A 122191-nucleotide genomic window follows, 5' to 3' on the forward strand; every position below is an offset into this window, starting at 1 on the left:
TTGGGTTAACCCAATATGTAATAAAACTTCCATGCATTCTCTATGGGGATTTTATTACATATTGGGTTAACCCAATATGTAATAAAATTTCAATGCATTCTCCTTAGTGGACTTTATTACATATTGGGTTAACCAAATATGTAATAAATCTTCCATGCATTCTCCTTGGGGGACTTAATTACATGGAAGGTTTATTACATATTTAGTTTATCCAAAATAGATCGTTAATAACATATTGACTTAAGCCCAAAAATATTTGGTTTGGGCACATATTTTTAGAGAATACCAAAAATAGATTAATGAATATTTCTTTCTATCACATTAAGTAAGCCTTATAAACGAAAGGCCAGTATTACCATTCAATCGAAGTTGGTCACTTCGGCCTTTCAGAGCTATCATGTATAGTTTCCTCTCTTTATTACTCTGTGGACACATTTATGTCTGGATAATATTCCCGTTTATTTGCCCAAAATGTTGTGATATTACAAAGCATATTAATACATCGGTAGTCGCTTTCATATTTACCGTAAATTGTCTTTGGTTTTATGAATGTTGACAGCCATAAGCGTTCAGCGTGTAAACAAACAAGTAAAAAATTTGAACCATTGATGTCATTTTCTGATTGTTGTAAGGTCAGGAACTAGCAATATGGTGAAACTTTCCTTTCCGTATTGCTAAATGATTATAAGAAATGTGTGTGTTTTCAGGTATTTTCCGCTGTATGAAAATTAAGGAACAATTAAATTAAAATTTAAAGCTCGACGACGGCTTGATTAGGGTACCTGGCGTTCTTAGCTTTTTTGCAAGTTTATTGATCTCAATAATTGTCTCCACTTTTATCTAAAGTTTTGAAGTGTTTTGGCTACACAGGGACGTGTTGATGGTTGTTAGGCATTTTTGTATTATTTTGCTTAGTATTATATCCCAAGTTTAGTTTTATTACATATTGGGTTAAGTGTTATTACATATTGGGTTAGTATTACATATTGGGTTAAGTGTTATTACATATTGGGTTAGTATTACATATTGGGTTGATTATTACATATTGGGGTGATATACTTGTTCATCATTTCGATTTCGTAAAGATTGAACCAGTTGGTGGAAAACGCAGAGGCTGGACTCCAAACGACACACTGGAATGTCCTCCTGAGGTAAGCTGAGATATTTGCACACTGTGATTTGAAGGAGGGGGAAAACTGGATGTCTGAGTAATTGTGAACTGCTTGAGCAGATTTATACGATAATTTCTAGGAAGCACGCAGTATTATTCATTTCAATATTTTTTTATTCACTAAAATATATCACGGCTATGCAGGCCATGTCCTCCAAATATATAACAATTCTAAATTGCATGATTATAGTCAACTTTTTAATACGTGTAAAATCTGCGAGTACAGAAATATCTGTACTATTCACTAAGTATTGGCAAGTTTAGACAGTGATAAATTCGCCCCCTCGTGTTAACACGGGGCTAAATGATTTTTGAGAATGACGTGTGGTAACGTAGAGGCGTTACTTGCCAAAGTTGTCTAAGTGAACGACAAAATGACACTGTGTTCAGATGATGCTCAAAGCTATGGACACTGAGTAGTCACAAGCGGATGTTGGTCATGTAACTTTCAAATAAACTGATTGCCATAGAACTTATAGAACAGAGACAGCTTGGTAACAACATTAACCCTGGAGTGCCAGGGTCTACAAGTATTTCCTTAAAATGTTCAGCTGGTTTTCTCCGTCAACTGTTTATAACACTTGGTCCCCGTATCCCTCTCATTTGATGTTGACAGGGATTCGAGTACTTCTACACCAATCTCAATTCACCGGGAGACCGATGGACGACGACGTCGCAGCCGTTACCACCCACAACAACATCAACCAAAACAACAACAACAGTTCACCCAACAGTGAGAGACGCACCGAGTGACCCTGGGGCTCTGTGCAACGACTATACTGCCGCAATTATCACAACTTTCGTCACGACCACCATCTTGCTTGTAATTTGCCTTTGCTGTATCTTTTATCTTATTCATAAGGTGTCGTCATTAGAAAGAAAGTCAAGTAGCATTTTTTAGCGTTTTATTCACAATACCAATAGAACATCGGAACTTTGTAACAATAATCACGGGCTTTGAGAACATGATGAACGGCCTGACATTGTAGCCCTTAAATTTGGTGTTTATATACTTATGATAGGAAGCTCTGATGTTTGGCTTTGTTTCAAATAATGAAAAACAACAACCCTGACGAAAACAGCACAAGGACCTCGACTGTCGAAAGAATTATGTTTTTGACACATTCCACTGGCTTCGAATCAAGAATACGTCACCGGTGACCTCGTAACTGAATTGAATTGCCATTGTTTTTAGCGGTCTATAGATAGAGATGACAATAGATATATTGTACGGATGTCTCCTTTCCGTCCATAGAATGGACCAGAGTCCAGTGAAGGACTCGGACATAGTCTGCATAGTTCTAGTCTCCGGACAACGATAGGATCCGAATACCTTCAAAGCAAATTACCTTCACAGCACTTTGATCCAAGTATCACCACGTGATAAAATGAGCGATACAATTACTGTAGATAGTGCTCTTATGTGATGTACATTTCACACCTGAACAGAATAAACTCTGTTAGACATGTGCATCGGCGTGTCTGAACTGTTGAAGTGGGTCATTTTGTAGACGGGGGCAAACGCTGATCTTTACGGAAGATTGGTTGTCTTATCACCAAACACACGTGACTCAATGCACACAGATGTCCACTGCCCGACTGATCTTTCTCAAGCAAACTGTTCAAGATGGCAAACGTAGAGTTCGTTGATAGAATTAATACTAGAAATTTAATTCTTAAAACCAAGATTGTCTGCATGTTACAGGTGTTTCTCGTAAATACCATACTTGTGAGCTGTATCGTGTATGTCTGGAGTCAGTTTGCAGCGGACCCCTACATCTCGAAGCAGATCAAAGTTTGAAAACTTTAACGGACATGTGCTGAACATCAATTAATTTGTTAATATAAGTTATGAGATTTCTGACAGTTGTATCTCAATATATTTAGTCAGGTGATGTGTCATCGTCATCAAAATGATTATTTCAAACAGAAAAAAATACACGACTGGTTGTCTTGTGGATCGATCACGCAGTTCAAGCTCACAGGCGTACAGTGGTGTTACGAGTTTGCAAAGATGGTAAAGCCGGCCTTCTTAGTCTGTATCTGCATACTTTTCGTTGAGGTTGGAGTCGCCGAGGAGTTCGACAGTAAGCACGATATCATTACCAATCACGTCTCCTTGTTGGTCTCACTGTTCTGTCTCACCTACACAAGAACAATCTGTGCAGTGAGCAAGCTTTTAACACATTGGGCCATGTCATGAAGCATACAGAGGACCGTAAGTCTGTGCCCAGTGAAGGAGACTAAAAACATGTAACTGAAAATTTTATTTAAAAGTGCCAAAAGTCTTCAGAAACAGGTGTCAAAGAGGGCGGAAAAGTGCAGTGGTTGGCTATGAAGGGGAAGGGGTAACTTTTCTAGGCTGTTGCCAAAGACTCGTTGCATCTTGACCTCAGAGTCCTGTTTGTTGCCTATCCCCAACTGCCATTTGTCCAATCAACGTTACGTGATTTTTTACTTAGACTCCTTTACGAAAACCTGTATTTATGAATCACTTAAATTATAACAGGAGAGTTTATACTTATTAAAAACAAATCACGTCATAACAATGTTATGAATTTAGGGCATTTTAATTTGTAACACCGTCCGATGTCGTTTTTAATAATTTACTTTTTTATCTTGCATGTTAAATGAAAAAAATCATTCCTGTAGTTTACAAATAGGGGATTAACATTGCCCACAGTTTGTCTTTGTCTGTATATATGTGGGATGAACAAAATGGAAAACCTCGCAAAAATGTCTCGAGACAGCAGAAACACGGGATTTATACTACGTTTTTGCAAGACATCGAGCACTAAGTCATGTTTCCATGCCACTGGCAATATAAGCACGGTTCAATTATCAGAATGCATAAATAATTAACTATTGCTAATGTCCATGAACGAGGTCTTGAAACACAGGTTTGCAAAATGACCTCTTCTTGCTGAGGTCCGAAACCATGTCAAGGGAAGTTCTCAATGATTGCGAATGGTGAGAAAGCTTTTTTATGAAGGGCAAGGTGGATAAGGAGTATAGGTAAGTGGTAAAGACAGGCCTGGCTGAGGATGACCTGGGGGCAGAATGTCTACTTCCAAAGGATATCGCGATATACAAACCCATCATACAAATGTGCAATCTACAGTGTATCTATTCAAAAACCCGGTATGGGAAATGATAAAAGGATTCGTATCATTGGTTTTAAAAGTTAATACATTTATGAAAAATGAGTGTCAGGTAGAGTTGATTTGGATGGTAACTATCTATTATTCAGATCACGTGACTATGCATTCAGATTCAGGTAGCTAAGCCAGTCTGAACTATTTCAACATTCCCACTGTACACGTGCCATGATTTCATTTTATATTAACAAATAGATTAATCTCCTATTGAAAGTGGGATTTTTGTAATAGTTGAAATACGCATAAGCCGGGGTTACGTCTGTCGTTTTTCTCCCAATTCGCGCTGTCTCAATGTTAATGTTAATGGAGGGTGGGACTCATTTCGAAAAACAGCGACTAATGCGCGGTTTGACGTCGTCTATGTATGCAGAATAGTAGCGAAAAAAGTGAACACTTTTCCAAATGAATTCTAGAGGCCGACATGACCTGGTTTAAACGTTTCATGGACAATGTGTTTATTTTTGAAAACACTGGACACATAGTGCACATTCACAGTAATATTTATTGAGTCAGGTGATTTTAATTTTGTTTGCGTTCGATCGATGCTGTCGAGATAAGCCACAAGGTGCAAGGCCTTAGATAAGGATGCTATCGTATGGCTGTCATCAAGGTAAACAGTCGAATGATTGTATCTATCGGGCCAGGTACGTTACCAGGACATACCGAACCCTGGGTGATCTATTACATACACTCTCTAAAAATGCCTTTTTGCGCAATACATGAGCGTTCCTGCAACGCTTATGTGTATGAGTTCATCACACTTTTTGGAAGGTGAAATCTAGTGACCACTGGCTACGTCCATTATTATGCACATTTGACAGGTGCCAAATCAGGTGCTCGCACTCAAACAACGCCCGGGAAATGAAAAGTGTTCTAATGCTAATTCCAAATCGGTAGGATGTACCTATTGACTTTGTCTCGTTTAGTTTTGCTGTGAGTAAAGGGCCGCACCATGGCATACTCATAAACAATCATTTGCTGATTTTCAATTTCATTGCCAGCCTCTTTAGAATTCTGAGCATCTTAAAATTGACCTTCCATGTTATCTGTCAGGCTATGTACTTTAAGATGGGGCTGTTACAGCGGTATCACATCCTTAGCCATCAGGAGATGTCGGTGTTGTAGAACCCCTCCACAGCAACACGTTTATCTCACATCCTGGTCTGCGCATGGGCAGGATAAAACGCCACGAGATTACATTCACACATCAATAACGCTTTCCAAAAATAGACTAATAGCATATTTCATTATTATTATTTTGTGTCTGAGATTTTGCATCTAAAATGAGGAATAATTAACTGGTCATAAAAAGACATATCGGAGCTTTAGTCTGCTACAGTTATGCTAATAACGGCAGGGTCAAATTGCCACTTATACTAGGGTAGTTCTTTGATTACACTCGTCATCTGCCGTCTTCTGTGAACCTATACCGTCTCGCAAGATAATTTCCCCTTTGAACCTTGATTCGGCGAAAATAAAATGTTGTCGAATACCTGCTATAACTACACAAGTAAGCCCATGTTTCGATCCAATTTGATCCAATTTGAAATTTGGCAGATAGTTTGGATGAGGATTTTGGATAATTCGGAAACATTGAATCACCCCTAGAGGCGTTAGAACACCGATACTAGCATTAGAAAAAAAATGAAACCAAATTTTGTCACAGGTTGCACTATCCCAGGTGACTTTGGCCCAAGGCCGGGAATAGCTTAAATATGCTCTTCACCATGTCACATGGTACTCATTGCTTCATACAGACTGGCGTGAATATGTTGAGCTGATAGAAAGTCTCAACGAGGATGATTTCAAGGAAAAGGAAATGAAAAGTCCTTACAATGTGAGTTAAAAAAACTTTGTTTTTTATCACGAATTTCTTTGAATTTAATATATGCAAAATGATTTAAAGACGATCTGCTGCACTAACCCAAGGATGTTATTTTTGAAAGAAAAATGAACGCCTATTAGAAGAAGATGTCAATGCAATTTATCAGCAAAGACGTTTGACACGCCCCCTAATGACACTGAGATAATCAAAAGAAGAAAACCTCAAAAGAACCTGTTCCAAATTCTTGATTTAGAAAGGACATCAACAAAAACGTGACAGTTACTAGTTTAAATATACTGGTCATTGACTTTTTGAAGCTTATGCATATTATCTTGAATCCAGATTCCACCAGAATTTCCGTGTGCTATAGAAAGTCCTGCAAACAGACCAAAAATGGACGGTAAGAACTCTTTTGAGTGCATTCTCATGCTCATGAAGCTCTGTGGAAAATCCTATACAACCAAACTATTTTACTTTTCATGTCTAGAAAGAGCCTCTTGGCCTCTTTCTTGAAATCCTAAAAAAACCCGGAAACCTGAGAACTTAGGATCTTATCAAAAAATGTGTCTACAAAAGCCGGGCGCACTGTAAGGCTTGTGACTATGTGACAACACAGAACCAACGCACACTTTTTGTTATGTTATGGTTTGTTATGGTACGTTTAGAAAGAAATGAGTTTTATATTTAACGCTTGATTTTTAACAATACTCACTGAATAAATTTAGCAGACAGGGTACAATATCAAGATCCTTTTGCTGTTTTTTAATTCATGTAAATGCAAAGTTGAACAGAGAAAGAGGTTCGTCTTCGAGAGATCTCTGTATAGACAGTTTTGTAAAGGTGTCGACAACGACACTTAACGCATTTTGTCTTTTTTCCTTCGTATCAGTACATCACCTTCATCCGGCTGATATCAAAGTAATCGCAGCAATGGGAGACTCTTTGACGGTAAGATTAGGAAGGGGCAGAACGCGAGATGAAGATGATGATGATGATGATGATGATGATGATGATGATGATGATGATGATGATGGTTGTGGTGGTCGGTGGTGGTGGTTACGATAATACTTGTACGGGTCAAAGGCTGTCATGATGTGGACAACAAAGACGTTAATTGGAGATAAATGAAGATTGTGACACAGTCATCAAATTCAATAAGCTAAATGCCTTTTATTTTTCCCCTTTTTAACAGGCTGGTAACGGCGCGAAAGCCAACAATCCATTGCAATGTCTGATAGAGTACAGAGGTGTGGTTTACAGCGTTGGAGGTGATGATTACGAGAACTACAGTCAAGAGGAGGGGAAAGTTATCACTCTCGCAAGTATGTCGACTTTGTATAAAGTGTTTCTCCATATTAGATGCCATCTTTACCTCTCCTTTCCTCTCTGTCTTCCCTCATCTCCTCCCTCTCTTCCCCTGCCCCACTCTTTCTCCTTTCTTCCCTCCCTCTCCCCCGAACGATTCCCTGAACAGACAAATGTGATTTGAACATTTGTTTTGTGTGTTGATATATATTTCCAAAACAGACAGCATTAACGGTCGAACTCTTCAATAGACCACGAGACTTGCTATTGCTGATTGGTGACATTCCTCCGCAAAGAAGTGACTTTTCATCGTTTCATCAAAACTAACTATCCTCGACTTTATCGGTGACATATTGACATATGCTATTTGTCATATATACTCAAGTTGAGAGAGGGTAAATTAAATTTGTACCGGAAGTGAACATTTAATTTAAAAAAAACTAGATCGCAATGAAACAGCAAAGTATATGAAGACACAATTATACACTTTTTTATTTTGACATTTCGTTTTACTTGTCTGTTTTCACATACATATCAAAATATACTCATAGGGCTCCTTAACTTTCTGGTTCATTTGCACTCTGTGTGACACGCAGGTTATGAATATTTTGAATATTCAATTTCGCCTTCTATCTTTATCTACAGCAATGTTGAAGCAGTACCAGGAGGGTATCTCAGGCTATTCCATTGGCACAGGCGATGTCGACTCTGAAGGCGCTAATCTGAATGTGGGCGTTGCTGGCGCCCGGTCGGAGTAAGTGAGAGCAAAAAATCATTTCCAAATGTGAAAGACGCAAGACCCGTGCTTTGATAATGGGAATCGAGTGAAAACTAAATAGCATCCCTACAACGGCGACAAGACAGTCTTGTATCCAACTTTAGATTCTGATTGCACATTAGTCAGATTAGACCCCTCATCCATCATAGAGCTTTCCACTCTTTTTGAATGTTTCCCCTCCTATTGCTTGATTGATAGACACATGGAGACGCACGCCAATTGGCTGATCGAGCGGCTGCAAGAGCATGAAACAGATTACGAAAACGATTGGAAGATGGTGACTCTGTTCATTGGTGGGAATGATCTGTGTGCTTGGTGTCGTGACAAAGACAAATATAAACCAGAAACTTACATCGACAACATCAGAAAGGCGCTCGACGTACTGCATGATGAAGTAAGAGCCGAAAGGTCACACTGAGAAACCATTTATGTCTGAAACACGCCTGTTGCATGCATTATGCATTAAAAAAATACAGTAGTACAAATTTTGATAAATTGAAACTATAGCAAATAAAACCATTAGACTTTTTAAAAAATCGGAGGGTTTACTCAGGAGATCTTTTATGTGAACTCTGATGTCCGCATGACATCAATAACACAGCAAACCTACGCAGACTGCGCAATCTGCATAATCTGTCGGCAGTCCTTGCGAAGTTGTGCAACAACAAGGAATACCTATTTTCTTCTCTGAAGTGGTGGTCCATGATAGTTATAGAAACGAATTAGACGTCACAGTTGTAATTAGTGTGCAGCTATCATTCTCATGACAATCGAATTGTTAATATTTTTATCTGTAGCTACCGAAGACATTCGTCAATTTAATATCAGTAATACAAGTCATAGAAATCAATAAAATGGATGACCTTCTCTGTAATATAATTCACCAGTAAGTATACGTCCAATTACCTGTCAGTAATTACACTTACCTCTAAGATTGCTGGTTTCGTTTGATGCTGAGTCGCGGATCGGCTGATGATACATGCTACCTCCAATAATTAATCGTTCGATTAATTTCTACTTAATTACATTATTTACTTCGCTGAAGGAAATTCCTAAGTGTCGGTTTTCTTGCATCGCTCAGAGCTACCATGGTCATCCTTGATAATCTTCAATTTATCAGATAAAGATTGGCTTGCATTCGTCCGAGTATGCACAAGCATGGTAAAATAGTAAAGCGGCGACTAAATAGAAAAGTTAGTATTGCAGTGGGAGTAAGTTTTTCATAAAATAAGAAAGTAAGTCGGCGAGTAAGCATGAGTTAATTAATAAACAACAACAAACCGAACGAACAAACAAACAAACAAACAAACAAACACAAGTGAATATAACATAGATAAACTTTAAACCTCCATCTGGAATCGTTTCTCAGCACTCTGTTAGTGTGAACAAGATGAAAGTAGAGAATATAGTTTTTGTTGCTTTTCGTTCTGCAGGGTCGTTTGTCCTTGTGCTAAATTGAGTGGCAACAACACAGATGAGGTATCAGAACTGGTGGATGTTATGAGAGAATACCAGGTAATAGAGCGAAGACCACATATTCTATTTTATGCGTGAATATTTCTGCGATATTGTTTGCACATTCCCAACTAAAAGAAATAGAGTAGTGAATTCCATGAATGGCAAGAAAATGGTCACGTGATAATTAATGATTTTCTTTTCTCTTTGAATTTTCAGAGGTTGACAAGAGAGTTGGTTGATAGCGGACGATACGACACTCGTGACGATTTCACCGTCGTAGTCCAGCCATTCTTAGAGCACACCGGAATGCCATGGAATGAAGAGGTGGGTTGGTTAAACTGTCACTTTCTGACGGACACATACAAACAGTACCTTGTCTTTTTCTATAGTCTTTAATTGTTTGAAATTAGATAAGATTCTCAAATTGCAGGACAGGCCGTCCCTTTTGATTGAAAGATAGCAGGATAACAATGAATGCAGTATGTCTAAATGTTTAAACGATGGTCAGATATATTTTAGAGAATTTCTCGCGCGAAAAATCGCGTATACGATGTAAGTTTGCCAAATTCTTTCATTCAACAGGTAGTTTAAGTAAAAGTATTCTTTTAACATCATAGTCGTTATTAATTATAGTGTCGCTATACCGACTGTAACTTTTCACTGCAGATTTCAATATTCTGTTGTCTTTCACTAGTCTCTTCCTGGATCGAGATCAGACGAGATCATCATTGAATATTAAAGCCAACGTAGCTGTATCGTTTTTGCAGTGTGCTTACCAAAATACTACCATCCGATCTTTGCGAATATGCTTTGTATTCTCGTCAAGTCATATCATCTTTAAAATTGTCACTATTTGAATCCTTTGTGATGGATTTGGTCGATTAATTTCACGCACTTCATGCGTATGTTTGCAGTGGTCAACTCGAAAATTAGTTCATTGTTAAAATCTTAGTTGTGCGTTCGTCGCCAATGTATGAAAACGTAAAACTTCGATGAGCTTTTTCAAATAAGTTGCATTTAATTTCAAACCATCTTATCGAAAAATGCAACAAGATACAGCTACTGGAGCTTTAATTTGGACATGCATCACACATAATTTAAGAGCATGCAACTCAGCAGGTTTGTTAGGTTTTATCTAGAAATCAAAATTATGAAGAAAGAAGAGAATTTTTTAGAAATCTTTTTCTATAATGGCACTTGTAACCAACGAACCAACCAACCAACCAACCAACAAACAAACAAACATACAAACAAACGGAGATACCAACCAGTTCACAAACAAACAAACAAACAAAAGAGAAACTTGTGTGCTTTGCTTGTTTGTCTCTGAAGATAGGTGGCTGGGACGACAGCATGATGGCGCCGGATTGCTTCCATTTCAGTGAACTCGGACATCAACTTTCTGCTGCGGCCCTCTGGAATAATCTTGTGAGTTCATAAAGATCATGATATCTCCCAATGCAAGACGTCTCCATGTATAACATTCATTCATATGTATAAAAACGTTCAAAAGAAATACTACCATCGAACCTTGAATGAAAATTTCATTCGAAACAGTGCCTCTCAGTACATTTACTTCGATTTTGAACATGATACATTCTAATAAGTGTAAGCTTGTAAATGTGTCTCTGATGAAGGGGCTGTACTTTAATCAATAAACATGATTTACTTAGAGGCAGTTTCTTCACCTCTGAATTTTTCCACAGTTCGAAGCGGTCGGAAACAAAACCACTGACTTTGATTACAGTAATCTGTACTTCACGTGTCCTGGACCGGTAAGTCGTTTACACAAATTGTCCTCCGATCGTTTAAAATTTTGAAGTGATTACCAGATGACAACTTAGCTTTCATGGCGTCATTTGTGTACTTCACGCTCTAAACTTGTACCAAATTCTGTTACATGCTGCTTCAGCGAGTCATCTCCTCCGATCGGCGTGTTCCTGGTACAGTATTTTGTATTTTTGCGTGAACGAGTCTGCTACGTTATATACATACCGTGGATTTATAAGTAAAGAAGTAAGGGAAAGACTGGCAGTAAACCCTGCATGTACTTTTAACGAAAACACTTGACTGCTGCTGAAATGAAAATTGAACCCTGGAAGAAGTTTGCCATGTTTACGTCAGTGGGAAGAAATGTCCTCGATGTGAAAATTAAAATAAAACCCTTTCTAAAAAGCACTACGTCTGTTAAAATGTTAATCGAATTTCGACTATGATGACTCAGCAAAAACTAAATGAGCGAAACATACACACACACAAAACGAGCGGATGTTTCAAACTTTATCTTTTTTTATAAATGAGACACCTTTCGTCATTTTTTTGCTGTTGAAAACAAGTTCAGTTGTTGTTGAAAACAAGTTCAGTTGTCTTCTTCCTCCTCCACTAGGTATGTTCAAATGAAAAGTATTAACTTTGACAACTGTGCATTGTGTACAACATGCAGCTTTGTAGTTGATAGATCAATTTTAGTCCGGACAATAATTTATTTCTGCCTTAGTTCCTAAGCTCAATGTCCAATCAACGTTTGGTTCTGTTCTTCTAACGCAGAGCGACTTCTTTAGGACTCGGCTTAACAACGGAACCGAAGCGCGGAATCCAACTACGATGCCAGTGCCTGTCGCACCGATGACAACACGGCACAGAGAAGGAGTTTCCAAGGCGTCGTTACCAATGGCTACCATCTACGCATTTGTGTTAGTATTAGGAATGTTACCAACGGTGATTCATCTCTAGAGAAGAGAAGCGTCGTCTGGTGTCAATCTTTAAATTTCAATCTCAAGGTTTTCATCTAGACTTTCTCTCCTTAGTCGGTTTCCCATCGGAGATATTTGAATCAATACTTTTCAGAGTATGTTGAAATCTTCAAGAACAACATTTATTTGTCGAGATCACTGTGATACAGTTTGGAGTCGTTCCTATTCGTAACAAAGACTCTCTTTATAAATTTAAATTAACGAATAAAGTGTATTATTGGAGGAAAAGCTGAATCATTTATGCTGACATTGCACTGAGCGTGAAGTCATGGTATGGGGTCACAATTGTCATGCGCAAATCAGGTCAAGGATGGGACCCTACTTCTACATACAAGTTAACTTCATTCGCTTTCTGGATACTTCCCTCTGAGCAAAATGATAAATGGTCACAACAGCATTCAAAAGAGATTAAGCAGATACAATACCATTGAGTCTGGTACACTGATTTTAATGTGTCCAAATCTCAAGGCGAAATGCTACAATCCGTAAGACCATTTTCATCGCGTAAAGTTAGGAAGGTCAAGTTCCCCTCCTGATGTTTAACCAAACCGATGGTATCTATACGGTACAATGTCGTCCCTTGATAAGATTGAATTGACATAAACAGGTGAAGACTAGAGACATCATTGACCCACTTTAATCCTTCTTATGTTTGTTTTGATGACATGTTTGACCGTACCCATTTCATTCCAATCAACGACACAAGTATAGTGGTGGCACACGCGTGTCGGCCTCCTGCACAACCAATACTCTTTTACATCGAATTTTCACATTTTGATTGGTGTTAAACTTTTTATGTCGAGACTTGTGGAATTGCAAATGACCCAATTTTTCCCGAGATCACAGGAGATATTTGGTAAAAGTGTAAGCTGGTTGAATAACACCATTATTTGGTGACCTTACTAGGCGGGTCATGGACTAACAATTCCTAGCAGCAAACCTCAAAAAATAAAGATACCACCAATGACAAGCAAATTTTTCTCATCCTAATTTATAGATTTCTTCTTCATTTTTGGCTCAATCTAAAATCAGATTCGTTGTTTTCTCTTTCTGTGTCCGCGGTATTGGTCGAGAGGTTGGTTCTCGCCGCCATAGAAATCTGATTTCAGTCAGATCGGTTTTGCTAAATTTGCTCCGAACGTGACTTGTGCTTATCTTCACCACCGGATATCACCCCAATATTGTGGTCACTCTGATTTTGTCCGATCCGTGCCAAATTCATTCAAGAATAGCCTCTATGGCACGTTGACTGTATTAAAGACAAGTGACTTTTATTTTTCGAGTTAAAATCTTGTAAAAAGTTGCCTACTCAAGGGAAGTCGTTATTTCTAAAATATTCTGAGGAGAAAATAGGACAGAAATAGACCGTATGGTGGTTTCCAAACCAATTTATTGAATTTAAGGAAGTTAGATAACAGTTACTTAATTCTCTTAATTCGGCGATATTTCCATCTGGTGTCATATCTCCTACAACACGTACTTACAGGATACGTTCACACACTTCCTCAGAGCAAGTTAAATAACAGGAACAACAACAAAAAAACCAACAACATCCACGTTTTTTCCGAAACACTCGACTGTACTGTAGTTTTTAAAAATTTCCGCATAATTCAGAGAAAATGTGATGTTGCCATGCGATCTTCCAATGACCGGGAAAATGATATCTGCCAGCCACGCGGGATTGATAGGGAACCTACATTGATAACAAATGTCGGTAAAGATCGTTAATGAGTTTGCTTATAACAACTTCTGCAAATTTGAGGCATCAGTGATACTTTAATCAGAGAAGTTTAGTTTTGTACCTTCCGAAACAACGACTTGAAAAGAAATCACGAAAACAAACCTCTTCTTTAAAGAAATATATATTGTTATTCTGTACTTGGAGAGGCAAAAATTTATCTACGGCAAAAGCTGTCGACATTGCTGAACTCCATTCCGCGTAATCCCATGCTTTTCCTTTTTTTCTTTTCCTTCTTTCTTTTTGTCGTTGATGAATTGTGTAACCTCTCACAAAACAGTTTATTGAGATGCTTAATCAGCTATGTGATTATACATTACTGGTAATAAGTATTTGCGTTAGAGCGTATCCGAATAGGGTCTATATAAAACCGGGGCTAATGTGCAGCATCTCGGAAGCCGTTATCTAATTGGTTGGCTGTAAGCAATAAAACCGCGTTCAGGAAGCATGTTATCATTTTAAACTAGAACCCGCCTCAGGAACATATATTCGGACTTTTCAAACTTTTCCGATAGTATTTTGTCTACTACCACTTGAGGGGGCTCATTTTGAAGCTAATGGAAAAAGAAAAGCTTTCACTTGCTTATTTTTTTTCAATAATCGAAAGTTTAAAATTAATGTCAAATCATTAAGGTAGTACGTGCCTCGAAATTGAAAGACTTAAACTGTTGCTCAGACTTTGCAAAATTTGAAACGGGAGAGAAAATTGCTCAATATTAACCGACACTTAAAATTCGAAATGGCTGTCATTTCTTTGTTAACTCTATGGCGGAAATAAAATTTTCACAAAAATAAGCCAGCAAAAATTTCAAATTCTCCTCGAGCTTCAAAATGAGCCTCAAAAAGTAAAGGACAAAATAAGCATTGAAAAGGTTTGAGAGTCTGAATACCTGTCCCCAAGGCGCATTCTACCTTAAGGTAGAAATGCCATCTTACATTTAAAATTTTACACAGGTGCACATAGGAGTTTCTCTTCATTAACTGACAATCTAGTGCCTTTTGGCGTATCAACAACAAATAGCCATCTCCTTTACAGACAGTTGTAAACAACTGCACGCATGCTCACACAGTATTTGGTATTCCTGGCTCTGATTGGTTGGTTGATTAATACTATCAGGTCGCGCAAACTTTTTGTGCCGGACATTGTCATTTGTACTCATATTTTCCAATTTGGAGGACGTTTACCAAGCTTCTGTGCAAATATTTAAATGTATATACTGGATCTTTCAATTATTTGCATGAATTCAAAGGTTGGAGAGGAAGAAGCTGTCAACATTAGCATGGAAATGTAACAGTTTTAATGAGATAGTGTGTTTTAGACTGATAAAATATATTTTGGATCAATAGTGCATCCTAAGAGTCGAGGTCAAAAGTCACCTGACGGTCCAAATTGTTGGTGTCGACCATCACTCGAACCCTACACACACAGGATAAAGTTAGTATACGAAAACAATCAGCTTTAAAACGATGGCGTTGAAGGGCACAACCCTGCTGCTCTGCGCTTGCCTCATCGGTTTTTGCAGTGCCTCGGACCAGTACAATCGTAAGTTATTACTCGAGACCTTTTTCATGCTGAATTGCGTGATTTTTCAAAGTTGTCACATAAGGTTATCAGGCTTTAAGCTTACGTACATACTGGAGGACAGTTTGCCGATGACTTATCCCGATCCACTCGTTTACAACGTGCAAGCACTACTGTCAAAGTCCGTGAATTTTGATGACATATAAAAACAGTACAGATCATAGACACCTGAGAAAAACCTCGAGGGTCTATGTACAGATAGATTAACCATTTTGACCAGAAATAGAAGCATGTGATCTGTTAGCCCCCGAAAACCCTCATTCAGAGGGAATTTATGTCCTAGGGATGCAAAGGAAATAACGAAGGCAAATATAGATATGACAATATATGAATCAATTGCCAATAGGAGGGGGACTATTGAATGTGCGAAAGAATAACATTCATTTCCAAAGAACGGCTTAAATCTTCAACGATGACGTTTTCTCAGCCCGTGTTATTTTGAAAATGGTTACAACACGAAGCATTTTGAAGCAATCATCTGAGGTTGAACAAAATTACAGGCCACTCTTCCTTGTCATGTGGATGATGTGCAGTGGTATACAGTTAACATGATATAACTGGTGTATTTTCAACATCGCACTAAATTCAGTAAATTCTCGATCGGATTTGAACTCATGACGTACGGCACCCCATCACCCAGAGACATCACAGTCAAAACCGCTCGGCCAAATCCCCACCCTTATAAAAGACTGGTTCAATAACCGAGCTAAGTTGTTACAATTTTTCTGACTGCGACCCCAGACGCTGTAGGTGTAGAGTTCATGAAGCACGCGCACACATCGTACATAAACTTTATCAAAGCAACGGATACATGGATTTACTGGGCGAAAGATAGCCTCGGGGACAATTCTGTCCCCCAGCAGAGTTACCGAGCCGGGGTAGAAAATATGGTGGTTTCAACTCGGTCAGTAAACTCTTGATCGGACTCGAACTCACGGTAGAACTTGTTGAGATTTTAAGACCAGGAAGACCTAATTTAGTAATAAATAATTGCAACATGTTTGCTAATGTTACGTATCAGCAATCCATGCAGCAAGCCACAAACAAGAAAATCGGTGTCCATTTTATGTCGTCGTGCTTGTGTTCAAAGTACATGTATATCAAACTATTCGTTTTATATTCTCATATTGGTTGCTTTCCTATATACAACCATGGTGCTTTCAGGTACTTGGCAATTAAAGCAATCTAGCTAGTATACCCTCCCTGCATCGGAGTCAGAACTGTTCCACGAAATTTGAAATCACTATTAATGTGATGAGTGACTGTTTTTTGTATTCTGTTGTGCGATGAACTGTATCTGTGTGAGTTGTTAGCGGAATCACTGAACTTTGAATCTTAAGTTTCCTTCTCTAATGTAACATTTTAGTGAAATTCATTTCCGTTAGATGTGCGGGTTATGGAGAGAAACTAGGCCGTAGATGGCGCTCGATCATTGAGACGGTCCTATCCTTAGTAGATATTGAAACTCAAATGGCAAACATGTAGAATTTTTGCACATCGTCCTCCAAATAATCCCCGCTAAAAACAGAGAAGTGTTGGAAATACGCTGGGCGAGGCCTAAATCTCTTCGTCAATATGGAAACTAATTAATATCTCCCATCAATCGATTCCTGTTTACATACACAGCCTGGGATGAGTACCTGAAAGCCATCGACAGTTTAAGTGAGGAACAGAAAACGAAAGAAAGGATTGTGAAGCCATTCCTTGTAAGTACTTCTGCTTTCTCGATAGTTCCTCTTTATGCCCCAGAGGTGATGGCGTGCAAATGGCATTGGGCCTAATTTCAAATTTGCAGAGCAGCATCGGTAACGAAAAATGTTGAAACATCCGACATTATGAGTAAATTTCAAACTTTATCCTCCCCGAAGATAAGGTTAAAACAACTAAAGTAGATACACATTTATGGCGCCAAACATTGACCTTCATATTGTGAACCCTGAAAAATGTCTTCTGCGTATATTACACTACAGATAGACCCCCCTGAAGAATTTCCGTGTGAGGTCAAACTTCCCGGTTTATTTGACAGACCACAAGGTATAGATGGTGAGTAATACTGTTGAATTCAAAGTCATGGTTTTCGCGGGTTCATAAACCAAGGAAGGATGTCGCATACAAATAAAGCTTTTCTTGGAATTTACATTTAGTTTTTTTCCTTTGCTTTTCATCCATCGCTTCAACGATTTGTTATGCGTTTAAAATTGTATTTACATGGCGTACAAAATGGGCGACAAATCCTTCTGCTTACTATGTCAATCCCATAGTTGTGGATTCTATTTTGAACATGTAAACCGAGTCACTGTTATATCGATCCAATTGTACGATCCCATATTTCTCAGCAACTACTTTTGTTGCAAAACGATTTCACTATTCCAGAAAAACTTTCTCGTCTGTAAAGTCGTGCCTGATTACAAAACAACATCTCGGGGTTTCAGATTCTTTCAAAGCACACGACCAATGATGAATCTAATTTTGATTTTGTCGATTTCTTGTATTTTTGTAGTTCATCATCTCCATCCAACTGATATCAGAGTCATCGGTGCTCTAGGAGATTCGCTAACGGTGAGTCATTTGGCTAAGCAAGAACGTGACCTCATGCCAATGTGTTTTGCGTCTCATTTTGATTTTTCTCTCTCATCGTCCATCTATCTATTCATTTATCTATATGTATGCATATATAATATACACACTCATACACACCGTATATATATATATATATATATATATATATATATATATATATATATATATATAGACACCATATCTATATATATTTATAGATATGTGTGATGTCCCATATGTGTATATATAATATATGTATATTATACATATATACATATATATATATATGTATATATACACCATATATACCATATATGTATCTATATATATATATATATATATATATATATATATATATATATATATATATATATATATATATATAATATACATATATTATATATACACATATGGGACATCACACCATATCTCTCTCTCTCTCTCTCTCTCTCTCTCTCTCTCTCTCTCTCTCTCTCTCTCTCTCTATATATATATATATATATATATATATATATATATATATATATATATATATATATATATATATATATATATATATATATATATGGGACATCTTAAACTTCTGCTCTTTTTCTGTCTATGAATACAATTAAAGTGCGACTTTATGTACCCGTCGATGGTGGCTCATAGGGACATTTTAACTCAGTATGTTTTTGGTCTCAGTTTTACACTAACTGACTATTTTCAGGCTGGTAACGGTGCGAAGGCCACCAACCCAGTGCAGTGTCTGTTCGAGTATCGAGGGGTTGTGTACAGCGTCGGTGGGGACGACCATCCCGTCAATGGATCAACTTTGACTGTGGCTAGTAAGTACACTTTGCCACTAATCAACAATATCTTGAAACAAGTGTCCAGGTTATTATCAAACCGATATGGTCTTAGTGGCATTAAACACCTACTCAGTCTGACTGTAAAAATGACGTCATATAGATTCTATAAATAAACAAATAAGAGGAAAATGTAATGCAGGGTGATATTTGTTTATTAAACTTGTGCAACCAGATTCCATACGAAGGGCAGGTTGGATTCTTACAGTATGAAAAGTACATATTTTAAATGGGCCTGTTAAGAGACACTGAATGTTTCTAAAAGCAGTCAGATAAGAAGAAAAGCTATTTGATCATTGTAAAGAGCATAAGGAATAAAACTTCTTAAATCTTTGTATATGGCACTCAGGTGTAGCATATCGTTTGAGTGGTGAGTCTTTCTGGTGGAAACTGAGTTGATAAAGTAGTTCAACTTGTCAGTATCAATGCATATATTATGAAAGAAAGAATGACATAATTTATGTCTTCTCTGGTGCAGAGTGTGATCATTTGTTGTAATAGATTCAGGATTCAGGATTCTAAACGCTCTCTTTTGGACTGATTCAAGAAAGGTGGACTGATAAAATATAAGGCCATTATGCCATAAGTGACAAAATTCAATCAAAGGTTTCATGGTTGACAGATAATATGTTAATAATGTTTGTTCTTAACCCAGCAAAGCCTTGTTGTAAATGTAGTCAATGTAGTCAGATCAAGACTGTGTATCATTTCTCATAACTCCGAGGAGTTTTTAGACCTTCATCCTTCCTATGAAGTTTTGGTTATGATTTTTTTGGAATTTTCGATTTTCACAAAAAGCAGCTAAGCTTGAGAAATCTTTAATTATTCCATGAGCATCAAAATGAACCCACACATATGGTAGACCAAAATAGTCCTAATATCTGTCCCCGAGGCGCATTCTAAATCATATTTTAGACGACGATATTTAGAAACGAAACGAGGAATTCAAACTAAGAAATTATTGTCGTGTGTTCGTCTTCACTCGTTCACACGCGGGAAGTCAGCCAATTTTATAGGAACGTCTCTTCAAACTTTTATTTTATAGCCCTTCTTAAAGACTTTTACGCACAGAATGGACTTGAGGGATACTCGACGGGTCGAGGAAACGTGAACTCACCTGGTGCTAATCTCAACGTTGCAGTACCTGGCGCTGTGTCTGAGTGAGTGTATGCTTCTTTGCTTGCATACAGACAGACAGACAGACATAAACTCACACGAATATGCATGCAAACAAACACATTTTGCTTATTAATTCATTTTCACACAAATCAAGCGTTCGCAGAATGATACACATACATTAACTTGAAGAGTTTTCGTCCTTTAAAGCTTGATTGCGAAAATATTTTTGCATGTGAAGCCCAAACGCTTGAAAATAAAGATCATTCCTATCGCATTTCAGGAACATGGCTTCACAGACAGAAATGCTGGTAGAACGATTGAAGGAGGACCCAAACATCAATTACTATCACGACTGGAAGATGGTCACTCTGTTCATAGGCGGTAATGACCTGTGTGGATGGTGTCGAGACAGAGAAAGGTTCGCTCCGGAAAACTACATCAACAATATCAGAAAAGCGTTGGACATCATGCATGCCGAGGTAATGCAATCCTCAAGAAATGAAGCTAAGTTTAGTCTGTAGAAGGTGCAGGAACTTCGCGCTTGTCATTGATTTGGGAAATAGAATTACAACGCCGCAGTATCCTTATATGACTGTATTGATCACAGTCTGAGGGACTGTACCTTCATCTCTGGGGGGGGGGGACTACGGCAAAATGACGGGGTGCCTTATCAGCTTACTGCCCTCGCAAAACTTCAATATATGGTGTTTTCCCTACGTTAAGGCCTGTTCTGTGCGTATGTTCTTGTTCTGGCCATGCACCAGTTACTTCTCTGTGACATTTAAGATTCACATGCAGAGTGTAAATTGGAGTTTGTAACTTTTCACGAGATTTTACTGCAATTGTCATCTACTTGCACACGCGCCTCAAATGTTATCAAACTTAGACGAGACATGCTATGAAATTTGGCTAATATTTGACGCTTGATATATTGAAATGTTTACGAACTCGGCTACTGAACGATGACGTAAGATTGGACGCCATGGCATTTAGAAACAAAAATAATTATACCGTTTGCGAATCTATGTTTTAGCTTCCGAAGACATTCGTTAATTTGGTTTCTGTCTTGCAAGTAACAGAGATAAACAAGCTGGATAGCCCGTTCTGTAATATCATGCATCGGTAAGTAACCTATCGGAGTATGCGTACCAATGTATACTATTATTTTTCTGACGTACCCTTATTATTTTCCATATTCGGCTCAGCAGTCACATAAAGAAAACGATACACTACGTTGATTGCGTACTTGGGTGTGTGTTTTAGTGTGAGAGAGAAACAGAAATGGGAAGATACATGTAGGACGAAAATGACAGACACAAAAAACTGACTGACATGAACCATTTGTTACTGCCGCGCAATTCTCTAACACCCCGGTGGTCACGTCATGAAGGAGATAACTTAATTTTTTTTGATACTGTGCAGTTTCCTGTGTCCCTGCGCTAAGCTCCTATATACGAATGAAACTGAAGTGGCCGAATTAGTTGCCATAATGAGAGAGTACCAGGTAGGTTTAAATTTCGAGCATCTATTTAGAGAACATAAACGACTACTAACAAGTAAATATCTATTGTTGGTTTTTTTGTTTCTTTTTGGGGGTCAACAGTGTGGTTAAACTTGACCGCATGTCCCATTCTTCAGATGATGCTTGTACCATTGTCCGGAGTACATCTTTGGTGCTTAATTTTATACTGGCATGATTGTTGAAAAACCGTCTGTAAATCTGCGGGTTTTTTAAATCCGTAAAATGAGTCACATCCTTATTACCAGAAGACCCAGAAACACACCCGATCCATACGTTGGCTACATCAATATTAAATTATGACAGCAGTTTGCTTTATGGAATCTCTCAAAACAATGTCAAGTGAATTGAAATCCTTCTTCGGGTGTTTCGAATGATTCACCGCAATGCTCCAGTGTACCTGTGTTATATTCTTTCATAACACAAACCGGCAAGTTGTCTTCACGGTGAAAATTGTTTCTCTGAAAATTGTAGCAACTTACAGTTGTTATACACAGTCAAGTTAAAATCGCTCTTCCAGCTATAGCACAAAAATTATTTAATGATCTGCCAGTTTCAACTTGACGAAGCACTTTCCTTGATTCTTTCAAGCGAATGCTAAAAACAGCTCACATTTTTGAAGTGTATCATCATTTTCCCTTGTTCAAACTTTTCTTTCAACATGTCTTCTGTGACTTTTTCAACATCATCTGTATCCTCTTGATTTCCTCTTTTTTCTTCTCTTTTACTTCATTTTTTGTTTAAACACTCCACTAGTGGTGATTTTACGTAAGAAAATAATGCACAACGGCGTTCCTTTGATATCGATGATGTTTCAAAGAACAACAATCATCCTGCACTTTCTCCGGATCCTTTCGTCATCATACTAATGTTCATATATTTCAGAGACTGACCAAAGAGTTGGTCCACTATGGACGCTACGATACCCGCGATGACTTCACCGTCGTTGTTCAGCCATTCTTGGAATACACTGGTTTACCTTGGAACGAGGAGGTCAGTTATTTTAAGTTAGAACATTCTCTCTCTCTCTCTCTCTCTCTCTCTCTCTCTCTCACTCTCTCTCTCTCTCTCTCTCTCTTCTCTCTCTCTCTCTCTCTCTCTCTCTCTCTCTCATTTGCTGATGTTATTTGACTTAACGGGAAAGAATTGCACGATGAAGGTTGGGTTGCGGAATGGTATAACATGAGGCCTTTTAAGGAATTCGTCAAGACTATCCATTATACAAAGTTTTGCAATATTATTCATGGAGATCTTGAGACGATGATAGTCTTTCATGATATGTAGTGGTTCAAGGAGAGATCTTAAAAAAGAGAGTATATGATTCGAGTGTGTTATATCGACCGAATAAATAGCATCCATTAAATTAACTAGTTCGTAATTTTCACTTCATTCATGGAGAAATACGTTAAAGTCTCCGATATCAGTTAAGTCAGCCAAACGATATCCCTTACGTAATGCGCAATACATTTTTTATATTGTAGGAAGGTAATTGGGACGACAGTTTAATGGCGCCAGATTGTTTCCATTTCAGTGAAGTCGGCCACCAGCTGTCGGCTGGTGGGCTCTGGAATAACATGGTATGTGCAACTACAAATCAATGTTCCGAGTTATCTGCCCGAGTCCTTCAAAGTTTGTCTTCATGACACGTGCCGATTATATCTCACTGAGAGATCGTTTCTTCAGCCTTCTTTATCAGAGAAGAAAATCCACAAAATTTATGTTTCAAGTTTTTTATGTTCTTATTCACATGCGTATTTTTAATCGACTCTATTTGTTTGATTTCAATTGAGAGACAGTCACTCACTAAATTATGTTAGAGTCGAACTAAGAGCTTAAAACCAAAGCAACATGCTTTGACAATGTGATTATCTTTAGGAAAGGACGGGAGAACAATATACATGATGATATTCCAGAGGACGGGACGGCGGACACGTTACAGCAAAAAATGCAGACTTTATAAACTGTTACTGACATCATTTACAACTTTCATTTTCCTTCCCAGTATGAAGATGTTGGAAATAAGACAGGTGATTGGGATTGGAACAATCTCTACGTTACATGTCCAGAAGCTGTAAGTAACTCATCTAAAACGTGACACATAACTATTCCTTGTATACTAGTGTGTACTTGCGTGAATGCGTATGTATGTATGTATGTATGTATGTATGTATGTATGTATGTATGTATGTATGTATGTATGTATGTATGTATGTATGTATGTATGTATGTATGTATGTATGTATGTATGTATGTATGTATGTATGTATGTATGTATGTATGTATGTATGTATGTATGTGTGTGTGTGTGTGTGTGTGTTGTGTGTGTGGTGTGTGGTGTGTGTATATGTATGTATGTATGTATGTATGTATGTATGTATGTATGTATGTATGTATGTATGTATGTATGTATGTATGTATGTATGTATGTATGTATGTTTGCATGCACAAATATGTTATTGCATTTGTATCTTGCTAAGTAGTCATTGAATTCGTTTTATATGAGTATGTTAATCGAGGCTTTCTCTATGTCATCGTGTCAGACATTGTGATGGTCCTCCGAAGCGAGTATAGGCCGCTTCCGGACAGTTATGATAAGTGTCATATTACCTTGAATCGGAAAAGATTCTGTAAATTAAATTATATCAATTGTCGTTTACATTACCACCACCAGGATTCTTTTTTCAAGACAAGACTCAATAGCGAGAGGTTCTACACACCAGTCACCAGAAAACCAACTACTCCGACAAAACCCACCATCACCACCACAACAAAAACAAGAACAACTACAAGATCAACTGCTAAACCACCAGCAACCACCAAAGCAATGATATCAGAGACGGTGACGTCGACAACAACCACCCTAGAGCCAGTGGTCGAAGAGCCGCAGACGGCATGCAGTAAAGACTACACTGGATTCCTTGTTCTCTTGTTCTGTTTACTGCTTTCTGTGGCCGTTTGCGTCGTCATATTGCTCATCTTGGCCGCGGTTTATATAAATAAAGTTGAGAAGGAGTCGAAGTACTCTGCCACAGCCTGGGCTAACCAAAATACCAAGTACAACGGCTTTCAAAATGGTGCATACAGTATGAATTAGGGCTCTCTGATCGAACGTTAAAATTGACAGTTATATTGAGAACAATAATGATAACAAACAAAATAACATGCCCAAAGATGGGCCGCAGGCAGATGGGATACCTAAGCTTACATAAATAGCAGGCTCCGGGTGTTTTAAGAATCACAATCTCTAATAGTGAGAAGTAAAGACAATCTATTTCAGAATTTATCTCCTACACTCTGATATTCTATTAATACAACAATTTTCGATGACAAGTCATGTACTTTGATCAGTTGGACAAATGAACCAATTTGGATGTGTCCAGTGGACTAATGTACTTTGTCATTGTTTGTACTTATAACCGCAATATGTTATTCTACTGACGAGAAGCCGCTCTGTCGCCTGCTGGTTGCCGAATCACGATTTATTGACTTATCGCGTGTGGTAAGCTACATATCGTCCAACTCAGCCGGGAATAAACGGCGAGGCAATGGACTTTACAATCTCTGTGTGACTTTGAGACGATTTTGATGTCGGACCAGTGGAGTTGTTCATTTACATTCAAGAGCAGGCAACATATCAATTTCATAGTGCATTGTCACAGAATAGATTACGCAAGCAGTTGAAAAAATCATCAATTATCCGCCAGTTGTGTGTTCGTGTGGGTTTTTTTTATTTCATTGTCGACTGGTTAAGACGACTGTCCAGACTACTACTAGTACTAGATCTTTCATTTAAAAACACTGGACATTTGACACTTTTATCGAAGAACTATAAATACAGACTAACGTGACTTAAATATTTTCAAGTAAAAGTCGGGAAAACTGTATTTCACTGTTTGTAGACAGATCTTTTAGGGTACAGAATAAATTCAACCCGGTGACGTTACTAGGGGAAGAATAACGTCAGTTATTACTTGTCGTTACTAGGCTAACGGGGGTCACCTTATCAGGGTACCAAAGTTCGCCTTCCTAATTTATACAATTGTAAATAACGTCACCTGCCTACACTTTGAGTAGTTCTCTGTTAACGTCGACAAGATAAATCGATTTCTTTCTGTCCCGTGAAAGAATCAAGATCAAAGATTGACCAAGACACATTTAATCGGTAATTTGAGGTAAGTCCTATATCCATAGCTGCCATGCGCAAAGCAGTCAAATGGTTTACTGCAGTCAAGGGTATATGGTTGACTCTGTGCATGTTATATCGATTGATTCATGTTTAATGCAGATATCTGTCGTACGTTCAGGAAAATACAAACAAATTTTGATCATTTGCGAAAGACTGAGGTTTGTCAAAAAGCTAAAATTACACGCACAACTACCATTTTGAAAGACACTTTTCCGGAGAAGCTTGCGTGGAATGTTGTGTTGAGTCGACCTTGTGATCTCACCTGAAAAAAACTTTGCAATATCATGAAAGGAGAAATGAATACACATGCAGGAGAACACGATCATGCACAAGTAGTGAAGTCCGGAGACCTACTTTCACCGTGCAATCTACTTATAACTGTCATGTGATTTGAGGACAATGGTGTGTCAGTGAAGGCATTGTTGATTCGATCAGTGTTTTGGAAAAAAAGAATAATCGCATTATATACTTACCCTGTCCGTTAGATTTAATGAATTTGGGTTTGGTATACATTGTATAAACTCTCAGAGTGGTCAGAGAGAGAGAGAGAGAGAGAGAGAGAGAGAGAGAGAGAGAGAGAGAGAGAGAGAGAGAGAGGAGGGGGGGAGGGAGGGAGGGAGGGGGATAGGTCATACCGAGTTCACCTGGCCCAGTAAACTATTAATTTTTACGTATCCAAGCATTCAAGGTATGGTTTATTGATTTTCAGAGTGAAGCGCCCCGTGTACAAAAGTCCACTTCCAGTTACCAGTCAAATCGGTTACAGATAAACTGGAATGCATTAGTGCTGAATTAACTGGTTTCCGTATACAAACGAAAGAATTTGGAGTTCTGTCGCTCAAGTCGCTGTCAAACAGAAGACGGGCCTTCACGACTGCGATTACGTGGCTGACGGGCAATCATGGGAGACAAAAACGCTCGCTTTGACTCCGTAGTTGTGTTGATAGGGATCGTGACCATCGTAGTTGCCATCATCATTATAATACTTCGCATCATTGATCACAGAAGAAGTAGAAGTCGAACCAGCAGAGATTCCAACTTCTCTGAAAGCGACGTTTTCGTGAGAAGTAATCGGAGCGACTGATAATCAAGTAAACTTGAATAGGTCGGATTTTCCAAAGTCTGGAATGACACCCTTTGACCTTGTTTGAATATTCATCACAGTCATCAGGGGCTTATTGGGATAATAACAAGCATGGAAAATATAATGCTTTGTGAACAATGAATGACTCCAAAATCAACAAAATTGTGGCGAAAAAGACAGAAAGTCGGTTATAGTCTTCTGGCCTCATAAATCCACCGTCCAGAGTGTTCTGTCCTTAATTTTGTCAATGGTTTTCCATGCAGACTTCTTACCGCAATATTCACGCATTGTCAGTGAAAATACTGCTGAAAAGTTGGGCGGGCAGCTTTTAATTACGACTCCTCTTCCCACGTGGTTTAACCCCGTCACTACCGAGCTTTGGGCCATTTCCAATGTTTTCGAGAGGGTGATTGGACATACGTACATACATACATAGATACATAGATATACAATGATACATAGATATTACATAAATACATGCATAGATACATAGATACATACATACATACATACATAGATACATACATACATACATACATACATACATACATACATACATACATACATACATACATACATACATACATACATGGAAATAAAGGTGAATAGATTGAAGCTTCTTCACTTTCACATACTATCGATGACTTAATGGCCAAAAATGTTGTTTTTCCTGCTTCTTTAAATGAGAATGCATAAATGACACAGTACGTAGAAGGAAATCCAATACTATAATAAGTACAAATTAAAATATATGTAATTATTCTGCTCAAGACCGTACCTTCTGTTGTTTGTTACAAGTCCACTGCCAATAGATTCGCATAGCAGAAGCAGAAGAATTGCTATAAAATTAAGACTTCAACGTCGCAGAGAAATAATGTCTTTTGATCAGTGAAAGATATTGATAATTTGCTGAGAAGGATTACATGTATACATTTCGTCACTTTCTGGACGTTTTTTGCCCTCTTGATTCAAGGAAAAATAACTTTCATGCTGTGTCTTGAACAGTCAAGCAGTTAATTGTATTTGCCGACTGTCTGTTGCGAAAGGTGTTCGGAAGACAACCGATAAAAGTTTTTAAAGGAAAACGTTTAAGACGGAATTGTAGTTCGTTATTGTCTTTATCGGATCCCTGTGATTCTCTGACCTTTTGCATCGAGTAAATTTGCTTCCTTGAGAGGACTCCGTCAGCTTGGTGGATCCCCCCTCTCTCTCTCTCTCTCTCTCTCTCTCTCTCTCTCTCTCTCTCTCTCTCTCTCTCTCTCTCTCTCTCTAGGAATTACTTTATTTAAAGAAAACGGCGATTTTTCAACAGAACTAAAATATCTCTACCTTTTCCTGTCGAGAATTTTCTCTGCCAGGATTATCAACTTCTTGCCGATCAACTGCTCCCTTTGAAAATGTCTACTGTTTCTGGTCCTTGACCGTGACAGTCAGCAAAAGTGATTTATTTTTCCTTCTTTCCTTCTTTCTTTTTTATTCCTAACAATGCTGGTTCAGCACTATTGATGCTACACTTATTGTCTTTTGTCACTGGCTGCGTAATACTTCCGTTTTCTTTTTATCATTTTTGGACATGCAAACAGGGATATCAAGGATAACTGTACTGATGACTATGTAACCCAATATTTGCAAAAAGACATGACGCGCAGGTTCTGAATAGACGCGTGCGATGACCACAAAGAAATCCTTTGTTTTGACCTAAGAGGTAATGATCTTCTGAAGGAAGCATGTTGTATATTATTTTGAAAATTTGTCTTATGAGAAAAGAAATGTGGTTATGTCATCTCAATGAGAGCAAACTGTTTTTCCTTATACTGACTTATATTTAGTTTTCACTGAACATTACCTGAATATACTGTGTACACATGTATTATTTGTATCTCGTTGATCCTTACAGTCTCGTGCGATCGATCGTGTGAATACGGGCCAATGCATTATTCACATTATGGCCATGTCTGAGAATGGTGAATGTGTGTGTGTGGGGGGGGGGGGGAAGGAGGGGTTGAAAAGAGTATTATGATAAACTAGGATTAGTGAATCATGTAAAACTCTGGAGAATTCAAACAAATATGCCTTCTGTCTCATCATGACATCATAAGTCGAGCTGTCTCGGCATGTACGTGTCACTTTTTTCAGAAAATGTCTCAAAAACACCCCCGGTTGCTGTACCTTCTGACGTAATTTTAAGGTAGAACGCACCTCGGGGACAGACATTCGGACTCTCAAACTTTTACAATTCTCTTCTGATATTACCACATGTGGGGGTTCATTTTAAAGCTCTTGGTAAAAGAAAACTTTTCACCGGCTCAGTTTTTCAAAATTCGATAATTTTTATTTTTCTCCATAGGGTTAACACAGGGATGGTGGCCATTTTGAATTTCTAATATCGGTAAATTCTGGGTTATTTGTTTCTCTAGGACCGAAATTTGCACGGTGACCCCCTACTTTTATTCTTGATTTTGAAAGAGAATGATTGAAAGATTCTTGAGGAAAGTTAGAGCAAAAGTTTAAGTCTTTCACTTCGAGGTGCATACTACCTTTAATTGAATTTTGTCACATCTCTAAATCACGGTCAGTGTCATTTTCCCCCATTTTCCTATCCTTTTCCAAAATTAGTAGGAACACCGAGTATTCAATTTGTCAACACAGCTTGTACGAGCGTTGTGTCCAACATTGTTGTTGCCAGTAATCTTTTCAGTCGAACACTCTCCGCTGTCTATGGTCCGGACTAGAATAAATTTGTCAACAATAATATATGGCACAGTATACACTATGGGTTTTGTTTTCAGGGAATTTAGGGGAAATGAAAAAGTGACAATATTGACTAAAATTAGAGCCATCAGAGCCATCGTTTTAAGCTGCTAAGTGGCATAAGCTTACGCTCCTTAGTGATATCGTGGGGGAGGAAGCAACTGTACCTGTGACATTTACCATTGCATTGTAAACATCCGCAAGATTTCACATTTTAACTGCTCTTGTTGCATATCATGTTAAGGTCAAAGATTCTTAACAATGTTCCTTGCCAATGAGAGATGGGTCAGTCTATCATATAACGTTATTGTTGTCTTCTCCAAACGTATGATTTGTTACCGGCCACTTTCGATGAAACTCCAATGGCGAAATGGGGGCGGCGGGGGAGGGGCATATTTTGGAAATTAAGCCTTCAAAGCTCTTATGTCTGTTTTTTACCCTCAAACTTACTGCATGTGGTCAAAGTGTAACAGCAAACAGGTTAATATCTCTTTGTGATCTAGTAAGATGGGAATACTGTACCTCTGTGAGAGAATAACATGCCATTAAAACAATGTGTAAAGATACAGCTTTTATGGTTGTAAACTCACGAACAATAACACTGTCCAGTGAACCACCCTGGGGACCTTACGTAACTGATTCGATGTGGTACAAGGTCAACAGCAAAGCGTAATTCAACGCTATACTGCCATGCTACCACATCGGAATGAACCTATGGACGCCACAACTACATACTTCCAAACTGTATTTGCGTAGTTTGTCAGATTACATACACGTGACTGGAAACTTCGCCTCCGTCAGAACACTTTGTACCCAATGTAATGAGCGGCTGGACCGATCCTCATGTCGGAATCACATGACGTGAAACAAACTGTACATTTTTCGACCCAGACGTTACAATGAAGTTTGCCTTGTTTTTCACTCTCCTGTCTATTCAAGTTTTTGTGCTGCCTCTAGCATATGCAGAAACTGTGAAATGTAAGTACATAGCTCCATGCGCATATATTATCCTGATAGCTCATGATATTCATTTATCGGGTATCGTAAACGAGGTAGTTCATTCAGAATAATTAAGTGGGATTGTTCACCCACGTACAGACTTTGGCAATGATAGGACCAATGGCTCGAAAGGAAACGGACATTGCCATAACAGTAGTGCAATGACAAGGGGCATATAACGGTGCTTTTATGAAGCAAAATGTGAATTGTTTTGACAAGGATAACAGAGTGACGATAAAAGGCGAAAATCTTTAAAATTCATTTTCCCGTCTTTATTTTATCATTTTCGTTTTGGATTTGGATTTTTATGAAAATGTTAATTCGTTGTGACTGTCCTTTTTTCAAACTCTCTTGATTGAAAAGATATTTCCAATTACGTTATATGCCCATAATAACAAAAATGTACACATATATGAGAGAGAGAGAGAGAGAGAGAGAGAGAGAGAGAGAGAGAGAGAGAGAGAGAGAGAGAGAGAGAGAGAGAGAGAGAGAGAGAGAGAGAGAGAGAGATTCACATCAAGGAATGCCCTAAAAGGAGAAGATATAAATAGTGTAAATAATTTAGTGTATATCTTTGTCCCAAACTCACGGACATGGTTCCTACCAATTGTATCATTTCCAATATTGATTTTTGTATTGTTTTGCATTGTTCTCTGTTATTGTTACCCTGTTATCTAAATGATAACATCCAATGACATAAGCGTCGCACATTGGCATTATGGTTAACTTTATTGGTAAAATGATTTGTCCAAAGATACATTTAAAAGTCGACTGGGGGATATATGTCATGTTATTAATCGAGTAAACGATTTTCTACTCTGCTTCTGCTCATCACCGTCCTCGAGAGTTACTATTTTGACAACAACCCATGATAAAAATCAACTCTTGCACAGACCAGAATGATATCAGCAACGATTGTCAGTTTCTTGTTATACTAGGGAGGCTAAACTTTGGCATGTGAAAGACCTTGGAAGATCCAATTTATGAAAATCTCAATGCAAGGCATTTGTTTGATTGACGCACTACATGGCGTGCGACTACTTGTTAATTCGACTCAGGTGCATTGGAACTTATTGAATACTTTGTCAATTCATAACAGCTTGGGAGGAGTATGCCGCCAAACTTAAATGGGTCCAAAGACGTGGTTTCAAACATTCGAAGAATGAAAGGGATCCAGCCGACTATGAGGTGAATAATAAATGCCGAAAAATATTCTGAATTGTTTCAAACCTTCTTTTTTGAACTATGATTGTCGATAGTCTGACTTGAATACTTTACAGCAAATGAACATTCCTTAGTTTTCGTTCGCAATAATGAATCTATAAATAGATATGTTTCAATGATTTTGATGTAAGTATGCTGAGAAGTGTGTCACGAGTTGTTTTTGTAAACATGAATTTTGATCACCTGACGGGACCTTGATACGGGGCGGAATCCTTTGGTCCATCTCGAATGTGACATGTACCTATGTATCGACCCACATTTTGTTGGCAGGATGAAATAACGCCCCGTAGTAAATATTAACAAAGCATCTCTCTAAAGCATGTGCTGTTTTGCTTTATCTCCAATCGTTCACATCCTGTGTTTGCGTCAAAGGGGTCGACGAACTATGCGTTTCCTTGCCAAACGCTCGAATCCAGGGGAACGCCTACAACAGGTGGGTCATTATTTAATTCATGAACACGGTTCAATGTAACCGAAATATATATATTTTACACCACAGTCTATGTGTAATTCCAACATGGAATCAACGGTTGTGACATTTAGGACTAAATTTATTAATTCATTAAAGATGCAGCACATTCAAAACTATCGGAGTCTACACAGATATCTTCGACCTCTTACACTATGTAACTAATGATGACGTAGACCACTCTCTCAACAATTTGAATAATTATCAACGAGCAATGACCCGAATGATTGTTGTTAACTTTCTCGTTTCCGTTCTTGCAATCATCTAGTTCACCAACTGAGACCATCTGACGTGAAAGTGGTGGCAGCTTTAGGAGATTCAATTACGGTTTGTCAATCCCTATAATGTCTTGAGTTCTCTTTTAAAGGGAGGATGTCGTAGGAACTGCGCTCAGGGGTCGTATGGCATACGACCAATGCAAATACAGTGCTCAAGGTTCGTTGGCGATTGATGAAAGTTAAAACATGTTTGTCATAATGTACACCGTAAAATTTAAAGAGGTATAATGTTGACTTGATGCATCTAGATACAGCGTACGAAATACATTGTTTGTAAACAAGAAAGTTGCACAGGCGCAGTTCCGACGACCCCCCCCCTATAGGATCGAATGCACATCATGGACAGATATCCGGACACTCAAATTTTTACAATACTTTTCTCATTCTAATGTACCCCTTGTGTGGACCCGTTTTGAAACTCTTGAAATGGATAACATTTCCATCCTCCCATTTTTGTGAAAATCGATGTTTTTCCCCAGAGGGTGAACAGATTTGACAGCCCTCTCGAATTTCCAATATCGTGAAATTTAAGATAATTTGTTTCTCTGGTATGAAAATTTGCACTGTGGGCCCCTGATTTTTATTCTAAATTTTGAAAGAGGAGAGTTGAAAATTTCCTTTAGAAATGTAGTTTAAGCACGTCTAAGTCTTTCACTTTCTGGGTGCATACTATACCGTCAGGACGAGAAATGATTTACCTGACATGGTGAAAAATGGACAGATCACGTGGTACTGTACATCGAACTCATCTGACAGCTATGGCGTTTGTGATAAATTTTGCTGTAATTCCTTTCTCATTTCTTGTCATGTAAGAATTAACAAAACCAGGACATGGCGAACCGTAGTGTATACGATAGCCCGCCCCTATGGTGTAAGTAGGGTAAGAAAGATACACACTGAATACACACTGAAAACAAAACGTCAAGATACCACTCTTGAACTGACAGAAATACTGATTTTGTTTACTCACCGACTAAAGGCTGCCAATGGTTTGGATGCGAAGACAGTGCTGGGCGTTCTCACTCAATATCGTGGCAAATCATGGAGGTTTGTTCAAATTTAGTTCATTTTTTGCGATTACCCAAGAGCTAGAATTTACACTGAAAAACTGCCTTTCCAATTGAACTGCATTGTTCTTAAAGGCAAACGTTTTGATTCAAATGTTCGCAGTTCTCAAAGACATTTAAACTGTGATCTCAATCGTTCCCTTTCATAACATAACATATTTCACTTTCAGCATTGGTGGTGACCAGTCGTATGAGTCTGTACCTACTTTGCCAAGTGAGTATTCTTTTAAACCATCGGTAAAACTGAAGTCTGAAGTAAAATAGTTCCATGTACAACTATGAGATCACCATTCTACTCTGGTTTGCCTTGTCTGACTGTTGTTAACTTCTACGAAAATATCGCCAGCTTCAGCCTATATATTTCAACATATATCTTTCAGATATTCTGCGGAAATACAACCCTGACTTAGTCGGCTATTCCATTGGTGCTGGGAGAGCAAGCAGTGCTGGAGCACGACTTAACGTCGCCGTACCTGGTGGCATTTCCCAGTGAGTTTTGACGGCAACTATCATTTCTGAAGGATATTATAAAGTTCATAAAGCAGAAGCTTGATAGACTTGAAGGGGGTTTTCTTTTAATTCTATAGGAATGGTGACTTTGTTTCCTGTTTATCAAAAGTCTTCCTTGTCATGACATGTTAAGCAAAATATTACCATTTCACTTTGTACAAAACAACGAACGTTTCTACCGAGTGTTATGTCATATGTGAAAACTGGGCTTACAGTATGTGTCCCAACATGTCTACGTTGTTTGGTGTATCTGGTCTCTGGTCAAAACATAAAGCGTAGGCATTGCGGTGCTCCAGGAATTAAGCACATATAAGTCTCTGAAGGCACTTCCACAACATTAGATCTTAATATTATCTCCTATCACAAGGCTATCTTGCACACGAAAACAATAGAAACAATTTGTTATTATTACGCAAGGGTGTTGATTTTTACACCATCCTCTCTGGTGTACTTCGTCATGTCAAAACTTTATAGTATTTATGATATTTTTACGCTTCACGTATTTTCCAGTTATCTTGATGAGCTGTGATTAAGTCAATTAGCGTTGAGAAAGGGATAATATTTATGATGAACAGGAAGGCCATAATCAATGTTACTGTCATGAGCACCTCTAGGGTTGGCAAAACATAAAATTACCCGGTTATCATGTATTGTGTAATTATTTGTATGTGTGGCGTTTAATCAATTACCGCAACCACTAAGGGAAGGTTCAGTTAAACTTTCACGCCTGTCACCGGCATTATTTGACGGACACAGCAACGCAGCACGGCCCAACGCTTGATAAACTTCTCTTGGTCACTACTTCAGAGACATGCCGGACCAAGCCAGAAAACTGGTCGATAAGATGAGAGAGGATCCAAATGTTGACTTTGACAATGACTGGAAAGTAGTGACACTGTTCATAGGCGGCAATGATTTGTGCCGTTGGTGTAACAACGAAGAGAAATTTGCACCGGAGACGTATGCAGACAACATCAGGCAGGCCTTGGATATCTTGCATGCAGAGGTATGCCAATTCCCTGTCGCAATGTATTTACTCTTACCCATCCTCAAAACTCGAACGTACGTTTTGCTGCTGTAGCTGTCCGAGTGCGAGTGATGGGGTTACGAACTGCAGCTATGCTGAGCGCATTAACTGCAAAACGCTGTGTGAACTGCTTGTGAGTAGTCATGGAGTTTTATCCACCAAGTTTTCACTTATCACAGACGTCGTAGAATGTACATGTGCCAATCCTATTGGTAGTTACGCTTCTCAACACCAGTTCCTCCTTTTACTGTCCGATCTTAACACCATCTATATTTTTTTTATTTTGTATTCTAGGTACCGAGGACCTTTGTTAATCTTGTATCGGTTGTAAGGGTGACTCAAATAGCTCGAGTCAGTGAACTGATTTGTGATACCCTGCAAATGTAAGCTACTTTTCTTTCTTTTCTTGGAAAACAAGATTTGTTCACGAATAATTCTTTTATTGCAGATATGTCTGCCATCCACATGAAGCGTCATGTCTACATAACGCTGTTTGTCTTCAACGATTCTTACCATTAATACTGCCACCTGTAGGCGGCGTCCCATTTGTCGTTTGCTTTATTCACTATCACACGTCTACAGCATTCTTTTCACCTATTTATTCTGTAAAATTATCGTTTTCAGGTTTTTATGCGAATGCGGAAGGTTTGGAAATGAAGGAAAACTAGAACCAATCATCGATGAATACCATGTACGTACACCGTAAGAGTGATCCCATGATTTTTGTATATTTGTAGAGGGACTGCGGTTTATTTATATGAATCAAGATGCTTTGCTAATGAATCAGTCCCTGAGATTGCAAACACCCAAAGTTTATGAAATACGCTTCCTTTTTGCTGTCTATCAATTTGTAGAGTGATGATTTGACAAAAGAGCATGCTATATAACGTTTTGCTTTCCAAATTTGCTGCAGCGTGTAACAGATGAGCTGATGACAAGTGGTCGATATGAAACACGGGACGACTTCACGGTGGTTGTACAGCCAGCGTTCAAGCATACAGAGATACCTGAGAAGGAAGTGAGTGACTTTCATGTTCTCTTGCTTGGCAAACCATGCCGTTTTATTGATCTGTTTGGAACGACAAGATTGACTCAACATATCGACCCTTGCCGGATCACGTCTTATGAGTTAGGAATAGTATCTGGTAGTCCAGCATCTAGGTGTGATTTTAGTCTACAAAGCCTCCAAACCAGTGAAGGTTTCGCACAGCCTAAATAACGTTAACCACTGTTAGTTTTCTCAGCAAGTAGAAGCAAGAGGGAAATGGGTCATGGATACATGGCAAGAGTCTTCGAACCATCACATAAAACTGATATGTCGTTCCTTATTTTTCTCTCTCAGGGTGGCAAAATCGACGAATCGTACTTGGCTCCCGACTGCTTCCATTTTAGTGCGAAGGGGCATGCCGCAGCTGCCGAAAGTCTTTGGAATAATATGGTAAGTTCAGTCCGACTTTGTCACTGTGACAGTCTACACAGCATATCTGATTTCACACTCCGATATCCTTACTTTTGCTGCCTTCGAGATGGTATTCTATTCTTGAACTCCATTTTCTTTCTTCTCTGTCTTTCTGTAAAGATCGAACAAGTCGGCAGCAAGAGAGAACGATGGACGCCTGGTGAACCTGTTGAATGTCCGACTGAGGTATGAAGGGCTACGTAGGATTCTGCAGTTTGCATAATAAAGGATGTGAATATATCTTGCAGATAATTTAAATTATTGTGAAAAACAACTACGGTATCATGTGCTCATGTGATCAGTATATTGATAGACATTATGTCCGAAATAAAGTAATATGATGTTAATAATAGAAAAAAGTCATCGTTGATGACACAGTCCCCACGTGTTAATGGATACTTTGATTACAAGTCCTTGGAGAGGATAGAGTCCTGTTCATTAATTAGATCTGTGATTAAAGATGAGTTCCATGGTAGTGAAAACGTAAAACCAATGTGGACTGCCACCCTAATTACATAGGGTCATTAAATAAGTCAATTAGTAATTAATCAATAGGATGTTGCCAAACATTTTTGCATTCTATTATAACACTGACAGATTATCACGTGTACCACATTTCATAAACGATACCGCCAAGTGTCAATGAATTGTATTACAACACTGTGAGATCAACATCTTTACACAGTTTCATCAAATTTGATGAAGTGTTGAAGCAATGTGAGCTCAACATCTGTATCAAGTGTCATGAAATTTGATGGACCATTTCTCGCCATATCAGCCTAATTACGAAAATTTATTCAATATGCAAATCAGCAGTTAATTGACATGATACTACTACATATCTTTGCATGCCATAACACTACTGGAAGATCGACATCTGTAACACATGAATTTGATACAGCATTTCTAGACATATCATACTAATTATGAAAGTTCATTAAATATGCAAATAGCAATTAATTTGAATGACACTGATAAATGTCTTCATTCAAATGTTAAAGCAATGTGAGCTCAACATCTGCACCAAGTTTCATAAAATTTGATGAATAATTTCTTGACATATCAGCCTAATTACGAAATTCATTAAATATGCAAATCAGCAGTTAATTGACATGATACTACTACATATCAATGCATGCCATTACACCACCAAAAGATCAACATCTGTGCCACGTTTCATCAAATTTGATACAACATTTCTAGACATATCACACTAATTACAAAAATTCATCAAATATGCAAATTAGCAATTAATTTACATGACACTGCTTAATGTCTTCACACAGTATTAAAGTACTGCAAGATCAACATCTGTACCATGTTTCATCAAATTTGATGCAGTGGTTCTGGACATAGCCCACTAATTCAGAAAGTTCATTAAATATGCAAATTAGCAATTAATTCGCATGACACCACTAAGTGCCTTTGTAAACTTATATGACACTGTGTGCTAAAGATCTATACCAAGTTTCATCAAATTTGCTGCAGTATTTCTAGACATATCACCCTAATTACAAAATTCATCAAATATGCAAATTAGCAATTAATTGATGCAATACTGACTGTGTGCTATCATAGCTCTGTGTGACGAACATCTTTACAAAGTTTCATCAAATTTAGTGCAGTCGCTTTAGAAATAGAGCTCTTTTTCAAAAAGTCATTGTCAATGACATAGTCCCCGTTTTTTTCAATAAAATGACCGTCACATGGCCATATTTGGTCGGATCGCAGAATAATTTCATTTGCACATGCCTGGCATAAGGAGTAATATTTGTACCAAGATTAAATGAAATTGCTCCAGGCGTCTATGAGATATCTGCCTGAACGGACGGGCGGACGGACGGACGCGAACCAAACCTATAGAACCCCCCACCCCCCCGCGACGGTGTCCGTGGGGACTAAAAACTAAGTGAGATGTTCCTAATGGAAAAAGGAAAATAGGAAAGTCTCTTAAAGCTTGCTAAACACCCGATATGAATAAGCATTCGTAGCTCACCTTAACCGTCGTTTAACATGCTTCTAATAATCCACTATCAGTTCTAACTTTAATGTTACATCTTTCGTTCTAAATTTCAGGAAAACCCGTTCTTCTATACAATGCTGAACAGTCCACCCGGACTTATGCACTCGAAGTCAGGCTACGGCGAGACCAAGGAGCGTACTTGGGACCAAATGATACCCATTTTTAGTTCCAGTTTCAACTCGTCTCGTGAAAGGTGCATGCTGTTGGGAGGGACAATACTTGCTGTTGTCGTTGTCATGGCATGTATTACCACTCTGGCGCTTGTCCGTATTCGCGCCAAACGCAGGTCAAGACTGCATCAGAAAGAGAAGGAACTAATGACTAACTATTGAATTCAACAAATATGTTCTTTCGCCACCGCACATTGAGGGGGCTACGATTACCTTACACTCATCCTTGAATATTGTAGCGAATGGCCCACTTCAAAATTGAATACTCAGATATTTCCCGAAAGAATTGCCTTTTATAACTGGTTTTGCATTTTATTCTAGACTTATATGAAATAGACGTAAGCCTTCAACAATACGAAAAGCAATCCTTGTACTTTCGTCATGGAAACATTTACAACAAAAATAATATATTAACAAGAGAAAAAAAACAGGCTACAGTGTTTCATTTGTATGTTTACGCAGCAAAGTATGCATCTATGTAGACAAAGTATTAACGTACGATTACCATTTCGTTCGAGACAACACCTCAGCATGAAAATGTGTCGCAAGATCATGTCACAAACTTCGCAGTTACAGTATAAATCTTTCCTCTTTTTTGCACGTTACGTCGGCTCGTTAATCTAAATTGAAAAGAAAATCAGACTATGAAATAGGTATCAAACGTTTTATTATTTCATTCCTAAACAACGTTACGGTGCATGATATGTAAATTCATGTTACGTCCGTCTATGTGATATCTATATTATATATATATATATATATATATATTATATATATATATATATATATATTATATATATAATATATATATATATATATATATATATATATATGTATACGTATATCAGTGTTGGAAACTGGCCAAAATATTTGCCAGACATCAGGACTGGTAACTTTCAAAACTTGCCTGTCCTGCCAGAAAGTTGCCTGTCCTGAATTTTTGACAAATCCATTCATTCAAAAAACACCAAACCATTATGTATATAAAGGAAAATGAGGGCAACTCCACACATCGGCTCTACCAAGATTGTTTAGTATTACGATATGGTGAATAAAAGGATCATTGCATTTATTTTGTGTGGAATACATGGCGAGACACCGGTGAATCGATAGTGCTTTGACCCTAGTCATGTGATCTGGGTCCCCGGTAAACCGGTTTGTTGATTGAGTGATTCGTCTTAACAGTGTTTCGGAACCAAAATGGGGTTCCTTCATCAGTCGCTCTCTTGTTTTGTATCCCCTCCGCTTGGTTGTGTGATGAAGTCATCTTCGTCCTCGAGGAGGAGAAGCCAGATTCGTTATTGAGAGAGTTAGCCACTATTGACTGACTCTATAATGAGCGGTCTGGTGTGTGGTGTCATATTATATATATATGACCCAGCATCGACCGGAGTTTCTGGACGCTTATAAGGATTTTTGTTTTAGGGCATATTTTGAGCGTTGCTAGTGCTCGTTATGTTAACAGTAAATGTTGTACTAATCTGACAACGATAACTTGTTTTAGGCATTTAAATCGATTAAGCGAACTTTTGGTTTTATGTCAATTTTTCATGGACTTTGTAATAGATTTCGGGTTGATATTGGTGCCTGCTTTCCGATGTTTGAAAAGCATGTTGTGAAAGGCTGTTTCGAGAAATAAATCTTATTTCTCTGTGTTTAGCCATTCCCAGGTGTCATGGTTTTTCGTTAACAATATTTGCTGTAAACGGCCTTTGAAATCGGTTCGGTCTGAGGAGAGTATTGGTTTATTTAATTCATGCCGCCAACTTTGATTACTTATATGGCAGCTCTCTCAGTTTTTGATTTTCTTTGCCAGATGATGTTTTCTGTATTGCTCAGCAATCTTTTCAGTTTGGTTGATTGTAGTACCAATTCGATTACAGATTGCATCTTGGTTTTATACGATAAGTTGTGGCATAAAATGGAAACAAATTAAAAAAATTCAGTTTCCCCGTTGTTAAACCCGCTATCGTGAAACCTTTTAACTGTTTGAGCGATATGGGCAAAGTGTGTTTGAATTAACTCACCGGACTTTTCGGTTGTCGTTCCGGATATCGACGGAATGCTTACTCCTTCACATGTTGGTCAAAGATTCATAACGAGCTATGATTTTGTAAGAAGGATTTGTTTTAGATGCTCGTTTTATAGACCATGAAGAGTGTCGTTAGAAAACGACTCGAGGGTTGATCCCAGAAGTAAGCTCAGCTGCAGTGATTTTCAGTTCACTCTCCTGTGTTAATAGAGTCCTCCCTTATGTGCTTAGTTTAAGCGAGCAGGCCGTAGATACGGAGACATCGCTATCTGAGCTCGTCTTAGACTGGTTTGATGAGACTTTGAGCTTGTTCTATTTTTAGCAAGGCAGGAAGTGATTACTGGCTTGAGTATATTTACATTACGTCAACGTCAAAGTGGACCGTTATCTGATAGGTTAATTGGTTTCAGGTACTAAACTTTGATGAAGTTTATTTTGTCCCAATGGTTTCCGTGTAAGAGCCAAGGTTAAAATAAGTATATATTTTGTACACAAAGATAATGGTTGAAATGATCCATGTTTTTGCTGGTTTTTTACTGCGTTACCTATGAGGTAGTCGATGGATACCCCGGAGGGTATTCTCGTGTTTGCTAGCCCTCGACTTAGATGACACATGGTCTTTCCATAAAATGGAGTATCCGTGCTTGTAAAGTGACCTAAGAAAGCACAGATATAACGTGTGAGATTTACTAGTATGAGCGACCTCTGTTTACCCGTGTTTATATGTCCAGCTTGCATTGCGTTCCGGCGTCACACAGTTGCACAGTTTCAGTAGCATAAGCGCGTTGAAGTTGGACGTATTGGTATACTACATTTCGTTTATTTTACACAACATCAAGAAGCAGCTGATCGATGAGATTACTGGGTATGCCGTATGGGCTATTATCGAGAGCCCGACACACGGACGTGGAAGTACAATTTTCCTCCCGTCCGACTGAAAAGTTACCCGTCTCGGACGGGAGGACGGGCGGTAGTTTCCAACGCTGTTAATATATATATATATATATATATATATATATATATATATATATATATATATATATATATATATATATATATATATATATATATATATATATGACACTGTTGAGGTCGAGGGGAATTTTGTGGTCTCCGATGAGATGCAAAGTTATAGTTTCGAGATAGCAGACTACTACAGAAGATGCAGTACTATTCCACTCTTCAAAACCAGTACTATAAACTTACTCCGATCCGGTTGAACAAATGTCACCTTTAAGCTTACGTTTCGCCTGTATCTAATTCTCGATTCAAGTATCGCCACTTCTCTATGCGACAATCCTTTACCTTTGATTAAAAATGCGAAAACCAGAAAAAGTTTTCAGCCCATTCTGTCCTGTTTTTCGCAGTTTTTTTCGCGCAACTTCGGCATCACAGAAGTAGAAATTAAAAGTTTGGTTTTGGTCACATCCGAGTATAGTTGTGGCGAGGCACTCACGCCCGAGTTTGGCACAGGTGTTCAAACTGCATAGTACAAACTCTACACTTTTCTGTTAAATGAGGGGATGTCAAAATTCTGCATTTTTAGCCAAATGCTTATGTCAAAAGCCTAAGCTAAAGTCTTTAACAAAATCATAGGTCAAAAGTAGGCCTACTTGATGGCCCTATAGTGTAGGCTCTAACAGTAGGCTATAGTTGTGCGAGAGTCAAAAAGGGTGTCAAAATCTGCACTTTCTCAACATTTCGTGGGTCAAGAGGTGAAAAAAAGGTCAAAATCGTGGTACATATGTGTATTATATCCTTGCTGAGGTAGTGCCCTCTCCTCGCAGAGGGAGAGGGCGGGCGTAAGCTGAACACAAACCTATAGGACTATAGGCCTAAGGGATGAACCAAAGTGGAACTTTCGTAGAAACCAGAGGTACATAAAGATGGTGTTTGGGATCTTTTCGCCTGCATCGATCCAGCTTAAAAGTCATTCGCAAAAATTAGTATTCAAGGTTTGCGGCTTAGTCTGTTCATTTTACTATTTCCTTAAACTCAGGGCTGGTCTTAGTGATGAAAAATGTTGACCTGAATATTGTAAATGTGTTTAGGCCTATATCCATACAACATTAAAAAGTCAGCAATTAAAAAGCCTATCCTTGTCACCAAGAGACTATCATCATACGTGTTATTAAGCTTGGACCTATTTGTTTTAAATATAGGGCCAAAGTCCCTGAAGCTACTATAGACATGGATACAAAATTAAGTATTTCCTGACTGTGTGAAATTATCTCACTAAGGTCATCCTAGGGACATGTAAACCAAATATTAAAGCTGTCTGACCAGCGGTTTTGAAAAAACAAGCGACTCAACAGTTGACAGAGCTCTGCTGTGTTATGTAGAGAATAACCTTTTGTGACACATGTATTGATGAAGAAGGTGGATATCTTTGATAGCTCATTTCAGGATGGCCTGACCAAAAACTGGAAAAAAATTCCTTAAAAATACAGATTTGCATATTTCATCAGACTATATTAGTCTATAATAGCAAATAAATGAGAGTTAATTACATTCTAATTAGAGTAAAAAAGACTTGCTTAACTCAAGATTTACGTCATAATAAAACAGCATATCTGTCAGGTTATAAAGAATCTTCAGCTGGTTATCTATATCTGTATTTTCATCCTATTAACCAAGCACATTTTAACTTTCAAATTAACATTGTAAGTAAGTTCTGTTGAATAAGTTGAGACTGTACGTACTCAGAGAAAGCACACTGAAGAGACAAATGTTTGTAACTTAGAAGTTCAAGGTCATCAAAAGCATTATAAGGAATCATGTTACACTTTCATTGCACTGTTTACACAGATTGCATAATTGCTATAAATAGCACATGAGGAATCTTACAGCCCAGCTTTACCATAAAAACCCTATCACTTTGACCACTCTTTTAATTGACCACTCTATTTTTTTCCTCAAAAAGTAATCTTATTTTATCCTTACCAAGTCAACCATAAATGGAAATTAGAACTTTCTCTATCTCTATTTATTTGACCACCCTATCATGACAAACTATTATGAGCAATTTCTTTTAGATAACATAAATGGTGGTTCAGAATATATCAAAGTTGGGATTCAGGAAAGTTGCCTTTACATGTTTTAATCCTCCAAGATGGTAAGCATTTCACTATGAACTGTCAAAAAAAGTTGAACGTTCTGATAATTCCACACTAAAATTATTTTGGCTTTGATGATTTCCTAATTAATTCAATTATTTAAAATCATATTAATTATTTTTTCTGGGTGAATTGATAGGGTTTATACAGTACAAGAATTACATACAATGTAAGTCAAATTTTGACCAAAAATGACAAAAAAATTTCTTAAAAATACACATTTGCATATTTCATCACAATTTGAACAAATCTAAGTTGGGTTATCCCTAGGGACCTGTATACCAAATAACAAAGCTGTCTGACCAGCGGTTATGAAGAAGAAGATTTTTTACCAAAAACACCTTTTTTGGCATTAATTTGCCTATTTTCAACAATATCAAAAAATTAAAAAAAACAGTTTCTCAAAATCATATTTTTCATCTACACAACAAATATCAAATCAGTAAGTACTGCGGTTCTCAAGATATTTGAGTGGACGGACGCCTCACAAACGGACATACATACATACATAATACATACAGACAGACTGACGACGGACGCCGGACGGATACCCATCCCAACAGCTTCTATAGACTATAGTCTATAGTAGCTAATCATGATTCATCGTGCCATCGTTCGATAATCTTGGGATATAGACCTAGGCCTCCAAGGAATTTTAGGTTGTGCCATGCGTAAGCTTGACTGAGACCAGTTATTTTTTATGACAATAACTTAATATGAAAATTTTAGAGTTAGGCAGCGTTCACAATAACGGAGGGGGGGGGGGGCTGGAGGAATCACGATTGAAATTTATTTTTTCAGATCCCCGCCCTTAATAGCCTCAAAAAAATTCAAGTCCTCCATCTATATGATCAAAAATTTTCAAGTCCCACCAATTATTATAGGCTATAGCCGCATATTTATTAGGGATACACGCAAAGTAATAATAAATTTGTAGTGGGCAGTTCTGCTCGCAGATGTTCGACACTACCTGTTATGAGCAGCTAGAAGAGCCATATTTCTGAGGCAAGTTCTTAAATTCATTCATTTTTAAACGCATCATCAGAGGACTTTTTAGATTTATCAGTCAACGTCGACTTGAGTTTATCCAACTATGGCCTGGTCGATCAATGGCACCTGCTGAAGAGTACATAAAATGACAATATGAGAGAGTATGCAAAAAGTGAATTCCTGGCTTCATTTTGCAAATTTGTAAAAAACTGATCACAGTGACCTAGCTGCCATAAATATTTTCTTCAAAGGTAAAAGACATATATGACTTAGATGTTGCTCAAAATTGACAATAAACACGATTGGAACTAATTTGGGATAATTGGATCGTGAAGTAATGTCGATTTAATGTACAGATGTTATCTCATCTGCTTTTCTTTTTATATTACACACTTGTTTTTATTAGATAATTTGCAATATTGCAACATTCAGCTATGATGGCACCTAACACTTTTGAGAAATTTGCAAAATATGAAAATCCAATTATCCCAAATTAGTTCTAGGCCTAATCGTGTTAATACTGGAAGGTTAAAATATTCAATAAAATATACGTTTTAATCTCTGAATTTTTTAGGTGGAATAATGGAAAATTTTACGATGAGAATGTGAAAATTTAGAAAATCAAGCATGGTGACCCCATCTTTTTTCTTCAATATTTTATTATTCTCATATGCAAGAATTCACAATCCCTGATAACTGTCAACTCTCCTGGTCTTCCATGTGTTGCTTTCTGGCCTGATCTTGTGTACAAGAATATTTCACTGTCATGAGCGTCATTTGACCCAAACTTTTCTTCAACTACAACAGAGCTATCTCTGTCACTGCCGGTATGGTGTGACAGTGACACTGCAGTAGCAGGGCAGCTTTGTTCAGTTTATACAACTGCGTTCTTGTTCTACTCTTTACAGCATGTTCAACTGTCCAGTATGTACCGCGCATTTGTATCATTGACAATTTAAATGAGTTTAAGCTCGACTCTAATGCAATTATCACCCAGTGGTATTCATATAGGCCTAGGCCTAGGCCTATTGGCCCACAGGCTTTGTCGACAAACTGAACATTGTGTTTCAGCGTGCTGTAAGGAGACATCCAAAAACTGTATTTGATATAGGATAGAAATATTTAAAAAATTATCAACAGTTTCAGCTTCTGCCCCGTTACTAGGCCCACATGTTTGTTTTTTTAACGAAAAATCATACATGTTTAGATTTTATCGAGTTAAGCTTAAATGTCATGAAATGTGACAAAATTGTTCTAGATTTGTTTGATTAATTATTAGGCCTACTAGCCTAATATTAGCCTAGAACAATTGGATGACATTAAAATGTTATTCATTTTATATTGAATTAGGCCAACCTTGGAATTTGAAAATATAAAAAAACACGATTGGAACTATTTTGGGAAAATTGGATGAGAGTAATTATTAGGAAAATGTAACGAAATCGAAATTTTTACAGCTTAAAGTTTACAAAATGATAGAAAAGTGTAAAATTTGAAATATTGTTCTCATCGAACAAAACCAACGAAAACACAATGATTATTGCATAACTCTTTCATCGGATTCATTTTTATGACAAAATGTTGATTTTTGTGTAAATGTACTGAAGAAAAGAGACAAAATGCTTAAAATTTCTCTTATTGACGACTTTTGAGTCAGGGCACTTTTGAAATGCCCCTGCTTTTTTCGTGAATTTGAGGCTTCATAAACATTTAATTGAGTCAGGGCACATTTTAAATGACCCTGACTGACTTAACTGTAAATCAATCAAAAGACTTCAATTTGGTCGAGGCAAAGTGACAAACTGAGATTACTAGGCTACTAGTATTTCAGTAATGAAGAACCACTAATCATCACTTGCTGAAAACTCATAACATATGCTTTTGTCATATTTTCTGAGCCGTAGGCCTACTCACTGTATTGAACTATAGACAAGCTCACACACTTTCATTCAAATATGAATATTGTTCCTTTGTTTTGAACAATATTGCATTAGACACTATCATGCACTGATACTTACTCGTAACATTTCAACAGCATTGTAAATTTTGAATAAAATTTTAAAGGTGGTGAGCAAATCAGGTGTAATATTAGACAAATTTCTAAAATTCTTGAGAAATTGTGCCTATCCAATTATCCCAAATTAGTTCCAATCGTGTTAAAAGTAAACAGGTCAAAGTGAACCAAAAAATTTTCAGGTCCCCTATAGGTACATATAATCCCGGTCACTACTTGGCTTTACCGCTGACGGTGGATTATACCGTAGGCCTACATACAAGATATGCGTACGTGTCCTGGCCCTTTATATACGTGTCATGTCGTCTGCTGCAACTCTGACTTCGCCTAGCTGTTAAACAGAGCATGATGGGAAATTAGGGGTTTTTCCAATATGGCGTCGTAGAGCATGTGATGGCCGCTTGGAGGAGGTTTGATATTTTCCGCGTAGGTAGACGAGACCGTTCGTTGCATGTTTAATTTAAAGTACATTTGAATATATTCCAAGACAACGCGATGGATCTGCCGACTGTAGAAATTGAACTTGAACGGGGTGAAGCAGGTGAGTGTACAACCCGGTACATCTGGTAGTGGCATCCGGCATATTATTGGCACTACAGAGAACATACATGCGCGTTGTGAAGTACAATGCTTTATTTTACATTCTGTGCGATTGCATCATAAATTGTTGTGAATGGTACAAATTGCAAAAGTATTAGTTTCACATTTTCAATGCTAGTATTAGCCTAGGTGGTCCATATTACATGTTACTATTAGCTCTAGGCTAGCGTGAACTCATCAGCATTTTAAATACTCGATCGATGTCAATGTGTTACACTATCAGATTTGACATCACTCGGTCAATATGCATATACGGACACCAAAGGTCGAAAATCACGTAGCAGCTGATACCATTGGGGAAAATTTGACAATCGTGAAAAAACGCAGGGCGCTGTGGCCATCAAAAGGATCATCAGTTGGTCGTCCGCGTCTCTGATGAAATGATGTATGAGATGTTAAAGTGAAACTGAAAGAACGAAAAGCTTCAGACGTAGATGATGGAGGTAAAATATACTCCCATGATTAAGTTGATAAAGCCCTACTCTATATGCAGTGTGAGGTCATGCCAGGGGCCCGAGCCAGGGAGGCGTCATCCCACTGTCACACTCACGTCACCTTGAGAAACTTGGCAACGATCAATTTCCCCGTTGAAAAGTTCAATCGCTTTATTGATAAGGTTTGATGGTTGTCGTAATTTTTGCCATAAAAACGTTCAGAGGTTGTACATACCGTCAATATAAATGGGAACCAATACCGCTTTGAGTTTTTCAACTTTGACCTCGAGTCCAACAGTCCACTCAGTCCGAACATCGTTCATTGATAGGTGCCATAGGTTGATGTGAGAGAGTTCACAGAAAATGTATTCCTCTCCATAGGAGAGGAAAACGTTGATGACAAAATAGCAGGTGAAAATAAGTGAATTCAATTTGCCATGTTGCCATCATGCTGTGTTGATAATATGTATTATTGCTCAGGTTTGGGAAGATAGGTAAATGGGCTTGGAACCCTAGTACCATATCTCCTATGTTTCTGATATACTTTACATTGGTATACCTAGGGTAACTCTTGTAAAATGACTGGGATCAACTGTGGTAAAACTGCCTGGGTTTGTCTCTTAACAAAAGTGCTGTATGTGGATTGACCATCATGAAAAGGTCACATCTTCGATGTTCAATGACCCAAGAGTGCCTAAAATTTGACAGTAGTCATTAATTATTTAGTTTGTAGCTGAATATTACATTTAAGAGGTGTGAATGGCTACTCTATAATTTGCTGCTGACCAAACATACATTGAACCAGGTTACAATTTAAATGTCTATTTATATAAGTATTTTTTATGTGTTCACCAAAGTTGATAAACAGATGGTAATTCAATTTACACATAGATATTGACTGTGGCTACTGTGTGGCAGTGTAGGTGGTTTCAGTGAGGACACCTCAATATCTGTGTGTTAATACTTAATTTGAAATCTAATGTAGACAATTAGTGAACAGATACATGTATGTGCACAGGTTTTCTAGCCAAAAGGCTGTACCCTGGTAAATGGTGTGAGTGATCTCGGTGGTAATTTTTACCTTGGGATGGTGCCCTAGATATGGCTAGCAGTCATGTTATGTTCCATAATAAATGTTATATGATTTCCCAAACCATTAAACTACAGTCCTCAACTTGGCAAAAACATTGTTCTTTCAATGATTGAACTTAGCGCTGAAAGAGTTCAGTAGTAAACAATTTGTATATTCTGTCAACTGAGTTAAATATGATAACAATAAAAAAGTTCAATGGTTAATGAATTGTCTATCTTCTCTGCTAAGTGAGTTACATAACAAGACGTGCTTGTGGCACAAGTTGAGTTTCCTTGGTATGCTGTTGAGAGTGTTGAATTAAGTCACTCCCCCACATCAAGGGCCCTCCAACATGTTTTAGAGTACTACTTGGGCTAATGTGCAGCGTCTCAGAATCTGTTATCCAACGTGTTGGCTGAACCTTACCATTATAATTGAATAATACAAATAGCAAAAAGTGACATCTCGTGTTGTGTTTTATATCTAGCTTACCCTATACTGTCAAAGAAACGTGCAACATCCTTATTTGCCCTTGTGAGCTGCGTTCTTAATCTACCCAACACAAGCTGCTGTTTATCACTGATAACTTTATATACAAACAGTGTACATGTACCTTGTGACTTTAAAGGGCCATTAGCTTTGATGATTTTTGAACTGTTTTTGTTTTTTGAAGTCAAGAATACAGACACAGATATTGTCAACTCGATGCTCTCTCCACTCTGACCCTTTCATGTATGTTTGTCATTGGCACATTTCCAAGTTGTTTCTGTCATAACATATCAGTTTTCCATTGCAAATGAGGACTTCTAAGCAACTGTGACAGATAAAGTTTGTCCTTTCCACACTTGGTGTGAAAACTAAAAGAGAGGCTCTGGACTGTAGAGTTATGTCATTTTCATATCCAGGATATGCAAATCAGATGGCTAACATACAGAACTGTCACCGTAGATTAAAACTTCTTTTGATCTGTCTCTCCAGGTTTGGGCTTTAATATCCGCGGCGGCACTGACCAGCCTTACATTGCAAATGATGATGGTATTTTTGTGACCAAGATCAGAGACGACGGTGCAGCAGCAAAAGATGGCACACTACAACTGGGCGATAAAATTCTGAAGGTATGGCTCTTGGTTATCATTCTGGTGAAGTGCAGAGATTGATGGTCTGATCAACAGTCGCCCGCATCAGAAAATTTGTTCATGATGACAAATAAACCTTGTTCTGTAATGCTTGTGAACAAGGAGCACTATTTTAGGCAGATAAGCAGATGACATATTCCAGAAACAATAGGGCAATGTGTAATTAAGTTATTTTTATGTAATCTTTGTACCATACAGAAAGAAGTATCAACTGTCCTCATAGAGATATGCGACAACGTGATATTGATGAGTGATGATGTTGCTATGGTGAAATTTGGAAATAATGACTGCTATTGAAATACAGCTAATTGAATCATACAATGATTTATCCTTGTCATGTTTCCATTCTCACTTTGTTATCCCTTTTACCCCTCTTGTTTTGATAGATAAATGATCAAAGCGTTGAAAATGTCAAGCATGACACCGCTGTGGATCTGTTCATTCACGCTGGAAACAATGTGAGACTACTCGTACAGCAAGGTGCTGAAAGAGCAATAATGGTAAGGCAACATTGCTTCACCGAAGTACGAAGCATCAGTGTTTCGTTAATATTCAGTGATATAAGCTTTCATGTGGCTATTGCAGCCTGGTGTAGTACAGTTTACAATCCATGGGTATATGTGTATGTCATTATGTAAAAAATTGCTGAACCTTTTGGTGGATCCATAGACCCTCGAGAAAACCTGAGGATCTATGGTTGATCCATTTGTGGACAGAACTTGTACCCAAACGAGCAAAGCAAACTAGCAGGGGTCTTTACTTCAATCACTTGTGTTCAGAACAGTTAATGCCATGGGGCACGCTTTTCTAACAACTTGCTTTAACCATGTATGAGTGAATGAACCCTATTTTCATTTTATTCTTGAGAGATATCATCAGTCAGTGAGCAAATGACTGATGCTTGTTGTAGGGGATTGACAACTGCGATGTGTGTACCAGTATGAAACAATTCAACATTTCAGGCATCTATGTTTTCACAAGAAAATCACCTGAGCTGTGCTTTGATGATGTTACAAATTCCAAATTCCATTTTTTTGAAATATATTTTATTAAACTGACTGACTTGTTCTGTCATTGCGGTTCTCTCAGAAAACCTGTATGTACACCTGATTCTAGGACTTATGCTCTGGCTATACACAAGCTAGTAATGTATTTTACTGCTGTACATCAGATGCTATGTCTGTTCACTTGCTTTTTTCCCCATGTAGTTTACATGTTCTGGTACTCAAACCATCTGCTGCCTCAGCTGAGCTGTAGTCTTGAGTTGGAATGACTTTCTGTGAATTGTACTTAAATTCTCACTGTAATAGAATTTTATTCAGAATATGTCATCCAGCAGTACAAGAGACATTTTGCTGAATTTGCACCAATCTTTTTGTACTGTTGTCCACTGACCTTGATACCATCATTATATAGAGAATATTTTTTTTTTGCTTGTTTAAGAAAGACCACAGACTGCTTTTTAAGAACATAAAATTTTGCATTGTGGTGTTCCATCCAGCAGCGTAGAATGCCACTGCCCTCATATGTTTGATTTGAAAAGCTTGTTGGTGTATGTTACAAAATTTCATGCACAGATTGGTGTAGTTCCAAATTATTCGGTATGAGCATTGATAATCATGTAGTAATCGATCACTGTTGTAAATGTTTGAGTGATTTATGCATTGTAATGAGCCTCTTTTACTGAACTCTTAAAGGGACAAAGTCAGCCATTTTTCATGAATTTTGTTTGATACGAGATACTAATATTGTTTGACAGGTTGAAAGATAATGAATGAATGGGTGACCATGCATATATATTTGACCCCGGCTTTAGGCAAATTAAATGAAACCATGACAAAAATGAATTAATGGTCATGACTATTAATTCATTTTCACGATGGTTTCATGTATCGTGTCTAAAACCAGGGTCAAATATATGCATGGTCACCCATTTATTCAGTATCTTTCAACATGTCAAACAATATAAGTAGTGGAAAATATGTTGTTCATATAAGTAAGTATAATATAAGTAGTATCTCGTATCAAACAAAATTCATGAAAAATGGCCGACTTTGTCCCTTTACTAATAAGTCATTATAAACAGATTCGTCAGTGTTTACTTCATGAAGTAAATGGATGTTTCATAGCTTGTTTCGTGTCTTCATTTACTGAGTAAACTTTTGACATAGGGGTTCACATCATGACAAGTGAAAGTAAAAAAATTGCAAGAAAATTTGAATGATCAGAAAACTATTAACTAATGCTTACAATACATTATTTTGATCTTTCTTTCCCATTTCAAGAGGTACTACATGTTCTGATGCAAGTTACCTTGAAAGAGGAGAATTATAATATTCTTTGATCACCAAATGGAAGTGAACCCAAAAGCTGTCAACCTAGAAAATTCTGTAAATTGTTTTATGTTGCATAAATGAACTAATGACTTCATTCAAGAGAGAAGGTCACCTAGGGGGGCCTCTAAATTCTTTGTTTGATTATTCTGCAGGAAAAGAGTGACGTTTCTACCAACAGTAGACCAGAACCCGAACCAGAAAGTTCTTTCAGTACGTGGACGACGGTCTCGATTGTTGTTGGTGCAGTTCTAGTCGCGGGAGTTTTGTACGGATTCAAATACAGAGGTCGGTAGCGGCTTGAAAATGAAAGTGTAACTGGAGAACACACAGAACTCTTCTCCCCATTTTGAAGTACTTCTAAAATCCATTTTGTGAGTTTGACCACAATTCGTACTAATCCATGTATTATGAAAGATTTACCAAGTAGACTGAGATGTGAATTTTGTCACTTTTCAGATGCCAAATAAGAAACATTCAGTGTAATAAATAACATGTGCAGTTTTTAAAAGATTAGTTTATTTGTCATTGGCGAACTTATATGGAAAAACCTGTGATGAAAGTACTTGAAGAAGAATTAAATAATTTTTATATAATGTAAAATGCTCATTGTATAATCCAATTATCCCCCTGTGCAACTTTATGGAGACAGCGCCCTCACATTTATGCAGTAACTTTCTCATCATGCTCTGGCTTTTTAACCATGGCACTGTGCTTCAACATAGAGAGTGGAGCAGAACCTCCACTGTCTATGGCTTAAAATGAGAGCAGATTGTGAATAAAAGAAACGCTCTCTTAGTGCCACTTGTATTTTTTATCTGTATGCATTCTGTTGTAATGAAATCAATGTAGGATTTGAAATTTATTGTCAGCCTAAAGAAAATAGTAATAAGATATTATGCTACTGTGGATGATTGTATTCAGTGACAGTATGGTATATAGTATTCACAGACCATGGTTTTAAGGCCTATAGGCCCTCTTCTGAGGCCCAGCCAACCCTTTGCTTTGTACAGGCATGGTCCACAAGTGCTCAAGCTCTCTCTTCGGTACATTTAGTGAAATCATTTCAACAGAGAGAATATGTGACAGCAAGTCACACAGACATTAGAGTGTATACATTTTCAATGCACATGTAAGGACGATTGAATTGCTAGAAAGCTATATCCCACCTGGTGAGCAAGATTCCAAATTTACCATTGAAGCTTTGAGAGATGTTTTTGTAAAATGAATTTGCAGGTGTCAGTTCGCAGGAAGTTGACTTTTGCCACATTGAATGTTCATGTTTGTCTTGAGTATGTAAATTTATTCATTCAGCTTTAAATAAGAATTTAATCCATATATAATTATCCATTGTGCCACAGTCCTCCACAATTTTGCAAGCCGTTGATATCGTGTCATTTGATTTTCCCAGGATAGTAAATGTAGTGCAGATATCAGTCTGCTTACTTGTACTGTATTGTCATAGATTTACTCTGACAGAGATCTCATGGATACAGTGTAAACAGAGACAGTGAAGCAGTAATTGTTTACAATTTGAGGTCCCTGTGAAGCTCAGAAAGGTTGGCACAGTCAAGTATTAAAAACATCTGTACAAAAATTGCTTTTTCATTACATGAATGCATGTCTTATTCTTGTTTGAAGATGTGCATTTGATTATGAAGTGTAAATTGTTTTCCACATTTGCACATCACCAGTACTTTTCTTTTTTTTATCGTGCGAAAGTTACTCTAAATGATCTAACATTGAATTAACAAGCTCATGTATTGTTGTATTGTTGTATTTTTATTATTCAAAGTGCAGATTCCTTTTGTAAGAGGTCAGGGAGACAACATGCATGCTGTCAGTGTCAGCTGTCATTTATAGCAGGTTAAAAAGGCATGGTTCAGGCGTCAGATTGTCTTGCCAGGAAATTTACTTACTAGATTACAATTTCAATGGAAATAAAAGGCCATGACACCTTCATAATCTTCTTACAGACTAGAACAAACTCAATCCCTGGGATTGATTCCCCTACCTTTAAGGAGACACATAAAAGTTACTGTTAGATAGACCATCACTTCAGCGTGTGCTAGTGATTGTGAGTCCTGCACAAGCTTCAGCATACTAAGGCACGGATAACAACATTTCTGTACTAGGATGGTTATCCCCTAAATATTGCCCCCACCAATCAATTTTATTCAAACCTGACGAAAAAGATTTTGAGACAAAACCTGACAGCCTGCTTATTTAGCTTTCCCAATTTCAATGTAGTACTGGGTAACTGTGCAATACCCTTCAGACTGAAACACAAAGTCATATACATATTTCCCCCTTTGAAAAGTTATGTTGCCTGGGACCAGAATACCTGAGTACTTCTCAATGCTACTTTTTTGTGACAGTGTATGACATATATTTGGTACAGAGTTTGCTTGTGATGTTTATAGTCCATGGTACTCGTGCCAAGTTGTGTCATATCATATCATGGGTATCTGGTTTTCAGAATACTGTCGCATTAGTCATTTTTACAATACATTCCTGCAAGGCTGACACTGTGTATATCCCTTCTACTTTCATGCTTTGTTGACTTCCATTTTTCGAATAAAGTTCTGTAAGCTATCTTTCCAACTCAAATTTCTTTTGAATAATGAACCTATTTGCATTGACTTTGTGAAACTCGAAATGATGAGGAAGGTTTTGTTCACTGAGTCAAACATCTTTACAATATTTGTAAATCTTTACAAGGAAATTTTTGGAGTTACAGGTAATAAATGATAAGTGGTATCAGAAAAGTGCCTTGGCTGAATCAGGGTGCTGTCAATTTGCAGTCAGGTGGTTTAGGCTGGGGGAGGGGCGATACGGTAATGTAACATGATAGATCAGGGTTGAAGTGTGTAGGAATGTATAAAAAGTAAGATTTCATATCAACTTAAAAGACAACAGAAGGCACCTTCAAAATAGTTCTACAAACAATATTTCATCCCACCGTACTAGTGTAGAGGACCAATTGTGTCATTCAGGATATGGAGGCCTCAACCTGGAGGTGTGATGGGAAAACAATGTAAACGACAAGTGTTGGATGGAAAGCACAAGCATAATTTTCTGTTGATGTTTTAACCCTTTCACCCCCAGTTCCATGTATACAGGTCCAACTTTACCATAGAAAACAATGGATTTGGGACAAACCATGGTGGTGAAAGGGTTAAATCTTAAATTTTTGTCAAGTGTACCAGTTGTCACAGAAACGGTATCTAGGGGGAGGAGATAGGGTGTGCCACTGTTTTGTTCATTTTAATTTTTATTAATGCCTGTTTCTCGGGATAGGTAATATTATGTCTTGGTATATGTAAGGACTGCTTTGTGAGTGTGCATTATTTCATTTTTTTCAATGCACCATACACTGAATGCAAGTTATGATGTGTTTTTTAAATGTTTGTACAAGTCGTACATCTTCAATGTGCAACATTTCTTTTGAGTACAGGAAACTCTTTAATTATCTATGGCTTTACTAAAGAGATGATCTCAATTATGCCAATGCCAACAAAAACTGAATGTAAAAATTGGAAGTAATTTTGCCAGCATGGATTTATCACAAATCCAGTGATACAATGTATTTTAAATATACTGCTACAGAGATCAATTTAAATGTAGAAGGATAGAGATAGAATTCATTACATCTTAGAATGCCTCTTCAAAGCTTTGTTGAAAAGAAAAACTTTGTTGAAAAGACTCAGAGATGGCAATAGGCAGCATAATGTTGAAAAAATGCTTTTGAGCATTGCATACTTCAAATTGACTTTTATGTATATTGTCAGATCTTAATAAAAAAGTTGTCAAACAGTAAGATTTTGTCTTTCTCGTGATTTTGTCCACAAGAGTACATGGTTTGGGTTCTCATCATACCGCAAGCTACCAACAATCCCTTTATACCCCAGACTGGCCTTGTATTCTGTGCGTAGTACACACAGTATCATGGGCAAGTGCTACAGGAGCAAGAGAGATGATATGGAGTAGATGTTCCACACCTCCCATACCTGTATCAAAACTATTACAAAAACATATTCAACTGACCAATGATCACAGGGTCAACCTGCGTAATATACCTACTCTGGATTGAAATGACATGCATTGGTGCTGAAGTGTGATATGGACACAAGACAAAAAGAAATGTGAATGCAATACAACCAAAGGCATATGTACCAGTAGGTTGTTTTCATGAATTATCCCTATGTACTTCCCGAACAAGAATGCATATTTGTATTCAATGGTTTGCTTTATAACAGTTCATTTAAGGTCTATTTCACATTATACTCAATACTGTGTAAAAGTAACTCTTCTAACATGAAGGAATAATGAGCAGATATTATATTCCTAAAGTTGAGAACACTCAGGTGTTCCATCAAGGATGAGAGATGAGGTTGTATTGCGCCCTCTAACCGTCCCTTCATGTAAACTTTGGCATGTTTGGTATACATGTATTTGAGTGAGCCGCCTATCCTATGGGCCGCTGTTACTCCAGTCTGGTGTATCTGTCCAGCAACACGGCCAAGCTTGGAAGAAGTGTAGTTTGTTTCCATCTGATGTCTACAAATAGTACAATTAAAAGCAAATCTGTGCACTGTAAATGTCATTGAATTTCACTCATGATATTTTGGTTAATTCCACTTAATTAGGAGATGCTGCCTACGGTTGAGTTGGTCTTGCTACCCTTAAAGCTTGACATCTTTTTCAAGTTGAAAAAAAAAGGTGTATCGAATATATGCAGTTTCCACATGTATTTGCATCATAATGATATCTGTGCTTTCATATTGTGCATGGCACACAATGTACTGATAGTCTGTCTTGATGAATACTGTAATATAGGGTTATTCACAAAATACGGCCCTGTATGGACAAGGGCTCAGTGAGTGACGTATTGGACGAGCCGAAGGCGAGTCCAATACGTCACTCACTGAGCCCGAGTCCATACAGGGCCGTATTTTGTGTATAACCCTATTATTATACACCTCCCTCCATTAATCGTCCGTATGAACTAATTCTATGGTAAATTTTGAGGGATGCGGCACGCGCGATATGAGTGGAACGCGCGCGATTGCTCTGTAGTACAAGTCCCTTGCGTTGGCACGAAGCCAATTAATTTTCAGTGCAGCTCAAGCAAACTTTGCTGAATATTTTCAATTTAATTTGTTTTTAAAATAAAAATCAATTGCATTTGGACTCCGTTTTTGTTTAGCATGTTTTAACCCTTATACTACAAATACATTTTGGTGGAAGATGTTATTATGTCTATAACTCTCCGTAAAATAGTTTGTTACATCCGATAATCACTAGGTCACGTCAAACAGGCGCATCACGCGTCTCCCGTATTCGGGACTCCGCGTACTATACAAAATACAGAAAGTTATTGGACGATCAAACTCCCATAGGTTACGGCAGTAGGTGTATAGTAATACTCTATATTTGCATTTCATTTCACAACAAAAACACATGCTTGACCTACCTCACTGTAATATCAAGTGCTTCAAAGGCTGGCAAATCGTAGTCCTCCACGCCAAAGGCAATTCATTCACGCATTGCTCTGTGGTGTTATATATGTCCTGTGAAAATTACCTCAACATGTCTATGGTGTTGCAAATTGCAAACACAAGGAGAACATGTTAGTTACTACAGTAACTGACTATGGAGGCCCACACAAGTGTTATTTCCTAAGCCCACATAAATATAATTTCCTGCAGTCTTTCTTTCCAAAAGAAATTTCAAGTGCAAATTGTGGCCCTTTGTGTTAACCTCAGCTTCAATGCCTCATTACCTCATTGAGAGATGCACCATCAGATCTTGGATCTGAATGGATGTGCAATTTTCTGTCCTTCAAAGCTGGGAAATGTATTTTCTTTGTAGAAGACATGGCATATATATGTCCTTCCATATCTCTTTCCTATCATTATAATATATTCTTCAGAGGCAGCAGAGCTGAAATTTTCTTCACAAGTTTCACTGGGTATATTTTGCATTGTCACTTTTTCAGTTTGCACAAGAAAAGTTCTGCCTTTCAGATGCCAAAACCTGGTGTCGCACATTCACATGCCTAATTTTGACACCACACATATTGTGCTGGTCACTGGAATGAAGATGCAAATACTCCTCAGAGGAAAACAGATGTGCCAGTTTTTAAAATGAAACCTTCACTTTGTGCAAGGGTGAATACATACACAGTGTCTATAATCCATCCCATCCTATCTACAAATGGAATGGAAATTGCTGGTGAGATCAAAAGTAAAAGCTTGGCAAATTCAAGGTTATGATGTGATTTTTTATTGCAGAGTTTGGAAATCACAACTTGCCTAAGCTTTACAAGGAAAAGCCTGATTAAACCATGATCATGTGGTCATAGCAGCCCACAGAGTGATGAATAAGATCTTTGAGCTGCTGAAAGAATGATTGTAACTACTACATAGCTAAGGAGTGTTGAACAAAACACATTTGACCAAAAAAAATCATAAAACTTGCCGGCTCATGATGGCAAGAAATAATGTAAAGACCTGAGAGTTCATCATCTGTCCCTAAGAATCATTCTCAATTGGCTTGTGTAGCTTTCAACAAACCTGAGTGTGAAAAGTTTTGGTGAGCCTTTTTTTGACTTGATAGTACGAGTATAAAAGTTAAGGTGTACATACAGACATTCAAACTGAACCTCTAAAAGTGGTCCTTAAATTGCTGTTTGAGCTTTTTCTACTTTGATTTCTCTTCACATGTCTATAAGAGTTTTATTCTGATGACCCTGATATACATTACATGTGAACACTTCAAAAATATGAGTCTGTTTCATGGATGAGCACACCCATTTAGTAATGGAATGGCCAAAGATCTAGTATTCTGGGGAATCCAGTAGTCCTATAGTCTAGAGTTTGGCTGTCCTACGACGTAAAAGCATTTTTATTGTAATATTCCATTACCACTCATAGGTCTACTGGCCAAGCATTGAAAATTCAGTTTTGGACAAAAATTCTGGATGACCTTGATCTTGGAGCTGATAATTCTGGGCATTCAGTATGTCAATTTTTTATCAGTCTTTTAGACCTGCACTTGCTGAAACCAGTTAAATACAATAAATATTTTGGAAACAATGTTACCTAGAAAAAAACCAAAAATATGCAAAGAGAATCTGGCGAAAACTTCTCGTTTCTCATTACGTGGATATTTTAAAAATGTAGCATACAAAATCACGTATGAGATGTAGATTGTCCTTGTCAGCTGTTACACTACAGTTAATTCTACAAGACTTTGACCTTTTAATTATAGACAACTTTCGTATTTGCAGCTGTAAGCAGTACATCATTCCACCCATACGACTGTTGTATAAAAAGGAAAAAAAATATCATTCCACATTAAAACTGTACATGAAGTAGAAAAACTTTAAAAAATTCCTGAATGAAGGCATTACAAAATCCACAATCTGTACACGTTACAATCCAGTCAGCACAGCTAACCTACAGACTCACCACCACATCTTCATCGTGCTTTACAATCATTTCTACATGCATGGCAGTATCTTTTGCTAGTGCCACACGTGTTTTGACTGGTATAGATGAAGAGAAGAACTCTATCAAAATGAAGCCTTAACTCAGATCATGGTTAAGACTTATGGGGACCAGTGATGGGTCTATCACTATAACAAAATGCAATGAAATCAAAAAGGCACATGTTCAGTTCTGTATTATTCTTCCAGCTTGAATAACCCTCAACCAGCAATCTTGCTAAAGCTTTCTTCTAATAATTGCACAAATGCTCTTTTTTGAAATACATGTACCAGAGGGACAAAGTCCTGACACAGACTCACTAATGACACAGTTCTATTTCTTCTTTAAAAAAGAAGAGAATCATAAAAATAAGGCATAAAACAAACTTTAAAAAATATTCTATTTATAAAATGACAGTGTTTGTACTGTGTGATATTTTTCAATATGTCCGCTAAGAGTGGTGGGTAAGCTTCTTGTTATGTGCGTTAAGCACATTGAATCCCAGGGTCAGTTTTACATGTCTTTTATGTTATCAGGACAGTTTACACATAAACTTACCATAAATTTCCTTTTTATCAATGTACATACAAATGGATGATATGCATACAGAGGTTGAGTCAAAAGGCCAAGTTGATACACAGTACATGAAATAATGAAAAATATAAGCACAAAGGAAGGGTTCTTTATAATAAACAATAGCAGTGTTCAACTCTACGTTGACTTTGAACCAAGTCTGCTGAATACCCCTGAGCCACTGGTTATCTTAATGACCTTTGCAGATTTTTGAACATCTCTCGTCTTTGCGGCGGACTTTTTCAATTCTGTTGAAGACCTGGGTCTTATAATCTTCTTTGCTGACACTTTTTTCCCCTCGGTTGATGGCGTGGTGGAAGTAGCTTCTGCCTTTTGCGTTCCAAGCCTGGCTTTCACCCCTAGGGGCTTTGTTTTTGTCAGGATGGAAGTTACAGTGCCAGTCTCTGATTGATGGATTGGCAATCCTAGCCTACCTAACACAGCACCGGTGTTTTTCCCTTCCCTTGCTGCTTGTCTCGCAGCACTGAGAACTACCGTCACCCCAGTCTTTTTAAGCGGTGCTGCTGATGTCTTTGTTTGGGTGCCAAGGCGTTTAACAACACCAGTTCCTTTTTTCAGGGCAATTTTCTTGGAACTTGTACTTGACACAGTGCTTTTGCTAGCACCCAGTCTCTCTCTAATGTTTGTTATCTGCACAGATATTGATTTTTTGGTAGGTTTTACTGGTGCCAATTCACTCGTTGAAGACGCCTCTGCCTTTTGGGGGCCGAGCCTTTCTTGCACGCTTGTCTGCCCAGTATTTGATATAGTCCGGACTATTTTGATTGCCGAGGTAGTACTGGATGAGACTTCAGGTTTCACAGTGCCACGTCTTGGTTTGGCATCCGGATTCTGTGGGCCAAGTCTCTCCAATATGCTCTTTTTCCCAACAGTGGGATCAGGCTTCTTAGCCTTGGCTTCTCCTACTTTGGCACCGAGGCGGTCCTGCACATTCACCTTCATGCCACTGCCCAGCGTGACGTGACCTTCTGCTGCTTGGCCTTTGTTGGTGAAGCGCCAGGTTTGAGAACACCGACATACTCCAACACTGAGCCGTCATCGGAGGACAGTGACATGGTTTTCTGCCGTTTTCTTCCACCTAACCTTTTGAACACGGAACTTGAATCCTGGAATACAAACGACAACAGGAAAATCAGCATTATTCAAACACATTTTTTTTCCTGTAGAGAAACAGCGTACACAACTTAATACAACCACCAACTACTGAAATCTTTGGCCTGACAAATAAAGAAAAACACAAAGCAGGATCAATATGTGGGCAACATCAAATGAAGACCTGTCCTATCAGCGGTAGTTTTGAATCCTTTTCAATGAAAAAGATCTAAACACCTTTCAGTTGATCTATACCACACAAGTAAACACTGGATGGATGTGAGTTGTGGAAATGCTATGTGACAATCCTTGACAACATTCATTCCTTTCTCTCCTTTGTTGTTGGCCATTATGTCAAGCTCATTGCCATTGTTGATACACACAGATGACAATAACAACCTACCCCGTCTTCTTTCACGTCATCTCCACTGATTTGAGTATCACTTTTGGCCTTCTTCATCACTTTCTTTCCATTGTTGTCAGCCACTGAGCCCTTGCCGCTTGCACCAAGCCTGTCAAACACTGATTTCTTGGAGTCACCTGAATAAAGATGTTGATTCAGAGTCAAAGGTTAAGCAGGAATGCACCTCAGAGACTTTGCGTGGACGTTCAAATTTTTACAATTTTTTTTCTGGTCTGTTACTTGTGATGACTAATTTTGAAGATGTGAAGTGAATTAAGTTTTCACTGTCTTGTCTTTGTGAAAATCGAAAATGCAATGCCCACCCTTGGAGTTACCAAAGGGTTAGTGGCCATTTTGAATTTTAAACTATTGGTAATGTTTAGGCTATTCATTTCGTGAGTGTGAATCTTTGCATGGAAATCCCAGATTTGCATCCTTGACTATGAAAGAGGACAGTTGAGCGTTTCCTTGAGCAAACTATGAGCAAAAGTCTAAAACATTCAGTTTCAAGTCGTGTACTACCAAGATTGTTGTTAAAAGGCTTGGGGCAGAGTACCATATTTACTTTACAGCTCCAAGCTGACCCTCACAAGGGTAACGTTTCCATGTATTCAATGCCTACACCTTGTTTTTATTGGCGTGAAAATTGAGATATGTACATCAGTCTATACTCTGGACAGCAACTTTATATACTCAATACAACATATCCTCTTGCATGACATTTTTTTTTCAATGCAGGAAAAGTTTTCTTTCAATGTTTGTTGGCTGACAACTGATAAACACAAGTGTATGGAAATCCCTAGATTAATTTTAGCAGCAAAGAAATACAATGAGAGAGGCCAACACATCTACACATAATATTCAAAACTGATATTTGCTGACAAGGAAATTTCATGGAAACACGATTGGAAAGTAGAGTACTCACCCTTTTGTTCCAATTCAGGTTCTGGACTGATTTTCCTGGGCTTTTTCACTGGTTTCACTTCAACTTGCTTTATCTGTGACACATCTAGTACTGCTTTGGAACCTGTCAAACACGAAAATTGAAATTCACCAAAAAAATTACAGGTACTCTCGTAATAAACTGAAATATTCATTGTTGATACATGTATGTGCTGCAAAGCTGCAATGGATCATGAAACTAAAATGTGGCGGTGTGCTATGAGTGCATTAAGACTAACCTGTCTTGGGTACAGCTCCGAGCCGAGTGGCCATCTCTGTGGTGACTTTAACCTTTGGCTCTGGTTCAATATTAACACCCTCTTTACGCAAGAAATGTTCCAGCATACGACTGCCAGCTACAGATTGAACAAACCAGCCACACATATACATGTATGTTACACATGATATATACACCATGGATTTGTTTTTGTCGATATAACATTATGACAAACAGCTTTACATAGCTTCAGTTAATGCTTGCTGTTTGATTAAAGCATGACATGAACATTTGTATACCCCATGTAGTGAAACTCCATGACATCTATCTACACCAATAAAATGCTTTCCAATGATTATATGAAATTAACTTGTGCTATGTGTTACTAAAACGCAGTTACTTTTGTAATTCTATTCTGATACAAATAAATAAATAAATAAATATATAACCATTCCATCAATTTGGTTGAAAAAAGAAATCAGATTCTGATTTAGGAGAGATGAATGAATGGAAATGTACAGATAAATATTTGTATGGCATTGCATTGTAAAATTTCAAAATGATGGAAGGTTGGAAGGAATCTGGTCACATAACATAAAATTTGACAATGTCTGGAAGGTATGTTGCTGAATAAGTGTCAAGAAATTCAGTTGTGGTCACGTAGAACAGACAGTCAACAGGAATTCATGTAGTAATGAATTCATCATGTGTCAGATCATGTACAAATAATTGAAGGTCACATTCACAAAGAAATTGAATTGATGGAATGACTATAGAATATTGTTGATAACAGTTGAAGGACTGCATTTGATATGATTGCTATGCTTACGTGTTGTCTGTCTCTTAATCTCAACCATACCATCTGATGATGCAGGTAATGCAGCCAGAGCTGGTTTTTCTCGTTCTTCCTAAGATGGAAAAAAAGACAGGTATATTGACATCATTGTAGGACACTGAGACGAAAAGAATGATCCAATCAGATGTGAATGCTATGATGCCCTCACTTTCTTCAATGCCATATTTATGGACAATAAAGTCACAATTCATGCAATTAATAGAAGGTTCATCCAGCTGATAATAACAAATCATAGACAGTAGCGGGTGAACGGTCTACAAACAAATCCAAACTCTGTGGAATACAAATACACATTGTGTTATGGGATCAAACCATTAATAACAAAACCACATTGCTCTCCACAAATACACTATTTGTTTTCCTATCAACATGTGAAATTCTATTATAAACTGGAAGGACATGTAATAAAAGGAGACAGCTGGAATAATTAGTGAACTTTTCCAGAAGTTACTAAAGGAGGAGTATGCTAAATATGGACTACAGAACTGAGTTTTTTCATTTTCAAATTCAATCTAGAAAGCAAAGTAAATACAAGAAACAGAAGTATCATTATCCATAGTTCTATCATAGTTTGACTCACCCTTGCATGGACACTTTTACTATGTTTCAAGATACTGATAATGTCCCCCATGACAGATATTCCCATGTCTTTGAGGTACTCCTTTGTCAGGTCTATCAGCATGCCTCGTTTTATTCTGTTGTCAATGAATGTCACTGCGTATGTTGATGCTGGTCCTGGTGGAATGCCTGCTCCAGTGAAGAATTTGATCCAGTCGGACATTTCTACACATTGGATTAGAAACAACATACTAATCAAACTGTCATAGCATGACTCAATTCATCGGAGTATTATATTATATATTATACTCTCTGTCTACAAACACCAGAGTAACTGGTGACCCTGTCAGACTGAGAAGGAGTATGGACATCCCAAAGAGAGTTGTGAAATGTCTGAAACATCTATAAATAAAAACATTCTCCCATGGCATGCTATATTCCATTCACAGGAGGAAAATACAATTTGTGCTTTTATGCATAGACCCCATAAAAAACTAGGGTCTATGTTTTATGTTGAAACTAACATTGTCATATACCATCATATTAATTTTAATTTTCCAGGTATCAAAAGGAAGCAGAAGTGCGAAACACTTCAAAAGGCAAAAAGTGTTTACACATTACATATATTCTAGTTTGGTTGAATTTAAAATTGAATACATTTATCACAGACATCACAAAGTACTGAGTTGTACATAGTTTAAATACTGCAACCAGTATTTAATTCAATTTTCATCATTAAAATATTAATTACCAAAACTTCCATATGGTAGACATATATTTTTCGAATAACAAACATGTAAGTTTTGACTGCTGACTTATGCGTTCGCATCATAATTCTGAGAAGATGGCACGAATCTGTACAATGTATCATGTATATGGTGGGGTAAAGAGGTGGACCTCGATTTGACCGACAGCATTTGTGGCATTCTTAACGCATGACATGATCTCATGTTTTAATCGTCTGCAAGTAAAGTGATAGTATGCCATCAGAATGTACCTCTGGAATGTTTTCAAATCCGCTACCACTCTTATTTGAAGTTGACAGTTGGGGCGATTGTCGATGCGTTTGACAACGGAATGAATGACACAAATTATTGAATAGACAGCAGCAGAGTACTATCAGACTGAATAAATCTACGATATCATTTCGTTGGGTTTGGATCAATCTAAAACTTCTTGGAGTTTCATCAGTTCAACTTCACTGTCAAACAGTGTAACGGACACATAATTCAGTTTGTCATAAACACGATTTGAGAATGAAATGTGATTGTGGCATTGTGGTTGAATGTGATATGTACGGTCTGTACAAGCTTTAAAACATAACAGATGATCTGTTTCGCCGTAAATCGATGCCGGTAAAATATATTCACTAACCTTTGCTTGCTGCCATTTTGTCAGCGACGCGTTTGTCGGCCTCGCGAGATTATCGTTTGTTGCGTGACTTACGTGCGTTGATTGGAAGGTCAAAGGTTACCTGCACGACGGCTGAGACTGAACACTACATTACTATGTCTCATTTGTTGTATGCAGTTGCACAGTGCGAAAAGTGACAGGACGAAAATTTCGTACAATACCTGATATCCATCTCTTAATTCAGATGCCCGAAGAATCGAGGAATTCGAATGGCGATCACGTCAGACGTTGAGTGGGATACATTTATCCATGGTCAGCATCTCTCTGTTTTCTACTCTACTGCTGACTACTTACTGCACCTTTCAAGCATTTGCTGCAGCTGCAAGCATAGAGTAGATCTCCCTCTACTGTTTACGCTGAAAGATATGCCATTCAAAATAGCTTTTTCTCTAATTTTTTTCTTTTGAAACCTGGAAGCAGGAGCAGGCGCATACACTGATTAGGCATATTACAGTGAGATGACCAAAACAGTGCAAGAAACTCTTACTATCTCATTTGATTTGTAAGGGTCGGATTGTAGTCTGTAGTAGATGTGTTATGGATACTCATCATACAGGGTGGATGATGCAAAAGGTGCATCCAGTGTACAGGAAGTTCAAGTTGCATCAGAAGATAAATGGATGGTCCAAGGCAGAGGAGGTTAACCCTTGTCTGGTAGAATTCATCCATCTCTTTCATTTTCGAACAGACTTGAGTGTCTGAAGAAACTCGAAAAAAACATATATAAACATGTCATGATACATGTTTCATTGATTTATCTCGCAAAGATATACATAAAGCTGCTGCCTTAAGGTAGTATGCGCCTTGAAAGTGAAAAACTTCAACTTTTGCTCAAACTTACATCAAGGAATGTCTCAAACATTCTCTTTCAAAATCAAGAATACAATTTTAGGGTCACCGTGCAAATTTTGATAGTAGAGAAACAATTACCGCAATTTACCAATATTTGAAATTCAAAATGGACGCCATCCCTGTGTTAACTCTATTGAGAAAAGTAAAATTTTCTATTCTCGAAAAACTAAGATGATGAAAATTTTTCTTACACCAAGAGCTTTAAAATAAGCACCAACAAGTGGTAGATCAGAATAGAAATATGATAAAGTTTGAGAGTTGGAGTTTCAGTCCCCTAGGCTCATTATACCTTAACCTGATAGTGATAGGATATATCCAAATGGTCAAAGCAATCTTCTGGGTCCCTGGTTTTTGGTTCTTTTGCATCTGAACAGTGAATCTGATCCCTTTCATCCCAGCTTGCCTATGTAGAAGTCCAGACTTTTCATTGAATAAAAATGGGGTTTATCAATGTTATGTAATGAAAGGGTGAGTGTAATTTGCCATGTGTATCCTGATCAAAATCTGCCATCTTGCTGCAGAACCATGACCTTTCATGTTTATTAAGTGATGTATTTTTCAGGAATATGGCTTTAGGCAGGTGTTGAAATCTTTCATGAACAACAATGTGCACTTTTAATTTCGTTTCAGAATTTTTAAAGCATACAAGATGAAAAATTACACTCTCAGTAACAGTATTGTTTATTTTACCCGTACATTATTGGGCTGCATGCTTGGTGCAACCAATGGAGCTGAAAAAAGAGGAATTAGCTCCATGATGCAACCCCAGCACCAAGATTGTTGTTGCAATATGCATTTTTCTAAACATCTCTACAAGTATTCTTGGAGAGTTTGATGGACGAAATCACAGAGAGTAACTTCATTTTCTTGTTTTCTATGCAGAGAACCTCATTCAGCATGGTATAGTGAATGGTGTGGCTCTCATCACCAGACAGTGTCAAATTGTATATTCCTATGGCAGTCTGCAGGATTTGGAACAGGTGAGTCATTTAACTTCATGTAATTTCATGATTATTTCAAGGGACAAAAAGTTGCACTCCTGACTGACCCATGGAAAAAAATTGCATAAAATCATGATAATTGTATGCAAGTTGGAAAAAGAGAAGAATGTCTTCATCAGATGATATAACTGAATGGCAAACATAAATTAGTCATAATACTGCTTTATTTTGAAGTTGCTTGCAATGTATCAAAAAGTTGGCTGAAAATAACACATCATGGTTTCTCAACAAGAAGCAGCCTGAAAAATTATAGTCATCAGTATATTAGAATTTCCTGTCATCCCAATAAAGCAATATAAAATTCATTAATTTTCTGATGATAATATTGATTGTTATACATTATCTGAGCTCAAAGTCCACATTGACAAACTGATGGAAGTGCTTATTAAGTTCCCAGAGCAATGGAGGAATATATCTGATCCTGTCGCTGTTTGAAAAAGAAATTTCCATTTGGTAATTTTATGTAACAGCTACAAAAGGTAGGATTCTGCTAGCATATTTGGAGTTCAACTCACTTAAATATTGAGATAGAGGAAAATGTAAGAGTGTTGCTTGTGAATTCAAAAAATTTCAAGCAAGTTTTGCCAGGGTATTTCTTCATAATGGATGATAAACTTTAAGAATTAGATTGAGGCACCATGTAATGTGAATAAATTATGATGTTATAGGATACAAAGTAGAACAAAAATGGAAATTCTGTGGCAAGTGATATTCATCAATGTCAATTTTTTTCCTCTTTTATGACAGAGTAATTGGGAGCAGTTTGGCAATCTGTTCTTTTCACTATCTCCTGAACAAGACCAACCCTTGTTTGCAAGAGGATTTAATCTGCCAGTTGACAATGAGATGAAAAACTTCAAAATTTACAAGAAAACTAACTGCAGGTGAGTATTGTGTAATTTGGCAATGGCTGAAAGTTAAACTTTCTTTTATGAGAAGGCTTGTCTCAACTCAGTTTGTACATGCATTTATGTAATTTGTTTGTACATAATTTCCAATCACCAGAACAGCATTTATGTATGTACAACCATAGTATGAACAGAAACGCTTAAGCCATAATGTGAATTGGGATGGTTATTGTAGCAGGTATATCGGTGAAATGTTTGTGTGTGCCATTAGGCATTTTCATTACAAAGATATATATGTAGAGTCACAGTCCTGCCTAGACTGAAAGATCCTTTGTTTGTTGAGTTAATGTAATAGAGAGTGAATGTGGTAGAGTATGAATATTTTGTGTGACTTTTAAGAAATGACTGCAATCTTTCAGAAAACTGGTGACAGAATACATAGAAAAAATGCGTTGATTAAATGTCGCCACAATTCCGTTTCTAAAAAACTTAAACTCTGTGATTTTCATGTGGTGCTTAAAATACTTAAACCAGTACTCATCACTTGTGTAATGTCCATAATGTCGTACATTTTATCTTCATGTTTCTATCTTTTTTAACAGTATTTATGCGACGTCACATGGAAACAAGCTTGGGTTGATAGTCTGTAATTTGCCGTATGGAGTTTTAATATGCACCTACGGATATCCGCACACTGCCGGTATTGCTGTCAAACATGTGGAACAATTCTCTGACTTACTCAGGAGATAGCAGTGTAAAGCTGCTTGTAACGTGATCATAAATATCCAATTTGTAAAATGAGATTTGACTTTGTTCAATATATTCAACATTATTATACATCTACCATCAAGAACAATAGAATTTTGCGTGCGCTAACACGAATGGTTTCCAGGCGCCCCATCCCCCGCAGCTGTATTCTGTATCTGCGCATTCACTGTTGAACGGTTTCAAGGGATCCATGGACGAGTGCCAGAACATGTCTCTCACGCTATGTACGTACGTGTGTAGTGCACACGCTCCAAAACTTGCAGAAGCGCATCAAGATAGTGTTCCACACTGGCGTGATAAAATCAGAAGAAAAATTGTCGACATTGCACGAAAAACGGTCGCTACTCTGACAATTTGATGCCCAGTCAGCAATGTAAGATGTATAACAATAACGTTATCATGAAAATATCACAAAGGATGCACTTTGACATTGGCGCTGCGCATCGCCCTCTGCTTCGCGTCGGCGAATGGCTGTGCCAATGTCCTCATGCAGCCTTTGTGGTATTTTCGTAATAACCTCATAGTATTTGGTTCAGCTACGTAGCATATTTTATGGTTGGACAATGATTTATCTCAAGAAACAATTTCAGGATGGGAAATGTCACAAATAACATTTCCTGTTGCTTGTAACTTCTTCCAATGGTTACCATGGTTATAGAAATCATGTCATGAAGATACAGAGGAAATGATGTGATGTAGAGTATGTGATACTATTAATGGAGAGAAACCTGCCTTGACAAATCAGATCTCCATGAGTAAATAAAGAGATGAGTAAACAAGCCTTTCAGAGACACTGAGCTATGTACATAATTGTGGTACTGTCTAAAGCAACCCCCATTTTTCATACAATATGGATGTGTCTAATACATGGTTGAAATACACCACTCATGAGCTGGGCATGTTTAAAATTGCAATATTCTTCTGTTCAACTGATTTTTGGCATTTCATGTCAAAGGTGATATATACATATATATATATATATATATATATATATATATATATATATATATATATATATATATATATATATATATATATATATATATATATATATATATATATGTATGTGTGTGTGTGTGAACATTTTGGATGCATTGATATTCTTACCTTAGTGATGGGTCAATAAAATGAAAGCACCACAGATACTTTTTGTGTGTATTTATTTCAAAGTACTTTCAGTAACACTAGCACAAGTTAACGTTACATTTAAAAATACATTCAATAAATATACTTTTTTATGCCAGTTTGAACTTTTACAGCAAGTTTTGATTTACAATTGCATTTACATGTATGATCATGTCAATTATCACACATTCAAGCCAGTTACATTGTCCTTTGATAATGACTCTGCAAGTATAACATCCATGTCTTCACCAGAGGCCACAATAATAATAATGACCTTTGTGAAAATATTTTATGAAGATATCCCAGTGACACTGCTCTTCAATGATATCATATGTGATCAACATTTATTTATTATTCTTCAAATGGAATAAATTCCTGCGTTCATACAAAGTGGAGGCCTTTTGCCGTCATGTAAAAAAAAGGCAAGTTTTGATTATTGTCATAATGTTTAGGAATATATATTTACTCTCTGTAAAATCACTTTTTGACAGGATTTTATTGATGTTAGATATTACAAAACCAACAAAACAGGTGGACATTTTGATTTTGTATTTTCAGTGAAGAAAACTTGGCTTGCACATGTTGTGAGGAAAATGTTGATAAAATCTCTCCATTGGTGAGCTGTACTGATCGAGAGTGTCAGCAGAAAGCCCCAGAAAGCTGCATACTGTGGGCTACACACAATTCAATCAAGGTGACACTTATCAGTATCACCTTGAGAGTGGTTTGAATAAAACATTACATGATTATGATAGGTACAAATTGTGAACAAATCTCGTTTCTCAATGGCAGAAAGAGGGAACTGGAATGTGTTGTGGCATGATCAACTAAGAACTGTTGATTCCACAAAAGAATTCTTCTCAGATCAAGTTCTTACATGTATCAAGCAACATACAAATGATGCATGATATCTATCTGGCTTTTATAGTTGCCAAACTCTCATGCTAGTAGATGGAAAAGAGCTGGTTACCTTTACAACCATTTAGAAAGACTTCACTAACAAACAATAGAGATATTATTTTTTTGTGTTTCTGTACAGCATACAGCTGTACTTGAAAATAGTTAAGAAAATGGACGATTTGGAGCTTCCTTTTACACTTGTGTTACAATCAAACCAATTTTGAGATCAAAACCTGGGTTTCGTAAACCCTTGTGTCATATCCCATCTGCAATTTCACTTGCAACACTACAGGCACAAGGAATGCTGCAAAAATAGTGTAGCTCCACAGAGGCATGCTGGCTTTTTTTAAACAACAGACATACTTTTTTTACATGTATTGTAAGTAGATATTTCAAAACATTTACCAATTGACAGCATTATGCCAGTCACAAGCATTATTTTTGTAGCAAAAGTTCAGAGGCCATGAAGGTGTACAGTGATCACAGCCACTTCTGAAGGATACAAAAATTTCACAAATGTACAAATCTGAAGGTCATGGATAGGAACATACACAATATACCAATTGTGGGAATTAAAAAATTGAAATTCTTTTCAACAAAACTGTTACACATTTAAAGTATGCTCTCTCACTGTTACAATGCAAAGCCTCTACCTAATGTAATATTCAATAGAAGTCTTGTGATTTACATTTATATACATATATAATAATTATACCGCAAATTTATGTACTATAGTTTTTGTGGAAAGCAGGTTACTTCAGCATTTAAAAGTACATAATATTGAAATATCATTCTGTGCAACAGTTGAAATAACGTTGAAATCTGGAAGCATCTTTGTGCTGTGCCAATCTATAGTATACAGTCTGTGGGCTATCCTTCCCTATTGTTAGTACACAGTGGACAATGTTCTGGATTGTTTTCCTTCCACAAACTGTATTCCATTCTCATTGCTTTTTAACAGGGAAACTTCAACTCAACTGCATTGTATGGGGAGAGGCACAGAACAAATTGCTGAAAGCCAACTCTCAATCACATGTGATACACATTGTTTCAAGATACAATGTACAAATGTATCATCATGAGGATGAGAATCGGGAAATACAGTTCTGCTGCAGCAATGAGGAATCTGTTCACTACTTTTGTGGAGGGACCATGACTACACTCATGACATCATCATAATCTGTGAGCTATGACTTCTTTCAACAATAATTCACATGGTGAATGCCGACACGTAGCCGGCAGACAATTCCATTACACAAAATATTCAAAAATTGGGTAGTAGAAGAGTTAATAAGGACTGTTAACCCTTTTTCTCTCCCGAGAGGTTGCAGTTGACAATTGCCCAATGGAAATCAGTATGCCCAATTATCACTGAAAATGCAGCTAAAAACTGCCACTGCAAATTCCATTGCATTGAAATAGAAAACTGTGAGTTGCTTTGAACTTGGCTCTGTGATATCTTTGGAGACTGCACATGCACATAAAGAACATTCAACAAAATTGAACTCCGACGGTAAAAGAAAGGCATATCGAGCAGTGTGTCACTGAACTTTCACACAGGAAAATACTGAACTTTGACCCGGAGATCATGTGTCCAGAAGTTGTGGAATGGTAATCATGGCACTCAAACACATATGCCAGCCAGATGAAGAAACATGTAGGAGCCTTTGAAGCCAAATAACACCAAAAATGGCAACCATTTGAATTTCAAATATTGGTGAATTCAAGGTAATTTGTTTCCATACTACCAAATTTTGCATGGTGACATGGTGATTGGTTTTGAAAGAGAGTGGTTTAGCATTTTGTTGAGGAATGCTTTGGCAAAAGTTGTCAGTGTTTTGACTTTGACGCATATACTACCTTAAAAACACAAGAATTATCATTTGTTAAAAAACTCATTGATATGATTTTCATGAGCTCTTTTTAACATGATTACCCACAGGCCAGATGACTTTGATAGGACATGGTTGTCAATTGTAAAGTGACACGTTACTTGCGATAATATTATCATAATTTTTGTTGTAGAAACAAGTACATGTTCCTGTTCTCCGGCCCTATGTATCTGAAAATACTTGGTATTAGCCTCACAAACAGATTGCATTATGTACAATATGCCATGTTGTAGCTGACAGATAAATTCTTGTCCCGACTAAAATTAAGTTGTAAACACTAACAATGGTGACTCACTTTGAGAATAGAGCATTGGGCATTTCACCGTTTTTTTCAGTATGATTTTGGATGTAGAAAAAGAAACTACATTTGACAAACAGAACGAAAAAATACCAGAAAATACATTAAAAGACACAGGTAATGATGCTGTACATGCATGCAAGTGTGGTGTTTTAAGTCTGCATTTGACATTCACAGTTCATCAGTTACCATTTAAAAACACATCTTCTGTTGTTTGCATCGACTCTGAAACAACAAAGACTTTACTTTTACTCTCTAACTTCTCTAACACCCCACTGAAGTATTTTGAACATGATGTGCAAAATCAACAAGCTATATAATTTCCCTATTGGTTCTGTGACTGCTGTATATAGGATGACAAAAAAAGAGTTCAAAAGCCTTGCAATATTTGTACAAAAATATAGCAAAAATATCCACTGAATCTAACATCTGTTTAAGACTTAAAAAATTGTCTTTATCACAGGATAAGCCCATTTCTGGCCATAGTGTTAGGTAGCAGTAATTCAGCTGTATACATATACACACTGAAAGAGAAATATTTTGAGAGAGGCTTTGCCAAAATGTGCACACATAGATGAACGGATTGAATAGATATGGTATGAACTGGGTAATATTCTGAACTACATTATGCCATTGAAGGTCTTTCCCTAGACTAGCCCTATAGTCGCTTGGTATTTGTTTGTAAAATGGACTATGTGTAGGCTTTCATGTTGTCCTTTGATTGGGCATATGCGCTATATGCTGTAGTTACTGACTCACCAAGCTTGGAGATCAAACCACCATCAATGCAACAGGTTGCTAAAGTTTATTCCTTCAAGTTACTGTGAAGATGTATACAAGCCCAAAGACTTGAAGCAAGTCTGGTCTTCCCCCAACCCTTTCACAACCATGGCTTGCCTAAGACTATCTGACAGGCCAAAATGGCTACGCTAACTCAGACCATGCAAGCGCCCTCAACAGTTGAGCCGAGTGCAGCTCATGCCAGTGAGCCAGTGCTAAGAATTAGCCTGACTGGCTCAGTGAGTGTCACTTGCTAGGAAGACTGTTGAGGGTGCATCACCATATGGTAGAAGATCAAGAGCAGCGTATTGAACGAGGGGCTGTGAGAGTCTAGGCCTGGCCCAATTATATGTTTCTATGATGAAATTGGACCTCTCCACTGACACCTAGAGAAAAGTATGAACAGATCACATACTGAATTACATTACACTGTTGAAGGTCTTCCTTCACATTTTAACAACCATGGCTTGGACAAATCTTATTGTTTCCATGATGATGCCACTGGACCTTTACAATGAGAAATCGGGATTAAGGGATTAAAATCTTGACACTAACATATCTGATGTAACGTACAAGAAGGATAAATTAATGCTTTGTTGGAAAAGTGGAACTTCCCCCTTTCCATATTCCATCTATTGTTGCAGAATTCATAACTTGCAAATCACTTCTCAAGAGAAAGATATGTCAAAGATGTTGGGTAAATTGTCATTATTTATTTGCTCCTGTTTGCATTAAGGGCAAAGTTATACGAAGCTGCAGTGAGATTCTTGGGACACCAATAGACAGAGTCACTCCGTACAGCTCAAAATCACCACACCATCAGTGATCCAATCTGATCCAAAAGGTATACCGAAAAATTAAAAATTAAGTTTTGAGATGATTATTTTGAACACCAACATGTACAGGGTAAAGTTTGGTTCCTTGGAAGACACTTGAAGTTTTCAAAGAAGAGACAGGGACATAACGTCATCAGACAAGTCAGGACACTTCTGATGCTAAAAGGCATCTTATTGGAAATCTTTAGCTCCTAAATTGAGTAAGTGGTATATCAATGACTTTCGTGAATCATGTTTCCATTGGAATTCCGATCATGTAAATCTATATGTAGACTGAAAGATCCAGTTGTGTGCGGGCACTCCGGCGCACTGCGACCTACGACCCTTTACTACGACTGAAGGCACACTGTTGAAATCCTGTTCTCCAACAAAATTTTATTGGAACCAATCATATTACAGGAACGAGTTAATTGACAGTATGTAGGGTAACAAGACCGCCCAGATCACTCACTCATGTCATTATGGTCATTATATACGTAAATAGCCTACGTGATGAATATTCAAATTACACAACCATGATTTACATATTTGAGAAGTGTGTAATGTCAGTTGTGGGCGGTACTTTTTTCTTTTGAGTTTGCCGCGGCCAAGTACAGTGTGTCTTCAGTCGTAGTAAAGGGTCGTAGGTCGCAGTGCGCCGGAGCGCCCGCACACGACTGAATCTTTCAGTCTAATCTATATGCTGTACATATGATATTACCCTGTGGTCACTGGAATTATAAGGAATGGCCTTTCCTTATTCTCTAACAACTTGTACGGACTTGTCACATATTCCCTTTCTTAAAATCTATATTAGACAAGGACATTTTGCCAAAATCACGAATTGTATCTAAAATCTGAAAAAACATAGAAAGAGTTGTAGATCCCCATTAGTGAGTCCAACGATTTGGCAGGGTTTTTATGTCATCTGTGACCAGACAGTGACAAAACAGGCAGAATTATACAAATAAAAAAAAAAGCACCAACTCAGTTGCAGCTAACTTTTGAAGTTTCTGGAAATGTAAAATGAAAAAATACAACTTTGAAATACATCTAAAACAAAGGCAGAGGATCTTCACGGTTATAAAATGAAACTACTTACTTTCTAGCACCTTACAAACAAACACCATAATACCTTACACTCATATTTATCATCTAATGCTTAAATTACATGTCTCTATCGTAGCTGTTCATATCACATTAGTATCATACTGGACAGTTTGAGAGCTGGTCAGCTTGTTGGGAGATGTGATTGCTATCCGCAGTTTTGATTTCAGTCTTTTCTGAGTTCAGATTACTGCAGCAAAGTGAGGTATTAGTTTTCAATGCACATCCCCCGTCAATCTTTTCAAGTTCATGGCCGCGGTCCTGAGCGGCGCTGCCGCCAAGTTTCAGTTTCTTGCAGCTCTGCGAGAGTTCACCCTGTTGGCGTCTCTCCGTGCCGCCGGAATCGTTATTGCAACTGGACCCGTTCTCTTGCTTCTTTCCCGCGTCTCCTTTGCTACAACTTTTGATGAAGTTGGCAGTCTTGGTGACTTCCTCCATGATGTCTTGGCTCTGCTTCTCATTTCCCAGCAGCTTGTGGAAGTGAGCCAGGAGGACTTGAAAGAACATTGAAACTCCGTCGTAACCTGGCAAAACACACGTAATAGTCAAATTACTGTCTTCCACAGTCACAGTTTAATTATGCTTGCTGATGTCAGTTTTATTCAAAAACTACACTACATAGACTGTCTCAATTGTTATTCTTTCCCAAATGCATGTATAGTTGGCTGTATTGCAAATTTTAAACGAGCGTCATGTTTTTTCCTGTTCCATAAACATACAATCCCTCTTCATTTCTTGGACTCACAAGTTCCGTGGCCCATTACAATGGAAATACAAGCAGTGACACCAGCAAACATCAAGGTGAAATTATAAAACTTCTAAGAATGAATGTCATCCATTATGTTGGAGGACAACTGGTCACATGACTCCTTCAGGCCGGCAAACACATATTTGTTTTACCAAATTGCAGCATTTTACGTGTACAATTGCATAAATTAATGACATAAGTCAATGTGTTTTCTTTGAGGATATCCCAGATTTGCAGTGAAATATGACACCTTCATGTGATGTGGGAAATCAGTGGAAACACAATGGACAGAAAGTATTATATGAAAATTGAGTGGCTACATCAATCAAGACAATATACACAGACTCAACACATTAAATGGGTAACGGTATGTGGCATTTTTGATAATAAAGCTGGTAGCCCTCTAAACCGGTTACCCATACATGTTTGGTACAAAAAACTTATTCTCATATACAAACAAACATTGTAAACTGGATTTTCTGATTTCAATCACAGCTCACACTTCAACAAGAAGCGGAGATATCAACATTTCAATAGGTCAGATTGTAGTTCAGTGGTACACTCTCAGCTTTTCTCAGTCAGACATGCAGATTCCATTCCAACAACACTACAAAATATACATCAAGTTGTTTTTCAGCTAACGTAACCTGCTTAACATCTCAAATATAATTTTCTTTACTTCATCATTTTCTCTCATCGACTCCGCGAAAACTCTTACGTAAGCAGTCAAGACATCGCATTCCTCATGTTTTCAATAAAACATTTTACCGGGACAACACATCTCCAAGGTTACTTGGGATGCAATTTTCATCAGCAATATCAAAAAACACTTTGGCGGATTGAACACTGATGATTAAAGGCACTGTACAAAGTTAATTTTCAATATCTGAAATCTTTGTTTCCTGTCAGCAAATATGATGGACTATATCTTGATGTAAGGTTGATTATTGTGAAACAATCTCTCATGTCAAGGGTTTTGGTAATATGGCCAACACAAAGAAATTCATCAAACACCCCAATGATGATTCAAGGAGGTCAGAAATATTGTGTGGTGGAAGTGGCGGGGTTTCAAAGATTTGTAATTGAGGAACAGTTCTTTGATAGCTTCTCAATGCAGAAAATTAGTAATCAAATGTTTCATAAGAATGTCATGGCTTTCTAAGGTATTTTGGGAAGATCTTAAGAAACGTGTCTGGAAGACAGTTGGTGACACCCTTGAAATTAACAAACTGTAATGACTCACCAGGGAATGCATTGATGTCAATCACAGCGTGTCGTCTTGTGTCGTTTTCAACAATTACATCGATTCCAAACAAGTCCATGCCAAGTCTACTCCTGACACTGTAAACTAACGCACTGAGTGTGTCCCAACAAGGTGGCAAGTCTTCAAGTAAATCAAGGTCACTGTCATCAAGCTACATGACAAAACAAAACAACAACAAACAAAATCTGTAAAATTTGCAAATAGGTTGACCTTGAATTGAACAATTTTCAAGTCAATTTGCAATGGAAGATTAAATTTTTGCGATGTGACATCCAACAACATCCTGTCTCTGCAAATGAAATGGATGTTTCTATGTACTCCTCAAAAGAAGCACCACTGTGTGTCTTAAAGAGAGAAATTTATGCGTGTTTATCAAAAAAGCCATCAGTTATCCACTCCATACTGGGTCAATTCAAAGGTCAATTTACACCATAACATCAAATAGCACATGTTAATAAAATTTGAGATGATGGGGGTTGGCCCTTCATGAGGGTGACCTGCTGGTTTGGACATATAATCAAACTGCATACTGGAAACACCATCTTCAAAAATGTGCAAAAAACTCATGATACACATTTCCTACATCAAATACAATTCTTAAATTAAATTTCTCACATCAGATGAATACTATAGCTTGATTCCATAAATAAGAGAGTTCTTTATCAAATTACTGAAGAATTTCTCTTGCTAAACAAAAAATATTTTCTTGTTGTACAATGATGGCACAGAAACAATAATATTGCTCTGGTTGACCACATACCTCATTGAGGAAGGATGATGAAGTTGCTTTGGATACATCATGGCTGTCAAAGAAGATGGTAGTTTTATCTGGAAATCAGAAAGAAGTAACAAGAAAGTGTAAAAATTTCCAAAAAATTGAGCATTTTTAGGATATTGAATGGTTCATTTTGTTAAGTTACACAGATGTAGCTAGCAAACGTCTGTTCTATGAATATTGAATTACACAATAGAAGCCGACAATCTCATTCTTTTGAGCAAACATTGCTTGAATGCAAGCTGTTACAGCAGTATCAGGAGACAGATTACCAATGGATATACGATCTGTATGTCAAAAATCACACAGAAAAGAGAAGACTCTTTTTAAATAATGTTGTATGTTAGTGATACGCACATAGTTACGATGTACAGGATTTTCAACAAATCTAACACCCCTCTCGTAGAGTTCGGTATGGTGTGTTATGATCAAACACAGAGTATTTCTACAACCTGTCACCATGGTGATCGCCCTTAGCGTTAGTTCTATGATTAATGCAGGGAAAGTAAACAGGTAGGAAAAGGCAATCACATTTTGTAAGGTTTTTAAAACAGTAATTAGTATCATCCTTGGCATGTAATTAGTTACAGTAAGATGGGAAAATATGCAACATTAAAATACGTGTATCAGCTCTCTGTCAAACGGAAAATTAATAATTCTTGGATCAATCAATCATAAACATTCCAATCAAAGCATGTTTATGGTTTTGATAGAGGACATAACAACTCACCTCCTGCTGTGAAATTCTTGAGGGAGGGTCTCTCCACAGAGAAATGGTAATCCCCTATCACGTACAGTTTATACAACTTTGCGTTGTGCTTGATAAAGGTTTGTGCCACACACGGCGGCTTCACATCTTTCAAGCCGTCTTCATTGAATATAATGGCCATCTACAAGTTGAAGTGGAGAGCATTATGAAGAGTGATGTTTTGGGAACCTTGGAAATCTATGAGTGATCTTTCAGTGTTCATACACTGTAAACGAGTGGATGTTGCCGGGGTCTATTAACACTGAATTAGAATGTTCACAGCTTTGTTACTAAATATAGCTGGATGCACGCAATGTCGGACACTGCTGCTTGAAATGTAAACAAATTTATCGATGTTGCATGCATGGCTGCTGTTGCAGCTTGTAGTCTTAGCTGTTAATATGTCCTCCAGGTTCATTGTAACATTAGCAGTCACCAATATAGTTGTATTTCTGCTGTTCTTGATTGACTAATTTCCAAAAATATAATCAAAACTTGAGGAAAAATCTTGACAAACAATGACATCATTTGCAAACAGTCCTATTATTTTTAATGATTGGAGGTAGTATGGCAGTTCTGCTCATAATGATATTGAATGAAATAAAAGAACAAGCTGATGCAAAATAAGGAGACATTAGGATTAGAGAAATGTCTTTGACGACAGATACCCTTTCTGTTGTGGATGAGTTATGGCAACTGCAATTGCTTCATCAAATTACAATCCCAGACAGGCTGAACCCTCTCTGGAGATTACGACAATTTGTGATCACTTCAGGCCACATGTTGCACTCAGTGAATTACACCGTGAAAGCGATGGAAATTGCAATTACTTCAGCATATGCTCATACACAAGAATATGCATGTTGTATGAAAACACATGCATTGCTTTTTATATTTTACCATTACCTGTGATAGAAAGTTTAGACCAGCACGACAAATCTTTTCAAAGGTATTCTAAATTTCATTTCTCCACTATTTCCCCACCGTCATTCTTCACAAAACCTTGTTTTACATTGGAAGAAATAAACTAGCACAGATCTACATGTACATGTTTGCATAAATGGTATGAAATTATTTATAAGATTTTACATTTATGTGGAACAGTTGATTATTAACAAATGGCACCACTGCCTTGCAAGAGTACGGTGACCTATCTTCATAACGGTCATTCCAATAAAAAATGATACAAATACTGTGATATACAGAATGATCATGCCTGTCAGTTGGGCTTCTCAATTTACAAAGGTTTGCTTTCAGAGGCATAGAACAGATTTGCCTATAACATGCAAAAATTTTTTTGTTGATATGTTAGAGGATCTGTTTTATTAGTTTATGGCCCTCGCAACATGGGTATTGCATTTCTCAAAATTTTGTGGAAAGAGATGAAGAAATTTTGTCAAATAGAATCAGAATGGAAGGAACATACCACAGGTGTAAAATATATCACTGAAAACCTGGGTTTAATTAATGGTTAGGACTACAATCACAATAGGTCAACTGATCTGCCATTTTTGAATAAACATGATGCATATAGAACTTACCATATGGGATAGGGACGATCCATGGCCTTGTAGGGCTTTACATACTGGAAAGCAATAGAAACACTGTAAACACAAGTGGGTAAGAAAATCTTTTCTGCCCTTTTATAGACATCACTACAACTTGCGGTGATCAAATTTTACCGTCAGCTAGTCCAAAATAAAATTAAACCACACTTTCATTTGAAATCATATGAATTATGTTCGTACATGTACCAGCCGTAAATTCTATCCTTAAATTTCAAATTCCATGTCATATGCAATAAATATTTTGGGGATGTTTCAAACCAATGAATGAATCTCCAGAGATTTTTTAAGTATCAGTTCCTCACATATACATGTAATATTCCATTCATGAAGTCAGATTTATTTTGGCTGGAGAGTCAAACCATAATGTCCAACTAACAAAAAATTCACACAAGTTTAAAAGTATTCAGCTCTTATTTAAAAAACTCCCAAACAATGAATGAAAACAAAAATGTAAATCTAGTAATTTTTACACCAGAAAAGGTCAAGAAGCTCCAACCTACATAGTACAACCTCAATGTTATTTTTTTTCTCTTACAGTATTTTTAATTTTTTTTTCAGCCTTGCACGGTTCAGCCTTGCATGGTTCTATTTTTACCACCCTTTCACCGTTGACCCCTCTGAGAAGAAAAACTCAATGACAAAGGTGGAACCAACACAAGAATACCCAGTTCTGATTTTTTTTCTTTCAAATGCAAGCTTTATAGCTTTTAAAAGGAACAATAAAAAGTGGCATATGCAAATCTTACCAATGGGAAATTCTACTTGTGCTGAGTTCATTAACCTCAATATTTCATTTTTATCGGTAGTTTCAATCTTTACAAAATTCGGGGTGCCAACTGCCGGATATGTATCTGAAAGTATCAAAAGTAAAAATGACATGAAGGTATGTCACATAAGTAGCAAGGGTTCAAATGATTGACGCAGAATCGCAGGTCAAGATTTGGCAAAGCGCTGTATTGTAAAGACTTTACATACACATACGTGTCCATGTTGGGTAAGCAGAAGTATGTGTGAAACAGACTTTATTGTCTGTTTCACACATGTATGAGTACAGCTGTGTATTACAAGCACAGAATTTTTTAAAATGTCTCATTTCAAATTTTCAATCATGCTTGATAGATGGGTATGCACAATTTTGCAAAATTCATGGACACCGTGATTAACACAAATATGTTCTTGCTGAAACTCATAACAGCATGAACCATAATTGGGTATGTTAATTTTGACAAGACTGCTGAATCTGCAGTGAGCGGACACTGTGACTCATGGGGATCATACTGTACTGGCAGAGAGAGGGCACTTGACTCACGGGGATCATACGGTACTGGCAGTGAGAGGGCACTGTGATCAAACAGGGATCATACTGTACTGGCAGTGAGAGGGCACTATGACTCACAGGGATCATACTGTACTGGCAGAGAGAGGGCACTGTGACTCACAGGGATCATGCTGTACTGGCAGTGAGAGGGCACTGTGACTCACGGGGATCATACTGTACTGGCAGTGAGAGGGCACTGTGACTCACAGGGATCATACTGTACTGGCAGTGAAAGGGCACTGTGACTCATGGGAATCATACTGTACTGGCAGTGAGACGGCACTGTGACTCACGGGGATCATAGGGATGGCAGAGAGAGGGCACTTGACTGTACTGTACACAGTGTGGCAGTTATTTCAATGTGTAGGATTGCTGTGACAACTGTCAACAGGCAGGCAGACTAATATTTTTGTACACTATATACCTAAAAAAAGTTGATAATACTGCAACTTAGTGCATTATTTTCAGCCAATGATCATAACCATTGGCACTTGATTTGCATACCTCGGCACTGCTCAGTAAGACACTGTGCAAGAATTGAACACATTCAGTTGGTAAAATTGGGCACAACTTCCGTAATACTTAAATTTTAACTTTTGAAGTCTGGAATGATTTTGAAACTCAAATAAGCATACACTGTAACCTGGATCTTATTGCTGTGGCTCAGGTCTAGGGTTCAGTGTTTCAAAGGAAATGAAAAGGTCAGCGAAGAATGCTGGATTCTGGTACCTACAACAATTTATCACTTAATTTTAAAATAACACCAATGACATAAAAAGTAAGAACTAGGCTGACACTGAGAGTCAGTGGATGACACACTAAAATTCTAATCTAAGGATATTTCTTGATCTGAGATCCAATAGACTGATGATGGCTAAAATAAACATTATACGACTGCAACGCTAAGCATAGCGACAAATGCTGATCAGATGTAGATTGGTATCACAAGGATCAATACTATATAATGTAACGAGTTCTAAGAATTGGACTGCAGTCCTGCATACATTTGTGAGTACTTACCCACTGTAACGACATTGTGAACTCAATTAAAGCAATGTGTGTTGATAAATCCCAGTAACTGTGATGGTCAGATAAAATTGAGGTGAGATGAAGAGTTCCAGACAGAGTAATTGCTTTTATATGACAAGAAAGATTACTTACCTTGGAAGGACACGCTACAGTCTTGTACAAGTTTATATGAGATGTGTCTGTTGAGTAATTTACGCACTGACTGTAATGGATCGATGACAATCACAGTGGGATGACTTCGTATGTAGTCCTGTGTAAATATTAACAGAAACTATATCACTGACCTAGAATTGCTGAAGTACAGTAGATGACTGGAATACTGGAATGTACTTTTACCTTTCCATGCACAATATGGAAGTAGAGACAGCTTTAAAGCAGTATGCCTCTTAATGTATTGGTACGTACTCTGTGCATGACCTGTAAACTATGTCTGCAAACTGAACGATGAGTAGACTTGTCACATGCTAAATTCAAATCCATGTGACGTTACTGTAAATACTGCATGTGGATCAGAACTCTGTCCAGATTTCAATTCACATATAGCTGGAAATTCCCAAATCGATATAAAAAGCCAACGATACCCAATACACAACTGTGCATCATATGGCAGGCACCTGATCATTGGCATGAGTTTCACTAACGTTGACATTTCTAAAGAGTGCTTATTTTAAATCTGTAAACACTTCCTGAGAAAGTAAGGATATTCCAAAGTCAAGTCGTATAATTTTCCTTAAATATCCAGGCAGTGAACTAGACTGTCAACAGTCCCACATGCTTTCTTGTCTAGACTGCCTATGACACAAGCTATCGGAGCACCCAGTGTCAGAGACAAGGGGTTCAAGTGCCATATATGGATATGAAGTCAGGGTTTGTAATTTTACTCACAGCTAGGTACTGAAGGCCCAAGGGTAAGTGCTAAAGGTTGAGCCCGGCACTAACCCTAAATGTCATTCTGCTAAATAAAACAAAATTAAAAGGCCAAAATGGCAAAAGTGGCCGTTGGCAGTATAGAAGCGAACCAACATTACATATACCATTGATGGGAATATCGTCACAGATCCAAAAATACAATTCATTTTTATTTCACAAACTAGATGCCTGCTGGGGCAAGCCCAAACATCCTACATCTATTTCCCATCAACTGAAGCTAATATGTTACATTAAAACCACAGTCATGAGTGGAAGACCTGACCCGTAGGTCTGTGGACTTTGAACCATTGTTAAATATTCAAAATATTGCAGAGAATTGTGATCTCAATGAAGGAAGTAAACTGTTGAATAAACCCTCTTTCTCTCCATGGGGTGCGGATTTCAATAACCAGACTGAATTTTCTTGAAAACACACCAATTTTCGATAAGCTTGCCAATCAAACCATCTTCCTGAAGTTCCATTTCATCTGATTTATCATCTGTTCAATGCCCATAAATAGACTGAATGTAAACATTTATGCTTGACATTTGCAAGATCAAAATTGCACATGCTGTTTATAGTTGCAATGAACTTGGATTTCTCATATTTTGATAGATGTCATGAGCACGACAGAGGTCTTTAAAACTTCAACTTGGTTAAAAGGGGGGTAGCAATCTTTTGTACCTCCAAATTCGTCAACATCCTCTGCGATTTGATGTCGCCTTCATCAGACTTAGCAACCACATCTGTTAATTTATGCAGGATGACATCAAACGGTCCTTGCTCCTCCAGCGGTTTGGACAGATCAATCTGTTGGTAAAGGATGGAAGAACACAAGAAAAAAGGATCCATTAACCCTTTCACCCCCAGTTCCCTGTATACAGGTCCAACTTTACCATAGAAAACAATGGATTTGGGACAAACCATGGTGGTGAAAGGGTTAAAATGGCAATCTTATTAAACTACCTGCCTTTCAAGGAAATGTGAGAAGCATTATCCTGGAAGACATTACTTAAAAGGGGAAGCTCCTACCTTGTCTACTGGCACATCCACAGAGAAAGCTCATTTGATAAATTAAATGAGAGTAAATGGAAGAAATAAATGGCTAATCAAAACATGCATTACTTGTCAATCCCTGTTAAGATACCATGTACTCGTGATGGGTTTGTGTACATCTATTTCAATGCTTGCTTTCAGCTGTATCATTAACTGCCTTTTGCCTATCCTAGTATTTTTCAACTGTGTGGGTTGTAGCCTTGCCCGTCCAAGCATTTTTCAAACTGTGTGGGTTGTAGCTTAAATTTGTCTGGGGAGTGGTCTGGATAGGGATGGGATCGGAGTTGGAAGGATCATGTATCTCCACTCTCTCCTGTGCACGGCACATTTTTGTTTCGTATCACTGTTAAAACATTTCTCAGTTCAAAACATTCAATTTTTTCCATGAGTGAAAGAACTTAGCAGTACTGATAGTAGTAGTGTGTCTGCTGATTAAATATATGCAAACTATGCGTATGACAGTGCTGGTTATATACCATACATCAATAGACACATACTAAAATATTGGACAGCAATTGTATCAACTGTACTGTATCAATATGTGTAAGTTACAGACAAAATTCTAGCAGTCACAATATGCTAGTTCAAGGAACAAATTCTGTCATCTGTTTTGAGAAGATTTCATATTTGACATGTTTAGTTTAGCACTGAAAAAAATGGTGTACCAGCACTGCCACTTCAACTCTTACCCTAACTCACAATTACCGGTATGTCTACAGTCAGATATTATTATTGAATCAAAATATACCGATATACTGAGATTGTTTAATGTATGAACATTAAAAAATCTTTGTAACCAATTTCTCAGCTAAAATTTCCAAAAGTAGCTCTACAAACATCCTTGACTATTCAAATGGAAGAATGCTATCACACATTAACAATATTCATAACTCTGATAAAATGTTTACACAGTATGGCTTCTCAATGACTCACCACATTACATCATCCACTGTTAATAATTTAACCAAATTATCGAAGAGTTTATTCTGCATGATCAATTACTCACAGCGAGACCACTAACACGGACAGCATCAATCACTGAAGAGTCAACACAGACAACCCACTTGTCTAATTTGGCTTGCAGAATTCCTATAAACTCTGTTGCTTTGTCAGAATGTAGCTGCGCTTATTTAGGATTGTGATATCACTCACAAGAATTATGAGTACCACATATTGATACCTCCCTGATTTTCAAAATCAGCAAAAGGTGTTACATGTTTTTACCATTTTCATCATTACTCCAGTGCAATGTATTGATTGTGGTAAAAGAAAAATACAGAACCAACACATTGTTGGAACCTGAAAACCACTGATTTCAAAGCAGAATGAACCAAATACATGTATACTGCAGATTCCCTTCACATAATCAGAGTTGCTGGTACTGATACACAAATAGCTAATTATCCACGAAGTATATCTGCTATGATTGAGATTCTGAGACGCTGAAAGATGCTCCCTTAGCAACAAGAAATATGACCTTCATTGGAGATGTGCACATTCTCACATAATACCAACCAATGATGAATGCATCTTGAAAAGCCCTGAATAGCTTTGGTGATATGTCTACATGACTGCATGAATGGAAATTCATACGGAAGATGTTTATTATTGCATAGGTACGTCACGAAGTTTGGCCTCACTGATACATTTCATCAAATTTTGTGAGTTTAGAGGTCTGCGGGGAAACGTCACATACTGACTCCAAGACATTCCGTTCATTCTGTGTCAATTTCTCAGTTATTTTGAAATGAGCAGACTAATCACTGATTAGTGTTATGGGTAATTTAGCACTACCGTGTGTATGCAGAGATGTCTGAGAATGTCCATGGTTGTCAGACATTAAATACTGTCTGGCTATACTCTTCTCCAGTGTGCACATACAATCTTGAAATGCTGATGTAAAAAAACATATTGCACGACTCTTATCCCAATCTGTGTTTCCCCTCTTTGACTAAAATACTTGTACAAGAAGATAGCTTTTACTTTACTGCAAGTCCGTAGGCAATGAGATGATTATCTTACACAGCCACACAGATCTGAAAAATTCAATTATGAGTGTCTTTTAGAGCATTCGGCTTGTCTGGAGCTTCAATGAAAAAAAAATTTGAGGAAATTTTTACAAATCATCAGCACACATACCTTACAAAGCTTCAAGCCTTGAATTTACTTTTGATGTATTTAAGCTTACACAAAGACATGTATATAATTAGGTTGTACATGATATTAATAATACGTTTTTTCTTACAGGAGCCATCTTTAATGTTTTTGTTTGTTCACGGTAGTATTGAGCAGAGTGGATCACCCCTTGTACAGTGTACCTGTAGTTTTAGCAATAGGTGAAGAGATCGTAAAACCCTGATTACATATGTGGACATTATATAACCGATAGGTTATGCCAACATCATCGAGTACAGACAGTAAATTCCATACAAAAGCTAAACAAAATTTTAAATGATGACATGTTTAGAGTGAGAATGCATTATGTAATAATACCAGCACTGAAATGGCAACACAAATATACATATTTAATTTTTCAAAATAAATGACCTTGCCATTTATGACACTCTCGATATGATTTTAATGGCCTGCATTGGCGCCAGATTATCTCATCAGAGAATTTACCCACAAGATTACACTTTCAATGGAAAACCAAAGGTTATCGCAGCTCCATAATCCTCTTACGAAGGGAACAAAGGCGATCCCAGGGATCACCAAAAAGGCCTTTAAGAGCTAGAACCACATACATGTATTGCAATGTTGTAGAAGGGGCAGGTTATTTATCAGCTTTATTGAAAAGCAAACTGACAACCTGATAACAGTTTCATAATTGAAAACCAAAGACTAACACCATGTAAATACTCATATTCAACAAGAACAAATGCCAGAACTTATCAATGATGACTTGAAGACCAAAAGAGTATCATCTCACATTTCATTATACTGCATAAACAAGTTATGGTATGTAGTTTGTACATGTGCACGTGAAAATGCATATTGTTCAGTCACTACCGGTAAAATTTGGTGCAGTTTAATATTTTTTATGGGTAAAAATTGGTCTCAGTCATCTGTCATTACAGTGAATGTGTACCACAAAACATGTATAAATTGTTTTACTTTGGAAAGATAAATCAGTGTGCAGTTGTTTTAATGTTCGGTTACAATCATAAAATTTGCATCACAATAATGTTGTATTCTAACAGACAGACATGATATTCATATGCCAAGCACACTGTTTTCATATACAACATATATATAGAGAATTTTGTTTCGCAAAAAACAATTTCTAGTATTATTACATTGCATGGATTGAGGGAAAAAGAAACCAGGAACTGATTTAGCTACACTTGTCTTGAAAAATCTTGTTTTTTTCACAGTAAGAATGAATCAATGCCTGTAGGGCATAGAATCCTACGTGTTCATGATGAGCAATCCTATACCTATACATGTAGCTCTATTCAGCTGTATGCATCCCCTATTCAAGGAAGTATATACCTAAAGGCTGTCAGATACTAATACAGCTTTCATGGACACATTTACACCCAGGTAGTGTATCTGCACGCAAACACGGCCAGTAACGATGACAACCAGGTGCTGCAACCATAGACCCTAATTTTTTTTAAGGGTCTAAGCTGTAATATGTACTTAACAAAGGCCTTTACAGGTATGATATGCCAAGACTGGGAAATGTAAACTAACTTCAATGCAGGTGTCACGAGTGGGTGCCAGGGATCCAATTTATCTGTTGTGTTGTTTACATTCTGTTTCATTTGGATCTGTGTCAAGACACTGAGTAACAATCTTATGATCTGTTTTGACAACTTTGAGAAGAAATTACACTGTGAACAGTGTCATTTTTTATGGAAACACTTGGAACAAGATAAAATAAGTACTAAATGGAGAAATATAATAATATTGTGCTATTTGTACTTCTGTTTCAGTATTGTATTTATCAATGTGGTCTAATGATGCAATCAATCAGGTATGCCATATATATATATATATATATATATATATATATATATATATATATATATATATATATATATATATACTATATATATATATGCCATATATATACATGCCATATATATATATGCCATATATATATATATATATATATATATATTTAAAAACTATCTACTGTTGATTGACCAATCAGAGTGCTCAATTCAGGGTGTTTTATCTACTCGTAAAGCCTTGGTCACCAAATTCCAGAAACGAATGACAGCGCCATAGTAAAGTACTGTCCAATCAAAAGTGAACATGTCATATTCTGTAGACATCTGGTATGTTTTAATATTCAAATTTGGTAACACAGCGGAAACCAGCTGCAACACAAAATCTGCTGTGGTACAAACATAAACTAATGTGCCCTAGGGCATTTAAACTAATGTGCCCTAGGGCATTTATAGGATGTTCCATTACATTGGAAGGCTATTTCACAAATAAAAGTTTTAATTCATACCCTAAACATGTTACATTGACAAAGGGGACGGTTGACGTAAACACATTGAAAACGAAAATATATCATTTAGGGGCGATAGTTTGAAGTCGGATAAAACCCTTGTACTCCGGCTCTTCTGGTATATAAAGTCCAACCCTCCGATAAAATGTCTCGGCCTGCGGCCTCGACATTTTATCGTTGAGTTGGACTTTATATACCAGAAGAGCCCTCGTACTCCGGCTTTATCCTATACATAATTTTACAATTTATGTTTTAGTAACTATGGACTATTATCATAAAAAAAATAACTTTACAATGGCTGTTTCCTTTCCCAGATTAATATAAATTTATATTGTGTGAACTTGCCTTTTTTACTAAAAATTATTTCATCAAGTCAGTTATTATAGGGCATGATAAAAGTATTTGCAGCTATGCTCAGGACACGAGTAGAGAGCTGAAGCACGGTGACTTATTGGCAATACTTGTGGTTGTCAACTGCCTGGTATTTAATGGTGAGATGTGATAATGACTGTGCATACAGGCTGATCATTCCTTATGCAATCATCTTTGTTTTACTTCCACTTTGCATGGGAACTGTTCCAAAATGCATGGTTGACTATTTTCAGTGATCAAGTTGGGTAACCCATAGTGTCTATGGTTAAACCTACCTTCCTTGTCAAGATAGACTAACAGTAGGCCCCCTTTTGGTTTAATATGACGTAAGTTTGCACAAGCGAAAGTAGTTTAAACATCATTGAAAAGGAAGAGACACTGAGAGAAATCTGGCACACAGTCCATGTAGCCGACAATGAGATGCAAATGATATGCGGTCAAGGTCTCCTCAACTAACTTTCAGCTGGTTCTTCACTTTCTACTATTTTTTTAGTATTTTTTACAAAGGCACAGACTTATTCTACCTGCAACTTAAAACTGATAGTGATTTTGTAGCTCATTCTTTACTATTTTTCATAGTTTTTGATAGCCGTAACACACACTTCGTGTTCGTGTCGGCTACATGGACGATCTGCGAGAAATCTGGCTGTGAGGAATTCATCAGTATTGAATAGCAAATATTACATAAGCACTAAATGTACACATACAAGGTGTTCTGAGTCAAATGACTGTACCATAGAAACCAGGAAAATGGCCAGGTCTGCACTTGTTCATTTGTGTTTCCACACGTTTTTTTTTGGACAGATTTTTACTCTAGCATATGCTGATGGGTATTCCAACCAATGCTTTGGCTTACAGAGTGAAGCTAGCTCTCATGAGTTAAATGTTGAAAACATTTTCAATTTCATTCCCCGAATTTTCAGATCATTTTAATATCCCACTATTTAATTACAAGATTTTGAATCATTCAATATTAATGACATCATGGAGGTACCTACTACCTCCATGATGACATGAAGATCAACTCAATCAGTTTTTTTCAACATACTAGTACAACTACAAGTTTTATTTCCATGTTGTTTATGACAGGACAGTCATATTCTTTCAAACCAATGATGCCAATATGTTGGATGTGATTACAGTGGAACGCACCTCGGGAACAGACATTCTGACTCAAATTTTTAAAACTTTCCTGAACTACCACGAGTGGGGGCTCAGTTTGAAGATCTTTGAGTTAGTAAAGGTTTCACCACCTTAGTTTTGTGAAACTCACAAATTTAATTTTTTGCCATAGAGAGTTAACACAGTGATTGCGGCCATCTTGAATTTCAAAAACCAGTTAACTTTAAGCAGTTTGTTTCTCTTGTACAAAATTTGCATGGGTGACCCCTGATTTTCATTCTTGCTAAATATTAAGAGAAGGGTTGAAAGTTTGTTGAGAAAAGTTAAAGCAAAACCTTAAGACTTAAATGTTGAGGCGCATACTACCTTAACTGCAAGAATAGAGAGAATTGAATTCTCTAAAATAGATGCCGTATAAGACAGACGTCAGTCAGCTTTGGGAAGTCTGATTTCTCATGAAGACACAAAAGACATACTACAAATTATATTCATAATCATCTTATTTCAGACAGTTATTGACATGGAAATCTCTAAAACGGTCACTGAATGACAAAAATACCAGCCGACCTATGAACCCTGATTTGAGGTGACTCTGCGGTCACAATATAAATCATTAATTTTTGACGATATTACCTTGTGACTCATCAATAGACATACCACCTGTGGGCTTTACAATGTCTACATGGATTCATGGAGTCACGACAACATGGACTCAACACATGGGGGACTTTTGTAACCCTATCACTGCATCCATGGCAATTAAACTCAGCTTCAACACTTTTCAAATGAGACTGTATTATTGCAAGCAGAACTGATAACCACGTCATCGCCATGCAGGTTGTGAATCAGAGCCATAAAAACTACTCATGAAAAATTAATGGGGTTGCAATATTTGGAATGAAGAGATACCAATGCTATACATGTATGACTATCAGAGTAAGGATTATGATACATCTGTTGTTGGTGGCTGGGAGTTGTGTGGGAGTACACATGCTAAATCTGTGAGACTGATGCATCATTGACATCAAAGCAATGCAACTTGATGTTTCAAGGGGTTTTGTATCTGTGACACTCAAGGGGTTTTGTATCTGTGACACTCACTTATCAATCTTCTCAAGCTGAACAACGTCACACAGTGACGGAACACCTATCAGATGTTTCACACAAAGCCATGTACGTCATATCTCGCTTTCAAACTGGTATCAGCCTCCAAGCCAGAATCCCACGCATAACCTGACTCATACACTTTTTTTTGGCTGAGCATTATTTGCAAAAGATCCGATTTAGCAAACTTAAAACTCTGGTTGCCATGATCGAACACTCTTAAACTTGAACAAACTTCTTTTATGATTTTGACATTACTTTGAGCTACTATACTCCTTATTTATTCTCATACTCACCAGAAATGCTAGCTATACTGTATTTTTACATGTGACGTTTTCAGAAATGAAAGATAGGTTTCTCATTTCAACATTGAATTATTAATCACAATAAAAACATTATGATATGAATTCATCCTAACAGACACAGGTTAACAACCATAAACTGATTCCACATGTAACATTGATAAAAAACATCATTTCAATAATGTCTGGTTTCTAGTTTCATTCCATCTTAGGATTCTACATGAACTAGAGGGAAAGTTCAGTTAAAATCATGTTCTGATTATCCAGTTATTGATCCAGGCAGGTGGCATTGAATTGTGTCACTGATGCATGTAAAGATTACATATTGGGGGTGGGGGGGGGGGGGGGGGGGGAGAGTCTGCACTTGAGTACTGTACTTTGACCAAAATATGAACATTAAGGTCGATATACTACTACACACCTGTAGCATCATAAAAACATCAACAGCGTATCCATGTATGTATGCTAAGTACAAATCATCTCCAATGCAAAGCAATTTTCCGTCACATATTTTGACTTCCTACAAAGCAGTGATTGAGTTTAAAATGGACAGAAAGGAATACCATCATGAAGACCAATCCCTAACTGCCACACCCTAAAAAAATGTTATCTTTAAATGGAAGTAGAAGGAGATCAGCTGCTGTTTTAATGGAAAGAAGCTACTAAATAACCTGAAAGCCAAATTTCAAGTTGGGCTGATGAAGACGCAATACTGAATTTGCTTAATGGAAAAGCAAAACATAATGTACTCGGTAACCACGGTAGCAGCCTTGCATGCACTGATTGGATTGATCATGGAAGTGATTTAATTATCATGTGTGTCAATCGCTGACAGCGTACATGAGCCTGGTGTCATGTTGCTTTCTTTAAGCAGAAACAGAGTACATGTAGTCTCAGGTGATTGAACGCTCACGATGGACACACTTTGTTGATACATTAACTGTACACTGTTCTCCTCAGAGTCATCAAAGCAACTGGGAAGACTAGAGAAACCAAGTCACTTTTACTAGCATCATGAAAATTCCTACTGTGAACACTGACATACAGTGAAGTGTGTTCAGACCAACCATGGATGTAAAAAATAGTCTATTTTTTACATTCATGGAACAACATTGCCCAAGCACAGTTTTCTGCAGGTGAAAGTGCTGAAAAGCACACAAATTGGAGTTCTTTCATCTTATACAAATTACAGCTTCATAAATAATCTAACTCTTGACACTTATATTGTCATCTCAGAAAGGATTGCACTGTTAACTACATGATCTACATCTGCATTATGTTTCTGTGATTTCAACTCACCGGGCAACAAGAATGGAGCGTTCTATAATCTGGTTTAATGTATAGCACAGATTAACTCTGATAAACCTGATTGGAAGCTACTAGTATATCTGCTAATGCAAACAAAGCATAGTCCAATAATAAAGACACTGCAATAATACTTCTGTGTGTAAAAATTCAAACTTAATAAAACAAAACTTTCACAATGGGAACAGTGTAAGTACACACATTCACACTTTTGCTGATTATAGCTTTTACGATACACAACTATTTTTATGACATTATCATTACTGCAACTATGTTCCTATCTTTTAGCATTATTGAATTTGTTTTCAAATAAATTATTTCTATCATTCTGGTGATAGGATATGTTGGGTCGTCACACCATGAGAACTTTACTCCTTCCTGTTTGTCAATACTTCACAGTCACTACATTGTCTAATCAGCGTTTTCCACAATGCTTCTCAGTTTCATGATGTATCAAGTGCTAAAAGTGGAAGCAAAATGTGAATACAAATACAGTGTATATATGCTTTACTTCATGTAACTTTTGTTGGAAATGAGACACCAATGTTTGCAAAGTCAGCTGATTTCATGTTTTAATCAACTCTCTGATAATGGTTAATCATCAGATTCATCTGGTGATCATCCCTAGGTCTCATGTGATGCGTCAATTGACAGGAATAGGTGTGGGCAGGATATATGTATATCAATTTCTGCTTATGTATTGTGTTAGTTACAGTAACAATATAGCACTGACCTTTCATGCACTACCATTAATAAAGATGGTACGTTATTTACAGAAAACATATTGAAATCTGACTTTACAATCTAATCCTGAAATACAGAGCCTAACACATCCAGCATAGCAGCCTTTACCGCCCTATCACAGTAAATGCCTCAGTAGGTTGGAAGAAAATGACCTCGTTTGTGACCTTAACTCTAAAGCTGTTGTTCAACAACGCTTTAAATCCTGCTACAATGTAAATCAGAAATTCATTATGCTGCCAAGTACAGTTTTCTCAACACGGTCTTCATTGCATTTACAACATGTCATTTAGCATTTCACATTTTATTGCACCATAATTGTGCTGAGCAATTGTTCCAGGGCACTAACACAAACACTCACTATGTACAGCATTATAACAAATCATGTCTCAGTATACACTCACCTGTACCAGTTCCAGCCCTGTTAACCTGAAATAAACAGAAAATAAAATGGTCACTTACCAACCTACATGTAAGGCATAATTTAGCAGCTGTTTACATGTCATGCAGTGACTTGAAACCCAACCCTGCATTGGCGGCCAATGCTCCGGTCTTATCAACTTCCTGTTTCAATGAACCGTATTTGTTTCATGTCAGTTTTTCTTTTCTTTTTTTTTCCTCTTATCTTTTTGACAGTGATCATGTCAAACTATTGGTATGACCTATGAAAACTGGATGTCATTAGCAACTAAAATGATATCTAAACAACAGAAATTCAAGCTTCTTATAATTTAAACTGAGTCAACGTTTCTTCACACTATTTGGCAAAATAATAAAATATGTGTTTCTGGTGACCTTTATTACCATGGTTAAACTGACGTCCTTTTACACATTTCAAAACTATTACATGAGTTTATTAGATATTTCTGTTGTCGTCGAATTAGAGTGGGCACAAAGACACAACAATTAAAAGATAAAAATTGACATACAAGAATATGTGGATTTCTCTTAGGTATGTTACTGGAAGCACATACTTTATATTTTGGGCTAATCTGAAGTTGTTAAATTAAAGATGCAAGGATGATATTGGGTTTTCTGCTGCTCTTTGTGACACAATTCATACATTTTGATCATGCAGTTTCATTGTAGGACAAAAACTTTGCAGAAAGTACCACGCTTTGCCTTCTCTGATGTTTTATTTCTTTTCACATGTTCTTTGTAGTTATCATATTGTTTGGTGAGAGAAAAATGACAAAAACAATGAAAAAAAATCTGCTTCCACTTTGAATGCCATTGCTATTCATACAATTGTTCCATTTCTTTTCATTTGTTATTAATAGCTGATGTTTAATTAGCAAGAAAATGAGATTAAGCTCTGATTTTAATTTTAGACAAAAAAGGAATTATACTTTATTGCCTGTGCGAAACACAAGACAACGGATTTTCAGGGCTATATGTATACATGGACTTTTTGCAAAACTTGTCCTGTTACTCTAGCACACACCAGTCATTCAATGTTTAATTGCCTCTTCAAATAGTAACAAACAATTGTGTTTTGAGATTAAGCCAAGGCACTGAAAACTTCAGTTTCACCTTTGCAAAAGTTGAGCGTGGCCTGGAGTTCCCTTGCAACACGATTACCGCGCTTGAAGGCAATGAATAAAAGTCTGAACAGGATCGAGACCATTGGAAAAACTATCTGTCTGAACACGTGAACAAACAAGAACAAACAACGTACAAACAAACTACCAGTGGTAATAAAAAAAGGCCGAACAAAAATTGGACTGGGATGCCAGCGATTAACGTATGATAGGTAAATATTTAACGCTATCAAGCATGTAAGCCGACCTTATGATTGTGAACAGCAATACTTGTTTATCTGTCAAGTATGTTTTGATTACTGAGAGTACTATTGCAATTTTAAAATTGGACAACCATCGAAAGTATTACCTCCACTCCTCCCTGAAATCGTCGAAGTTGAGTTTCTTTCGCTTCTTTTCACTTAACCAATATCCAACCCTTCTCATTTTGACGATCTTTGCTTCCTCGGAAACGGTAGAATCGGCCGTGCAGCAAGTAAGAAGCACACTAGTTTCTGTCAGTCCATCGTCTGTTCATACTGAGATATATGGGTTGGGTTGAGTCGGTCAAGAGTTTAGAATGCTCGCTAGGTCACCGCCTCGTGGATGGAACCATATTTAGCGGGTATTCAAGCTGAGCGGGATCTTTAAATTTTAAGTACTGTAAGAGATTTCAGTGCAATAAGATTAGGTTTGACAGAAATCCCTTCTATTTAAGCATTTTCCAAAAGTTCCCTTTTTGCTCATGTCGGGAAAATATTGTGAAGTGATTCGTTAGATTAACCTTATTGTTCCCTGCAATATTTAGAATAACCCAGTTTCCTCGCCTCAAGGGCATCAAGAGGCGGCGCTGGCGCTTGCTAGCTCAACGAGGTCAGAGGTCCAATCTCCCGCTCACAAAGATTATATTCACATTATACCCTAGATAAATTTGATTATTTTAGATTCATCACACTAATTGAGTAAAACCAGGTTATTTTTACAAAAAAGTATTGATGATATATACATCAACACTTTATTACCCATCAGGCCACTGTGTTACAATGGCAGCTTCCTGGTCACAACGCACGGTATCTCGCCCCGTTGTACATAACTAGTGCACTGAATTTAGCATTAATTCATTGAATGCAGCTGTTACTCATACGCGTATATCCCGTCACCGAACAGCTGTAGTCGACGTTTTGCGAGTGAAGAGTTTTTGTGTGCCGGTAGCGTGTCGTAGTTTTCGTCGGAAGACTTTTGAAACCACCTGTCGAGATAGTTGAGGCTCTCCATCAACGAAAGAAATCTTGTACTGGCAGAAAGGCGGAGGAGTGCAGTGTACCCCAGCCAGTCAACAGCATCGACTACGATCAAAACTTCTGAATTTGAGGCCTGTGTTGTCGGCGCAGCGGGTCCGTATATATATATGGCCGTTGTACATTATTAGTTCAGGTGAAACGCACACGTCGACATATCGCTAGGAGAATTTACTTGCCAACGCCAACAAAAATATAATGGTAAGTTCTTGAGTCTAGAAGATAATGCTCGACAATACAAAAACAATTACCCTGCGTGTTTCTTGTCAATAGAGAAATCTGTTCAAAATAGCTCAACTGTTCATATAAATGCGATTGGTGATGTTCTATTCATGGCGCGGTTATGAAAAAGTACCAGTGACAAAGAGATGTGCACACAGGAAAGTGACGATTCAGAGAAATGGTATTACACCCCTTACAGTGAAAGATTTCAAATAGTACCAGTAATACCATTTAAATTGGTAGGTACAGCCTCTCCATCAATGGTACTCTATGTTGAGACCAACACCTATAGCATAGCTCTGAGTGGCAGGGCTGTGTGTTACCGGTCAAAGGGCCCGTGGGAGGTCTATGGCTGGTAACACACATCCCAGCCATGCAGAGCTACTAATACTATAATAGCAGTGCATTGTGCACTCTTGACTTTGTTACATCAAGTTTTACCTCACAACCAGAGAGCATGGTTACTCTAAAGTTAGAGTAATGTGCAGAGAGAAAATGTGACTTGATAGACTTTATTACAATAACACTACAATGACACCCTACAAAGTTTCTCTCTAAAAGGATGAAATAGAAATTTCAGCGATGTGAGTTATTTTATAATTATTTAGTGATCACATCTTTTTCTATTGTGCTCATGAGAATCAGATTTTGTAATTACCAAACAAAATGTTCAAAAATTGACATATTTTAGTTTTATTTTTCTCAGTACTGGTCAAAGCCATTTCAATTAATAATATCAAAAGATGCACTTCCAGATAATGAGATTTTAAGAGCAGATATAACCATGAACATTATGGTTACAGCTGTGGCTTGAAGGCAAACCTACTCTCAGTGATGCATGCACAAGTATTGACCTCGCGTATAACAAAACCTAACTTGATCTCTTTTGATTTTTTGTTTGATTATGATCACTCGTGTTGTGTACTACGTGTAGTAAAAAGTATCGATGGATAAGTTAAAATAAATCTGAAATCAAAGAAAGATACTCCTCATCGCATGTAGCTGTATTCAACACTACCATTAAGGCTGAGGATATTCACTGTAACTGAAAAAATTATATTACCTTTGCAAAAGAACATGTCTACCAACCTGTTTAATGTAGTATTCTCTGCTTTCAATGTCAATCGATCAGTCGTCTTGGCAGTTCTGTACGTGTAAAGAGTCAATATGTTTCTTAACCTTTCTGATGATGCTAACCCTACATGTAAGTTAAAACTTAACCCTTTCACCCCCAGTTCCGTGTATATAGGTCCAACTTTACCATAGAAAACAATGGATTTGGGAAAAACCATGGTGGTGAAAGGGTTAACCCTTATCCATGGCTTTAAGTTTCTTACGGGGCGAATAAGTTGCGCAGTATTATTTCATTAGTTTCCCCATTGCGGGGCCAATAATCACTTTCATCCATGAATTGACATAAATTGCTTTTCGTTTCTCATGATATGCTATATTCCATACAGGTTTGAAATGTGGACTCTGTGTGAAGTTGTACTTCGGGGCAAAAGAATGAATTTCAGACAGCGCATGGCATGGCTCTTTGTGGTGGCCTTCCTTACAGCCAGCATTGGAATAGTGTACTACATTTTTGAGATCAGTGACCAATACAATGCCCTTGCCTTGGAACACTCTCAAAACTACGATGCAATGGTGGAGAAGGAACCTGGAAAAATTACACTTTTGGAATCCCTTTCCCGTAAACTTGTATCCATGCCATTCTGGATATGGATGATTATCTTCCTGCTTCCGTATTTACAAATTTTCTGCGTGCTTATAGCATGTACTAAAAGTGATCCGCTGAAGACCTCGTTCATGATTGTTCCTCTTTTTGTGTGTATGAAGATGGGAACGAGGCCAAGGAAGGCCAAGAACTGTTTGAATGGAGGTGATATGTTACATACATAGGTACTATATGAAGTAACAACATTCCTTTGTAACCTGAATACTTGGTGCTGGTGTTTTGATAGATGTATTGAGATTCCTTGTCATGTCTACCAATTGTTCATGTGATTTGCATCAGATTAATTTTTTTACATATTGAAAAAAAAACAAAAACATGATGAATGATGTGTCAGGCAGCTCCTGTGAGTGAATTTTTTTTGAAAATTTCTTACTTTTTTTTGGACCCTAGTTTTTACAGTGATTTGCGTTGAGTTCTGATCAAAAAGCAGGTTGTTCCATTTGCTTAGGGTGCGAGTACGTTTCAGGGTTTTTTTATTCATAATCATGACTAGAAACTGTAAATTTCAACAGATTATTTTCATTTTCATGACAAAGAAATGTGTCTAATTGCAGGTGATAGCTATGATTATAATTTATATATAGTGGGAATTTAAAAATTTTCGTTCAGGGATGTGCATGATGTAGATATCTTTATAATTGAGGGATTAACGTACAGCCATACTTGAGATAATAAGTGAAAATGTTCTTGCTTGTTTGTACAGCATATATGCAGTGGACCTTTTAGGTTTTGTCCACTCAACGTCATATCCATTGTAGCCTGTGTTGCTAAATTCAAGACAATATTCTGGCCAGCCAGCCAGACACAAATGAAAATGCTCACATCAAGTGCTGTAAATTTCACTAAAAAAATTGTTTATTGTCATTGAACAAAAACATTTACTGGCTCTCACAGAAAAAAATGACAACAGCCTATGCAGTTAAGTCATTTATTTCAGAGGGTACACATGCATTGTTTGGTCATTACATTGCAAATTCATAGCTTGTTTTGATAATGCTTTTTGCTAATTGAAAATTCTGTGACCTGTTCAAATATTGGACTGGGATCAAAGAGCAAGAATTTATAGCTGAACACGTGTGTGCCAGCCTTATTTGCATAAACATTGATACATAATGCACAGGAGGTGTACAAATTTTTGCTGTATCAAGTGGCTGTATATTAATTTGATATATATATTGAGGACAAATGCAATATCTTTCTCAAACTACAGGGGATTAATCACTGTGAAAAGATGATATTTGCACATCCCACACTAGAGAAATATCCATAAAAATTTACTTCACCACATTTGATTATTACTTGCTGAAATAAATACCACAATTACACCATTTCAACGATAAAAGTAAATATCTGTAAAAGTGATAGATTGACACTAGACATTGTCATGTACACTTCTGTGGGTGCATGTTGATAAAACTCTTGGAATTTAAATTGTTTGAAGAGTTATGACGTGTCATTGGTCCTAATGATACTCCCGACTGTCATATCTAAAATGCAAAGCAGGGTTTTCACGCTGTCATGTGTGGACAAGAGTCCAGAGTAGGTGATAAAACATCATCAAAATGGTGTATACATTAAGCAGAAGAATTAACCCTTTCACCCCCACAAGTTGGTTCATTCTTATTGTTACGTAGTTTTACCTGTACATGCCCTGTGGTAAAATATTATAAGTGGACATGTTGTGAAGGGAGAATATTTGTCATTTGCAATGACACGCAATCTTATATCACTGTCGACCAGAAGAGCTTCAGAGTGATTGTTGAGGTGGCAGAACTTGCAGTAGTAGATGATGAAACTGAAATATGTCAGACATTTGTCGACAATCAACTTTGATGATCTGGACTAGGAGAAAATGCTAAAAATGCTGGTTGAAAAAATATTCTTTGATATAACACTCCGGAAGCTAGTGAAGTGTTTATATTAAAATAATTTATCCCCCGTGCAGGAAACATTTAAAATCTTCCAATGAGAAATGCCATGATACCTCAATTAATAAATTTTCCCTGTTTCAAGCTTCAGTTGTTTGTAAATACTGATTATTTTTACATGCCTCGATGTGAGTGCAAATCAGTACATTGATTTGAATAGGAACATTTAGGGAGTTAGTGGGCCAAGTGAACGATTTATGGACCGGTTTCCATAGTTACCGGTCCTTTGAAGCCAACAGAAAAACAAGCAGCTGGAACTATTCTTTCCTGTAACTGGTGGAATTTTCACTGGAAACAAATTCAAAAGGTCATGATTTAAATAAAAAATGGAAACTGGTCATTGCATTTTAACAGTTTAAGGAATGTTGATATTTATTTCACTGAATTGTTGACAGAGTGATGAAAAGCAAGGTACAATCGAGTTTTGAAAATTGTGCATGACTCAAGTTTCGCCAGACTGAATGTTCATCGATTTTATCGCCTCCTAGGACATTAGCCACTCTATCATTTCACCCCTGTGATCGTCTGCTACAGTATTGTTGGCCATGATGGAAATACCTTTGACGTCAAGGTAGATGCTTAAACTTGATAAGATTAAATATCCATCTGTTTGATGCTGGTCGATAATGGTAAAATTGTTTGAAAATGCCCTGCATGTAACTAAACGTCATACAGCATGAAGAGGCATGTAATAAAAATATTATTGCCTGAATACATGGGTTATATGTCCTCGCAGCAGGAGACAATTTGCCCTCCTGGCATCGGGCAAAGTGTCTTCTGTTCTTGGGCACATCAATAGATGTACATGTACCAGTATTCATGCAATAATATATAGTATTTTCCTGCCAAACTGATGTAAATAATATTACTAGTTCATCATGTACCAAGTGTAAATTTTTTTCCAAATGAGTTGTATAAATATGAGACAAGCAGTGCACATGCACTTTTAACGTACTCCCATCCTTTTTTGAAAAGTTATATGTTTTAATAAGAATCATCAATGGTATATATTGAGACAAGTCTGTCAAGAGTATTCAGATTATTTTGGATAATAACATACATCCATGTTTGCGTTTATGGTGTGTGCTATTTCAAAGTATATTTGAATTCAGTATTTCTGTTATCAATGTAAATACATATTTTGCTGGCACATCCTTTACATGGTTTAACATTATGCATGAATTTTGTATTTTTGATAAAAGGGAGGTCAAATTGGCTTCGACACAAAGTCAGTAGGTTTTTTCTCCCCATTTGAACCAAAGTGAACACAGGCAAATAGCAATAAGCATAGAAATGTAGCCCCTTGCTTAACTAGTGGTGAGATTTGTCCAACTATTATTCTGTGTAGTTCTGTCTCTGTCTCCAAAGTTATGTATCAGTGTACTTCTACTTTGTGCTGTATTTTGAAAAACTAGCTCATGTTGAAAAATACACCAAAATTTACACATCATCATATTCAAATTTGGTTGTAACGTATCATCACATACATAGATGCTGGATTCTGTTTGTACAGAAACACCAGCCATATAAATTTGGAGGAGGGACTGTGACTTTGTGTATATAAAATAAAGGATGACTTCATTGCATGAAGCAGTGGGGTTTCATTGCTCCTCGGATACTCCGGTGTTAAGTTGTGAAAGTTCTTACTAGTTATATTCAGCTCAGCAATGCAACCAAGTTGTGTGGGGTTTGACCACTCCGGTCTAGTAAAACCACCATTTCCCCTCATGCACTGCCAACTAAACCTTCTACGCAGACAATGAACTCAGTTCATACTGTTCTATCGGCATTCATAATTGCTTTTAAGTAGTATATCAGATGCAAAGAATCGCCGTTTGCATGATGTTTATTCTTTTCCGTCTCTGTATTTGAGTGATTTGTATTGTGTAGAAAAGAAAGACTGTAAATGTGTCTATGTATGGTAACATTTATTTAGTTTCTTTGTAATGGCTCTTTAATTAAGGTAGAACGAGCCTCGTGGACAGAAATTCAGGCTTTCAAATTTTATTAATTCTCTTCTGATCTACCATTGTGGGGGTTCATTTTAAACCTCCTGGTGAAAGGAAAGTTTTCACTAGGTTAGTTTTTTTGGATAATCAGAAATTTTATTTTTCCCCATAGAGCTAACACAGGGATAGCAGCCATTTTGAATCTCAAATATCGGGAAATCTTTGCTAATTTGTCTCTCTAGTACCCAAATTTGCGTAGTGACCCCTGATTTTTATTTTTGCTTCGGTAAGAGAATTGTCAAAATTTTCATTCAGGAAAATTTGAGCAAAAGTCTTTCACTTTCGAGGCGCATATTACCTTAATTTAACTAAGCAAAAAACATTTTGATGATAGTGTTCAGCAGCTTTGCTTTGCAGATATATTCATTGTGTTAAACCCAGACATGGTTTCTCCAAATATTACTAAAGGATTCAGTGTGTTCAGGATAACAACTGTAGGGCTAGCTGTCAGTGTCCCCAATTTAGTGCTGTGTAAAGTGAAAATCATAGCTAAACTTCATATTTCTATACACATGTCGGGGGCTTCAGTGCATGGATATTGTTAATTTAGTCGAGGTAAGAATTTGAATCCTCCTTATCACTTGAAGACTTTTAACTTTTGTTATGTAACTTGTTCTTTTCACCAATTTTGTAAATCTTTGTTGTGTAGATTCACAGGAAACATTCTGGCACAATTGAGGAAAACTATCAACTTTCACAACCATGCATTCTTGCCAACATGTCTTGAATTTTGTCACAAAAGCAGATATTTTCATGTTTACTTTGAATTATTGGCATGAAATGTTACAGATTTGCTGTTGCCAATATTATCACCAATTCTGACCAGTGATAAAATCAATCACTGTATAAATTGTCCAAAGTGAAAATAATCATGTTTATGAATAGACTGTTGGTACTCGATTGTTTTTCCTACAAAACTCTGAATGATGTAATCTTTTGAGTCCATGGCAATCTATGATACAACCCCAGGCTAATGCAGTGATGCAAAATATACTAAAAATATGTAAGATTTCTACTGTCACTCACAGCAGGCTTTACTCATCTTGTTGTAATTTCATCCTGAATTTGCAAAAAAGTGTTATTTTGATTTTAATATTACCAGGGACAGTATGGTAGACAATCTGTTGGGTGCCCCGGTGTGACTAGTATCCGGAAAGTAGAATAGATAACGCAACATTGAATCATTGCATTGAATACTGAAGTACTGTTATTGCCAGATAAGTGTTACCTAGGGGCTTTGGTGACATGTTTTACTGTCTAAGTCTCTATACCAACACATACAAACCTTTAGCAATAGGTACTTCCTCTTTCTTTCATTCCTGACAATACTACCAGCTTTGCTTCATGAACATTTACTACAATTACTCTTGACGAGTATCTTTCTCAAGTCCAAAGATTGATGTATTTCAAAACAGAGGTTTTTCCCTGCTTTAAACCGTAACCAGTAAGTACCAGGGTATCTATCCATTTTAATAGTGAAATTTTTTTTTTACATATTTTGGTTTTTGGGCACGGGCTTTTTATGCAGGGATGTTAATAATGTGCAATTTTAATTTTGCATTTATTGAAAAACCACCAACTGGAAAAAAAAAACATTCGTCAGATTTGTTCAGTGTTTCTGAAGTAGACTTTTTAATGTCATGGCTAAATGAGAGTGACTCCATATAATGTTAAGTTTATTTATTACGGTAACAATAACATAACCTGGTTCAAACCATCACCAATTTTAGAAACCAAAATTCTGTGAACCATATTGACCAAATCTCTTTTATGATAATGAACAAAACGTGCCAGTGCTGTACCATACACACCTCACAAGGTAGTTCACGCCACGAAAATGAAAGACCTAAACTTTTAATCAAGCTTTCCTTTGGGAATATTTCAACCATTATCTTTCAAAAGCGAGAGTAAAAATTAGTGGGGTCACTGTACAAATTTGGTACTGGAGAAATAAATTACCCAATAATTACCGATAGTTGAAATTCAAATGGTTGTCAACACACCCTCCACTCCACAATTTAAGGTTCCACTAAAACTCCAACTTTCAGCGTACTTTCTGTTGTGTTTGTTGTCTGTACAAATTAGTTTTTCTCCCCAAAACGCGTCACAATCAAATATAGAACCTGGATCTCCACCGTAGTTCTGGTCAACAAAGACTGCATGTATGTACTATATAACATTAACCACTTTGTTGTCAACAACCAAGTTTCTTGTCTAGACTAAAAGTTGCTTTCCAACAATAGCATCGTACATTTGTTCACTGTGCATCAAGTTAACATTGGCAAGGCTACTACTTTTGTTTTTATTCAAAAAGCATGGAGTCGCTGAGGCTAATAATACTTTGTATTATATTGCCTTTCAATTTTGTAGTATGTTGCATTTCATTTTCCATGGAGACAAGAATAGCAGCAATGTTTGTATTGTCCAACAGCTGTTGTTACAGCTTATTGTCCCTTTGTCAATCACTAACATTCCACAGCTATTGTCCCTTTGTCAATCACTGTAACATTTCCACAGTTACTGTCCCTTTGTCAATCAGTGTAACATTTCCACAGCTATTGTCCCTTTGTCAATCACTGTAACATTTCCACAGCTATTGTCCCTTTGTCAATCAGTGTAACATTTCCACAGCTATTGTCCCGTTGTCATTCACTGTAACATTCCACAGCTATTGTCCTTTTGTCAATCAGTGTAACATTTCCACAGCTATTGTCCCTTTGTCAATCAGTGTAACAATTCCACAGCTATTGTCCCTTTGTCAATCAGTGTAACATTTCCACAGCTATTGTCCCTTTGTCAATCAGTGTAACATTTCCACAGCTATTGTCCCTTTGTCAATCACTGTAACATTTCCACAGCTATTGTCCCTTTGTCAATCACTGTAACATTTCCACAGCTATTGTCCCTTTGTCAATCACTGTAACATTTCCACAGCTATTGTCCCTTTGTCAATCACTGTAACAGTTCCACAGCTATTGTCCCATTGTCAATCACTGTAACATTTCCACAGCTATTGTCCCTTTGTCAATCACTGTAACAGTTCCATAGCTATTGTCCCATTGTCAATCACTGTAACATTTCCACAGCTATTGTCCCATTGTCAATCACTGTAACATTTCCACAGCTATTGTCCCATTGTCAATCAGTGTAACAATTCCACAGCTATTGTCCCATTGTCAATCAGTGTAACATTTCCACAGCTATTGTCCCTTTGTGAATCAGTATAACATTTCCACAGCTATTGTCCCATTGTCAATCAGTGTAACATTTCCACAGCTATTGTCCCTTTGTCAATCACTGTAACATTTCCACAGCTATTGTCCCATTGTCAATCACTGTAACGTTTCCACAGCTATTGTCCCTTTGTCAATCACTGTAACAGTTCCACAGCTATTGTCCCATTGTCAATCACTGTAACATTTCCACAGCTATTGTCCCTTTGTCAATCACTGTAACATTTCCACAGCTATTGTCCCATTGTCAATCACTGTAACATTTCCACAGCTATTGTCCCTTTGTCAATCACTGTAACAGTTCCACAGCTATTGTCCCATTGTCAATCACTGTAACATTTCCACAGCTATTGTCCCTTTGTCAATCACTGTAACAGTTCCATAGCTATTGTCCCATTGTCAATCACTGTAACATTTCCACAGCTATTGTCCCTTTGTCAATCACTGTAACATTTCCACAGCTATTGTCCCTTTGTCAATCACTGTAACATTTCCACAGCTATTGTCCCTTTGTCAATCACTGTAACATTTCCACAGTTATTGTCCCTTGTCAATCACTGTAACATTTCCACAGCTATTGTCCCTATTGTCAATCAGTGTAACAATTCCACAGCTATTGTCCATTTGTCAATCAGTGTAACATTTCCACAGCTATTGTCCCTTTGTCAATCAGTGTAACATTTCCACAGCTATTGTCCCATTGTCAATCACTGTAACATTTCCACAGCTATTGTCCCTTTGTCAATCACTGTAACATTTCCACAGCTATTGTCCCTTTGTCAATCACTGTAACATTTCCACAGCTATTGTCCCTTTGTCAATCACTGTAACATTTCCACAGCTATTGTCCCATTGTCAATCACTGTAACATTTCCACAGCTATTGTCCCTTTGTCAATCACTGTAACAGTTCCACAGCTATTGTCCCATTGTCAATCACTGTAACATTTCCACAGCTATTGTCCCTTTGTCAATCACTGTAACAATTCCACAGCTATTGTCCCTTTGTCAATCACTGTAACATTTCCACAGCTATTGTCCCTTTGTCAATCACTGTAACAATTCCACAGCTATTGTCCCTTTGTCAATCAGTGTAACATTTCCACAGCTATTGTCCCTTTGTCAATTACTGTAACAATTCCACAGCTATTGTCCCTTTGTCAATTACTGTAACATTTCCACAGCTATTGTCCCTTTGTCAATCACTTTAACATTTTCACAGCTATTGTCCCTTTGTCAATCACTAACATTTCCAGTGTTTGTCTGACATAGAAAAATACACCAAGTGGAACCCTAAGATCAAAAATCCGGTGTTAGATGATATCATCTCGTCAGCTTTCATATTTTACTTTTAACCCTTCCACCCTTGCCAGCCTGTTTGTTAATCCATTAATAACATAATAACATTCTTGGACTGTTTATTTTTTTAATTTGTTTGTTTGAAACAAAAATCATGCTGTTATTGTACTTGTCCATAGACAGTCGAGAAACTATGAGTTGTCAAATGTTTTCTCTTATATGTATTCTTGTAGAACCTCGTTTGACCAATTTCAGCAAGTATGATGGGCAATTATGTACATTTTTGTGTTAAACTTTTTCCACAGAAGTTTCCAGGGTTGTAGATTTTGATTTCAATTGAGTCAATAAATAAACCTTTATAAGGTTGTGTGGATTGTGGACGCCCTACGTCCTGGTGAATGGTAGTCTCTGTGACCTAATTAACTCCTACCTTTGACCCCACCAAACCAAACTGCATTACCTAACTCTTGTCCACTTCTGCAACCTTTAAATTTAATTTGATCCTCGATTCATTTCGATACTGAATTTTTCATCCTGTCACATCCCTCTATCCACGTTGATAAGAGGGATTGTGATCCTGTTTATGTTATAGAAAAAGGATATTTTATTGCTTCTTCTCCCTCTGCCACAGGAACACATGAGGAACCAATGTAATCACTCATAATAGCTGTGTGTGTGTGTGTGTGTGTGTGTGCGTGTGCTGTTTCTGTCTGGTCTGCTCACCCCTCCCTCCACCTTTTCTGGAACTAAAAAGCTAATAAAGATGTAACCCGTTTGATGGTTCTCTAAAACTGAGGTTTCATTTAGAGATTACTTTGATTATTATTAAAAATTTGCACAATAATTTCGTTTTGTAACTTTCAACACTTCCTGCAATGAAGAGAAATTGCTTTGTTCATGTTCCTGGGTATGTAGATTTGTTTATACATCCTATGGTACTTTTGTAAATTGAGAATCTCTACTCAATTCAACAAAAATCTGATTTGACACCTATCCACACATTGCCTTCAAGACTGCAGTTGTTGAGGTCCTCAGGGATGCCCCGTTCAGATTTGTTCAAATGATTAACAAATTTGCGTATTCAATTTTTTGGGCCAAGTTTCTTGCTTGTGGTCGAGACATCTTCTCTTCAAATTCATACAGACAACTTACTTTCATATCTGTTGAAATTGTGATGTTTTGAACATAATACAATTTTTCAGTTAATTTTGCCATCTTTAGTAAATACTTCCACTCCTGGTCTGACAGCTGTCATGTTGCAACTAGACATTGATTGCAATTTCTTGATCCAGACCCTTTTCTGAGGGTCTCCAGATAGAATCATGATTATTGACTTGTTGTGTGTTGTGTGTTGTATTTTGAATAACTGTACTGATTACATTGTCTTACTTCTATTCTATAGCCATCACAGCTGTATCACATTCCGCCATGAAAGTCTTGCCTTGATTGTGTTGTACGCATGGGATTGCTATTGTGCACGCAACCTCCCGTGTCTATTGTAATATGTACACTATTTTTAGATTCGTTGCATCTCGTATGCCCCCACAAAGATACATACAAACAACCGATGGTGATTAGCATACCCATTTCATTGCAAGCTTCCTCTATACTCGTTCTGATTCCTTCAGTCAGTGTACTGAGAACACCCCACGCAGAGTTCAGAGACAGAATTTACCACCATCACTGACTTTTACAAGCATTTGCTTGGGGCCGAATAACGAGTTGGCTTGTATTCTCTTCGACTTCCAGTTATCATTTACCTGTTGTAGTTCTGTATGGATAAATGGCCGGGATAAACGGATGGAACATCATAAATTATGCTAAGCGAAATTAAAGACTTATTCAAATGAAATGTATATCTTAAAGTGATAGTAATGCCATGGTTCGAATAAATTCAAGTCGTACAATGAGACTGTCTGACAAACTAGGAAATCCAATGAAAATATTTCCTCACCTGAACTCGGTATCACCTTATCAGATTGTGATGCTACCCATAGACCCTCGAGAAAAACGTTGATTTTTTTTCTCGAGGGTCTGTATGTGCTACCCCAGTGATCTTTTCAAACGGTAATGATGCAAATTCGGTATAGTTCTAGCAGAAATTTTGAAAATTTAATTTCCATATGGATAATTCGAATGTTATAGCTATTGCTCGTAACTGGACAATATTAAAACAAAATGGAAAGCAGTGCCATGTATATTGATCTCTTGATCGAAAAAGGTCATGATACTGGGCAGTATGTCATCAAATATTTCCTCCTTGTACTGGCGATGTAAACGTATTAAGCCATGTGTCCAACTTTTCGTTCTTTCTCAACATTTTTATGACATTTAATAAAAAGGCGTGGACGAAATCGCGCAAAATTCTTGCATCGCTGGTATGATCGGAAACGACAAATATGCATCGAGATATCAGCAATTGGGTTTCCTGTAGGCGGGTATTTTAGATGTACACCAATTGTACAAGTCCCGGATCCAGTTCAGTAAACTATTTCTGTAACAACAATAAATGGGACCTTGGATTCCACTTACGTTTATGGGAGAAATTCATATCATTACTCGTGAATCAACGATAATCCGGCCAAAACATATAATGTTTCCATACTTCTACCTACGGGATTCCAGGACATGTACTTCATAAACGACATTCGTCTTTGGTGATAGATTAGTCAATGCGTTTTTCGATGTCTCTAAGATCCTCGTGGGTACTGGTGACGTAAAACAAGAAAGCTTTTCAACGATCTTGTTTTGATTGAATGAAAGTTGAAAACAGTCAGCAAGTACAAAAATAAGAATTTTTTGAAGTATTGTCGAAAAAGTTAAAAACTGACATTCATGACACGACCACCATTCAATTCATCAATGACGGTCTTTTTTCATTTTATTTGTTTTTATTGGTGCATTCATGGTTGCTTCCAAGAATACACATACACTGTCATTATTTCTGAGATCAAACAAAATTATTCATTACGAAATCATTGATAATTTAGGGCATTCACACCTAGTGCGCATGTCATAACAAGTCAGGTTGTCGGACGAAACACAAAGGCACAGTGTATCTCTACCGGTAGAATGACTTTTTGATAAGCAGGATGCGCCACATGTCTTCTTTTTCAGCAGTCCATCATGCAATTTGCTGCGAATTCTACCCAGATGCAATATGAATCTCTTTACACGCGTGTAATGGTTATCCTCACGCTGTATCGAATGCTACACAAAGCATTGTAAGCAAATATTTACATTGATTTATGTCATGAAAACCCAACTCGGGCCTTTATTGCCTTGATTCTGCCTTCACTTGGACTCGGTCAATCTCCTGGGTGACACTTATACCTTCGATTATTTTCAAAACTGATGCAATTACCGTTTCAGTTTTACAGAGTTTTGAGAAAGAACCTGGTTTTTAACACCCGTGTGAAAAATGCGGGATAAAAATAACTGATGACGATTGCGCTATGAAAATATCGTTTTGTATTGAAACAGTTCCATTCAAAACTAACAAAAAAAAAACTGTATCACATGTGGCGCATGATCTAAACCGTTTTGTGTCGACGTGTGAACACATCTCACTAAACCTGTCGAGGTGTTCCCAGATTTAGACGTTATGTAGCAACTAACTTTAGAGTAACATAGAATGACGCTCTTTTCAAATAGGATATCTGAATACAATCGCCATATGTTTAGTACTATTATCATGAGTCATGTTATTGATCCGTAAAACTATAATGCCTATACCGTGTGGTCGTATAAAGTCACTGAAGAGGTCCTTTCACTGACTCATATGTAAACCGTCGTGCCAATTTTACACTCTCTATCACTTTTCCATCTTACGTTTTCTTTATACGCCCACCGTAATGTCTTCTTCAACAGTTTGAATGTGTGACATAAAAAGTTGTCGGGGAGCAAGGAAGTACTTCCAAGAGGGATGTCCCGATAGCACCTTGAACGATAAAAGACTGATGGAGCCTTTTTCGGAATTTTCTTGAGGTAGAGAATGGTGGGAAAATATATTTTAAAACTCAGTAACTGGTATTGTAAGTTGTCCTTTTTAAGGCATAGTACGGTATATGCTTACTAACCCCGCTTCGGTTATTATTCTTAGGCAACTTTTTAACAAAGCAGAGATGATCGGATATGCACCGTAATTACGTGAACAAATGTACTGATAAAGTCACATCGTACTGTCCGGCCGTGTACTCTCTCTGGCCCACGATCGATGATGCAATGTTGAATTCAAGTTAACCGACATTTTCTGGAGATAACGTCATGCACGCATCGTTTCCGTCAACTTCACACTCATCGTCATGGACGACGGATTCACAGGGTAGTCTGCTAAGCAAGAGTTGCCAAGCGATGGAAAAACTGTCGACTTTGGTCACTTCGGCCGACTTGTCCACAATGATCGCGCAGTCCATGAGTAGTTCGGGAAATGCGAAAAGCACAATGAATCTGAAAAAGTGCATGGCCACAAAAACCGCCATGCAGATAGCCGACGCGCTGAACATGAAATTGACGTAATGGTCTTCAAAGCAGGAAGGCGCTCTTTGTCTCTTCTTTTTCAGTTTCATTTGTATACGCCTCTTCTTTTCTCTATATTCCTCAAGTTTTGCTTTCAAACTGCCAAGTCCCTCTTTCAGTTCGTCCACTTCACTCACAAACTCCCGCTCCTCTGACAGCGTCTTGATGAATTTGGTCTTCGCTATCGCTCTCCTTCGTCTCTGTGGAGACAGAAAATCAGAAAAGTCATATAAATTTGTGAGAACATGCGTACGCATGTATCTTCCTGAAACAAGACTTAAATGTCAGTCTTTTCAATAACTATCCCTTTATCGTCCTTACTTTACACATTGTCGTATCTATGTTAATATATTGATGCTTCCTCCTTTTAATTGTCATTATCACGTAATTTTGTCATTTTAAAGTATACTATAGTGTGCTTATGCGGCTTGTTTTTCTTAGTGTGGTTCAGCTTAGCTCGTTCAGAGGTGTCTTCTCGGGACCAAAGAGCGCCCTCAACCACTGCACACCAAATATCGACGTCAGATGCATACTCGAGCTCAATTCAGAGGGTGGGGTAACATCAGACCTTTTGTTTTTTGATAACTGTTGTTGCATACTCAAATATGCCGAAGGCTACATGTACTGCTTCCGCAATTGACATTACAACATATTTTGAAAGTTTTTATACACAGTCGTTTTCAAAACGAATTACAAGTAGTGCTTACAAGGGGTGGACCATTTGATTTCTGGGAGGGGGTGGGGGATTTTCGAAAAAAATTGTTGCTGGCCATTTGTAAGTAAAAAATTGTCTGCCCGGTGGACAGGAAAAAACGTTTGCTTCAAAGAAGGCTGTAAAAGAAAATTGTTGCCATGTACCCTGAGACAGTAGACTATATTAAATGGTCTTTGGAGCTGCCAGTTACAACGTTACGGTTGAATAAGACCCAGCTTTCATAGATTGGATTATGCATAGGATATATAGTATGAATTGATTAGTGGAAATACAAAAGCAGAAACCTGAGTATGCATGGATGTGTACATATATTCTGTTTATTCGGTTTCAGGACTGGACCACAATATCTCTCTGACCTTTTGCAAATGTATACTCCCTCAAGACACCTACGTTCTTCATCTGACACACGTCTTTTTAGAATGACGCGTGTTGCTACAAAATCCTTTGGTGAAAGGTCTTTTTCCCAATCAGGACCGAGAACTAGGAACAGTCTGCCTGTCAACCTACGCCATATGGATTCACATATTTCATTCCGTCATGCCCTCAAGACATATTTTTTTAAGGAATAGTGTATTTTGTCCTGCGCCTAGAGCTCCCTTTTGAGATTAGGCGCATTATAAATATTCTTTATTGTACTTGGGCCTCAGCCCAAGTACATTTGTTTTCATTCCGTGGGAAAAAACTGTAAGGTATAACCATTTCTGGCTGAGACCAGGGAGGGCAAAATGTCTTGGCTTCATCTTTCTTGGCATAATAAATGGCGTAATGATGTTAACTGAATGGAAGTGCTGCTCTCAGCCAGTCTTGAATAAGTGAGATGTGAATATTAATGCTTCTCTATCTGAGTTTTTGCCACAAAATCTTCTGAATATAATCAAAATGTGCATCGAAATGCAACAATTAATGCACCCTCCGTTTCATAGGCGATGGCACGACCCTTGCTACACCCACTGGACGAGCCAAAGTGGGAGGGTAATTTCAGTTTGGTCGAACAAGAGGGCTCGAGACCAGAATTTAACATTTAAACTTGAAACATGTTTAATCGCTGACAAGATGTGGACTAGTGTTAATCGAAGTAAAAGTTGAAAAGGAAAGGTTTTATATCCCGGACACAATGAAAAACATTACGACTGGAAACTGTACCCCCAGTTGAGAATAGTAATGCCCACAGCGATGGAGAACACTTATCCTTGAGCTGAGAAAACCAGACCATCATTTCGAAATAGAGCTGCAGATTCGAGAAGCTCGTTCAAAATAGCTAGGTACACCCCATTAAGGGGTGGTTTCGAGTTTTGAGGGCAAATTTCGCCTCCTTCATATAGAAATCGTACGTTTGTTTTTCCAGGAGAACACACCATTTGACACGAAATTTGCATGTAAAGGGGTCGCCAGTAAGCACGTGGTCAAATCTGGCATAAGAAACAATATGAAATGTTGGGTAAAGCCAGTCCAAAATAAACTGATTTGAACTTTTGTGTTTTGTAATTTATACCACTGCAGTAACATTACCTTTTTTTGACAACACCACACAATGTAATACGTTTTGAAACTGAATACTCCGACGTATTCTGTGTCTCCTTTGCTAAAAAATACGGTATGCCGATTACCATGTAAGGAGATGATGACGTCAAGACAGATTTGTAGTGCGTTTGGTCCTGGATGGTGCACGAAGTTTTGTCAAGGTAGCTTGTGTATTTATTTCCTAAATGAAAGAGATTAGGGTCGATCTAAACGAAGGCCGAAGAATGTTATGATACTCTAAGCGAGCTGAACTCTAACGCGAATGGTTGGATAATTTGGAGGATGTCTAGAATGATTTCGTCTCATTAAGATTATTTGGCGGTCAGTATTGAATTTCAACTGCGTCACAAGTTTGCGAAATGAGTATTCTGACGAACGGTCAACGAACGATATTTTAGAAATCTGGAGACATGGCACATCGCATTTTATTTTAGTATTTTATATTTTACAAAAGATTTAAGAAGCAATGATTTTGTCGAAAATTCTGAAAAAAATATAGGAAGATTTGATCGCGAACACATTTTCACTTGGGGTCAACTAGCCCTGCGTACGATGCTGTGTGTTCCGCTACAGCTAATCGCCCCGCTCACCACAGCCCTGCAAAGACCCGTACGTAGGGTGGGTGACTTCAAATCCATTTTGGGACTTGACGTAAAAAGCCAATTACTGACGAAATTCAGCGTTCTTGGGCCCAAGTCGTATCCCAGCCTACCCAGCTACTCGATCGCTTCCAAAAATGACAGTCTTTTATTCACTTCTCGTAAATAACCGTCGATGTCGGCAACTCTCTCGCTAGCCCTGCGTACGATGCTGTGTGTTAGCTGTAGCACATAGCGTCGTACGCAGGGCTAGGGGTCAACATGGGGTCGCAGCCATGTTGCCTCAAAACTGTCTGCACTCAAAACTCAAAAATGTCGGATATGAACCTGAAAAATCGATGCAATTTTGTCATACTTCGGCGAAATTTCAGCCTATAGACAAAATTTCATCCAGGTAAGGTAAATTTACTGAAATTTGATCGACATATAATCCTGAGCTTGAACGTGACAGCTCGCCTTCTCCGGGAAGTCAAGTATCCAGCTGCCCATACACAGTTGCCCATATGGCCAGGTTTATGAGATTGTTTTCAAGCGACGGCGGCAGACCGTACGGGGCTCTGGATATGAACCTACCGCCGGTGTAGCTGTAATAACTGTTGCGTTGTTTTTAGTGCCCACGGACGAAGTCCTGGGGGAGTTATAGGTTTGGTCATGTCAGTACGTCCGTCCGTCCGTTCACACAGATATCTCAGACATGCCCTGTCAATTTCTTTCAAACTTTGCACAAGAAGAGTACCCAACCCCATACAGATGCACGTCGATTTGTTTCACAATGCGATCGAATTTGGCCGTGTTAGAGGACTTTTTAGTTTACACCTCCATAGACTCCCATATATAAGGCAGTTCTCCATAGACCTTCATGTATAAGGCCAAGAAAAATAAAAATTTAGTTTCTCATCGTATTCATATTGCCTAAAGGATGCAGTGACACAGTTTTTTGTCCCCACGGATAAAGTCCAGGGGGCTTATAGATTGGGTCATATAAGTCCGTGAGTCCATCAGTGAGTCCATCGGTTCACGCAGATATCTCAGACATTTTGACAAAATGTCATGTGACCTTGGTGACCTTTGACCTCAAATATACATTATTGTCCATAACTCAGTAACCACAAGTGCTAAACCTTTCATATTTGGTATGATGGGACACCTTATGACGCCACATATTGTACCTCATTAATTATGCGCATATCTAATTTTGAGCGAGCCAATAGAGCTAGAGGTCTGATTTTTGGTATATAGGGATAAGTTAACAATATAATTTGTTTGACAAAACGTCACGTGACCTCAATGACCTTTGACCTCAAATATACATATTTGTCCACAACTCAGTAACCACAAGTGCTACACCCTTCATATTTGGTATGATAGGACACCTTATGACACCATACATTGTACCTCATTAATTATGCGCATATCTTATTTTGAGCGAGCCAATAGAGCTAGAGGTCTGATTTTTGGTATATAGGAATAACTTAGCAATACAATTATTATGACAAAATGTGACGTGACCTCAATGACCTTTGACCTCAAATATATATATTTGTCCACAACTCAGTAACCACAAGTGCTACGTCCTTCATATTTGGTATGATAGGACACCTTATGACACCACATATTGTACCTCATTAATTATGCGCATATCTAATTTTGAGCGAGCCAATAGAGCTAGAGGTCTGATTTTTGGTATATAGGAATAACTTAGCAATACAATTATTTTGACAAAATATCACGTGACCTCAATGACCTTTGACCTCAAATATATATATTTGTCCACAACTCAGTAACCACAAGTGCTACACCCTTCATATTTGGTATGATGGGACACCTTATGACATCACATATTGTACCTCATTAATTATGCGCATATCTAATTCTGAGCAAGCCAATAGAGCTGGATGTCCGATTTTTGGTATATAGGGATAACTATAGGGTAGAAATCTAAATATGCCCATCTAAATATTAGACATCTACCATCGAGAACAAAAGAAATTTGCTGTAATTTGAATATTTTAGGAGTTTAAGCAATTTCCACTATAAATAAAGAACCCCTGCCTCAAACTCCACAAAAGTTGCTAGACATATTTTGCCGTTGTCATGCCATTGCTTCGTTTAACCAGTTAATCAAATACCTAATTGACAGGAGGAAATTCAAGACCATATTTGAATAGTAGTATATATTGTCCTCAAAATTACTCTATCACGGCCCAAGTACTCATTGCCTTCAACAATACTGCCTTGTTATTATTATTATTATTATTTGCAAGTTGTTTACAAATGCATTACTGCGAGGCTAACTACTTCGGGGAACAGGTGGAGGGGGGGGGCTTTGTCCCTTAAAAAGCTTCCGTTTAACAATTTTCTTCAAAGGTTTCATAAAACAGCAAATGTCTTGGAATGATTGACAAAGAATTTCAAACTTCAAGCAATTAGTAAAGAATTTCCTGCAGAATTTTTTTTGATATTCTGAAAAGCTAAGGAATCCTAAAATCAACACAGCTAAATTTTATCACAATGTATAAATTGAAGTATGTGAATGTGAACATCTGTAGAAACCAGCAAAATAAGTGAATTTCAAAAATCTACCTTAACTGTTTCCGGGAAGATTTTATGATGCTATGGCACTTTGCTCACATTTGGTTAGATGTGACAGGCCCGAGTGAGTGTACCGTATTTAATAGCTTCTATGGGTCTTAGCTGGTAATATTCATAATGTCAAGTACTGCATTTGAACACATTTTGATGCATCGTCCATCAAATACCAAGGCGACATGTTGACTGGAAAGTCAAGCATTATATTATACGTTATAGGTAAAGTTGTTTCTTGGAACTAAATGGAGCTATTCTTGATCTTTCAACTGGCTCAAGTATAGAATTAATCAAATTTACTAAAAATTCACCGATATTATTTTGGTCTTTCACTCTGGTATATACAGAATGATATTCCAACATAACTGCTCCGATAACAACTCGCCGAAATTCTGAAGTGTTCGGGTATCGATGTTAAGTGAGATTCGATAGAATAAATATATGCAACAAATTCGAACATCAACGAATTTTAGAATAGTTTTCTATATTAAACTTTGTCTTTTCCAAACTTTTCCAACTATTTCGATGTACAATTTTATCTTGCACAGGGAGGTCGTCCGACTGTGAATAGGAAGCCTTCATACAAATGACGCCGACGCTTTATCAGTTGTAAACAAACTGAATACTAGTATGCATATTTTCCCCAAAATGCCACGCCTTTAAATTTGAATATTCAAAATATGTATATGTTTGTCTGGTAAAACCAGAAAATCATAACTTTTGCATAATTAAGCCAAAATACGTACACAACAACGTGGCTGAGTAATTAGCCTTTCCTTTTGATTTATAAATTGAATAATGTTGTTGTTGTGTGCGTTGTGTTATTCACGATGAACAAATTTGAAAGAAAGATTTGTTTTTTGTTGTTGTTTCAATGTCATTTATTGTTGTGAGTACAATATTGTACAGGAATATATATTTTGGCAATACGAATAGATGCCTTTGTACAGCTAACGGGACTTCTCCGCGCCCCCGGGTTGTAATATCCGCGCTCTTATTCGTACACTATGATAGTACAAGTATAGGAGATCTGGAGAACGACAGAATGGAGTATGTATTGAAAGTAAACGGACGATCATCAGAAGTCACGACCTTTCCATACATTCAATGTTAATAAAGCTATATTTTCTCGTTCAGGTACTAACAGCGACAAAATTAGAAAAAAACAAACAAACGAAGAAACATAAGCAGGAAAGCACAAGAATAACAATATTTGTAGATTATTCGTCATGGAGAACACAACATAAAAAACAAAGTATGAACCGTTGTATTTTGTTTTATTCACCACTAAAATGCTACTAGTTGCCAATATCATATTGATACCATCGTCAATATTGCCACATCCAAGCGTTTGATGGCACTATTGATAGGAAGGACATTGCGTGTCCGGAATTAGAATGATCGCATTGATTCTATTATTAGCCCCACTAACATACAGTATTTACATTACCCACTGCCAATGCATTTTATGATGTTAAATAATGCCGCGTTGGCCATATTTGCGCTTCAAGGCCCGAGAGCAAATACGCTTCGTTGCAATTCATCGATACTTACAGCTCGAAATCTTTATCATATCACTGTCAAGTTTTGTTGGTCAATCTCCACCAGCACTGAATATAGGCCTAACGTCATTGTCTTTTGCGGTAAAGCTCAGCCGAACGTGACCCCTGACCCGTACCATAGAAGCGTCAGTGTTCAGGGAAGGAAGACTATTTTTAATCAAATGAATATTATCGTGTAAAGAGGCGTCAGCCTGAGAGATTGGAACAATAGCTGCTCTTCATTGAAAATAGGGCGAAAACAAATATGCCGGCATTACCACTGTGACATAGCATAGCATTTTGTTCAGTGATGTGTATTGAGGCCAATTGGGTCCTGCGCAGTGAAACGGGGACACAAGTTCAGAACTTCAACAAGCCAGTATACTACATCACATAAAAATACGTGAGACCTACAAAATTGAGTTTAAACAATTTGGAACAAACCGCACCAAATGATGAGACCAGCCCTTCTTATGTCTAATACCGGATAACTTGTCAATAAAGTTTCAATGAGTCAGCGCTGTTACAGAGGTAGTAATTAGATACATGTATTACGGAACGATAGTGTCCAGGTGACGGGTGAGGGTACAGTTGCTAATTAAGTCATCGACACACAATGACGCCCTTGCTGTAGTCATTCGCATTTGATCGCAAGGACGGCATTCTCCAAAATGATTTGACCTCCAAATACCGACATGGTACAATCACGCAAACCGCTGGGTACAGGACAGGGAAGGGCAATGAATAACTACGTTTATAAAAGGGCCGTAGTACGTGGGCGTACTCACTGCGGCTAGTTCTTCCAAGCTACCCTTTTCCATGGCGAATTCGTCTTCTTTCCGTTCCAAAAAAGTCTTCCCGTTTTTCCGTTGTCTCCGACTATTTTAACTGCTAGAGAAAACGTAACGTGTATCACAGAACGTCCGCGTCCCGAGGACATGCGGGGGTCATGAAAGGTCAGTACTACGGTCAAAAATGGATTCGTCTGCCCGAAACTGCCGCAGAAACTCAACTTCACTACTGCCTGAGATCCCGGGACTTAGGTTCGCAAATGTACGTCAATGGACTTGGATCTTCGCTGTCAGTTGTAAAATCGACCCCGTGCCAACGTCAACATTCTGTGGCAGAGTGTCCGCTGTCAGAACTGTAAACTAGCTGAGATATTACAGGACGCTGAAATGAGATATACGGACGTCACACCGCCCAAAACACGTTTGTGTGACTGACATAACTTTTTTCACGTTGCAAGGCACCCCACAAATATTTGAATGGCTGACTGGCACTATCAATCACTCGTGAAGAGGTCACCGTAGAGTGACATAAACACTATCAGGAGGTCAATTGTGATTGTAAATAATGCAAGAGTTTGTAGTTCGCTGTAGATCCCGAGTTAGGGCCATGCTTCTCCATCGACTACGCGGATTATTGCATGCGGTGTTGCGTGTTCACGCGATCAGTTACGAGCTACACGCCCGTGATTCACAGTACGATTACATCTCGTTAGCCTGACGCGAGAATCGATCAAATATTTGAAGAGCTCTAATATTGCAACGTTCAATATGACAAAGATATCCAAAAAGCTGAGTTGTGAACGCCATAGCATTTAATCAAATTCATATTGAACGTTGCAATATATTTAAAGCTCTTCAAATATTTAATCGATTCTCTTGTCAATACCATCACAACATCGGTAAACCAAAGTGTCCACTGAAGAGGGTATCACGTGGATTGTGAGGAGAATCTCGCGAAGTTTCGCAGCCATGTCTGAATTGTGACAAGTGCATTAAAACATAAACATGTTACCAATGCACCAATTAGTCTTCTTATTTGTATTTGCTCAATCAAACCTAACTAACGTCCGATCAAATTTCGGGCTCACCTAATTAATTAACCACGG

At 37.5% G+C, this 122191-nt stretch overlaps 8 protein-coding genes and 1 long non-coding RNA gene across 10 annotated transcripts; 6 read left to right on the forward strand and 3 right to left on the reverse strand.

Annotated features, from left to right (window-relative positions):
- The first annotated feature begins 2046 nt into the window (after positions 1–2046).
- LOC139150009 (phospholipase B1, membrane-associated-like) lies at positions 2047–12667 on the forward strand. The gene is made up of 13 exons (XM_070722149.1): positions 2047–3258; positions 6087–6166; positions 6497–6554; positions 7044–7102; positions 7347–7476; positions 8105–8213; positions 8436–8631; positions 9035–9123; positions 9671–9752; positions 9912–10019; positions 11028–11123; positions 11402–11470; positions 12243–12667. Exons 1-13 carry the CDS (start codon positions 3066–3068, stop codon positions 12426–12428), a joined length of 1455 nt encoding a protein of 484 aa, XP_070578250.1. The 5' UTR covers positions 2047–3065; the 3' UTR covers positions 12429–12667.
- A 2667-nt stretch (positions 12668–15334) lies between these two features.
- On the forward strand, positions 15335–25516 carry LOC139150011 (phospholipase B1, membrane-associated-like). The gene is made up of 13 exons (XM_070722151.1): positions 15335–15729; positions 17395–17474; positions 17739–17811; positions 18269–18327; positions 19037–19154; positions 20221–20335; positions 20575–20773; positions 21328–21416; positions 21717–21798; positions 22699–22806; positions 23295–23390; positions 23816–23884; positions 24485–25516. Exons 1-13 carry the CDS (start codon positions 15654–15656, stop codon positions 24905–24907), a joined length of 1587 nt encoding a protein of 528 aa, XP_070578252.1. The 5' UTR covers positions 15335–15653; the 3' UTR covers positions 24908–25516.
- Positions 25517–30560: 5044 nt separating this feature from the next.
- LOC139150013 (phospholipase B1, membrane-associated-like) lies at positions 30561–39480 on the forward strand. Its single transcript, XM_070722152.1, has 14 exons — positions 30561–30812; positions 31933–32021; positions 32430–32490; positions 32795–32853; positions 33784–33851; positions 34042–34085; positions 34252–34360; positions 35189–35387; positions 35703–35791; positions 36033–36099; positions 36322–36426; positions 36751–36846; positions 36988–37053; positions 38944–39480. The coding sequence occupies exons 1-14, from the start codon at positions 30734–30736 to the stop codon at positions 39220–39222; spliced, it is 1410 nt and encodes a 469-aa protein (XP_070578253.1). The 5' UTR covers positions 30561–30733; the 3' UTR covers positions 39223–39480.
- Positions 39481–47561: 8081 nt separating this feature from the next.
- LOC139150014 (synaptojanin-2-binding protein-like) lies at positions 47562–56607 on the forward strand. Its single transcript, XM_070722153.1, has 5 exons — positions 47562–47753; positions 50297–50433; positions 50841–50954; positions 52943–55873; positions 55964–56607. Exons 1-4 carry the CDS (start codon positions 47708–47710, stop codon positions 53081–53083), a joined length of 438 nt encoding a protein of 145 aa, XP_070578254.1. The 5' UTR covers positions 47562–47707; the 3' UTR covers positions 53084–55873; positions 55964–56607.
- A 2445-nt stretch (positions 56608–59052) lies between these two features.
- On the reverse strand, positions 59053–66428 carry LOC139150016 (uncharacterized protein C19orf47-like). The gene is made up of 7 exons (XM_070722157.1): positions 66317–66428; positions 64965–65167; positions 64358–64436; positions 63551–63667; positions 63295–63396; positions 62370–62506; positions 59053–61980 (listed from the first exon to the last, which is right to left on the reverse strand). Exons 1-7 carry the CDS (start codon positions 66330–66332, stop codon positions 61813–61815), a joined length of 822 nt encoding a protein of 273 aa, XP_070578258.1. The 5' UTR covers positions 66333–66428; the 3' UTR covers positions 59053–61812.
- On the forward strand, positions 66403–71784 carry LOC139150017 (uncharacterized). The gene is made up of 4 exons (XM_070722158.1): positions 66403–66607; positions 68090–68187; positions 68956–69092; positions 69659–71784. Exons 1-4 carry the CDS (start codon positions 66565–66567, stop codon positions 69804–69806), a joined length of 426 nt encoding a protein of 141 aa, XP_070578259.1. The 5' UTR covers positions 66403–66564; the 3' UTR covers positions 69807–71784.
- On the reverse strand, positions 70968–97655 carry LOC139150015 (inositol-tetrakisphosphate 1-kinase-like). Of its 2 annotated transcripts, XM_070722154.1 has the most exons (10): positions 97459–97655; positions 95973–95997; positions 85786–85911; positions 84324–84441; positions 82591–82695; positions 81818–81861; positions 80259–80418; positions 79514–79581; positions 78733–78904; positions 70968–77265 (listed from the first exon to the last, which is right to left on the reverse strand). In XM_070722154.1, exons 1-10 carry the CDS (start codon positions 97533–97535, stop codon positions 76841–76843), a joined length of 1320 nt encoding a protein of 439 aa, XP_070578255.1. In that variant the 5' UTR covers positions 97536–97655; the 3' UTR covers positions 70968–76840. The 2 variants fall into 2 exon arrangements, with proteins under 2 accessions (XP_070578255.1, XP_070578257.1); XM_070722156.1 differs by lacking the exon at positions 85786–85911.
- Positions 97656–98105: 450 nt separating this feature from the next.
- LOC139150031 (uncharacterized) lies at positions 98106–103890 on the forward strand. Its single transcript, XR_011556181.1, has 2 exons — positions 98106–98587; positions 100069–103890. It is a non-coding gene; the product is annotated as an uncharacterized lncRNA (long non-coding RNA).
- Positions 103891–111660: 7770 nt separating this feature from the next.
- LOC139150018 (uncharacterized) lies at positions 111661–121568 on the reverse strand. The gene is made up of 2 exons (XM_070722159.1): positions 121083–121568; positions 111661–113532 (listed from the first exon to the last, which is right to left on the reverse strand). The coding sequence occupies exons 1-2, from the start codon at positions 121113–121115 to the stop codon at positions 113053–113055; spliced, it is 513 nt and encodes a 170-aa protein (XP_070578260.1). The 5' UTR covers positions 121116–121568; the 3' UTR covers positions 111661–113052.
- Positions 121569–122191: the final 623 nt, after the last annotated feature.

Source organism: Ptychodera flava, chromosome 14 (genome assembly GCF_041260155.1).
Source record: "Ptychodera flava strain L36383 chromosome 14, AS_Pfla_20210202, whole genome shotgun sequence".
Classification (NCBI taxonomy): domain Eukaryota; kingdom Metazoa; phylum Hemichordata; class Enteropneusta; family Ptychoderidae; genus Ptychodera; species Ptychodera flava.

Coding starts and splice junctions, on each gene's coding strand:
- LOC139150015 (XM_070722154.1), bottom strand. CDS start 97,535: ATGAGAAGGGTTGGATATTGGTTAAGTGAAAAGAAGCGAAAGAAACTC. Junction 82,696..84,323: donor CTGTAGCGTGTCCTTCCAAG/GTAAGTAATCTT, acceptor TGATACTTTCAG/ATACATATCCGGCAGTTGGC. Junction 77,266..78,732: donor TGACATCAATGCATTCCCTG/GTGAGTCATTAC, acceptor GTGTTTTGCCAG/GTTACGACGGAGTTTCAATG.
- LOC139150018 (XM_070722159.1), bottom strand. CDS start 121,115: ATGGAAAAGGGTAGCTTGGAAGAACTAGCCGCA. Junction 113,533..121,082: donor GCTTGGAAGAACTAGCCGCA/GTGAGTACGCCC, acceptor CTGTCTCCACAG/AGACGAAGGAGAGCGATAGC.
- LOC139150014 (XM_070722153.1), top strand. CDS start 47,708: ATGGATCTGCCGACTGTAGAAATTGAACTTGAACGGGGTGAAGCAG. Junction 47,754..50,296: donor ACTTGAACGGGGTGAAGCAG/GTGAGTGTACAA, acceptor CTGTCTCTCCAG/GTTTGGGCTTTAATATCCGC. Junction 50,434..50,840: donor TGGGCGATAAAATTCTGAAG/GTATGGCTCTTG, acceptor TTGTTTTGATAG/ATAAATGATCAAAGCGTTGA.
- LOC139150016 (XM_070722157.1), bottom strand. Junction 64,437..64,964: donor GTAAAAGTGTCCATGCAAGG/GTGAGTCAAACT, acceptor TTTCCATCTTAG/GAAGAACGAGAAAAACCAGC. Junction 62,507..63,294: donor ACCTGAATTGGAACAAAAGG/GTGAGTACTCTA, acceptor ATCTTTATTCAG/GTGACTCCAAGAAATCAGTG.
- LOC139150013 (XM_070722152.1), top strand. CDS start 30,734: ATGAAGTTTGCCTTGTTTTTCACTCTCCTGTCTATTCAAGTTTTTGTG. Junction 32,022..32,429: donor GGGATCCAGCCGACTATGAG/GTGAATAATAAA, acceptor TTTGCGTCAAAG/GGGTCGACGAACTATGCGTT. Junction 32,854..33,783: donor CTTTAGGAGATTCAATTACG/GTTTGTCAATCC, acceptor CACCGACTAAAG/GCTGCCAATGGTTTGGATGC.
- LOC139150011 (XM_070722151.1), top strand. CDS start 15,654: ATGGCGTTGAAGGGCACAACCCTGCTGCTCTGCGCTTGCCTCATCGGT. Junction 20,336..20,574: donor GTACCTGGCGCTGTGTCTGA/GTGAGTGTATGC, acceptor ATCGCATTTCAG/GAACATGGCTTCACAGACAG. Junction 23,391..23,815: donor GTGGGCTCTGGAATAACATG/GTATGTGCAACT, acceptor TTTCCTTCCCAG/TATGAAGATGTTGGAAATAA.
- LOC139150017 (XM_070722158.1), top strand. CDS start 66,565: ATGGCGATCACGTCAGACGTTGAGTGGGATACATTTATCCATG. Junction 66,608..68,089: donor GTGGGATACATTTATCCATG/GTCAGCATCTCT, acceptor TTTTCTATGCAG/AGAACCTCATTCAGCATGGT. Junction 68,188..68,955: donor GTCTGCAGGATTTGGAACAG/GTGAGTCATTTA, acceptor CTTTTATGACAG/AGTAATTGGGAGCAGTTTGG.
- LOC139150009 (XM_070722149.1), top strand. CDS start 3,066: ATGTGTCATCGTCATCAAAATGATTATTTCAAACAGAAAAAAATACAC. Junction 8,632..9,034: donor TCGACGTACTGCATGATGAA/GTAAGAGCCGAA, acceptor TTTTATCTGTAG/CTACCGAAGACATTCGTCAA. Junction 11,471..12,242: donor ACTTCACGTGTCCTGGACCG/GTAAGTCGTTTA, acceptor CTTCTAACGCAG/AGCGACTTCTTTAGGACTCG.